Raw genomic sequence first — 144179 nt, 5'->3', positions numbered from 1 at the left:
AGATAACGATCTACAGATGAGCTGTAAGATCACTTTCTGTCGTTCAAGCCACTCTATTTGTAGCAATCTGTTACGGCAGCCACAGCGGACGAATACAGATGGGGAGCCCCTCGGGGACGTGGCCCAGTTCTCGCTCATCTTCGCCCCCCACAGGCCTCAGCCCCGGGCTGGGCACACAGAAAAGGATGGATAAAAGGGCATTATTGACTTCAAGCATTCTGTGGCCCTGTTTTCTTCCATAATCCAGGCCAATACAGATTTGATAACATCGAGCAACAGCTGGGTAGGAAACAACCCGGCAATCAGTCTGTCCCTGAACGCCCCACCCGGCACAGGATCCTCAGTGGCCTCATACCTAAACACTGTCCTGACGAGCGGTCCAGATCGAAACCGTTAGTGCATTGTTGCTGCAGGAAAGGAGAGAGGAGAAAGAGGTAAGGCCAATTTCTTGGCTGTTTTTTTTTTTAACTATAAAAGTATTACAAGGACATCACAGAAAGTTCAGGAAATGAAGTAAAGAAAAAAAAGCATCCATAATACCAACACCTGTATTATAATACCTATTTGTCCGCTCTTCTTTGGAGTATTTTCTTATAATCATTTTACACTTAGCATTCCCCTTTAACCGCCACCCCCCCACCCCAACACACACACGCCATTGCCTCAAAACTCCCAATTTTAGCAGATCTGGGACCATTTCCTGCCCTAGTTATGAAGATCAGTGATAATCACACCTAATCTGCCTGATGATGAGCCACATTCCGTGTTTGCATCTTTCTGGGAATGGATAGGACTGCTTTTAAGGGCAATCACTCTCTTCCTCTGGGTGCCATCTGACCTCCTCTCCTCCAGGCCTGCTGTGGGTGCCCTGCCCCCTGTGAGATGCCCTAACCTAATCCTCTAACCTAAAAGCTACACAGCGAGGCAGTCAGTTTTCTACGAAAACTAGAATTGGGGAAATCTCTCCACTTCAATCTCAGCAAGACAATTACACAAAGATGCTTCTAGAAATAGACAGATCTCAACAGTCCCCACAGGGTGCGGTTTTCACGGGCAACTTGAGTTACAACTTCATGAACTTCGGAAAGTGTCACGGGGGCCGACAGTAGGCCTCTGGGGAAGACCCTGGAGACAGACATTTTATAGGAGTACAGGGAAAAGGAATGTTTCCGACTACAGGAACCCCGTCCCTGGCCGTCCCTGAGCTTTCAGGGGTTTGGCTTCTCTGAGCTCTGGGCTGGTTTGTGGAGATGAGGGATTTGGCTGGCATTCATGGGAGTGGGCTCAGGAGTGTTAGGTCCCTGGGGCAAAAGAAAAGGAGCAAATGAGCCAGGAGACTGTGCCGTCCAGCTTGGGAAACCAGGGAACCCAAATCCAGCCCTGGATCATCAACTAAGCACCAGTGGGGGGTTCGATTCCGCCAGCCTGCCTGGCTTCAACTTCCTACTCCAGCTGCTACTCACCATACAACTTTCGATGCCTCCACATCCTCACCTTTAAATTGGGGGCAACAGCACTCACTTCGGGGTGGTTGTAACAACCGGAGGTGTTGATGTATGCCAGGTGCCCAAAGCCCAGTAAACACAGTACTGGGACCATCACCCTCCCCGGGCCTGAATGTCACCACCTGTCACCATGAGGCTGGGTCAGAGGACTCCAAGGTCCTCCCAAGATCTAAGTCTCTGTGACTCTTCCTTAGATCCTTTCCATCCCCAATAGCCTGAATCCATTTCGAAATTCTTAACAGGAAGGGAAAGAACATTCCCCCACCTGCCTGTGGGCCCTCAGCCCTGCTCAGTGAGGCCTTGAGCCAGAGACAAAGAGCCTGCTCTGGGTTTTCAGGAAGGATGTGCCCACATTCTCAAAGGCTGACACAAATGTGGCTTAATAAAGTCTGGGCGCTACAGGCCTCCGGGGCCTGACTCCGCCACCCTCCACGCTCCCGCCAGGGGGCTCCGCCCAGAGGTGGGTCCTCTGCCCACCTCCTCCAGCCAGAAATGGGTCTGTGGAGACACAGAGACTCACGTGGGCACCACCGCCCTCAAGGACTACAGCACCTTTGACTTTTCAACATTTACCATAAATCGAGACCCAAGGGACACAAGTAAGGCAGCAGATCCGATCAGAAGTCCTGGATTGGGAATCAGGACACTGAGGTCCCAGCCCTGCCATCTATAAAGTACGACCTGGGGCAAGCGTCAACTTCTCTGAGCCCGGCTTTGATCTCTGTACCACCCAGAGCTGGGCTTGGGTGAACTGCAAAGCCCCTCCCAGCCCCACAATCCTAGGATTCTGAAATGCGTGGCTGGACACCTTCACCCTGATTTTTAGCACGCTTCTAGATAATACACAAAATAAAAATCATACCTGTGCATTCCCGGGACTCGGAAGACAGAGAGCCAGAATGGTAACGGTGAGTATCCTGCAGAGCAAAAAGCCAGTATGTCAATGCCCAAGAAACTTCCAGAATCAAGGTCTGGGGATAAACATGGGTCTCATGTTGCCCGTGCATTTGCAATGGTGACTCCACCGGGTGCTTATATACGGTGCTCCAGAGGTCAAAGTGGACTCCAGATGCCCCCAAGCACCCCAGACAGAACCATCCTTCTTCTACTGGCTTCATATGTTGGGATAATGTGTTAGATAACTTTTTTTTTTTTTTTTTTTTTTAGTAAAAGGTTTCGCTGCTTCAAAGACAAAACTCTAAAACCCACTGCTGTGGCACAAAGTCCTGACCAGCGGCTTGGTCTTCACTTCTGACACAAGGAGATCTGCCTGAGTTTTGAACGTCTTTATTCTGAAATGGTTACAGAGAGAACAAGCCTCAAAGGATGCAAGGAAACTGCAAATGTGAAGCACCTGAGTTTCTATGGAAGAGAGGTGTCTCTGGAAAGTCGCCTAATCCCAGGGCATGTGTCCCACAGGCCCCGATGGCGAAGAGGGACGGGGGCACCTGGGCAGCTGGGAGAAGAATGAACACAGAGGCAACGCTTGGGAGGAGGAGTCTGGAAGCCCCGGGTCAGGCTGGCTCTCCATTCACAAACCAGCAAACCTCTCTGAGCTTGCGAGTTCTACCCTTCACCACCCACAAGCTTCTATCCAATAAAATCATGGTCACCAATATGCCTTCAAAACACAAAATAGTGGGGCGCCCGGGGGGCTCAGTCAGTGAAGCGTCCGACTTCGGCTCACGTCATGATCTCACGGTTTGTGAGTTCGAGCCCCGCATCGGGCTCTCTGCTGTCAGCGCAGAGCCTGCTTGGGATTCTCTGTCTCCCTCTCTCTCTGCCCCCCCTCAAAAACCAACAAACATTTAAAACATATACAAAATAGATACCACCTCACATCCATCAGGACAGCTGTAATCGAAAGAGCAGAAAACATGTGTTAGCAAGGACGTGAAGAAATTGGGGCCTTGGGCACTGTTGGTGGGGAGGTGATGCAATCTGTAGCCGAGGGAGCAGCGCCCCAGAATATTAGAAATGGATTCACCATATGATCCAGCAATTCCACTCCTGGGGAAACACCCAAAAGAAGTGAAAGTAGGGACCTGAAGAGATATATGTACACTCATGTTCATAGCAGGTAATTCACGACAGCCCAAAGGGGAAAACAACCCACGAGTCTGTCGACAGATGAATGAATAAACAACATGCGCATCGGGATATTATCTGGATAAATATCCAGAAGGAAGCACACTGAAATATTATCCAGCCTTTAAAAGGAAGGAAATTCTCACACCTGCTGCCACATGGATAAACCTCGAGGACGGTATACTAAGTGAAATAAGCCAGTCACAAAAGGATAAATTCGGTATGATTCCATCTTGACGTAGAACAGTCAAAATCCTAGAGACAGGGGCACCTGGGTGGCTCAGTCGGCTAAGCATCTGACTTCAGTTCAGGTCACGATCTCACAGTTTGTGAGTTCTAGCCCCCCATCGGGCTCGGTGCTGTCAGCTCGGAGCCTGGAGCCTGTGTCAGATTCTGTATGTCTCTCCTCTCTCCCTCTCTTAAAAATAATAAATAAACATTAAAAAAAACTTAAAAATCACATAAACAAGGAGCAGAATGGCAGGTGCCAGGGGCTGAGGAGAAGAAGGAACGGGGAGGTAGCGTTTCTTGAGGACAGAGTTTCAGTGTTGCAAGATGAAAAGGGTTCTAGAGATTGACTGCACAACATGAAATGTACTTAACGCTACTGAATGTATGCTTAAAAATGGTTACAATGGCTTTTAAAAAAATCTGTGTATGTGAAGAGCTTTATTTATTGCTATTAGTGCTATTAGCGTTTCGTTCAATAGTGATTTCTCTGGGCAACCACCACTTGCCAACACAGACCCTAGACGGAAGAGCTCCCAAAACTATGACTCAGTTGCTGCCGTGGGGAGCTGGTTTTAGAGCCACTCGATAACGTCTCTATGCTTTGTATAGAGGGACACTGGGAGAAACACCCGGCGAGCACCATGACAGCCAGGCTCGAAGCAGAGACAGGAAGGTCAGAGAAGGCTTCCTGGAGGAGGTGATCTTGAAGACCTGCTCCTATCCATAGACACCTCCTCTTTAAAATCGCTCCCTTCATGAAAAGAATGTTCGATACATTACAAAGCTCACTCAACCCATGACACAAGGCCCATCTCAATCGGCAACACTGGGTACTTGGAGGGCCCCAGGATTGAGGTGACATCCAGAGGGGACAGAACCCTGATGTGGTGCTAGAAGACGCAGGCCCGCTTCCTTCCTCTGGTCCCTGATCCAAAGAATAAAGACCCTGAGAGTCCACACGCTTTCATTTCGTGTAAGTGCCTGTGTGAGCCAGGTTCTAGAACGCCGGAGACAGCTCTGACCTTATAAAGTGCAGAGCCAAATCCGAGGGTTTTTTGATATTTGCGACGGCCAGATTTATATCTGGAAGGAATGAAAGAACAATAACAAATTTATTTTCCAAGCTGTATATTATGAATTTCAATGTTTTCCTGTTTCTTCACATGAAGTTTCCTTTCGCTTGGTTATAAAACCCTGTCTCGTTTATGTTGGAGACAGAACAGCCTGACTGAATGCAGTGGGCTCCAAGAGCGAGTGGAAAAGCCACGCTAACCCCATTTCTCCCCCTACTCCCGCCTGCCTGTTCCCTTTGGCCGGAGGGCAGCTCTGGGACAGGGCTCCTCTGAGAGGTCCAGCCTGCAGCCCAGCCTCCTGGGAGAGCCACAGCCAGGTCCTGAGGGCCAAGTCAGTTCCAGGCTGATCGAGAGGGTTTTCCGAAAATGAAAGAACCCACGCCCTTCTGCTCCCACGGTCTCTCAAATAGTTACACCTTGTCACGAAGAACTCCAGAACACCCGAAAAACTATAGGAGTTCTAGGGAGCCTCTGATGTTCCCAACTGGTCCCCGGAACTTTCAACATCAGGTGGGTCCACCCATTTTGTGCACCAGCCTAAACTGCAAGGAAAGCCAGAGAGACCAACGGTATCTCAGGGCTGTCTGTCACAGAAGTGCTGGTGGCCAGGACAGGCATCACACACACACACACACACACACACACACACACACACACAGAGTTCATGTGTCTAAAGCAAGCCACATTTTCAAGAGTTCCATAGATAAAAGACTGTGCAGATATAATCTAAAGTTCTTCAAGGTTGAAGGCTTACTTGACTGGAATTGCAATTTCCTTAAAGAACAGCAAAACATTTGCTTACATGTATTTCTGTCTGTAGTCCCCGCTTCTCATTGGCTTGAAACTTCTGGGTCGCATGCCCTTTGTGAATCCCACACAGACATAGAGCAAACCCAAGTTGGGGATGTCCAGCTAGCCCGGCCGCTTGTCCAACAGCCAATGCAACAAAGTAATTGCTAGTAATTGCTAGCGAACTAGCAATTGGCCCCCCAACTTCAGAAACAGATATATATCCTAAAAAGGCTGCCCGTTGGGAAAAGAAAGGAGAGTCGGGCTCCGAGGGTTCTGCAGCTCTCTCCGGGACGCAGACTTCTGAAACCGTGTCATAAAATACCCACTCCCAAAAGAAGGCTTCAAGATGGAAATTACAAAGGCGCAGCTTTTTATAATTAACAATATCATTGCATCACTAGCTAATGCCTTTTCCAACATCCTGACACAGCCTGAATCCCAGCCATAGCCATTTTCCACCCCTCGGGTTTTTCAGTAAGCTTTCCAGACCCTGGAGGAAAAAGTCCTGAGCGGGGAGGGGGGGACCTACCTTTTTAATCCTGGCATGTCCAAGATGCGGGAGCGGGAGCGGCAAAGGGGAAACGAGAAAGCTGGCAGCGCGGGACCTCGGAGCCGGCCCTGAACTTCAGCTCCCTCTGGGCCCGAGCGAGCGTGGGGCTGGCCGGTGTGTTTATTCCAGGGGGACGAGCCAGTCGTGGGGAGGACGAGGGGAGAGCCTGGGTGCTCCGAGCCACTGGAGAGCCCACAGAGAAAGCACCTGGTTTTGCTTAGCCCTTTTCAGTAATTCAGCATTAAACCAATTGGAGGAGGAATTTTAAAAATGAACACTTCATTTTCTAAGTATGTTAAACAATGCAAATGGGGCCTCAGTCTGGACACAGCTGGTTCAGATTACAGCGCTCACCAACTGGCTAGACTCCTCACAACAATCTTGGGGCGTCTGCCAGGACCCAGCGCTGGGAGGAGAGTCCTGTCCCGCGCCCCGCCGGAGCAGCCGCACTCGGGCTCCCCGCATCTCTACCGGAGGCGATTGGCGGGCAAGTGCAGGGGGGGGGGGGGCTGGGAGGGCCTGTTGACCCTTTACTTCCCACCCCGCGAGGACGTCCCTGCCCGGCTGGGCCGGTCAGGCCGAGGCGGTGGCGGGTGGCGGGTGGGGGTGGGGGGCTGGGGGCGGTGGCCTGGGGACGCCCCTCCTCCGGGAGACGGATGCCTTGAACTCACGACAAGCACAGCGACGGGGACCAGAATCTTATCAAGCATTGGGAAGCCAGACCCAGGGAAGCGGAGGCCTGGGGGCAGCGACAGGAGACTCACGGTTTTCCAGAAGAAGGGGTGGAGAGCACGACGGGGTGGGGAAGAAGAGGAGGATGGGATCTGGCCGATGCTAATGGGAGACAAGGAGCTTGTGCAATGCAAACCTTCGCGAGGACGCTCGCGCCGCCCCGCCCTCACCCCCTAATTCTGGAGGGGCATGTTCTGACTTCAGTGAAAGTATCCAGAGACCGTGCACCTTACACGTCCTCAGTGTGACATCTCAATCCAGCTGGGAATTTTTTTAATTAAAAAAAAAAAAATCCTCGACTCGAAAATGATTTGAACGAGTGAAACAGAGATTTGAGAAGACAAAAAAGGACAGTCAGGGAAAGCAGAATGATGGATAAGAACAAGAGGCATGATGTTAAGTGTTTTACATTAGTTGTATCAGTGGTTGCAAACTATTCCTTCCTTTCTTTCTGTTTTTAAGCATTGGAATCCTTCTGTGGAATGAAGTCTTATCAAAGACACTAGTCTATGAAAGAGGATGGTTGGATCGGCAGTAGTCCAGATTGCTCCTCTCCTCCCTGCATCTCCCCATGGGCCCCTCAACAAAGCCCTACTTACAGCTGGGAAGGCACTGATGAAGTCCTTTCCCCTCACCTTAACTCCATGCAGTAGGGATTAGTATCTCCGTTGCAGTAGAGTGAGATGAAGAGAGGCTCCTTAACTCCCCCATGGTCACACAGCTATTCACTGAGACAGCTGAGACTCCAAAGTCTACATAGTTAGCCTTCCCAGAGGCCAATCTTTTTAGTAAATAAATAGAATCCTACTCTAAACATGCATTCAGGGAAGCCTGGCTGGCTCAGTCAGAAGAGCATGCTACCCTTGACTTGGGGGTCATGAGTGTGGGCCCCAGGTTGGGTCCAGAGATTGCTTAAATAAAAATAAAAATGTTAAATTTTTAAAAATGTTTTTATTTGTTTTTTAAAGAGAGAAAGAGAAAGAGACAGAGCGTGAGTGGGGGAGGAGCGGAGAGAGGGGGAGACACAGAATCTGAAGCAGGCTCCAGGCTCTGAGCTGTCAGCACAGATCAGACGCAGGGCTCGAACCCAGGAACTGCAAGGTCACGACCTGAGCTGAAGTTGGACGTGTAACTGACTGAGCCACCCAGGTGCGCCAAAACTTCAAAAAGTAATAAAAGTAAAAGTACATTCAACAACAAATAGCAGAATACTAATAGTTCTTGAAGCCGTGTCCATTAGGCTCTCCTATTTACTTTGTGTATGTTGAAAATTTCCCATAACAAAACATTGTTTACTTCTTTTTTTATTTCTTTATTTTGAGAGAGAGAGAGAAGTGGGGAGGGGCACAGAGAGAGGCAAAGAGAGAGAATCCCAAGCAGGTTCCCCACTGTTAGCACAGAGCCCGATGCGGAGCTAGAACTCCTGAACCGTGAGATCACGACCTGAGCTGAAACCAAGGGTCACATGCTTAACCAACTGAGCCACCAGGAACCCCAATAAAACATTTTTTAAAAATACATTTTATTGGGCCACCTGGCTGGCTCGGAGGGAGGAGCACGAGACTCTGGATCTCGGGGTCGTGGGTTTGAGCCCCACGTTGGGTGTAGAGACTTCCAAGGTTGTTCACTGATCCCACTTGTGAAAGTTTATAAAGAGCCTTAATATCCTTCAGTTGGATACCAACAGGGTTCAATAAAGTAAGGGACTTCCCAAACTGGACAATTATGCAACCGACAATAAAAGCTAGGTAAATAAGCATACGTACTGGATGACTCCTTTTATATAGAATTCTGAGTGAGGTAGTGATTGCGAAGGGCATTCTGCTGATAACATTCGAATTATCAATCTGGGTAACTGGTTACACAGTATATGCTTAGGACTTGGAGGGTCTTATGTATGTTACCCATTTTTTTTAAAGGACAAAACCAGCTCCTTGCATGCTAACATTGAAGGGTTTCCAGTAAAGTCAAACTGGTAGAATGTTAGTGATTTCACATAGCTTCATCTAATGTAGTAATACACATAAAAGCAAGTTGTAGAACTGTATAGAGTGTGCCACCATTTGAGAAAAAAAAAATATATCCACAAGTTCTTGCTTGTATATATAGAGAAAAGACATTTCCTGAATGATAACGTGAGAAACTGTTAGCATTTTTTGGCTTCTAGGAAGGACGTTTTGTAGGCAGCTAGGGAAAAGAATTAAAAGGAAAATTCACTCTCCCCTGCTCACCTTTGGGTAAAATTTGAATTTTGGACCACAAGCATGTGTTACGTATCCAAAATATGAGGTTACTTTAATATACACATATATTCTATTTATGTAGAGCTATTTGGGGGGTAGGAGAGTTTTAAGTGACTTAGCTCGTATGCCTCACATATTCTATCAACCCTCTTTTTTTTTTAACTTTATTTATTTATTTTGACAGAGATGGAGAGAGAGAGAGGCAGAGAGAGAGAATCCCAAGCAGGCTCCACACTATCAGTGAGGAGCCTGATGTGGGACTCAGACTCACGAACTATGAGATCATGACCTGAGCCAAAACCGAGAGTCAGATGCTTAACCGACTGAGCCACCCGGGTGCCCATACTATCAACCTTCTGGAAGGAAAGGGAGGGAGAGAAAATCAATATGCCTGTTGTCTACATGAGCAAATTGAGGATCTTGAAAACAAAACTTTCCAGGCATCCATCTTGGACCAGAGATTGTTTCCATTTAAAACTCTAAGTTTGGAAGAGGGAAGAGAGTTAGGGTTGCAATGAAAGGCTTGGGTCTTTGTCTTGGTTTTGCCACCTACCTGTTGGGTGACCTTGGGTGAATCACTTCACCTCTCTGCATCTTGGTTTCCTTATCTGCAAAATGGAGATAACAGTTACCTCTCAGGGTTGATGTGAGAATAAAATAAAAGTGAGTAATCCTCATGAGTGTCGCTGTGCCCAATTCCTTACCCTATACAATCCCCCCCAAAATATCTTTAGTAACCAGCAAATTATCAGCTTCCACGGACAAAGAGAATCATAACCTCATAAAACAGCCCAGGTATCTGTTGAACAGCTCAGACTGTTAGAAAGTTCTGTCTTGAGTTGAACTCACATCTGCTTCCCTATATGCAACTGCTTCCATGGGTCCTAATTCTCCCCTCCACGTGGGCTACTCACCTTCCAGCATCTTCTTTTCATGAAAACAGCTCCACCTCTTGCCAGTGCTGGTGTCCCCTTCCTGGGGGCTGAGCACCCCCCAGTTCTTTCAGCAGCTCCTCACAGGTCACATGACCCTGCTGCTGCCTACTCCAGCTTCTCCTCCAGTGGCTGCATCAGCCGTCTGGCTCGTACTGAACTGACATCAACAGAAACAACCCGTGATACACAGGCTGCTTACCACCTTCGCTTTCATCCTGTCCTTGGACTGCCAGTCCTCCTTAACAGAGAACAAGGTTTGTCATGGGCCCCTCTTAAATTTTCATCCACTGTTCAAGATCTTTGTCTTTAAAAAAATTTTTTTAACGTTTATTCATTATTGAGAGGCAGAGAGACACAGAGCGTGAGCAGGGGAGGGGCAGAGAGAGAGGGAGACACCGAATCCAAAGCAGGCTCCAGGCTCTGAGCTGTCAGCACAGAGCCCGACGCGGGGCTCGAACTTCACAAACTGCGAGATCGTGACCTGAGCCGAAGTCGGTCGCTTAGCCGACTGAGCCACCCAGGCGCCCCTCAAGATCTTTTTCAACATGAATATTACTATGTAAATTATTAAGTATCACCCCAGCTTTGACAACTATGTTATCTGCTGACTGTGACTTACTTGACTTTATCAGAGTTATGAATAAATAATTGACCAAGACAGGTGCTGGAGTGGTGTGCTCTGTCCAGGTTGGCACCGACCCGCTTCTCTTTCTTCAACATTTTGGGGCCACTCCACTGGTGGAAGGCCACCAGCTTACCTGTCCCTGGGACCCTTGTTGGCTCCTAGAGATCACCACTTCCCTAAGTGGTTTTCCTTTTCTTCGTTGCTGCATAGAAATCCCAACATCTGCCCCTCCCGCCATCATCAGAATCAGGTACAATCACAACGATGAAACAACCTCACAAAATGTACATTGCAGTGAACATATGAGAGTTTATCATCTACTGAGTGGGACCTTCCTGGCTCCAATGAGGGTCAATATCTTCACTGTGCCGTAAATTGGAAGACAGATGGGCTATTTTTCTTAAAAAAAAAAAAAAAAAAAAAAAAAAAGACGATATTAAAATTAGGGGGGAAATTCACAAAATTATACATTTAACGATATATTTTGACTATTAATATTAAATTGTTTAACGTTTTACTGCCCCAAATAATCACATCACAATGCCTTTCTGGAAGCAAAAGCAAAACGGGGAAGAGGATGTTATTGAATGTCTAGACTCCACACAAACCCTCTCCTTTGACCCCCTTAATAACCCTGTAAAATAGGAAACCCTGCATCATGCACATGAAGAAAAGACCCAGGGAGATTAGGGCCCTGTAGACAATGAGCAGTCCAAATTCCAGCCCACACCAAGCCTATTTGGCTCCAGGGCCCTCATTCTTTCCAGTTACTGAGATCTGCTTTCTCTGACTTGCTCCTTACATGGCTGCTTCCCTCCTAGCTGCCCACAAATGCTTAGAACTCCATGGTCCCTCCCATCATTACCTTTTCTTCTTTTCTTAGCATTCGTAAAGTCTCTCACTTCTTACATTATCCAAACTGGGCCCCAATCAGAAAACTAGAATAACCACCAGTGCCCAAGGAAGGCACAGGTCTTCCCAAATGGCGGAGGGGGGAATTTCTATTGTCCTGATGCCCCTGAGTCCTGATCTCCTCCTCCTCTCTTTCTCAGCCTCCTCTGTGTGTCAGCCGCCCGCTCACCACCTAGTCCCACCTTAGCCCTCCGACTTCCCGCCGTGCCCCACCATTCACTCAAAATGGTACTTCCTGAGTTTTCCAGTGATCTCATGGCCAAATGCAATGACCTTTTCTCCATTCCTGACGGTTCCTTTGTCCCTCTGAAGGGTTTGAGCATAATGACCTATCTTCTCCTCTCCTGTCTTGAAGACTTTAAGTTATCCTGGCTTGCCCACTATGAGTCTGCATTTTCTCCAGCCCCCTCTCTTTCTCCTCCTCCCTAACCAAAGAGTCCCCCGAAGTTAGATCCTGCTGTTCAACTCTTTCCCACTTCTGTCACTGGTCTCAGACATAGGTCCCATAAACTGTCAGCATTATGCAGATGACTCTTGAATAAAGCCCTCTCACAACCTAGCATCTCTCTTGCTCGGCAGACCCAAATGTTCAACTCCTTATGGGCTCTTTCTCCAAATCCATTTCCTCTCCTGACTTATCAGGCACCACATCAAGGTAATTAGTTCACTCTCTGTGAACTAATAAATAAATGAGTCAAAAGGACTCCATCCTAGTGGTTGTTTTTGGTTTGGGGTTGTTGGTGGTGGGGGTTTGTGTTGATTTTTTTTTTTTAGATAGAAATACCTCGGGGGGCGCCTGGGTGGCTCAGTTGGTTGAGCGTCCAACTTTGGCTCGGGTCATGATCTCACGGATCGTGGGTTTGAGCCCCACATCAGGCTCTGAGCTGTCAGCACAGAGCCTGGAGCCTGCTTCAGATTCTGTGTCTCCCTCTCTCTCTGCCCTTCCCCCACTTATACTCTGTGTGTGTGTCTCTCTAAAATAATAATGAGAATAATAATAATAATAATAATAACTTTAAAAATATCCCTTTAGGGGCACCTGGGTGGCTCAGTCGGTTAAGCGGCCGACTTCGGCTCAGGTCATGATCTCGCGTGGTCCGTGAGTTCAAGCCCTGCATCAGGCTCTGTGCTGACCGCTCAGAGCCTGGAGCCTGCTTCAGATTCTGTGTCTCCCTCTCTCTGACCTTCCCCCGTTCATGCTCTGTCTCTCTCTGTCTCAAAAATAAATAAACGTTAAAAAAAAAATTAAAAAAAAATATCCCTTTAAAGCACCAGAGATTCAGGCTCCATCTACCTTGTGCTTGGCAATCTCTAGAGTGTTGACCTCCCTCTACTGGGTCCAAAATGGCGCACCACCATCACACTCACATTTCAGGAAGCAGGATAGAAGTTGAGAGAAGCACCTAGCCACAAGGGACACTGGCTGATGTAGCCTGCGTCCTGAGAGATCACCAACCGATTCCCCTAAAAAATCTGGAGTTCTCTCACTGTGAAAGCAGAGAACAGACATCAGAAGGCAAGCAGCAGCCTCTGCCAGAAACCCTAAGGGGCATCACTTGCTCTCTCTACTTTCTTTGCCTATTTCTATTTCTAAAGTAAAGGTAGTTCTCCATTGTCATCTATGTCACAAATACGTCCCTCAGTTTGTCTTTTGCCTTTTAATCTAATGAAGTTGTCTTAATGTTTATTTTGTGTGAGAGAGCAAGCAAGGGAGGGGCAGAGAGAGAGGGAGACAGAGAGAATGGAGCAGGTGCCCTGCCGTCAGTGCCGAACCCGATGCAGAGCTTGAACCTGCAAACCGTGAGATCATGACCTGAGCCAAAATCAAGAGTTGGACGCTTAACCAACAGAGCCACCCAGGTGCCCCTAATCTAATGACATTTTTTACATATTTATGTAAATAAATACGGATGTCTCAATGCCATCCTTCATGGTTTCTGCCCTGTGTCATGTTCATGTTAAGCATATAGTGAGCTTTTAAAATATTGGTTCTGCGGGCGCCTGGGTGGCTCAGTCAGGCGTCTGACTTCGGCTCAGGTCATGATCTCGTGGTTTGTGAGTTCGAGCCCCGCGTCGGGCTCTGTGCTGACAGCTCAGAGCCTGGAGCCTGCTTCGGATTCTGCGTCTTCCTCTCTCTGCCCCTGCCCCACTCACGCTCCATGTCTCTCTCGCTCAAAAATAAGTAAAACATTTAAAAAATAAGTAAATAAAAATAAAATATTGGTTCTGTTTCTCTGGAGAACCCTGACCAATACAGGACCCTAAGTAAAATTTTTAACTTTGCTGAGAGCTTCAGGTTTCAGCTATAAAAAATGGGGCAAAAATCACAACACGGTAGCTGTAATGAAGATACGTTCAAAAGTACCCAGCAGGTGCCAACACACAGCAGGCCCTCAATAGAGGTTTTGGAACTCCCCCCCCCCCCGCCGCCCCATTTCTCTATAGTGGAAGTAAGTTTGCATTGGCCAAGGGAGGGCACGAGGAAGAGTCCCCACCAGTCTTAAGAATGTTAAAAAGGACATTGCCTGGAGGGGGTGACCGAGTCCTGAAACTTATAAATCATTTACTGTAACCCCCTAATTTTACAAATGGAAAAACAAAAGCCAAGAGAGACTAATTTAATGAAGATCGTAGAATTAGAGGCAGAACAGAAATTGGAACCCAGATTTTCAGGGTTTCTTCTCCTATCACATGGGGTCTCTAACTGTACTTTAAGGTAATGAACTTGTTGAAGGATGTCAGAATTTTCTGTACATGCTTGGGATTCTCAGGAAATTCAGCAAATTGTGAAAACACCTGGGCTTTTCTCGTGGATTATTTTAACTGGCTATGGTTTAAACATGTAACCATGTGAAAAATATGGGATATCTACCATAAAAAAGACTTTAGGCAGGCACACCCTTTGCCACGGAGTCCCAGAGTCATGCTCACGAAAAATGGCTAATGGCAATCTTCTATTTGCCATCTCTATTTCGTTTTTGTCTATTTGTTTCCTGACAAAGTGACTTGAGGTTAGGGGCAGACATAATATACTTTTATGATGGCATGATGTTCAAATGACCTCATTTCCTATTCATAATCCACATAAGATTATCGGTTCCCAAATTCTTCAATTTACCAGACCAGCAAAATCAACACCCTCAAAGATTAGAGAGAACAATATTACCGGTCAACTTTTAATTTTGTCAGAAAAAAATAAAAAACACACACGACTGTCACATATGTCATCATACTGCATGAAAGAAAGGACTTGTAACACCAAATGTAGCCTTTGCAAGCCTATGTATCCAGATGGGATGTCAAATTTTAACAACACGCTGGGAGAATTCAGGAACAGAAGCAACATACATTATTCGATCATCTCCATCGTCCCACACAAAGTAACAAAATTGGCTCCTTATTTGTAACAGTTTTAAGACATGCTGTGTGAGAACGCTTTCAAAATAAAAACAAGGAACAAAGTGGCACAAGATGAAGCCAGACGTGACAGACCCAAGTTGATAATCATGGAAGCTGGTACTGGGTACATGGGCTCGTTTTGCTGCCTCCTCTGCTTTCGTGGGTATGTTCAAAATCTTCTCTAATAAAAAGTTTAATTCCTTAGAAAATATTATGACATAATGTTGGGGTGCCAGGGTGGCTCAGTTGGTTGAGCATCTGACTTTGGCTCAGGTCATGATCTCACACTCCATGAGTTGGAGCCCCGCATCGGGCTCTGTGCTGACAGCTCAGAGCCTGGAGCCTGCTTCCGATTCTGTGTCTCCCTCTCTCTCTGCCCCTTCCCCGCTCATGCTCTGTCATTCAAAACGAAATTAAAAAATATGTATATGACATAACGGTAAGATTTGATAAGGCTGGGTTATGAGTATGCAAATGTTTATTCTGTATCCTTTGAACATACTTTAGTTTTTTGTTTCCATACTTTAATGTTTGTACTTGCAATCACTGCTTGCAAGATTTTGTGGGCTAAATCCAACATTTGAACTTTTAACAGTTGGTCAGTTTCTTCTGACTGCTTTTTTCCTGAGCACGGGTCATGCTTTCTTCTTTGTATTACTCACATTTTCTTTTAATTGAACTCTGGACAATTTGGATTATATTGTAGCCACTACAGTATTCTTTTGTATTTTTTCTGATATTTAAAACTTGATTCGATTGAAACTGAGGAAATCTGTCTCCCCCATGGGAGAGTGCAGCTGTGATGTCTCTGCTGTTTTTATATTCTTATTTCTGTCCCGTGCTCTGCTTTCCCGAGGTTGCCCTACATGGCTTAATGGTCAGCAGAGACTTTGCTCATTAAACACCTTGAACCCATGTGGCTCCCATCCATGGCCGACGGACCTGTGTGGAGTGAAAAACGCTCTAAGACCAGGTCCTCCACGGCTTTCTCAGGTCCAGAGTCTCCCTGCTAAATGTCCAGTGGTCGGCTCCTCGCCCTATCTGGAGTTGCAATCTCAAGACTGGCAAAGCTGAGTTTTCTCCAGTTTCCAAGTCACAGTTTTTGCACAGCCTACACCTCCCAATGTGAGTCCCTCCCCTCAGGCAACAAGGCTGCTGGTTTGCATGATTGGCTTGGTGCTGGGAAAACTGGGGGGGGGGGGGGGGAAGGTGGTTGGAGAGCCAAACCTTCCTTCCCAGGCAGGAAGGCTAGAGACTCCAGGGGTTCTCATCTGAAGCTCTAGATGTTTTTCAAAAATCAACAATTTTCAGTTTCTTGTCTGCCTTTGGTCAATTACCAGGGCCCCAAAATGGTTATTTTTTGATCATTTTTGTTTCTTTTTTCTTTTTTTTTTTTTCAGAGAGGAATTATTGGCTGACCTCATCACACTGCCATAGCCAGATGTCTCTAAATATCCTTATTGTCTATTCTTAAGTGTTTGAAATATTTGGCACACACACACACACACACACACACACTAAAAAGATGACAGTAAAAAATTATTTTTCACCAAGTAAAACTAATGTCCAAAGGGAAAAAAAATAAAAGTGAAAAGACTTCCAAAAACAGAAGTCTTCATTTCTCAAGTAGCTCTGTGGAGCATTGATTTTTTACCATCATCAATATTTTTCAACACGGGAGCTACAGTTGGCAAGGGCAATTGCAGGGAGAGCGTGTGGTTGAACACACGTATCTAGACTACCTCTAGTTAGTTAAGTCTGCACGTGGTATGGTAAATACTTCAGGGAAATGACTTTGAAATGATTCCAAACATTTCCAAAGACTGCACATTCCATGTAAGTTTTCAAAAATAAAAAACTACCTCATTAGTCTAGAACTCCATCACCATCACCCTCTTTTTATTCAGGGCCAGTGCCTGAAAATCCCTTTTATAAAAGGGATTAATGTGTTAACTCACGATCACACCGCTGTTCTTTATTTAAATACACTTCAGTGGAAGGAGCTGCGCCGGACACCCGAGGCAAATTTAAATTACGTTGTTTCCAAGCCTTTTCTTTAAAGGAGATGCTGTTTCCCTTCACCATCTGGGATGGACCTTGTCCTCTGGGAAGTGTTTCCATTTGCCCTGGGTTGATTCCCCATTGCTAGAGCAAAGTGTCTCACAATATAATGGCCAGCATCTACATACCATATAAATTTTTTTAAGATTTTATATTTAAAAAAAAATTTAATGTTTATTTTTGAGAGACAGAGAGAAAGAGAGAGAGAGAGAGAGAGAGAGAGAGAGCGCAAGTGGGGGAGGGTCAGAGAGGGAGACACAGAATCCGAAGCAGGCTCCAGGCTCTGAGCCATCAGCACAGAGCCCGATACAGGGTTCAAGCCCATGAACTCTGAGATCATGACCTGAGCTGAAGTTGGATGCTTAACCGACTGAGCCACCCAGGCACCCCTAAGATTTTATTTTTTAAGTCATCTCTACACCCAACATGGGCCTCAAACTCAAGACTCTGAGATCAAGAGTTGCACACTCCACCAACCGAGCCAGCCAGGCGCCCCTAAATGCCGTGTATTTTAGAAAAAACAGTGTTGCTTACCTACATTTTTAACAGACCGAAGATATCCAGGACGCAACTTTACCAAACTCTTACATTATGTTCACAATATTTTCAACTGACGTTTAATTTTTGAGTGTTGGAAATAGTTAACGCTGAGAGTACTCTTGTAAAAACAGTCACAGACGAAAATTATCAAAGTTATAATATCATGATAGAGCAAATTATCCATTTCTTAACCCCAGGAGGGCTGAAAGACCAATGCACAGTAATAACCAAGTTATTGGTTCAAATATTTGAAAACCAACTAAGGTTCAAATATTTGCCTTAAGTTTTATTTATTTAACATTCTTCAATTTTCCTTTATCTCCAAAACAAATACTGTTGTAATTATAATGGATTATTAACTTACTGGATGTATTAAATTATGGCAAAGGCATGCTGTAAAACCCTCAGATATACCATGTGTTCACATGACCTAAGTCCCAAGGACAGGAAAACAAGGGTCAGGTTAGTAACATTTTATATCCCATGAGAACTGGTTAGGGGAAGAAATGTTTGACTTTTATCTGACATTTAATTTGCCAGCTTGCTTTCTTCTAGAGCTCAACTCTTGCTCTAACACGTGCTTAAACACCATTCCCCCTGCTCCTGCCTGCCTGCCCGTGAAGCCCCCAAGCACTTGGTACTCTCCCACTTCTCCAGTGATCTGGACACGCGTCTGTCTCTACCAGTTGACTGGATCTCGCATGCCTCAGACCCTCCCCACCCCATCATTTTCAGCAGATCAACTCCTTGGCAACCTCACCTAATTCCCACAACTTCCCTCCACCCTGATGCACCTGCCATCTGCCTCTGCTCTTTCATCACTCCTGTCCCGATAAAGGCATCTTTCCTCTCTCCCAACCCTCCAGAGTTCTGATTCTATCAGCTCCCCCTTCTCAGGAACTCTCCACACTGTCTTCAGCCTCTGAGCTTAACACCACTCTCCCTCCACCCCATTCCTCGCCTCCTCATGTCCTCTTTCCCCTTCAAAGTCTGACTTCTCCGAAGAGTTGCCTACAAACACATCTCCATTTGCTCATCACCTACTCAACTCACTTGACGATATGGCTTTTCCTTCTGCCACTCCACTAACACTGCTCAAACTCAAAGCCAACAACTTCCAGGTCCCTAAATCCAATGGATTCTTAAAACTTATCTTCCCAGTGCAGCAAGCACTTCATACTTTTGATCTCTCCCTACCTTCTTGAAACAACCCTAGGCTTCAGTAATACCCCACTCCTGACATTCTTAGCCACTTTGGGGCAGTAATAATCACAACTTCTAACATCTGTGTAGAACTATAGATTTTGTAAAGCATTTCCACAACTGGTACATGTATTCATTTAATATTGTGAATGAATGTGTCATTTGATCATTTACTATGTGGGTGTTATTTGAGAGATGAAAAAAAAAATCTCATAGCCAAGGCAATTTTGTTAAAGGTCGCAAAGAAAGGGTCAATCAAAATCAGTACTTCATCTCTCAGCTTTAAAAGCCATGCTCCTTAAAGACATGAATAGACACTTTTCCAAAGAAGACATCCAGGTGGCTAACAGACACATGAAAAGATGCTCAACATCACTCATCATCAGGGAAATGCAAATCAAAACCACACTGAGAGACCACCTCACCCCTGTCAGAATGGCTACCATTAACAACTCAGGCAACAACAGATGTTGGCGAGGATGCGGAACAAGGGGAACACTTTTGTGCCGCTGGTGGGAATGCAAACTGGTGCAGCCACTCTGGAAAAAAGTATGGAGGTTCCTCAAAAAATTAAAAATAGAAATACCCTACGACCCAGCAATAGCACTACTAGGAATTTATCCAAAGGATACAGAAGTGCTGATTTGAAGGGGCACATGCACCCCGATGATTACAGCAACACTATCGACAATAGCCAAAGTATGGAAAAAGCCCAAATGTCCATCAACTGATGAATGGATAAGGATGTGGTATATAGATACAACGGAATATTACTCAGCAATCAAAAAGAGTGAAATCTTGCCATTTGTAACAATGTGGTTGGAACTAGAGTGTATTATGCTAAGCAAAAGAAGTCGGAGAAAGACAAATATATGATTTCACTCGTATGTGGCATTTAAGAAACACAACAGATGAACATAGGGAAAGGGAAGGAAAAATAAGATAAAAACAGAGAGGGAGACAAACCAGAAGACACTCTTAAACACAGAGAACCGAGGGTTGCTGGCAGGGTGTTGGGTGGCGGGGGGGGGGGGGGGGGGGGTGGACTAAATGTGCAAGGGGCATTAAGGAAGGAGGGCACTTGTTGGGATGAGCACTGGGTGTTATATGTGTAAGTGGTGAATCACTAAATTCTATTCCTGAAATTGTTATTACACTATATGTTAACTTGGATTTAAATTTTTAAAATCTTAAAAAATAAATAAAAGCCATGCTTCTTCCAACACTACCATCACATGAACAGTTAACAATACTCAAGTGCCGCATCTCAGGAAAAATGAAGACATAACTGATTATCTTGCAGAAAAACCAAGCCCCGAATGAGCAGATTACCTCTGAAAGAAAATTAAAAGGCTGGCTAAAACCTCTCAGATCCTTTTCACACAAAATCCTCAGCATCTATTAAATTGTTCATACTTAACATTTCCAAGGCTCACATAGTATCCTAACAGCCACATCCGGTGAACACTTGAAGACATTAGCTTCCGTAGTTCATCAACGGCTGCTATAAACAACATGTGTAAGTCATTTCTCCCCCTTCTAAAGAAAAAGTCAGCAGCTGTTTGCTAAAAAAAAATTTTTTATTGTGGATAAAGACATTGCCAACTTACATATATCATTTTTATTTGGAGTATTTTTTTTTTTTTTTTTTGCCTTGCAGTGCTCCTGAGAAATTCAGAGATGCATTGACTTTAGCTCTATAAAACACAACCCAATATTAAGGTTGGGTTGTAAATTTCCCGCACTTAGATATTTCCCTAAAAACCAAAAGACAACTTATCAATTTTAATTAGAGAAATCTTAATAAGTTAAAAAGCAAAGACTGGAAAATAATCACAAATGTCAGAACATTAAAATACCATGACTTTTTCCATAGGAATATAGAAAATAAATATCAGTTATACTTACTTGATATTTACAAAATTAAAGATAATTTTTGTTGATGGAAGACGTTTTCAATACTTTGATATATGGAAAACTTTGTTAGCTTTAAAAATCAGATTCAAATGCTTTAAGTTTGACGCAATATGGCACTTCCCCACTAATTCTTATCACTCCCTATCCCTGAAGACATAGTTTGTTTTCCATCTACTGACTGGATAAGTATTTTGAGTCTTTTGTCCCCCTTTCAGTTAACCATTAGAAGGTTAAAATACACAGGAGGCTTTATTTGCAGGGGATAGCTGAAATTGGAATTCACTAGTTTTAAGAAAGTCACTCCTACTCCATGTTTTTGTTGCTCTGGTCTTATTTCCTTTGGTTTTTTATTTTTTTCTTTTAAAAATCAATAATGGCAGGGACTGAAACTCGACCAACCGTGATACAGGATTCTATTAAAATCAAATTCAATGGCTGGATGGCTTTTCTACCGTATTACAGTGGCTGAAAACCATTAGGAATGTTGTGAAAGCCTGGCAGCTAAAGCAAAATTCAACCACAAATTCTAGTAAGTTTACAGAGAAGTAAACAAGAAAACTACTGTAGTTAAAATATTGCAGTAAAAATACTGTTAGCAACGGCCTCTTGCTAACATTAGAATGATATGCTTCATCATCGTATGGTTACTAAGAAGATTCCTTGAGCAGATGGTTCATCTCTGACTCAACTTCGTTTCAGAAAAGTGGATGAATTAAGTCTGCTTTGGATCAACAAACACTTAGTATGCATACCAGTGAGCTATAGTTTCAACCGCGATACAACTGAAACATTAGGTACTACAGCTTGAGGACAAGGTCACATACTTATTTAAATAGCAGCCATGTAAGGTCATGCTGTGAAGTTTAGATATGCAACCCACCCATAACAGCTTTCAAACTTACGTTAAACAAGGGGTGGGAGGCCAGGCTGTTTTGAGCAGGGAAGGAAATACTCAAAATGTCATAAAAGGCATTTAAAATATGATATGTTATTTAAATATGCACCATGCATCTCCTTTTCAAATTAAAAGACAAAGCTTTTTTGCATGTTCTAGTTCTTCAAAATGAAGGATCGTGTGTCTTTTTTTTCTTTTAACTTAGAAACTTTTATTTCAGATGCTCCACACTGAAATGAAACTTCAATGGCAAGCAGCAAATAATTTAAGATGGCCAGTGAAAGTATCTTTGGAAAGATCATATAAAACCCAAGGGTAATAATTTCATAAGAAATCATAATGGGCAAAACGGACAAGAGGCAGTCGGCCAGTCCTAACATAGAACCTGGACGACAACTTCCTTTAAAGTGTACTAAATCAAGAACGGCAGTGTAAATACATTAGCTCAGGAGACAGGTGATGTTCTGAAGCAGCAATGTCTCAGCTACTGCACATTTCAGAGAAACAAGTTTTACCCATCCGTACGCGAAGACTTCCAATCTTCCAATCTAAATACAGTACACAGAGTATACAGTTAATCACAGCAAAATTTACAAACAATCAAACTGAGCTCTGGCCAGAGCCAGGCCTATTTACATATTTGGATTAGTATTATTTTCACCTTTCCTTGTTACACAGATGTTTCTATGTTAAAGACATACTGAAATGTACAAAATTTGCAAGAAATGTCTTCAAATGTACAACTTCAACAACTAACACAAACATGAACATCTTGATATAATTAAGTTCCAAGTCAGGGACTGAATCTTATGACGGGTTTATAAAAAATTAAAGACCTACTCCCTTACTCTTAAGTTCCAAACACCAGGTGCTGGTGTTGCTGCAGTGACGTCACTACCTTCAGTGACCGTGAGGGTGAGAGGACAATGGAGAACTACTGCATCTGGGTACCTCTCCCTTCACGCCTCGGACAGAGGCAGGAGGTATCGTGTTTAGTGATATTGCTAATTATAGCTACCTAAATGCAGCTGTGTGACTTAACACTTACGTGAAAGTTGTGTGTCTGTGTGTGAGGAAACGGTTTTAAGAGGATACCTTGGCTCATAAAACCAAATCCTACCTCCACAGTATGTACTCATGTCAAAAAGGAACAAATTACCCATACGGGCAACAACCTGGATGGGTCTCAAGGGAAGTGCGCGGAGTGAAAAAAGCCAATGTCAAAGGTAACAACATACCGCAGGAGTCCATCTACACAGCCCTCCCGACGTGACAAAGTTACAGAGCTGGAGAGCAGTCGGTGGTTGCCAGGGGCTGGGAGGGGATGTGCGTAGGGAAGGAGGTGGCCACGATTATAAAACACCGCGGGGCAGCACGAGAGGCCCCTGATGAAACCATCTGCTCTCTGTACTGTAGTGGTGATCACGTCAATCTACACCTGGGATAAAATTGCATAGAACCAAACACACACACATTCCACCTCAGGACACCTACAAGCTCCCAGGGACAACCGTGTTGCTGGCCTGTCGACACAGAGCCCTCTCAAGATGAATCTATGTTTCAGCACTTACAGAAAAGCCGCTACTTATTTTCTTCTGCCGCTTCTTCTTTTTCTAAGTCTCTTGATTATCTTTAAAAGATAGACTATACGTCTCTAACTTAAATGGGCTTGAAAATCATAGAAAGAAGTAAAGAGCTGATATAAGCTACTAGAAATTTTTATCTTTATCTTTTTTATTATTTGTAAATTAAAAAATAAAATGTTTCTAGCTTAAATGAAAGGTCAAATCAGAGAAGGAACACAGCATGTATTATAGCAAACACCTCCTCCTGGGACACCTGCAATTTCTAAAAGCAATAAGAATATTTTTATTAAGTTTAGAGAATATACAACTGCGAACAATTACATGACTTTCTCCAAAAGGCCACTTAGTGATCAAGTACACACACGTAGTGTTCATGGTTTCTTTAAAGTGCCACGTGTTTGTCTCTGGCTTGGGAATCATCTACTGCTTTAAAAGGTCTTTCAACACAACTCCAGCACTGTTGTCGGGTGACACTGGCAAGGGTGTAAACGTGGGCAACACATCGGAGATGGGTTTCAGGAGCAGATGCCCAGGCCCACCAGGTCCAAGTCCCGCCGGGTTCATAAGAGGCACAGCCGCAGAGCGGGGAGCCAGGAATGGATTCACATCTGTTCTTCTACCAGATCTGGATTCTGTGCCATCTACATGATAAAACACAAGCTGTTCAGTCGCCTATATGTGATTTGGTTAACGGCGTACATGTGTTCTCGGTTCCTAGATTGGGCCCCCAAATAAATTTAATTCTTACGCTGCTGGGTTCTGGATCTGCTAAGCAGAGTCTACGACACATAGAGGGTGAAAGAAGACAAGACAGCAAGAGAGATGAACGGACAAAGAACAGGGAAGGGATAGGAATACCTATATATACAGCTAATACTTTATGAAACGCATTAACATTGTTGTTTGACACTTAAATACCACTTATATAACTGATAAACTTCATTTCCTTTAGGAACTGCCTTTGAGAGGGCGTTTTCTATGTTACGATGCACGCAAATTTTGTAACTACTTACCATAAAGATGACAGACTTGAGAACTTGTTTTCCCCCAATAATTAAAGGCCATGAAAAAAACTGGCACCAACACCACGGTGGTAACAATCAGATCTGACATTAATTTATCCAAAGAAAAACAAGATATACATTATGTTACCTGATCCTCCTCTTTTTAACATTCAAAGGTTTGAAACAATTCTTCCTTAGATTATTTCTCTATAAAGTTAGGCTGAAACTAGTTTTTATGGGAAGAGGTATTTGTTTATGCCCTGATGTCTTGGTGGATAGAATTCCGCTTTGTTACCCGAGACCGCTAACCACGTCACTGTTAAGAGACAAGCACCACTCAGCAATGGGAAACTCAAATGAAGAGTAACCTCTAGAACAAAGAAAGCATTGAGACAAATTCATCAAATCAACTTATCATCAAGTACCCTGGGTCTCCAAGCTTTACTTCCGTGTGAATGACAGCTTTCCAAACTCTGGAAAAGCTTCCGGTGCCCCTTAGTAAGCTCTGACCCTTGCCACATACTTCTGAATCCAGGATTAAAGAGTAGGCTTGCTTTTCTTTAAATGGAAACCCTATACCAGCTCAGAACATCACTAGCTTTGGTCTCTGATCGATCCAAACCAAGCTGGGAACATAGCCTGGTAAGTGGAGAGGAGGAGAGAAAGAAAGAGGAGGAGAGAAAGAAAGAGGAGGAGAGGGAGGGGCAGAGCAGGGAGCAGGAGATCTTGCCGCAATGAATTCTGGAATCCACATGAAGACACTACAACCTAGTGTAGCAGGAAGAAAGCATTTTTAGTATGGTCTTGATGACTTTTCACTAAATTTAGTAGCCAAACCTTTTCTCAAAACAAATTTTACCATTTCTCTTTTTATCAAAATTCAGGAAAATAGAAACAGCTAAATGACTTAAGGCAATTTGTTTTGAATTTCAGAATATAAATTCTTTAATATTTTATTCAAATTTACGTATCTGATGTGCTATGAACTTGGGTATATGATAACACACACCTTTATAGTCCAACTAGCAAACAAGTTAGTCTGTATTAAAATATGTAGACTTCAGATAAAAGAGAGACTTTCTAATCAAGAATCTGTTTATAGTCTAATGGATTATACTTCATTTTCAAGAAAATTTCATGCATGCCAAAATAGGTGATATAAATATAAATAAGACCCTTATGACCTAGTGGGATAGAAAGCTATGCATACAGATCATACAACCACCAGACCATTTGCTTCTAGGCAGACCGTTTAACACATAAGAATACTTTCAATACATTCTTGGATGTCTAAGCCAGTTTACTGTACTGCTCTTATAAATATTATTAACATACCACGGTTTGGTTATTGAGTGTAACACTTAGGTGTTCACAGGGAAAAAAATCTTTAACTATAAACTACACTTTTAACTCTAATTTAGCAATAAGTATCCTTAGTAGGAAGGAAAACAGGTGACCAAACAAAGGTTTACCAGTTCACCAGCACTTCCAAGAAGAATTCAAAGTGGCTTATGCAGAGAGGAGAATTATTCCAATATACAAAAGAAAAATACTCCACATTGTTTAAGCTAATCCAAGCCAATTAAGCATCAGATTGCTATAAGAATATATGAAGCAAAATCTAATGCCTTACTGGAATGTTGGGAGAAGTCACTGTACATTTTCAGAAACACTAAAAATTTAGTTAATATCACTATAAACCATAATTATATATTAAACATTCAATTTTTTAAACTGTAGAAAAACTAAGCATCTGGTTTTACCTTTAAAACTTTCTGGCACATTTGTAACTGCCTTTCTCCTTCCTGGTGAATCCAGAGGTTTCAGATCATGAACAGAAAGCTTTGGTGGTGGAACAGATGGGTGAGATTCTGTTTCTAGAAATTTAACAAAAAGTTCTGAAAAAGACTAAGGAAACAGTATTTGGGTTAATTAGGCAGATATTATAAATTACATATATTATATATTATATTTCTACAATTAAGAAAATGTACCAGCTACTCCAAATATCAAAAACAAATCATGCCTTCTGAATCATTTTTTTATAAGTAATATGAACAATTAATGAAACAATTGTTTATATGAACAAATAAAACTACTAGTGCTTTAGTTACAGATCAATTAAAATCTTTAGCAATGTAATCAATAATGTTTGATCAAACACTTGTTACCAACCTCACAGTCATAATTAGCTACCCGATGGCACTTCAGACATCAAGCCTTAAATCATTTTAATAACTGTTTACATGGACATGAAACACTATATTGATGGAAAACAGTATTAAATAGTTCTATTTTTCTATAGTAACATCCAATCGATGAATACACAGCAGCAGCTCACCAGTAAGATTATCAGATTAACACAATGTAGTTGTAGATTTTTCCTTTAAAACAAACTTTATGCCATCCAATTTAAAATAGGGTATTGTTTATCTTCAACCAACTCTGGGTATATCACCTAGCATCAGTTTCCTCTTTATTAAAAAACAAAGTAAAATAAGAAAATTCCACATTCTGATTCACAGAGCTACTACTCAATTTATTGTTTTTATTTTTAAATTTTTTTAGTTTTTATTTAGTTAAGTAATCTCTATGCCCAACGTGGGGCTCAAACCCATGACCCTGAGACGAAGAGTTGCCTGCTCTAAGCCAGCCGGGCAGCCCGAGCTACTCAATTTATCAGTATTCATGAAGACTAGTAGGCACTATGTTTTCATGTTTATTAATGCCTCCTCCTGCCAAGATGTAGATCTGTTGAGGGGAGGTGCTTTGTCTTCTGGTTTGCTGGTGCATCCCCCAAGCTGAGAACAGTCTGGTACAGAGCAGGTGCTCGGTAGTAAGTGTTCAAGGACTAGGTGGACACAAGCATGCATAGCCTCTGTCTTTAAGAATCTCATCATTTAGTAGCAAGACAAATGGCTGTGTGCCTATAGCAGCATGATCAAATACAAAGAAAACAAATACTTAGTACTTTGAAAAATAAAAGTACCATGTAAATAAAAAGTTAAAACGAAACATATATGCAATAAAATTATTTAAACTGGCTTATGATCCTTAAGCTAATCTCTCTGGAGATCTCAGTTTCCACAATTCCAAAATCAAAGGTCTGTATAATAAAGTAACGTAAAAAAGAAATCTGGTTTTTGCGAATGAATGTGATGTACAATTATTGCGGCACTCCTATTCAGCAAGAATAAAACTGGCTCTTACACTGTTAAGCACAGATTGCTGATTTGGTCTCAGAGGTGTGTTGGGGACGCTTTTGGATCCTCCTCCAAGCCACCCAGTCATCCACCTGGTAACACCACCCTGATCTTCATGAAGCAACTGAAAGATTATTTTCAAACAGAAAAATGTTATCAATACAAGAAAAGAAAAAACTATTTTTACATGATTTCAGATGGTAGCGAACTATGCTTTTCAAGTCCAATTCCTAGTAAATGTTTCCTATTGAGAGAGGCTACCAATACAATAAAATGTCATCCCAAGCACTATCTCAAGTAAAAGTTGAGGACTGCCAGGTCTCAAAATTTCAGCCCTCTGATAGGAGACGTAGTTACGGAACTAATACCATACAAATTGAACAAATTCACCTCTTCACTATAGTATGAAACGGTTCCATTTCCACGTTACTGAGAAAAATGAAAAGTTACATAATATTGAGTAAAGAAGATAATTTTAAATGATGCCACCATGTGAATTATGACTATATTCAGAATGACTTCCAATTGTTTGGTTACCTGCTCCATTTCCTCCCTCTTGATACCCAGGACGCTTCCCATTAATCGTAACACCTCATGGCGCTGATGTTTTGGTGTATGGAAATGTCCAATGAAGAGGTTTCTCATTAGGACTCTGTGAAAATAAAGGCAGAAACAGCTCAAGCTAACTCAACAGTTATCCCAATACTTAGTGTACCCAAACAATAAACACTAAACATATGAATATTTAATTGTACTTAAGCAATTGTTACAAGAAACACTAAACGATAAAACGTTTTAAAGTACTTAAAAAAAAAATCTTGACAAGTTTAATGGAGAGTATTTCAAACAACCTAAAAAACGGATACCTTTTAAAACATCATTTATTACCCACTCATTTTCTCCAACAAATAAATCAATCAACTGAGACAGCGCCTAGGTAAGTAACTTTCGGTGCCTATCTGGGCTCTACTGTAAGATACTTAGGATTTCTCCCTCCCCACCTTAAGTGCTGACGACACTTCTTGTGCTTAACAGTTACGCTTATACCTCTCCACGCACGTTTATTAAAAATTTGCTAATAATATCTAAATCTTTAAAACATTAATGACATGTTACATATATACCTAGGTTTCAGACAAGGTATGTTTATTTAAGGACAGCTAAAGAGAACTAAAAAGAATGATAAGAATAAAACTTTCTATTTTCTAAGTGCTTCATATTATGGTGGTGTTTTAACTCTTCCATATGGTTTCGAGAAAAGTAATTTGAGCTGGGAGAAGTCTTTAAAAACCAAGACAAGAGAAGTTATTCTACTGACTCCTCATGAAAACGACCTACATCTCATCACCATACAAAAAAAGGCTTTTAAAAAACTTAATCACATATAAACATCTACATGTAGAAGCTGTTTTCACCATAAAGGTAATCTCCATAAAATACATAAAAGTTAATAGGCAGAGCATACTTGTCCACTTTTCCTTCTGTGCTGTTGACTAAGTTCATCAGTTTCTTTTGTACATCGTCCAGCATTTCTTGTCGGAGCTCATCTGTTTTAAAACATGTGAATAAAGAAAATAGCCTGGATGAATATATAATGAGGTTTATAACATCTTTCCTGCAAAATCTGAATACATACACTTATCCAATTAGTACATTCAATTACTTCCATCTCTTCTTGGTTCAAGAAGCTAGGCTTTCTGGTATAGAAATTACCTAGCAGCCAGAGTATGCACTAATTCACGTGGTTTATCTGCCCCCCCAAATCAATTGTTTAATAGAAAATTTAAAAACCAAAAAAAGGGTTTCATTCTCTTCAGAAACTTAATAGCAAAAAAGAGATTTTTCACCACTGCTTCCTTGTATAAAACATTTCCAGAGCCACTCTTTAATGGGAAGAAATGGAAAGGACAATTTTAGATTTTCCTTTTTCCATTTTCCTGGCTGGACTGGTTTCTGGTGAGCTAAGAAGAGTATTTAACACAACTAAGAGCATGGCTCGGATGCAGCTCCTAGGACAAAGTATTCTGAGGCATAGAACTTGCAAAATACAATTCAGATCACTGGTTCTAACACACTAATCAAGATGACTGTAGCTTATATGACTAATTCAGAAGGATGCTGGACTACTTTATAATTCTCATTTATTTAAAAAGGAAGCAAAATCTGTAAAATCTTGGTGAAACAGCTGGAATCCAAGCAGTATTATAGGCAAAGTCTAGAATTACAACAAGAGTACCCTGTTCATATATCCGGCCGTGCCATGGGGCCAACGATCCCCAGGCTAAGGAACGCTCGGCCACGCCCATGGGGTGTTGATACCTGCCACCTGAGAAATGGAGAGTTTGAGCTGAAGGAGATGCTTATCCAAGTTAGATGACAAGTTTGGATCTGAAAGAAATGAAGAGGCGACTGCTTTGCAGCAGAGCTCTACTTTTCGAATCGAGAAACACTCCAATCCAAACACTGGACTCCGATCTCTTTCCACAAACCTACTCTTTGAATTATGCTGCATTTTCCAGGTAGTAGCTGGATACAAGTCCCTTGTCAGATACAGAACTTGGAAATATTTTCACCCATTCCGTGGGATGTCATTTTGCTTTCTTGATGGCATCCTTTTATTTATCAGAGTTGTCAATTTTGATGAAGTCCAATTTATTTTTTCTTTTGTTATTTGTGCTTTTAGAGTCACATCTAAGAAATCAATGCCTAATTTAACATCACAAAGATTTACTCCTATGTTTTCTTCTGAGAGTTTTATAATCGTGACTTTATTTTTTTTTAAATGTTTTTACTTATTTTTGAGACAGAGAGAGGCAGAGCATGAGCAGGAGAGGAGCAGAGAGAGAGGGAGACACAGAATCCGAAGCAGGCTCCAGGCTCTGAGCTGTCAGCACAGAGCCCGACGCAGGGCTCGAACTCACGGACTGTGAGATCATGACCTGAGCCGAAGCCGGATGCTTAACCGACTGAGCCACCCAGGCACCGCCCCCCCCCCGCCCTTTTTTTTAATGTTATAATTGTGACTTTAAAATGCAGGTCTGTGATGCATGTTGAGTTAACTCTCACGCACGGTGTGAGGTAAGGGATTGATTTTGTTCTTGTGCACGTGGACATCCGGTTGTTCCAGCACCATATGTTGAAAAACTATTCTTTTGGCACCCTTGTTGAAAACCAATTGATCATAAAAGTACGGTTTATTTCCAGACTCTCAATTCCAACTATGCAACCTCTACCAATGTTTTTTCTTCTACTTGAAGAGCTCTTTTCCATCAGCACCTCCATATCTAAGGTCCTAGTTTCATCTCAAAGTTTCCTCAAAGTTTCAAAGTTTCCTCAAAGTTTCATCTGAACCCTACAGATTAGGCCAGGTCCATCTGCTTTATGTTTTCATTCTGCCTTGCACAATGCCTAATATTCTGATTTAGAGTACTAAACGCATATACAAAAATGTCCAGTTTAACTGTTTGCAATGGCTTGTGGTCCTTCTAAATTGCAAAAATCTAAATTGCAAAATGTAATTCATATAATAGGCTAACTTTACCAAAATAGAGATGGTTGCCATAACCATATTATAAAAGCAAAGTTTGTGTTCGGAAAATCTACTACAAACGTTTCCTTTCCTGTCTTACCAGTAAGGAATTTAAGCTTGGACATTAAAACGAGAGAGAGGGAGAGGGAGAGGGAGAGGGAGAGAGAGAACAAGATTATTATTAAAGTTTGAGTCAGTAAAAGACATTCTGGATTCTCAACAGGCACATATATACAATGAACACGTGGTACTCTTTGGGCCCTAACACCGCATTCTGAACGTAAATAGAATTCTCAACTACGAATAGTGAGTAAACTAATCTCGTGTCAAAGTTCTGAATCTACCATCCCACTCATGAGCTAAAGCAAGAGCCAGAGTAACAATGAGCACGGTCTTCTGTTTCACCCTCCCCCACTATGGAAAGGTAGCAGAAAACCAGAGGTCAAGCTTACCTCCACCTTTCTCGTCTCTCATATTGCCCTTCTCCTATCTAACTTTTTCTAAAATTAATGATTTTTTATATCGATTATATATCAAAATTATAATATTCTGGATATACTGGGATATATAAATTATGTTACTAAGATCAACTTCACCTGGCTACTAAACAGTATTAAATTATACATGTGGCTTGCATTATATTTTTATTGGATAGCACTGCTTTGGAGCATAACCAGGAAATAACCACTACAGTATATCGTCTCTTATTAAAAAAACAAAAGAAAGATAAAACTGAACGACAGACATCTTCAGAGTAACATGCACAAAGCAAAGAATTGATTCTGATTAAAATTTTAGTAAAATTAGAAAAATTTAACCTTGCTCTATAAAAAACAGATCAAGAAATCTGTCTTAATAAAGTTCAAGTCAAAAATATTTTCTTGATGACAATTCATCAAGAATGGTTACAATTCTGATTAAAATCTCTGTTCTGAATGGTAGGGTCATAACATCCTCATGGCCAAAATAATAGGGTAAAAATTTCTCAAACTCATCAGAATATTAAGTTAGTCCTAAACTAATGTGACAGAATTGATAACCCTGCATATGCTTGCAGGCACGCCTGGAACGGTTCAAACTCATGTAGTACTTTCAATGTATTCTGGTATTTAAGTCTAGGAAAAGACCCTCAGAATTTTGGGGGAGGGCTTGGAAGAACCGTATGAACTAGGAAAGGTTTAGAACAGAAAGGCAATACAGACTTCAAAGGCCCCTATGGACTTCTCTCTTTCTCGAGGCACCCTTATTTTCCTCCCATCAGAGATCCTGAAGATTTCTCCACAAAAACTGAACACTAATTCAAACCACAATTTGAAATCAGAACTGTATTTATATGGGCAGACAAAATAACGGTTATTCAGAAATGGGTTTTTAGCCAAATATAATATCCCTGTGAAATAATCTAACATGCCAAAATAATTCTTTGGAAGTTGAAAACAATAATAAAAAAAAAAAAAAGGCAGGGGGATACACTTGAGAGTTGAGCAATAAAGCAAGTGAGATTAGTCTAGTTTAGGGGAAGAATTACTCTAAGTATAGGAGATCCTCAAACCTGCCATATCACAGCCTCTTCTCTGTGAATGCCTAGAGAGGACACCATGGTCTTCATCACTTGATTTACAATCAAAATTGAACATAAAATGTAACTGACTACAACAAATCGGCTCATTGTAACTTTACATTTTATTTGTGATGAGTAACACTGCACTGTAATACTATCTTCACAGCACATCGTAAAATTAAGTCACACTCCTTACAAAGTCATTTGGCTATTGCATGACTTAGCTCTCTTGGACGAGACTCAAGTCAGACTTTTTAACAGTCACCTGACTGAGAAAAGTGACTGGAACAGGACTTGAAGGTCAGGAGAATATATGAATCACGGTCCTGTAATAAGACCTGGATAGGAACCACGGTCCTGTCACCAGGGCCAGACTTTGTTGCCTATTTTGTCAAATATGCATGCTTAATCTCAAAGGATTTTGAATCTACTGATTAAATGTGACTTTTCTAAACAGTGAAGTGCTATATAAAGCATTAGGACTCGTTCATCTGATTTCTTAAAATAACAAAACAATCCATCTTTTAACCTACCCCTAACCAATACCAATAATGTATCACTGTGGTTATATTAACATTGATAATTTTGCCTCCATTTTGTCTTATCCTCTTTTTGAACCAAGGCAAAGGAGCCAAGGAAGAAAAAAATGTTAGATTATTTCATTTACAGGTGTGTCGGTAAATAAACTGAGTCTAGTGTCTTACTTGCACTACACTACCTAAAAAATAAATTTAAATCTAATACATGAAATTCAATATAAGGAAACATAGCCTCTTCGTTTAATATTTAATTAAATATAATTAAGGCAAAGGCTAGAAGTTAGATGGTCTTTTTATTACAGAATGTCAACTTAACATAGAATCATTTTCTTTATAACACCAAAGAAATCTTTTTAAAGAAATCTTATATTTAACACGTGAAGTTGAGACATACTACATCTGCTTTGTCTTTTAACTCCATTCTTTTCAACCATACGATAGAATTTTAAGGTCTAGATAGAGTACATGGTAAGTGCTTTCTCATTCCCTAACTGTAATTACTCACTGATGAATGAAAAGTAATTTTTGAAATTCCACTTCCTCGCAATGAACTCACAGGAAAAGAGTTTTATTAATACAGTATAACCTCACTAATTTGAATTTCACTAGATCAGAATCTGGACTACACTGAAACAGCAACATTGAGGTCTCCTGGATTATTTGTACAATTAAATTAGAGTTGCCATGTGCATTTAAGAGATTTTTTTATAGAAACGTCTTTAATGGAACCAGATCAAATTTATTTTCCCCCTCTACCCCCCTTCCTCAATCCTTCAGCGTGAATTCAAGTAATTTGTACTGCATTCTTCCATATCGAAACAAAAGTTTTTCAAAAGACAATACCGTGAATCAAGTTACATATTTTCATTTTAAAAGGTTCACACAGACTAGCCAAATCCCAAAAGAAAGGGCCGCAATTTTGTCAGAGAAAAGTAAAGTCATTATAATAATGTTGCCACTTACTGAGTATCATCATCACTATAGAAAACGATGACAAAAGGCTAAGCTGCAGACCGAGCCTCAACTCATTTCTGAAAGTTCCCTGTTGCAAATGAGCACTGACTCAATCTGGCCCCCAAAAATGCTTTTTCAGCCCACACAGGTTGTTTTAAATTCAGTGTCACATAGAAAACTGGAACATTTCACACAAAAGTCTGCATTTCCAGTGTCTCTTGAAGGAGCCGGAGATTTGGCAGCGCTGGGCCTACATGCCTGCGTGGCGACAGTCGGGTGGAGCCTCCGTGAGGAACTCTCCGATTCAACACTGTCTCTCTTTGGTCCTCTTTGCGCTTTCACGTGATTATGACTTGGCCCCCAGTCTGTAAGTTGTGTTTGTGATCCACACTTACAGTTTCGTTTCTCCACATTAACTACCACTTCCACCTCCGCCTTCCCTTTGGTCATTACCGGTCACCAGATCTTCAGCCGGTTTCAGATATATGAATTCCTCCCTCTGTCTAGAACGCTCTTCCCCAGCTTCCTGCCTGCTTAGCTGTACCTATTCGTCACTCAGGTGAGGTCCGGTATACTGTACCTTCTCCACCCTTCCACGTTACCATCATCAAGTAGTATGAATTGTTCCTTCCTTTTGAAATCTGTTGCCTATTTGTGATTACATGCAACCTTCCCCTTCGTGGCTGACTATAAGCCTCCTGAAAGTACCAGTCCCCTGTCTTTCTCTCTCCAGTGCCTATCCTGGTGCCAGGTACACAGCAGGAAACAATGAATTTTTGAGAAGTAAATGCGAGACCGATTCATTTTTCTCTAGGAAGGGAGAGGATCTGGGAAGACCAGAACACAGGACAAAAAAGAATACATGATTTATGTTCTGAATTACCCCATCCATATGAGGGAAAATACACAAAACACATTAACTCAAAACATTCTCATCTCTACACAATATACTTTTCCCTTTGTACTTAGAAGAATAAAACACACATTTAAAAATATGACCATTAAGTTTAAAAGGGCTTATTTACCTAATTGATACTAACTTTTTTCTTAACTAAAATCTTGGCATTGTCTAGTATACCCCCAGATGTTTATATCATCACAAATAATTTTTTAACCATTTATGGCAATTCAGAAAACTGCATCTGGTATTTCTTATATGTTTCCTCTAAAATCACCACTTCTGCCAAAAACATCTATAAAGAAATCCCTCAAAAGGTTTGGGTAACAAAGCGTCTGGGAATGTATTTGGCCTATGTTCAACAGGACATTATATGTTTTCTTGTATAAATCATGTCCTGGAAAACGGAATGTCTTTATTTAAAATAAAAACTCTACCATCTAAGCACCATAAAGGTAGTTCCATGAAAAACATTTTAAATCTCTTTTATATTTGTAGCTTTAAAACCTATTTTTATGCTTCATATTACAGTAGGTTTATTGGGACTCATTTTATACATTCTTTTAGATTTCCTTCAAAAAAAAAACACAACTACACACTGTAATTTTCCATTCTCAACTTATACATTTTTTAAAAAGCAGTCACCAAAATTTCCTAAAAAATTTTTTAAGTGAACCAAAAACCTTGACAACCTCACCAAAGAAGATGTATAGATGGTAAATAAACGTATGAAAAGATGTTCCACATTATTCGTCTTCAGGGAAATGCAAATGAAAATAACACGGTATCACCACACACTATCAGAATGGCCAAATGCTGCAACCCTGACAACAGCAGGCGCCAGTGAGCAGGAGGCGGGGATGCAAAGTGGTGAGGCCACTCTGCAAGAGTCTGGCGCTTTCTTAACAAAACTAAACATGCTCTTACCATACGCTGCAGCAACCACACTCCTCAGTATTTACACAAAGGAGCTGAAAACTTACATCCACACAAAATCCTGCGCTCGTAACTTTATAGCATCTTTATTCATAATGGCTAAAACTTGGAAACAACCAAGATGTCCTTCATTCAGTGGGTGAGTGGATAAATAAACCGTGGTGTATCCAGACAATGGAATATCATTCAGCGCTAAAAAGAAATGAGCTCTCAAACTATGAAAAGACACGGTGGAACTTTAAATGCATATTACTAAGTGAAAGAAGCTAATCCGAAAGGGCTACATACTGTCTGCTTCCAACTATATAATGTTCTGGAAAAGGCAAAAACTATGGAGGCAGTAAGAAGATCAGCGGTTTCCAGAGGTGAGGGTAGAGGGAGGGGGAAAGAGATGAACAGGTGGAGAGCACAGAGGACTTTTAAGGCAGCGCAAATCCTCTGACACTATCATGATGTAATTCATTAGACATCTGCCCCAAACCCTGAGAATATATAACACATAGAATACATAACACCGGGAGTAAACCCTAAGGTAAACTGAGGACTTTGGGTGATCATGACGTGTCACTGTAGGTTCATCCTTGATATATAAACCCAAAAAGTACCATTCCGGTGAGTGATGTTGATAATGGAGGGAAAACGGTTACATGGGAAATGCCTATACCTCCCTCTCGATTTTGTTGTAAACCTAAAAGTGCTCTAAAAGATAGTTTTAAAAAAACACACACCAACAAAACAAACTTAGTTATGGGGTCCTTTAAGGCGCAGCCATAGACAGGCAGACATACCAGAAGATATTTCCAATGCTAGAATCTAAATTTGTATTGCTTATGAAAACTTCTTTTTCTTCATGTATCGTAACATTCACCATCCTTCTGAATAACTTATCAAAACAAGAACTATTTTGTGCTTTCTACTTCAATTTTATCCCATCTTTTCATTTAAGCAGGAACTGATCTCAAGGATGAAGGTGGAGAACAAGAAGTGAAAGAAGGAAAATGTCAAATCTGGCCATAAATACAGCAAGGTCACAGATCTTTTAATAGCTCAGCTGTAGTCTAGGTTTCCCCAGGGGTACACTTCCCCGTGTCTGACAATTCCACAGAAATTCTGAACGCTGATCAGTTCAGAACAGTTAATGAAAGACACCGTCGTCCTATTTGCTTCACAGAGGACCAGTGTCGTAAGTTTGAAAATCAGGAATACAGGATGGTGTGCAAAGTAAGTCTTTGGAACTGTACTGAACAAAAACACTTGCAGGTAAAATGCTGAAAGAACAATTTATAGAAAGAAGGAAAGCAATAGATCTTCTACCAGCCAACTATGAAAATATAGCACCTATAGGATCATAGGGTTTCCTTTCAATGTTATTTTATGGAGAAAGGGGTCACACTAAGGAGGGCAAGGGAGAGAGAAGTTCTTACATTTTGGGGGTGAAACCCTACTACTAGTTTAGGGCTCTGCTCAAGATCCTTTCCTCCACAGAATGCCCTTGACCCTCAATGAGATTCTCAGGGAAGAAAATACACACTCTTTTATGACCACTGCAGCACATCACTGTCTTACTCTGTGAACCTATTCTGTATCTACGCTACATGGTACTTAACTAAACTCCTTGGAAGAAAGGATCCTATCTAGCATCTTACACAGCATCTAACATGAAGCCAAGTCGTCGGTTCTCATTAATTACTTAATGCCTGATAAGGCACCTTCATACATTTCACACAAGGCCTGCAAATACCCGGAACCTCAACCTACTGTTGCAAGTACCTAGCACTATAAGAACGACTGAAATCATCAAAGACCTACTGCTTTCATACTGGTGTTATATGTAATAGCTCCCTTTTCATATGTTTGACCAGAATGAATCATCTCATCTCTGGTAGCAAGAACATAACCAAGCATTTTGAGTAAAATACCACTTTTAAGGTGAGTTTCCCAATATTGTTTAAATGTTGAAACTGCGTATCAACTAATCATCAGTCTACAGATGTTTAGAAATAAAACAATGCTTTGCTTCTACAATTCAAGTCTCTATGTACTTTCTTGCAACAAAAGTCAATCTGTCTTTTTCAAAATTGTTTCTCCTGGCAAATATTTTCGCTGTCTGGCCAAGTTTTGTGTTAAAAATAAAGTACAGTATTACAACATCAATCAACATTTAAAGTACTTAATGATCTATGAAAGAAAATATACAGTGATTCTTTTGAAACAACCAAGCCAATCAAGGTCTTATTTATATTATCAAATCAAGAGTGCAGCTTTGAGAAAATAAAATCACATTTGTGTTTACAGATAGAAAAGCAATATTAAGCACTGAGGTAATAAAAGAAAACAGACTGTTAAGAAGAGGCAAGAATGTAAATGGCAAGAATGACTTAAAGACACAACAGAACTGTCTCTTCACTCCCCTTCCCGTCTGTGCTACACTGGCCTCCTGCCTGACCTCTCAAATACCTGCCTGACCTCAAGCATAACCAGAGCTTTCCTGAAGCTAATATTTACTCCACACAAAATGAGTCCAAAGTTCCTACACATTCACACTGCATGACTGCATGGTAACTGTAACTTTTTACATCAGTAGGGACCGAGGCCACCCAAGCTTTGTCAGATATAATCTGAACCTGATATATTCTACTACTGGGAGTTTAAGTGAGTGTCTGAACAAGTCCTAAGTAGCACAGGGACTCATACTATTTAGCAACTACCGTAAGTCACAGAATCTTTAATCTTACCATCATCTGCTGGAAATGACTCAGGTAGATACCTAAAAGAGGATGTGGCCTTAAATATTACACAGAAGCATACCATACAGCACTGGCATGTCCCAGACCAATGAGTTGGCTTAGAATACTGCTTTTTCACTTCCATTAGTCCAGAGCTACCCTAAGCTGTCAGTTCTCTGGCCAATCCCTGGGGTACCCAGTGTGTCCTCTCTGGGTTGGCCGTATGTCTTCAGATAATGCTACAGTTGCTCTGGCATTTTCCCAATAAATATGGCCTTCCCATAGGAGCGATCTTTTCAACATGTAGGGCACAATATAGAGGATGCTGCCCTATCTTTAAAGGAGACAGAGATATACAGAACAAAATAGAAATCAAACTATAAATAACCATCTTCCTGACCGGACAAAATAAAGTAACATGGAAAGATATGAGCTTTGGTCAAGGGCAAAAAGATCAGAGTTTAAGGGTTCAAATCTCAGTTCCTTTGACTTATAAAATGGAACTCGTATCACCTACTTTACAATTGCTTGTGAAGAGTAAATAAGAGAAGACTAAACATGACAGAGTATATGTTACATAAAATGTTCATGATGCTCAATCTTTAATTGTTTCCTGGCTGCCCAGCCCTGCCCCCTATGAGATTTAGAGCTCCAAGGCTGGCCAAGTTCAACAGAGCAGACACCGGACTTTCAGTTGGGCAGTGATTTGCCTCAGAAATCATTATCTTGAGGACAACTACCTCACATCATGTAGCTTCCTGTCTTTTATATTCCTAAAAATCTCTCATCTGCTGTCTGTCGTTAGATTTAGGGCAACTTCCTTTGGCTTGGCTCGTCCTTTGGTACCCGTGCTTCGGTGGTTCCTGCCTGCCTGCCTCCTTAGCGGCCGAGTCGCTGTTCCTGTCAGCCAGCAGTGTCTCTTTCTGCTGTGCCATCTCCTCCTAGTTTTGCCTATTTCTAATTTCTATTTTACATTAATAAAACATTCTGAGGTACTTAATTCCTTTAATTACGTGCCTTGGTGCTACCACACCCAACCCAGATACCTAAAGGTGGTACATTTCTGGGCTCCACGGTCACCTTTCTGATAACCTTAGATCACCACCTACTGCAGGCAGCCCTAGAATAGCTTCAACTCCCCGGGAACCCTTAAATCAGAGACTGAACGATGAGATGCCAACTTGGTCAGCGGTTAGACTCAACAAAGCATTAGGAACCCCCTGATTACTTGAGGCCCAACTGACAATCCCAAGCACAGGACTCACCTTAGGGAACTGGCAGGGCTTATCTTATAAGCATCACACCATTATATAAATGAGTGTCTATTTGTAAAGCATCATCCATAATCATAAAAGGCTAGTTATGGCCGGAGGTTCAGTCCACAAGAAGTTACTCTTTGGCTCGAGAATACTGTCTTAACACGTCCGATGGCTTTAGGTAGGATGAACACAGAATGATCAGGGACGCCTAACCATAAAAAGTCAGGTCAGTAAAATCATTTCCCTTGATGACCGACAGGGTGACACCCAACACAACTGGACTGCCTCAACATCCAGGAAAACTAACTGGACAGGCAAGGCCAACTTTTGACTCTGGTTTCACGAGGACTGTATTAAAACTGAAGCAAGCTGGTCGAGGGAGATGGAAATAGAGGTCACACCCAGTGGAAGCTGCTCTCACTCAACGGCACCAGTGCCTCTGAGAAGACTACACCTGATTCAGCACTAGTGTTGCCAGGAAAAAAAGGAAAAGAAAAAACACCTACTTTGCTTTTTAAGTTCTTCAATTTGTTCTTCCTTTAAATCTAACTGTTCTGTAAGTCTCGATGCCGAATCCAACGCAGCATTTGCTTCATCGAACCGCTCCTGAGGAAGAGAGAAGTTGGTTAAAAAGCAGCCTGGAAGAACTACTTCACAAACTACGCGGCTGGAGGACAGAGTCTATCAACCCTCTTCTATTCAGCTGATGAAGTTGTACCACTGTGACCTCAGGCAAGTTCACACAGTAAGTATCAAAGACAGAACTGGTACTTCACAGCACAATACTAGCTCCCTTAGTAAGTAAGTAAGATGCTACTAAAAGACAGTATGGTGACAAAAGGGGGAAAAAAGTGACAAGAAGAGAATAAAAACTACAAAAAGCAGATATAAAAAAAGTCAAGAAACGTAACAAATGGTCTTTTTAATTTTTGCAAGCCTGATGAGTATAAAATGACATGTCATTACTTAATTTTTATTTCTCTACTAGTGAATTTGAGCATTTTTCCATTTATAGGAAATTCACAGGTTGTTTTTTTTTTTTAATTAAAAAATTTTTTTAATGTTTATTTGCTTTGAGAGACAGAGAGCGAGCAGTGGAGGGAAAGACAGAATCCCAAGCAGGCTCCACACCATCAGCATGGAACCTGATGCGGGGCTCGAACCCATGAACTGCGAGGTCATGACCTGAACCGAGGACCCAGGCTCCCCCAGGGGTGCTTTTCTGTGAAAACTTCTTTGCATATCTTGCCCATTTCTCTACTAAACTTTCTCTTGTTGTTTGTAAAAGCACCTTGTAGGGTAGATGTGAACCCTTTGTCACCAGTACTACAAGGATTATTTGCCAGATCTGTCATTTGTCTATTGACTGCATTAATACCTTTTGCCATGTACAAGTGTTTAAACTGTCTATAGTAAACATGTCCTATTTTGCTTTCACAGATTCTGGAGTTTTAGTCTTGCTTAGGCTCCTCCTTGCCCCTAGACTCTACATGTGGTCTTCCAGGTTTCCTTGCAAAGTTGTTTTAATATTTACACCTTCCAAACAGTGTTTCTCAATAGGTGTGCTTTTGACATTCCTGGCCCCCACCCACTAAATGCCAGAAGACCCATCCGGTCAGTTACAACCAAAAACAGCCCCAGGTTTCCAGCACCACTCCCAGCTGAGAATCCAAGCTTTAATACAATTGGAATTTACTTTCGTATATGGTATAAGATAGGGATCCAATTTCATTTTCTTCCAGACAGACAGCCAGCTGTGGCAACGTCATGTATCAGTTGGATAACCTATCCTGTTTCCATGAAGTTGAAATTAGTTTAGGGCTTGGTTTTAAATGCTCAAATGTATCCTAAGCTCTATTTCTGGATTCTCCTTCTGTTCTACTCATCTAGTCAATATTTGATATTTAGTAAGCAAGCCCCTCCTTACTGTTGTTGTTTCACACAATTTTCCTGGCTATCTAGAGTACTCGCCCGTGTAAATTTCAGGTCAACTTTTACCATCTTGAATCAGAGGGACAGTGTTTTTGATGTGTCATCTTAGATAGACGACAGCCCCCAGTTATGCAATCAAACATAATCTAGATGTTGCTGTGAAGGTATTTTGCAAATGTAATCAAAGCCCCTAATCAACTGAATTTGAGGAAGGCATTTATCCTGAATAATCAGGGTGGACCTGACTGAGCTAGCTGAAGCAAGGCTGAGCCTTCCCTCAAAAGGAGAAAAAATTCCTGCTGTAGACTGCAACATCAGCCCTCCCCGTGGAGTTCTGTCCTGCTTGTGATGTTCTTTCTTGACCATCTGTGGAGAATACCTTTGGCCTATGCCTGTGGGTTCCAGCCTGCATGTGATGGGATCTTCCCATTGTGACTACCAACTCCTATAATCACACTGCCAATTCTTTAGAATAAACCTCATAGGTGTGTACCTCTACATATCACATATATCACTGTGGGGGTGTGTTACACACCCCACACCCCCTACTGGTTCTGCTTTTCAGGTTGAACCCTAACTGATACACAGAGGGACTGAGCTAAAGATGTTAAATAAAAAATTTAATATTTGAAATCCACAAAACTAAATTTAGTATAAAAGAAGTTTAAATAAACCTTCAAATAATTTTTCAACCCCATAGCATTTCTATTTAAGAAATTATTAAAGCTCAAAACTATGCTAAGACTCTTTCTAAAATTAACACTTAGACTTCATGTGTATGTATTATCTACCATTTGTTTGGGTTTTATTTCACTAATTTCAGCTTTTATTTTTACTACTTCCTGCATAGTTTTTGTTCGTTTTCTAAGTATATGTTACATTTTAAACTTAAAAAAATAAACGAATAAAGCTGGTTTAAAAAAAAGATCTGGACTTCCGACAGTATCAGAGACGTGATTCTCTGGACCCACTGGAAACAACTCAAAGTGTTAGATAAAATATCTGTTTAAATGTATTAATGAGCTGACCAGGAAGTAAGCATAAATGGCCAATAAACATATTAAAAGATGCTTGATTTTGGGACGCCTGGGTGGCTCAGTCAGTTGAGGGCCCAACTTCGGCTCAGGTTATGATCTCACAGCTTGTGAGTTCAAGCCCCGTGTCAGGCTCTGTGGTGACAGTTCAGAGTCTGGAGCCTGCTTCAGATTCTGTGTCTCCCTCCCTCCCTCCCCCCGCTTCTCTCTCTCTCTGCCCCTTCCCCGCTCACTCTCTTAAAAATAAAAAAAAATTTTTTTAAGATGCTTGATTTCATTAGCAGTCAGACAAGTAAAAATTAAAACCACAGGAGGACAGCCCTTCCCACCTAGTCCATTGGCAAAAACTAAAAATACTGAGAATGCCAACTGTTGCTAACGACACAAAACAAGAACTCTCCGGCACCACTGGTAGGAATACATTAGCACAACTGCTTTAGAAAATAACTTGCCATGACTGAATAAAGTTGAAACTGCCCACACAAGTCTCAGGACTCAGCAATCGCAATCAAGATACAGATAAGATAGCAGATAATGGCAATGTCCTTTATCAGTAAAATGGGTAAATAAATTATACATTCATGCAATAAATGTGGCAGTGAAAACAATAAGCCATGCACCCACAGGAACACGCAGTAAAATGGCTAAAACTCATGAATATGATAGAATACTAAGTGAAAAAAAGCAACTTTCAGATATATTGAATTTACATACATTTCAAAATTGCATTTATACCGAGTTCAAAACTATGCAAAACCATACAGTGAACTATATGGAGATGCAAACATATGTGATAACCATACAGAAAAACAAGGGGTGTTAAGCATAACGTTTTGGACTAGTGGTTCTCTCTGAAGTAGTAATGATGGGAGGAGATATGGAGGATGCATCAGGAACTTGCAAGGACAACATTTCTTTCCTTCTACCGGGTGGCAAGGGGTTATCTGCAGTATTGCTATTCTTATATTGTATAAGTATTACCTAAATACTCTTCTGCAGCCACTCAGTAATTAATAAAAATTTCAAAACTTTACGTCTTCTTTTATTAGGAATTTAATAGACCTGAACAACATATTTACTACTAATAACAGGTAAACAAATCTTATTACTTTCCACCAGCTATCAACAAAGTCTACTTATAACTTAGAAAAGTTCACCTTAAATTCTTAAAGTAAATCACTTTCATGTCATCTCTCTTCATGGGGGTTCATTTTATCTATATTTTATATATGATTCTTGTACATATGAAATCTAATAAAGATACTTTATTGTTGTTATTTTTTTATTTTAGAGAATGCACACATGCATGTGAGCAGGTGAGAGGGACAGAGGGAGAAAAAGAAAAAGAGAAAGAGAGAGAGAGAGAGAGAGAGAGAGAGACAGAGAGACAGAATCTTAAGCAGGCTCTATCCACACTCAAAATAGAGCCCAATGTGGGCTCAATCCCACGACCCTGGGATCGTGACCTGAGCCAAAATCAAGAGTCGGATGCTAAACTGACTGAGACACCCAGGCACCCAAAAAAAGACATTTTAAAGGATTATGCTGCAAAAGAAAAAGATCTAAAGGATAATCTACATTATTTTAATCCATGTGAAATAAAGTGCTCAATGTATCTAGTTGAACACAGAAAATTATAGTTACAAGTGTAGACTAATTTTTTTAGCGTCCCCTAAAACATTCATCTATGCTAAAAAAATTTAAATTTCCACCATCTTGGGGTGCCTGCATGGCTCAGTTGGTTAAACATCTGACTCTTGACTTCGGCTCAGGTCATATCTCATGGTTCGTGAATTCAAGTCCTGCATCAGGCTCTGCAATGACAGTGCACGGAGCTTGCTTGGGATTCTCTCTCCGCCCCACCCCTGCATGTTCACTCTCTCTCTCCCTCTCAAAAATAAATAAACGTAAATAAATAAATAAAAGTAAAAATAAATACAAATAAAAATTCCCATCATCTTATATGTGTTTTGTCTCCTCTAAACTCTAAGTCACACGGAGAAAACCCTGAATAGCCCATCCATCATTAGGCCAAAACACAGGGTAACAAGTAGCCACTCAAACAACATTTATATTGTATGGAGCCTGCTTCATACTGTTTAGGAGATTAACTGTTAGGAGATTATTTCTAAAACAAAAACTCTACAATTGTTCATGAATAATAATACATACAATAGAAAATTATTTTGACCAACCTGTAATGACATCAGTTTTCCTTCTAAATTGTCTGCCTTTTTCTTCCATTCAGCTACAAGCTGTTTGTGCTTTTCTAGTTCGGCAGAATACATAGCTTTTTCCTCTAAGGAGAAAAAAAAGTTACATTAGTATTTGGCAATTATGTGATAAAATTAGCATTTTAAACCACTTGAAAAGTTTTTTTTAACATATATATTTTTATTTATCTTTGAGAGAGCGTGACAGAGAATTTGAAGTGGGCTCCGTGCTGACGGCGGAGAAGCCAACGCGAGGCTTGAACTCATGAACCGTGACATCATGACCAGAGCTGAAGGCAAACGATTAACCGACCGAGCCACCCAGGTGCCCCCAAACCACTTGCAATTTTAACAGTTCAACAAAAACAGTTCAAATGTCTCAACAAGAAAATTATATATGCCCTAGTTTTTACTCTGCCATAAATCCTTCTCCACTTTGTCCATCATGCAAACTCTTCCCTCTTTTCAGCACGCCACTCAAATATCCTCTCCTTGGCAAAGCCTTCTCTATGGCCATATAACTCTGTACACATGTCCATTCTACTTAGGTATAGCCGGCCTAGATACTTCTTACTTTAAAATTCGAGATTTCAACCATGAGTAAGCCTGAAGATCTACATATGTATGAATTTAAAGGTGTACTTAGGCACAAAATTGTAACGCCTGTTACTTCATAAGCCTCATATCCCCTAATCACCTGCCCCTCACTAGCAGTTAATTCACTGCCCATCACTGCTGAGTGTATGAATAAACAAACGGATGGGTACAATGAAGGACCTAAAGGAGGTACATTTGAGGATGGTGGGTAGATATGAAAAAGCATATTTGGTTATCAGCATAAAACTGCTCTCTGCTCATAGCTACCGTGTCTCCAGAAAAGTATCTTCCACCCGGACTAGAAACTGTAGTTACCTCAAAGTCGAGATGAATAACCGAGAACAAGCTAATCAATACTCGAAGGACAGTGATTCCCAATGATTAATTCTCTGAAGCATATTTAACCTCTGACCAGTATTTCAAAGCTTAAGCACTGTTTCTAGTGATCCTTTCTTCATCACATGATCATCCCTTCTATGTGACTTCATCCTTCCCCAACTCTCACCTTCACGGATCATATGGTACCAAAACATGTTTTTAATAATTACCACATGGAGTTCATGTTCTCCAGGCCTAACCGTAAAAAGTCTACGTTGACTTGTTGACGGCTACTTATTTTTTCCTCCTCCAAGTGGGTAACCTTTCAAAGACTTCCCCACGCCTATTTTAAAATAGCACCAAAATAAGCCCAAATTCCCAGTAACTACAATAATTTATCTTCACTGAAAGCCTGACCGCACCACTCACCTTGCTGGAAATGCTCTAGCACCATCTGCAGGTTGGAGAGCGACAGGGCGTACTGCTTCACTTGCTCCCGAGAGACAGACAGCTGCAGGGCGGTTTCGTCCCTTTGCTTGGAGACCACATTCAGCTGCTCCTGCAAGGACTCTACCTGCAAACTGGCTTGATGGCTTCAAACAAAAAGCATACAAGTCAAGTCGTTTCTGTTTACTTGAACCACATAAAACATCTTCCCTACTTCCAACCGAGCCACCCAAGTGCCTCCATTTTAACCATTTTTAAACGTGCAGTTCAGTGGCACTAAGTATATTCGCACTGTTAGGCAACCATCACCACCACCAGCTCTAGAGCTTCATTTCCCCAGGGGACGCTCCACATCCGTTAAACAATAACTCTCCACTCCCAGCAGCGATCATTCCACTTTGCCTCTATGAATCTGACCCTTCTTACATCTTATTGCATTAAACTCATGTTAGATTTCAAAGAAACTTGAAGAGTCCCTCTGATCTTTGTTCTCCCTGTTTTGTTAATTCACTCATTCTTCCCATGAAGATGACTCTGAACAAATGGCAGTCATTTTAAAGATTAGAAGCTGGACTCAACAAGAAGCGTCAGTATAATAAAAATGTACAAATAAGCTGGACTAAGCAAGAAACACCAGCATAATAAGAATTTACAAATAGCCTGCAACTTTCATGTTTCCAGGCTAAAACCCTAAGATGTAATTTACCATAAAATTGTAAGTTGCAGGGGGCCTTGGAAGTTATTTTGACCAGCTTCCAACCCAACAAGCGATGGATTCTGACACCTCCTTGGCTTTTGACACTTGCACTTATGGTGAACGCACAACTTCTCAAAGGCTATCCCATTGACAAAATTTCCTGATTACGAGTTAATTCCCTTTACTATCGTCTTTCTTTCTCCTTACGTTAAATAAAACAACTCCTACCCCCGCCACAAATAATCAATCGGAGATTCTGAAGAGATTTATGTAGCGCCTGCCCAGGCTTAGGTCGTTGATGTACTTCCTTGACGTATAATGATTACAAAAAAAAACAAAAACAAAAACAAAACACTGCAATAGCCTTTCCTGGGTTTTTAATATCCAGTTAATAAATTCTTATTCAAGAGCAGTCCCTTAGAGCCCGCTGAGGGGCAGCTCACTTTGAAGAAACTTTACACAACAGCACCCTCTTGTGGGAAGAGTAGTAAATTAATAATTAGGAGACTGAACTCTACCCTCAGATGTTCCTGGACTTTAGGCAACGTTGCTGGTTAGCATATCACTCAACAGTGATTTTAAGGATGAGATGAGCCATGATGTCACTCAAAAAGTTAACAAATACCAGGTATTACTACGGTTAGGTAAGGGCTCAAAATACTACTATCTGGTTTATAGATCTGAGTCACTCATTCAACAAGTACTACTGAACATCTATTAAACTACATGTAAGAACATATGCTGCGGGAAGGTACAAAATAAAGGGCATCACCCTTACTCCCAGTGACCTTACATTTCACTGGATGGGTGAAGACAGAAGATGGGTCAGCGATTACCTGTACCCTAAAGTAAAATAGAAGCGTGCTACCAAAGACTCAAACGAAGCACTATGCAGATTCAAAAGAAAAACATCACACCAGGGTTTGGTTTTGAATTGGAGGAGTGGGATGCTAAATGAAGCATTTTTCATGAAGGAAATGCTATTTGAAGAGGTGGGATTAACAGAAGGGTTGGGAATCAGGCCCGCTCTTCAGGTGGAGGAACATGAAACGAAAAAGCAGAAGAAACAGGAAAACGGTAGCCCTAACTAAAGGACTGAGACACTTTGGCTGCATGGAGATGACAGCGCGGAATTAGGCTAAGGTGGCAGATAGCCCAGAGACAGCGTGCGCGTGCACAAGCAGTAGAGGGAGAGAGAATCTTCTTTTTTTTTTTTTTTAAACATTAAGGAACTTTTTTTTAAATATTTATTTTTGAGAGAAAGAGAGAGAGAGAACGCATGTATGTGCGTGCGTGAGTAGGGGAGAGACAGAGAGAGACAGGGGGACAGAATCCGAAGCAGGTTCCAGGCTCTGAACCTGACATGGGTCCCGAACTTACAAACCATGAGATCGTGACCTGAGCTGAAGTCAGATGCTTAACCGACTGAGCCACCCAGGAGCCCTGAGGGAGAGACAATCCTAAGCAGGCTCCATGCCCAGTGCAGAGCCCAATGGGGGGGACTTAATTTTACAACCTGTGAGGTCATGACCTGAGCCGAAATCAAGAGCCAGACACTTAACTGACTGAGCCACCCACATGCCCTCAAAACTATTAGAGAAAAATAAGGGCCCGAAAATGCAAAGATTATCAATTTTATAGTCTGAGGATGTTTTCCCATTTCTGCCAATGTGAAACACATGCACAAATGTTCACTCATTGTTTTAGTTCTCATCTGAAGTAAGTCTTTCTGAAACTAAAGGTACAATAGTATTCCCTGCAAAGGTGGGGAGTTCGTCTCAAAGTGTTTCCTCTACTGGCCTACAATCTCTTTGCAGACAGAGGTAATCTATGATCTCCTTAGATCTCCCTCAGCATCATACACAGTAAAAAAGAAAGAAAGAAAGATGTATTTACCACTAATGGAAATATACATGGACATGATTTTCTGGAAGATTATTTGCCAGTACATCTCAAAAATTTTAAAAACGCCCTTTGAACCAGAACTGCCAGTTCTCAAAATTTATGCTAAGGAACTCATTTGTCATCGACACAAAAATACCTATCTTGGGATATCACGGCAGCACTCTTAGTAATTTTGAAAAGTTGAAACATTTCTAAGTGTCCAATAATAAATGACTGGATTAAAGAAATTATGGAAAATCCAAATAATGGTATACGATGTAGCCATAAAATGGTACTGCAGAAACATGTGCTTTGTGAAACAAGGTTTAACTCATATTATTAAGTGCAAAGGTTACAAAACAATATGAATAGTATGATCTCAACTTTGTTTTAAAAATACATATATAATATGTACACACATGTACAAGAAGCATGCGAAAGCATAAAAAAAGGATGATCTCTGGGTGGGTGGGACTATGACTTTATGATCTTTTTGGTTTATGAAATTTCCCTGAAGTGGAAAATATGTTTTGGTAATAAGCAGGAAAAAAAAAACAAACCACACCTCATTGAGAGAAAGAACATTTTAAAATATGTTAAGCAGGGAATCAATCATGCGGATGTAATGAGGCCTCCGTAAAAACTCACAAAGAGAGGGCTGATGAGCGGTGGGAGATGTGGAGAGAGGTGCTTGTTGGGAGAGAGCTAGAAGGTCTCTCCCAAGAGAAACCAGGCCTTACCCTACAGATCTCTTCCACCTGGCAGCTTCTGAGGTAAAACCTTTTATAATAAACGGCATTCTAGCAAAAATAAAATTTTGGATAAAAATAGAAGTACGGAGGGACCTAGTAACTGAAAATTTCTAACAAACCAAGAGTTAATTCATACTGACCTACTTCTTCACCTTGCTACTTCTTTCACTCTCTCCCTTCTAATATCCAAAATCTGCTCAACCTTAGATCATTTGATTAAGAATAAAATCACACAAATCAAATTAGTTCTTTGGGAGCCTGACAAAGCTAATTAAAATCAGTCAGAATTTAAGTCTAAACTCCTAAAATGATGAGAGGCAATTATCTCAACAGTTAGATTCAGAGAGAGCTAGTACACTTATCATGATAAAAAAAATAAAATGTTTTGGTTTTTTGTTTTTTTTTTTTAAAAAAAAAAAGGGGGAAAGAAAGATTCAGAGAGAGCTGTCTGAATGCCAGATACGGTCAAGAGTTCCACACCTTAGTGTAAAACCCACACACATACTCTGAGCCTGACCTTGGGCAGGTTACTAAACCTCTCTACCCTCTGTATCTTCATCTGTAAAATGGAGATAATGACTCTGTAAGAACAAAATTAAGTAAGCTAGGGAAAATGCTTACTAACCCTGACGCTCAAGAAGTGTTCAGTTAACGTGAGTGCTATGAAGGGGAAAAGTTACCTTGCATTTTCCATCGCATTAGAAGATGAAACTAGCTTTTCCTCCAATACTGTGACTTTTTTTCTCAGTTTGGCCTCTCTATCTTCTGCAGCCAAAGCTTCACGGGTGTAAGAATCCTCTGATTCTAAAAGATGGTTACGCAATCTCTCTAGCTCCTGGTTTAAGCGTAATTCTTTGTCGCGTAAATGTTGAACCTAGGCAGAGGACATGTCTTTATTTTTCTTCTATAAAATGTTCCCCTTTCCCCTCTACAAGCCACTTTGTTATCAGATCTTCTGCCCATTACTGAAGTCTATCAACTATATACTAATTTCTCATACTGTAAGATGTATTTGTATTAGAAAAAAGTCTAAATTCACCTTGAATACTCATCTGGAAGTTTTACTTTGTAAGATCTCATCCCCTGTGGCTATAATGGAAATGGAATTGTGCAAAGTACTGGGTTCTTTGTGACAGATCACCTTTTCAGTAAAAATCCCATTTTTACATACCTTTTGGGTGAGAAATTTTTAATTTTTTTACACTGAAGTGTATTTAACAATGTTCTACTAGTTTCAAGTGTATAATACAGCGATTCAACAACTCTACATTCTACTCTGCTCACCATAAGTGTACTTATCTGACACCATACGTTACAATATTATTGACAATACTCCCTATGATGTATTTTACATCCCTGTGACTTATTTACAACTAGAAAATTTTACCTCTTAATCCACTTCACCTAATTCGTCCCTCCCCTCTAAAAACCACCAGTTTGTTTCCCATATTTATGACTCTGTTTCACTGCTTTGTTTTTTTGATTCTACATAAGTGAAATCACATGGTACTTTCTTTTCTGCATCTGACCTATTTCTCTTATCATTATACTCTCTAGGTCCATCCACATTGTTGCAAATATCAAGATCACATTCCTTTTTATGGGTAATATTCAACTGTGTGTGTGTGTGTGTGTGTGTGTGTGTGTGTGTGTGTGTGTTGTATCACACCTTCTTTATCCACTCATCTATCGGTGGACACACTAGGGCTGCTTCCGTACCTTGGCTATTGTAAATAATGCTGCAATAAACATAAGGGTGCATGTATCTTTTCTGAATTTGTGTTTTCATTTTCTTTGGGTAAGTAACCAGTAGTGGACTACTCGATCGTATGGTATTTCTATTTTTAGCTTTTTGAGGAACCTCCGTACTGTTTTCCACAGTGGTTGCACCAATGGGAAAATTTTATTTTATATCCAAGATATGCCATGGTTTTCACTTTTGGAAACTGAAATAAAATGCACTCTGGGAGATCAAAATCAGACCATAGCACATCAGAGGAAGACTTAGAAAAGAAATCATCTAAGAGAGAAATTAATTTTAGTTGATAAATCATGCTGCTTTAGCTGCTTTTCTTACTTAAAAGTTATTAAGCTTATTGCTTAAATCACTGTTTCCTTAAAGAGAAAGCATACCTCGTTCTGTAAAGCAGTGTTTTCCATTTGTTTCTGCTTCAGGGCCAACATGACCTGGTCTCTCTCCTGTTGAAACTTAACTGTCTTCTCTTGCATCGACTTAACCGCATTTAAAAGCTGATTTAACTCCCCGGTCTTGCCCTTTTGGAAAGAAAGTAACTTTCACTTTAAGAAAAATACAGAGACATTTTCTTCATTAAATAATTCTGAAATATAGTTAACCATGTCAAGGTCATCAAAAAACAGAGTCTGAGAAACTGTCACCGTCTAGAGGGGCCTGAGGAGGAGTGACTCTAGACATAATGGGGTGCCTGGGTGGCATCATGAAGAGAAAAAAGACTTTGGGAAAAAAATTCCAATAAAGTATGAACTTTACTTGGTAATAATACATCAATATTGGTTACTTAGTTGTTACAAATGTATCATGGTAACTCAAGATGTTAACAAATACGGGAAACCGGGTTTGAGGCATACGGGACTCTACTATCTTTGCAACTTCTCAAATAATCAAGGTATTCTGAAAGAAAAAGTTTATCAGAAATGTTTTTAAAAGAATTCAAAAGATACAATCTCTTCAAATTTACCCCGTGAACAACAAAGTGTTCCCAGATCCCAAAATCCCTCAAGAGAGGATGAGTATGTGTGTGTATGCTCATTCACTGGGCACACACACCCGTCACTAGAGAAGGCACGAGTCACTGGCGGTGAAGAGATGGGGAAGTCCTTTCCACAGTTCTGTTTTCTGAAGAAAAGTATTAGTTGCTACTAAGCTCTTTTTTTTTCCTATTTAAATTAACCTGTTGCTAAAACGTATTTGGAGAGACACAGTAATTTGGGGGAGAAACCCTCCAGGTACCTCTGAGAAAAATGTATTTAGAACGAATCACAAGAGCTTGAAACGAGTATTTCTCAATCAACAACTTCACGTTCCCCTTCAAAGACAATTATCAATGAAGTCAATTGACCCGCTGGAACACCTCCTCCACCCCAATTCTCTCCTACAGAACTCCATCCCCAACATACCTGCTCTTTTTCTTTCAGCAGCTGCTCAAAAGCAAGAGCCTTTTCCTTCATTGAATGGCACTCAAACTCTTTTTCTCGAAGCATCATGGAAAACTTCATATTAGTCTCCTGTAATGCTTGATATTCCATTTCCTTTTCCCTGGTCGTTTCTACTAGTTTTTCATTTTCCTCTTTCAGTTTACAAATGTCCATTTCTAAAATCAGTATCCGCTCCTTCAGGTTTGTTACCGCCTGCCTCAAAAGTTCATTTTCATTCACTTTGTTAGTGAAATTTTCATTCAATGAAAGTAACTGATCGCTTTTGGCTTTGATTAAGAGGTCTTTCTCCTTAAGGGACTTTTGTAAAACATCTTGTTTCTCCTTTAGCTGCTTAATTTCCGAATCGGTCTGTTCGTGTTCTTTTCTTTCCAGCTCTGAGGAGGCAGCAATCGAATCGGACAATCTGTGATTATTTTCCTGGAGCGTTTTAATTGTTGCATCTTTTTCCTGCAGTGATTTTCTTAGTTCTTCCAGCTCTCGTTTAGAAGCCTCGCTCGATGGGTCGGGCTTGACTGTTCGAAGAGACTCTGCTGACTGGGAAGAGAGCGATGATCCCGAGGACAGCTGAGGCGAAATAATATCAAGTTTTCCTAAAAGAAGATCTTTGGTGTTGCAAAGCTGCCCTATGCTGTGCTGAACTTGTGCTAATTCCTGCCCAAAACTTTTGAGTTTGGTTTCGTTCTGTTCGTAACTCTGGATCAGGCCAGTGTAGTCCACTTGTAACTTGGAATTATTATCGCTGTCAACCAAAACTTGTGCCTGAAGCTGATGCAGTTCTTCCTGAAGTTGGGCGGACTCGTGCTGCATATTCTGGACCGTGGTCATCACCTGCTGTTTCCACTCTTCCATTTTCTTTACTTGCTGTTTTAATTTGTCGCGTTCCTGTAGGAGCTCCTCGAACTGGTTACTATTGACACCTCCGACCTCGTTACCAGGGCTGGATGTTTGTAGAACCGTCAACAGGGTCTGGCATTTCTGACTCAAGGCATCTATCTCGATGTCTTTTTCTCGAATGATACGTGATAAATTCTGCACGGTTTCTCTGAACATATCTTGACCACCACCTTCAGATCGAGCGGCCAATTTTTTATTTTCATCTTGCAGCTTCACGAGAGCCGCTTCTTTGGCAGCAACTATATCCATCATTTTGTGGTATTCTGTTTTCAGCTGGCTATTCTCCCTGGTCTTCTCGCTCAAAACAGCTAATACTTGCTCCCGCTCCATAGCATAGGCCTGCAGCTGCTGCTGAAGGTAAACGACATCCTGGGTGTAGGAAGCCGAAGAAATTCTAGCGTGAAGAGCTTGTATCTCCACGTCCTTCTGCTGGATGATCTGCGTTAGCTTCCCCACCTCATCTTTGGACAGCTGATCGATCTGTTTCGTTAAGGATATGTTCTTTTCATTTAGGAGCTTAATCTCCAATTCTCGTTCTTTTATTCCTTTCACTAATCTCTCCGTTTCAGCTTTAGATAAATCATGCTTTTCGCCGCCATTTTCTATATTGAGGCTCCGTACTTTGGTTTCTCGAAACAGATCAGAATTCTCTGTTTGAACATCCTGCCTTTCTTCGTGCAACTGGGCTTTGATTTGTTCAATTGTTTTGTGCAAATTCCTAATCTCCTCATCTTTCTCCAAAAAGAGCTGGGTGTGTGTGACAGTCATTTGCTCGTGCTGGCATTTAAACTCATCCATTTCCTTCTTCTGCTCCTCTAAAGACTGAAGCAGCTGCAGTTTACTCTGGTTTTGATCTTCAATTACCTTTTGATGATGTTTTATTTCCTCCTCGAGATTACCCTTTATCACATTCAGCTGCAACACTTCCGACTCGAGCTCTGTGACGCTATCGAGGGGCTTAGGCTCCGCCACAGGTGCAGCTCGACTCTGCTGGTCCCGGAGTCGTTCCAGTTCCTCTTTCAGATGATTGTTTTCTTCTTTCATGGACCCAAGGCTTCTGTCTTTTTCCTCTATGGTTTGCTTTAAAACTTCATTTTTTCTTAAGGCCTCAGTATGTTTACCTAATTCCTCCTGAAGCTCTGAACCTCTTTCTTTAAGTTTTTCGATAAAAATTTCCTTCTCGCTTAGAAGTTGTGTCAATTGCTTCTGCTCTTCTAGACTAGATGACAAAACTGCCTTCGTTTCCTTACAATCAGCATCCATCTGTTCAAGGTTCTTTTTGAGTTCTGCTATTTCAAAGTCTTTCTCTTGACTGAGTTTCCTTAACTGCTGCTGTTCCAGCTGTAAAGCAAAGGTACTCAAATCACGTGGCTTTGACAGTTCTTTAATCATCTGCTCATACTTATTGGCTTCTTCCAACCGCCTCTCTTCAGCCCGACTCAATTCTGCTTCTAACTGTCCTTTTTCCATTTTTAGGACCTCCACAATAGTGTTTCTTTCCAGAGAAATCTGATTGCTACCAGCAATGGATTCCTCCAACCGACGTCTTACATCCTCACACGCTAAAGCCAACTTTTCGTTTTCCATCTTGAGATCAAAGGCAACTTTGTTTAAATTGTCATTGAGCTGCTCTATTTCTGAAAGACTTTGCTTTAAGCTTTTGACTTCCGCTTCCCTTTCTTTAAGTAAGTCAACCTGAAAATCACTGCCAGAGTCTCGATTTAGAGATTGCGTTAACTCATCCCTGACTCTGGAAAGCTCTTCCTCGTTTTGTTTAATATGCTCCTTAAGTCCAAAGTTCTCCTTCTGCATATTTAAATTACTTTTTTGTGATTTACTTAGCTGATCTACTAAATCTTCTACTTTATCCTCAAGCTTCTGCTTGGCTAAATGCAGATCATTCAGGACCAGTTCACTTTGAACTAACTTTTCTTTCTGCACATCCAACTCTTTAGTCATGTTCCTTTTGTCATCTTCAAGTTGATGGACTCTCTTTTTTTCATCATTTAGATCTTTTTTCAGTTTACTAATGATGTTGTCTTCCTCATTTTGTTGTTTTGACAGCTGATCTTTTATCAGAATCACGTGCTGAAAAAAAATAATTTGCATGGTAACGTTACGGCGTTCTCTCATTTTAGTCACCTGAAGAAAACTTTGTAAAATGTCATAAATAAGAGAAGAATAATCTTCAGATATCTCTAATCCTTCTTAAAACAATACTTTTTAAAAGAATCTCAACAAAGATAAATGGTGTATGTTGTTCATCTTCAACTCTTAAAACGCTGAAGCAGGAGTCAATAAACTACAGCCCAGGGCCCAAATCAGGCCTGTCACCTGGTTTTGTAAATCAAGTCTTACTGAAACACAGCCACATTCATTGCTTACATACCACAAGGACAGAGTGGAGCACGACTGAGAGCACTAAATGGCCTGCAACACCAAAAATATTCACTATCTAACCCTTTCCAGAAAAAGTTTGCCAACCGCTATGGCTAGATTATCAATGAAGCAAAATACCGATTAAATCACAAATTTAAATTTACACCCATCGGTTTTGCCTGTTACCCCCGTGTTCAGGCTACTGAGAACAATGTGCTGCCACATTGTTTCTAACATCATGTACCTGTGTGGCTTCTTGGTTCTGTCTGTCTAATTCCTCTAGCTCAGCTAGCAGTGTTTCCTTCTCGGTAAGACTCTGACTCAGTTCCCGTTCTTTTGCCTCCAAAGTCAGCCTTAAATTGTGTAATGTGGAATCCAAATCCATGTCTCTTCCAGTTGTACTTTTAATTACTTCATATTCATTGTTCAATTTTAGAAGTGATGCCTGAAGTTCTTCCTGAAATGACAAGAAGGGAAAAAACAACATACACTGTCAGTTGGAAGAAAACACCAAAAGATTACTTCTATCTATGCATCTATATCTATGTCTATATCTATATCTACCTATCCGCGCGCACGCACGCACGCGCGCACACACACACACACACCCCTTGGGAATCTATTCCCAGATGCCTGTGTCAGAAACATTACTGAATAACACTTCAGCAATGATATAGAAAATTCAACAAACCAGACTTCCCTCACGTGCAATTTTATGTGCACCTTCAGGCCAATATTTCTAGAAGATCAGAAATAACATCGGACAAGACGGAATGGCTGTTTAAGTTTCCAGTTCCGGCTTCCTCTTTACGCAAAAACTTTCCCATTTGGGAGCCTTCCTGATTCCACCCCCTACTGCTGTCTTCTCTTCTGTCTGCTCCTTCCCTCCCACCACACACAGTTTTTAAAACATCCCACATCTTCTGGGCCTCTGCACTTCCTTCCCCTAGCGGCCAATCACCAATAGCCACAAACTACATAAACATCTATAAAATTCAATGCTCATTCGTTCTAAAGTTTGTCCTCTCTAATTAGAACACAAAAGGCTTCTTTTCCCTCACAAAAGGAATTTCCCTTATTAAGGGGTCCTGTCAGAACATGAAACTTTTATATCATCCAAGAAAGTAGACTCCTTCCTTCTTTTCCCATCTAACTTGAACACAGACTAGGTTCCCCTCTTGCAAGCCTAACATCCCTAAAGATCTATCTATAATTTTTAAACTATATCTTATGTTCTGTTCTACTGGTATTTAATGCTTTTCTTCCAAACTCCAGAAGTGGAACAGTTCTCTTTGCTTCAACACTTTCAACCTTAGATTATGATATTTGTGGCACAACAACTTTAGAATCTTCTTTCATTGATAGAGAAAACTCAAACTTCTTTTTTTTAAGGTTTACTTATTTATTTTGAGAGAGCGAGAACACGCAGGGGAGGAGAAGACAGAGAGGGAGAGAGAATCCCAAGACGACTCTGTACTGTCAGCATGGAGTCTGACGCAGGGCGCAAACTCATGAACCCCATGAGTTCGTGACCTGAGCCCAAACTCATGAACCCTGTGAGTTCGTGACCTGAGCCAAAATCAAGAGCTGGACGCTTAACCCAATCAGCCACCTAGGCACCCAAGAAAAACAAAACTTCTATGGAATCTACTTTAAAGTAAGAATCTCAAAATTCTACAAATAGACTATACATACCTTACCAGGAGTTCAGCGAAAACTAGACTAGAACAGCTGCCTCATGATTCCCATTTCTCTTCCAATTCAAAAGTTTATTCTGAACTATAGTTGATGAAACTAGCATTCTCTTGTCTTTCTAGATTTATATGTCAATCAGGAGAACCACAAAAAGTTTTTTCAGGTAGACGTTATGAACATACACAGCCTTGCAGTTACATTTGGCAGTCTTTTTTTCTTTCTTAGCAATTAAAAAAAAATTTTTTTTAACTTAAAGTTTGTTTCTTTGTTTATTTACTTATTTATTTATTTGGGGGGGGGGGGGAGAGAGAGAGAACGAGTGCAAGAGCCAGCGGGTAGGGGCAGAGACAGAGAGAGAGAGAACCCTAAGCAGGCTCTGCACTGTCAGCACAGAGCCTGATGCAGGGCTCAAATTCATGAACTGTAAGATCATGACCTGAGCCGAAATCAAGAGTTGGATGCTTAACCAGCTGAGCCACCCAGGCGCCCCAGTATGGCCTAGCATTCTTTTTTTTTTTTTTTTTTTTAACGTTTATTTATTTTTGAGGCAGAGCGAGACAGAGCATGAACAGGGGAGGGGCAGAGAGAGAGGGAGACACAGAATCTGAAACAGGCTCCAGGTTCCGAGCGGTCAGCACAGAGCCCAACGCGGGGCTCGAACTCATGGACCGTGAGATCATGACCTGAGCCGAAGTCGGATGCCCAACCGACCTAGCCACCCAGGCGCCCCTGGCCTAGCATTCTTAAGCAGTGAGTTGATCCCTATCAGAGATAATGAAAGGAAATATTATGAAGGATTACTTAACATCGAAAGAAAGGAGCAAGAGGGACCAGGAACGGCTGCAGAATCCGAAAATATCAAGAGAAGGTCACAGACCCTATCAGGTATGTGCAGAGATCTGCAAACTACAAAGTATACCTGGGCCAATTAGAGAAAGGAGTAACTGAAAGAACAGAATGCAAAGGGAGGAGAAAAGAGCAAAAAAATTATATATATAATACAGGAATAAAAAAAGACTGGGAGACACTACTGGCTCTTAGTGGGTAGAAAGAGTGGGGGGGCAAGGACCCCACAATGCATACGACAGTACACAGAGCTAAAAATTTTCCTGTCTACATGCCAAAACGTCCCTTTGAGAAACACTGCCTATACACTAATGTGGAAGGACGCTGAAAACATGTTAAGGTATACATGAATATATGTATAGTATGCTAACAGTTTTTTCAAATCTATTTAAATAATCATACATACTTAGGTGTAGTCTGAAAGGATGGACATATGAGAAACTGGTAAGAAAGACTTCCTTTGGAAAACAGGCCAACCAAGGGAGGTAGAAAGGATATTCCCTTTGCACCGTCTAAAGTTTTTCGGTATGAATTACCGTATTTGTACATCAGTGAGTATGTGTTACCTTTTAAAAATTAAGATTTTAAATTGAGTTAAGACACTAGCCTATAAATTAATACCAGCCGACAACTATCCTCTGTTTAAACACCTACCTTAGCCAAGGAACTACCCCCAAGTAGTACAAACATAAAAATACCTCTCCCGATACCCAACAGTGCATTATGGAACCTCGTTCCAACCTTGCTTCCAATATACACAAAGACCTTATTTCTGCCAGTGAGATTATATCCCCTTTATCTCTCACCACTAAGAAACTCCTGTCCACAACAGATACGTTCTGGGACGTATCTGCAGCTACGGTTTCTGTAAGATGCCAGTCCAAGCTCGCGACCCACCTGTGTATGTTGCTGCTATCAGGACTTCATCAGAAACCAAAACAGAGCCTTTATCTTTTCTGCTCATATCTGTATGCCTACTGGCTTATCTGTGTGTAAACGTAAACCCTGGCCAGCCCTCATACTCTGAACCTTGCCCAAGTACTTGAACCTGGTCTGACAAGCATCAATGAGATCAGCTTTATTCTAAGGCCTCTCAAGACCTAAATGCTCCATTTATATAAACTGGCCCTTGGCTTGATCTGTAATACACACAATATTTTAATTCTGGTCCCATTTTTATCGCACCCACCTTTTCTTGACTCAATAAGGACTTCTCTTTTTCTAAAATTTCAACATGCATTTTAAGTTTCAAATTGTCTTCAGTGAGATTATCCTACAAAATGTTAAAACAGAGTTTTCAGATAAATTTCAAGTTTATAAAAAAGTAGGCAAGCCATACAAGTGTGCATTTCTACTCAGCATTTCTCTAGTGATATATAAAAATTATAAGCATACAACACTAGACCATCTAAAGTCAGTCACTCATTTTACAAACATTCTTATAGATATTTTTTTAATTTATTTAAAAGCATACACAAATATACATAACACATAAATATATTTACAAACTAACCTGGAATCATTAGCACTAGAAACAACTCTAAATTCCTTAAGGGAAATCAAAATGCATTCCTCGGTTGGTGGGAAATCTGCTTCCACTCATATACGTAATATAATGTCTGTCAAATTAATCTTGAAAGTGATATACCTGCATTTTCCAATTATGTAACTTTAAAATTATGACAATTTATGATTCAAAAAATTACCGTTATCAGCAAACGTAAAATTACTAAGATGCAAGTTCCCAGGATAAGTTCACGTGAATTTGTAAAAAAAAAAAAAACAAAACAAGCAACTACAATAATCGAAATACTTTTTCTCGATAAAAGCCAGAAGGTTTTTCTCTTAGCATTAGTTTACCTGGTTTAAAATACTCAGTCTCATGATTTCATTTTCAGCATCTGCAAAAACAAAGAATCTGACATTAAAATACTTCAACTTCTTACCTCCTATGTAATAAACTCAGAAATAAAACTCATTTAAAATAAAGTGTATTTATAAGCACAATCAGCAAACCCTAATGGTACTTACTGAAATGTATTTTTGTTGTTATACATTTCTATTTGACTATACTATAGAATTCATAACATAAATGCCAGTTAGAAGCTCCATTAAAATGTAATTCTATGAGGGGCGCCTGGGTGGCGCAGTCGGTTAAGCGTCCGACTTCAGCCAGGTCACGATCTCGTGGTCCGTGAGTTCGAGCCCCGTGTCAGGCTCCGGGCTGATGGCTCGGAGCCTGGAGCCTGTTTCCGATTCTGTGTCTCCCTCTCTCTCTGCCCCTCCCCCGTTCATGCTCTGTCTGTCTCTGTCCCAAAAATAAAAAATAAAAAAAAAAAAAAAAAAAAAAAAAATGTAATTCTATGAAACAGTACAAGAAATAAGTATAATCATATCTGGATGAGTCATAAGTTATTGCCTTGATAAAAACACTAATAACAATGTTTCAAAATGAGTTGATTAGTTTTTGTACAGGAAAGAGTAAAAGGACTGAGATTGAGGGGAAATGGCTAAAAACAAGAATACATATTTATACCACAATAATACAATAATCTCTCAATTCTTTATTTTTTAAAATTTACTTACTTATTTTGAGAGAGAGCAAGAGAGCGCAAGAGTGAGCAGGGGAGTGGCAGAGAGAGAATTCCAAACAGGCTCTCCACTGTCAGCACAAAGCCCGACATGGGGCTTGAACCCCCAAACCGTGAGATTATGACCTAGCCGAAATCAAGAGTTTGACATTCAACCAACTAAACGACCCAGGTGCCCCAATTCTCAATGTTTACAGTGACTTAGAAATGACAGGGGAGCCTGGGTGGCTCAGTCATTTAAAAACCTGACTTTGGCTCAAGTCATGATCTCATGGTTCTTGAGTTCAAGCCCCATGTCAGGCTCTCTGCTGTCAGCACAGAGTCCACTTCAGATCCTCTGTCTCACTCTTTCTCTGCCCTTCCCCAGCTCATGTGACACACGCTCTCTCTCAAAAATAAACAAACAGTAAAAACATAAATAAAGTGACTTGGACATGACAACAGATAGAAAGGCCATTCAAGCTGGTATTATGGATAGATCCATATATAGAAATAGTTCTGGAAGAACACAAAGACAGAATACTTTAAGTCCAGCTGAAGTGATTTATTCAATGTTCACTCAGATAATACTGAATGTTTACTGTGAGGTCAGTTGCTAGACAACCAGATGAAAACCTTTAGTCCCTGCTTGCCCTCAGGGAGCTTTCTATTCAGAGGAAAGACAAACAAGTAAACACGTGACCACAGTACAGTATGATACAGGGAGCGCAAGGTGCTACAGGGAGCAGAAAGGACAAACACCTGCTCGATCTTGGGGTGGGAGAGGGGTGAGGAAGGCTAGGAAAGCAGCAGCATAGTATCTCCCAGTAGATACGATACCTGCAATGAGTTGTAATGTACTTAAGAATTAGCAGAGAGAAAAAGAGACACTCCACACAGAGCAGCAAATGCAAAGGCGACAGACCTAATAGACAATAACATCATCGGCTTAAGGAGATGTATAGAAAGTTCAGTACGGCTAACGCCTAGCACGTGAGGAGAATGGGAAGAACTGAAATTAAAGGGGGAGACAGGGACCAGATCATGAAAGACATTTTATGGCAAGTATGAGGTTTAGACTTTATCCTGAAGTTCACAAGGGAGCCACAAAGTATTGCAATCAGGGAAGTAAACTGTTTTGAGTTTCTGAAAAACCATCCTGGCTGCAGAAAGAAAAAAAACTGATTCAAGGAATCATGGAGACCGGAAAATAATAACAGCTAACATTTCTGTAATGCTTACTACGGGATAGCCATTGTTCTAGAGAGAACTCTGCAGGTAGTAACTCAGAGAATCCCCATTACTACTACTGTAACTATGGAAGATAGTATCATTATCCCAACTACACAGATAGAAAAACAAAAGCATAGAGATGGTAATTAAATTGCCCAACGTCACTGAATTAGTGACAGAGCTGGATTCTAGCACAGTCATGTACTTAACTACTGTGCTATTCTGCTCCATGAAGAAACTACTACAGTTAATCAGGCAAAAGAAAATTGATTGGCTGAAGTTATTCAGTGGCATGGAAACTGGAAAAAGAGGAAGGACTAGGACAGTAGGTTTGTTTTCAAAGCAAATGAATTCATCTGAATCACCCAATATGTGGAATAAACAGATGCATTTATTTTGAAAAGAGCAGAGATACTCTGAAGTCAAACAAGAAAGAAGTCTAGATCCCTAGTCAACAGCCTTCTCTTTGCCTTCCTGGCAGCTCCTAGAATGGAGGCACTTGTGAGAAACCCTAGAATGCCTCTGAAAGAGTACCAAGCCAGAGATGCTAAGGAAATAGAACCTTCAGGATATGCTAGGTGATGACTTCAAAATCTCTGTTTTGGCAAACTGGTAAATGCCACCAATCACTAAGGCTGGGAGAGGAGTAGGAGGAGGAGGGGGAGGAGGAGGGGGAGGAGGTCAACGACGACACAGTGACCCTGAACCTAACTTTAATATGAATTTATAGAGTTGGCCATCCAGGTCAGGCACTCAGGATAAACAACTAGGCAAGTGAGACAGATTGGAGGCGGGGATCGGGGAGCAGAGCACCCAAGGGCTAGAAACACCCTCCAGAGCAAGAATCAATCAGTTCATAATGTGAGAGTTTATATTGTGAGAAGACAAAAATGCAAATAAAACACATCTTTGCAGCTAAAGAGCTCCTATTATGTTATCCTGGCATGAACGAATACTGGTGTTTGGCCTATTTCATTCAATAACTTATTTTTTCTAACACAGAACACAGGTATGGTAACGAAGTACCAGCTTCAGCATGGAAAATGATAAAAGACCTATGGTTATCACTCTTGTGTCTGCTTCGATACAGGACATCATTTCAAAAGGTGATACAGAATTTTAAAAAAGGGAGGCTGCATTCCCTAACTGGAGGGTCTGGACCCTAATGAGTTCCAGAAAGTATTTGGTTCTACACAGATTAACAGAAATACACCCACACCTCCTCCCAATAAACAGCTACTAAACATTTCCCAAAAATCTACACTGCCTCCTAAAGCAATGAGTCCCCTGTAAATACTTAAGGATGAGGCAGGGAGTGAAGCCTTTTTAGTAGAAAATTCCTATTTGTTATCCGTTAATTATGGCACTGAAGCGAAACCAACAATTCGATTCAAATTCTACAGTCGTTTCCATGACTCCTCCATTCCCATACAGTACTCAGTGTGCCTCTAAAACAACTGGTACGCAATAAAACACCCATCATCAGTAAGTTCCAAACATTTTATACCAGACAGTGCCCGCTGCAGTTTGAGCACTTCCTCTTGCACCGAGGCCCCCTGCGACAGGATTCCTTCTCTTCCTGTCACAGCATCGCCTTGCCTCACGGCATCAGGCTGCAATTTACTACATTCCCGTTTCAAGTTTTCACACTCTTCCGTTATTTGTCTGTTTTCAACGTGCAGGCGTTCTTGTTCCTTCTTCAAAACATCTCTGTCATTTTCTGCAGAAGATAATTTTGAATTTATGTCCTTTATTTTATCCTCAAGTTCTTCAATTTTTTTTGTAGACGCTACTTTCTCAGTTTGTAGATCCTGAATAGTTTTTTGCATCTCATGGATTTTCAAGTGATCAGTGACTGCAATTCCTGAGCCACCTAGAACATGAACAGAAAATCAAGGACAGCAAATGTCAGCTACCAAGAGATAAGTAGCTTGCTATATACAGCTACGAGATTGAACAGACGTGAGAACCTGAAAATCTTTGAAAGTTAAGACAACGAGATACCATTACACTCCCATCAGAACGGCCAAAGTTCAGAACATGGACAACACCAGATGCTGATGAGGATGTGGAACAAGAGCTCTCGTTCACTCTTGGTGGGAATGCAAAACAGTAGGGCCACTTTGGAGGACAGTTTGGCAGTTTCTAACAGAATGAAACATAACCTTACCATATGGTTAGCAACTGCACTCCCTGGTATTTACTCAAAGGAACTGAAAACTCTTACCCACATGAACACCTGAACAATGATGTTTATAGCAGCTTTATGCATAACTACAAAAACCTGGAAGCAAAGAGGTCCTTCAGGAGGTGAATGGATAAATTGTGGTACATCCAGGCAATGTGATACTATTCAGCACTAAAAAGAAGTGAGGGATCAAGCCATGAAAAAACATGGAGGAACTTTTTTTTTTTTTTAATTTTAATTTTTTAACATTTATTTATTTTTGAGACAGAGAGAGACAGAGCATGAACGGGGGAGGGGCAGAGAGAGAGGGAGACACAGAATCTGAAACAGGCTCCAGGCTCTGAGCTGTCAGCACAGAGCCCGACGCAGGGCTCGAACTCACGGACCGTGAGATCGTGACCTGAGCCGAAGTCGGACGCCCAACCGACTGAGCCACCCAGGCGCCCCAACATGGAGGAACTTTAAATGCACATTACTAAGTGCAAGAAATCAATCTCAAAAGGTTACATACTGTATGATCCCAACTATGTGACATTCTAGAAAAGGCAAAACTATAGAGACGATAAAAAGATTGGTGGGGAGGGCAAGTGGGGGGTGAGTAGGCAGAGTAGAAAGGATTTTAGAGCACTGAAACTACTCTGTATATTATGATGAATATGTGCATAAGTTTGTCCAAACCCACAGAATGTACAACACCAAGAGTCAACCCTAAGGTAAACTGTGCACTTTGAGGGATCGTGATGTGTCAGTGTAGGTTCATCTTTGGTGGAAAATGGGCCACTCTGCTAAGTGATGGTGATAGGAGGGATGGCATGCGTTTGGGGGCGGGGGTATGTGGGAAATCTCTGCACTTCCTTCTCAATTTTGTTATAAAAACAAAGTCTTAAAAAATTACAATAGGGACGCCTGGGTGGCTCAGTCAGTTGAGCATCCAACTTGATTTTGGCTCAGTTCGTGATCTCACAGTTTGTGGGATCAAGCCCTGCGTTGGGCTCTGTGCTGACAGTGTGGAGGCTGCTTGGGATTCTCTGTCTCCGTCTCTGCCCCTCCCCCCTCTCAAAAATGAATAAACTTTTTAAAAAAATTACCATAATAAAGCATTTTTATTTTAGATCTTTTCCCCCTGTAATCTCTACTCCCAACATGGGACTCAAACTCATGACCCTGAGATCAAGAGTCACATGCTCCACTGACTGAGACAGCCAGCTGCCCTCATAATAAAGCTTTTTAAAAATAAACAGTCGAGGGGCGCCTGGGTGGTGCAGTAGGTTAAGCGTCTGACTTCAGCTCAGGTCACGATCTCACGGTCCGGTCCGTGAGTTCGAGCCCCGCGTCGGGCTCTGGGCTGACGGCTCAGAGCCTGGAGCCTGCTTCCGATTCTGTGTCTCCCTCTCTCTCTGCCCCTCCCCCATTCATGCTCTGTCTCTCTCTATCTCAAAAAATAAATAAACGTTAAAAAAAAATTAAAAAAAAAAAAAAAGAAAAAAAAAATAAACAGTCGAGGAAAAATATTAAAAAGCCTATGTATATGAATTTAAAAGTGAAAATAGTTCTATTGGTTTTTAAGGTTTTTTTTAACATTTATTAATTTTTTGAGAGACAGAGACAGTGTCAGCAGGGAAAGGACAGAGAGAGAGGAAGACACAGAATCCGAAACAGGCTCCAGGCTCTGAGCTGTCAGCTCAGGGCCTGAACCCACGAACTGCAAGATCATGACCTGAGCCGAAATCGGATGCTCAACCAACTGAGCCACCCAGGTGCCCCAGAAAGTGAAAATAGTTCTAATCATTTATTACCAAAGTACCACCACCAAACGATACAAAGAAATCTATGTATTGTAACTATCTGTCACAAAGGCAAATGGACCTTTCCATTTCTGCATAATCTTTCCTTTTTAAAAATTTTTTAAATGTTTATTTTTGAGAGACACAGAGTGCCAACAGGGGAGGGGCAGAGGAGACACACACACACGAAATCTGAAGCAGGCTCATGCTCTGAGCTGTCAGCGCAGAGCCCGACACAGGCCTTGAACTCGTGAATCTGAGATCAGATCATGACCTGAGCTGAAGTCGGACACTTAACCGACTGAGCCATGCAGGTGGCCCCATTTCCACATAATCCTGATAATAGTGATGCCACTGCAAATTTCTGGCAGGTGAACAGAACTAGCCATTCACTCATTCTTTAGAACTTAGTCCAAGTTTACATCAGTGTCTTGATCACACATTACTAGGCTGGTCTTTTAATTATATCATCTAATACATTAAGTTGATAAAAACTAACAACCTTGTTGTAACAGCTTTTCCAGTTCTTCAATTCGTTCTTCATAGTCACTTAATTCTTCTCGATGCCGACGACTTATTTCTGTCAATTTCTGTTGATGTGCATTCTGTAACACTGACATTTCATGTTGATGGTCATCAATTTCCTGACTTCGGTTCTGTTTAAGTTCCTTAAAAAATAAAAACAAGGTTAACCCCATTTATAATCAATGATACACCTAAGCTATTTCATTGTGCAGAAGTGTGTATTAAGAATAATTCTCTGAACACGCTATGGTTGAAGAGAATTTAAACACAGCCTCCAAATCTGGACAATTCTGACTCTACCCTTGCCTTTCTTGGGTCTTAAGAACAATTTGAATATCTTTTTTTCTTCATATCTGTGACCATGAGCTTCTCTTGCTAGTGACATATCCCATCGATGCCAGTCCCAACCTTCAGTCTGTAGCTGGTGTCCTATTACTCCCACCTCTTGCTCAGCCCTTCCTTCCACCAGTCTTGATGGGACTCCCAAACTGTTAACCAAGGCACGTTGCTACCCAAGTTGAGACCACCAGTCTCTCTCCTAGGAATCCAGATCTTGAGCAGAGTCCTTCAAAGAGGGAAATTATTTGGCCCAGAATAGCTACTGTGATAGCTACACCCAGAAAAGTTGGTCCACTGTGTCCCACTCTCTAGATCCCCAATGTTATTCCCAATCCTGTCCATCCCCAATGCTATTCCCAATCCTGTCCATCCTAAAACCAAAACGCTCAATACTTCTTTCAATCCTGTGGACAGACTAACCTGGGTCCTTCCGGTAAATCCTCTTTTGCTTTACTTTGCCAGTAATGACTTCTGTTGCTTGTAACCCAAGAATCCTAATCTATAAATTAGCTTCTACTTCCTGAGAAGACAAGTAAGGTTGTTCCTTAATCCTGTGCGCTTACTTCAGTGCCAGCGCTTGGCAAGGATCTTTACATTTAAACTTTAACACAATCCTACAAGGGAAGGTATTATGAGATCTACTGTACTAAGGATAAAATGGAAGCTTGGAAAGATTAAGTAACTTGTCCAAAGTAGAACAGCTGGTAAATAGTAGAGGCAGGATTCAAACACAGGTCTGACTTGGGAACCCACCCATGTTAGTATTACAATAATAATAAAACCAAAAACTAAAAAATTCTATATCTGACAATAATTTATACACTAAAAACAATTCAGTGCCATATGATAATTTTATGTAACTAAAATTTTTCTTGAATGAAATAATAATAGACACAAACTAGCAAAATTCCACCATTAAAGGAAAATAATTAGTTACAGTGAATAGTATTAGCATTTTATTTTGTCAATATCCTTTAAACCCTGAAAACTTCAGCAAAACCTTGGAATTGTTTTAATAAAGACCATTTTACAAGATATAGTAACTAGTACAGACTAATGAAATATACTTAAAAAAAATAAATGTTCAAAACCAAACAATTTTGAAGAGACATTTTTATACACCTTACTGTCATAAAGAACGAAGATACAAAACGGAAAAGAAACAATCATACTCTATATAATTAGCTTTATAACTGAGCCTTCCATTAATTTAGACATATATTTTTAATAAGCCAATTTTAGATGTATAATAGCCATTGTTCCAACAACCTGTCTTACCTTAATGATACTTTGCAGTTTGCAGATTTCACTTTGATCAGAGCTATTTGATCCTTGTGGTTTAGAAGTCTAGATCAGAAAAACAGAATTAGAAAATAATTGTATTGATTTTCTTGTAAAAGAGAAAGTCACAAATTAATTTTATTAAACGACATCTTTCAAAAAAGGGAGCATTTCCCAAATTCTGATTAAAGAATGCCAAGCACTTTTGAAGAACCCAGTCCAATTGTAATACACAACAAATAAAAGATAATTTTCAAGAGTCTGTTAACTAATTAGGGAGACACTTTTACAAAATAACTGTTAAGAAGGAAAACACCAGAGAATATTTTACTTAGCTTAACAAAATGTAAATTTGATAATCAAACAGCTTCCTAAAAGAAAATTTTTCAAAATGGAAAGTTATCCAACATTAATTCTAATCATAACCCAGCAAAAATCTTTCTAAAATGATTTTACCTGGATCTCTACCCCAATACAGAACAACCTTTAGTTTAACAATTAAAAGAACTTTTGGATTTTTCTCTTCTCATTCAAAGCTGAATGTTGTTCATTTATCTTTTTAACATTTACTATACAGTGTGTTAGGGAACAAAAAGCTGCTCTCTGGATAAAAAAAGGAACAAAGTATACCAGAAACTCCAGGATTCAGAGTCAAAAGATGTCTGGTTGAGTCACAACTTACTCACTGTGACAATATGTGTATTAAACTTTTACTTTGTTTACCTGTAAAACAGAGGTAATAAATACCTCACACAGTTACTAAGATTAATATATATTAGGATAGCATATATACAAACATCTTGTAAAATATAACACAAGTTTTACTATGCCTTGCTGAAAAATTAAGTCCTGTGAAAGATCCCAATTATGCCTTTTCCACCATGATATCCTACTGTAGGTAATATAGTAAACCTTCAAGATATGCTTATATATACATACTCAAAAAACACCTCTTCCCTATGAAATCTTACGTTTCTTAAAATACGTATCAGAATCACCTGGGGTATTTACAGTTTGAATGCAATTTCCAGGGCCCTAAAATAAGCTACAAAATCCTAATCTCTGAAGGTAGGACAGGGAATCTACAGTATTATAGTAGCTTAAGAGCTACTACATTTTTAAAGATAAAATGGACAAGCTGATCATCCTAAGATGTATTTTGGGTACGGGAAATGTCTAGCAACTTGAGAAGCAAAAAAATAATTGGTAGGGTTTCTCCTTTATATAACTAGATCACACTCACAAAAAGAAACAATTTCTTTACTTTTATACTTTTTCTCTACATTGAGGAAATTAAATCCAAATGTGCAATGTTCGAGTTTACTTCGGGTCTCACATCTATTGACAATATCAATAGTATATAAAATCTGATACATAAGATGGAAAGTGTTCCTTAAAAGAAAGTTTACTGTCCAAATAGCAAAGATTTAATTTCTACTGCACAAAAAATAATACAAAATAGTTTAGTGTATTTTATGACACCAATGATCAAATTTTCATCTTACACATAACTAATGATAAAGGAACTTCAGAGAACATCTATGCAAGTAGTTTCAATCTGGTATCTCGGAGCCCTGGAATTGCCATCAAAGAAGCCTCAAGGACTCCAGGGGAAAAGATGGCTAGTTCAACCATAGCAACTCCATTTTTATCTCTTTTAAGTCCTGGACTTGTAACTTTTTATTTAAAAGAAAAAAAAAATTTTTTTAATTATGGAGAGAGGTGCGTGCAAGCAGGGAGAGAAGCAGAGGGGGAGAGAGGGACAGAGAGAGTGGGGGAAGAAGAGAGGGAGAGAGGGAGGGACGGAGGGAGAGAAGGAGAGACAGAGATAAAGAGACAGAACAAGAGAGAATCCTAAGCAGGCTACACACCCAGCAAGGAGCCCGATGCAGAGCTTGATCTTACTACCCTTGGATCATGACCTGACCTGAAATCAAGAGCCAGACGCTCAACCAACTGAGCCACCCCGACGTGCCTTTATTTTATTCTAAAACATAGTTCTGTTGCTCTAAACTTTTTTGAGAATTTCTTCCAAATATTTTATAGAGGGAGGAAAAAACTAAGATGAGAAAGAAAGATGATCTGATCAAAATCACTCAGAAAATCACTGGCAGGATTAGAATACAGGTTTTGAATTTCCTAGTCTGGGGTTCTTTCTGATAGCAAAAGTTCTACATTCAGAACCACTCTTTTTACTAAGAATGTTCAAAAACTCATGGCAATTTTACCAACCTGAGCAATATGCCTCCAGTGGCCAACTTCAGACTCGAGTCTTGAAACTTCATTTGACAATCTGTTTATTTCTTGTTGGGATGAAATTATGTCACCAAAGTCCATGTCGTCATCATGGAAAGCAGCAGCATGACGACTGATGCCATAACCAAATGAAGACGATGCAGGTGCTGCTGGTACTCGGCCAGCTCCTGAATTTACTGACTGGGCAGCTGACTGAAGCTTCAGCACCTGATCCTGTAGTGCGATCTGTCTTGCTTTAAGATGGCTGATTTCTACCTATACATTTATAATCTGCGTTTTAGAGAACGTACTTTAAAATAACCACATTGATCTGTTTACAGATTCATAACATTAAAAGTTATAATGATTTAAAGCTATCCAATGATGGTAACTCTACCAACTGAATCCTAGTATTTTATAATAGCCTAACCACACATTTTTATTTAAAAACCAAACATGAAAAAAAACACACATGATTACCAGTTAAAGCACAGATAATATTTCAAATAGTGCAAAGATCAGAATCTCACTCATATGTTAATTGAAGCAATTAAATTCTCAATTAAACACGGGTTTACTATTGTCGATGTATCAGGTAGTACAGGCAATTTCTGAGGGTTCTATTTGTATTATCAAACTCTAAGTGAAGAGAAAATGAAAGCTGCATCAGCCTACGTATCAGAAGTTTCCTTAGAGCATCTTTGGAACAGTCTTATATAACTGATCATGGCTGAATTTAGACTTAAAATGCACCATGAATCAGAGGTAACTTTCTACTGGTCTGTACAACAGCTGGAAGAATGCTTTATTAATCTAATCTTAGACAGCACAGTGAGCCTGTGGTTATTAGCCCATGAGTCTTAGGAAAACATCATACATTGAAAGAGGCCTTTGCTTTAGCCTTGGCAAAAAGGAGCCGGTGAAAATTTGAGTTTACTCAGGGAAAGAATAGTACAAAAATACTGAAACCTACAGAGGAGTTTTGACTGAGGACTGGCAATACCACCTCACTGTCCAAAAGAAATTACGGGACATACCATAATGCCAGATCCATTTCGGGTGAGAGATTACTCAAAATATAAAAGTGAGTAAGATAGGGAGAATTCAGATAAGCTTTCTATAAAATACCTACTCTGGAAGACACCCCGCCACGACAGAGGAGAATCTGATACTGGGAGTCAGCCAACAATATTTCTATGCACGTAAAGCCAAGCAATTAGACAAACAAAAACCAAACACAATGACGTCAAATATATTAACAAACATGTTTCTCATCAGAGCCTCTTCTCTAATAGAAATCTATAGCAGTGCACATATTTCATTCATTTTTCCATAAATGTCATGAGATGAATTGCATCTTTAGGGATTATGAACATCACAATGACGGCAGAAAACAGCAGATCTTAAGTATAGTCACATATTATCTTTCATTCTGGTAAAAAGTATGGAAATTCATAATTTTTTCAAGCATAGCTTTAACACAAAGCAAGTTCTGCCTATAAAATGGACACATATCAAGTTGTAGAGTTAAAAAATGCAAGCTCTAATAACAAAGAGGCATTTCTAAACTTAAATGCCTAATTTGCCCTCTAATATTCAGTTAAGTAGAAAATTAAATGCTGAATTTTCCACAGCAGTGTTTTCAATTAGGATGTGAGTATCAGAATCACCTATAAAGTTTTTGAAAAATACCAATACCAGGGCCCCTTCCCAGGACACTAAAATCAGAATCTCCTGGAGGGCATAAACATGTATATTTTTTTAAGGTGTCATGGATGATTCAGCTGTAAACCCCTGGGTGGGAACCACGGCTCTACTGTAATACCTAGAGGTCACTGCTGCTCAAAGTGTGGTCTGTGGACTATAGGCATGAATGTTTACTACCAGTCCATGACAGGTACAGAAATAGAATGAGTAAGGCTTAAAGTCTTTTAAAGCAATTTGACAGAGTAATTTTATAATCTGTTAAATCTTTTTAATAAGTGGGCCTTTAGCTCTAACCCGAACCTGTAACTCTGCCTTTTTATATTCATTTTAGTTTTGAAGTAATTTTATTGTATTTTATGAAATCAATTCCCAACAGATTGGAAATTTAACCTCTTCTTTAAATGTTTATAATTATCTTTAATGTGGCTTACTTTCATTTTTCATCTTAGTATGTCACTAAAAGAACTAAAAACCAATGTATTTAAATTTTAAAAACTCATATAATGAAATTATGGTAGAAATGAACATTTACTCAACATACTGAAGAGAGCCCAGATGATCTGGATAAAACAAGAAATAGTTCAATTCAATAGGAGCATTTACTGAATTCCATTTACATACTAAACACTGAAGAAAATTCAACAGAATGAAATATGGAAACATCATCTATATTTTAAGGATTCATGATAACACTGGTTAAATTACAGAATATCTATTACCAGCACTGCGAAGAAAAGATAAGCCAATTCCAAAATAAACATTTCTAACAAACTAAAGGGAAAAAATATTTACAGAACAATGTAAGTCAACTTAATATACTTAATATTCTATTTTCCCATGGAAAATCAAGCAAATGTCAATTCAATATATATTAACACTAGTAGTCAAAATCATTTTTAAAAAATGTCATTAGCAATTATCACACTGATTGACAACTTAAAGTAAATAGATGAGAAATTAGGTTTCATAAAATCAGAAATTATAAGCAACAGATGCCTAAAGATATTTTATTGAAAGAGTTTTCCTCTTTGGGAAAGTAGAAATTAAAGGCTAGCTTATAAAATATAAATATAACAGAAAAGGTCAGAGTTCTTGTTAAATTACTGGTATCAAACTGAGTTGGGGATTATTAACTTCATCACCGTTTCAATATGTTTTTCGATCTGTATATAGCTTGATTTATAACTCTCAAAAACCCTCCTAAATACATTAGAGTGAAATAAATATGAAGTAATTGTAATAAATTTTACCTCCTTCTGCTGTAGCTGATTTCGGTAATTTGTAGATTGCTGCTTTATTTGAAGTTCTGATGCTTCATGTTTCTCTTCTAGATCAGTACAAAGTTTTTTGAGTCTCTCATTCTAGAAGCAAAGAAAAAAGTATTTTCAACAAAAAGACTAAAGTAAAACATGTAAGTAACAGTTATGTGTATGGCATCATGAAAAATATATTGCTTCACACAGAAAATGATATAAAATATAAAAGTTCTCAGAATTCTGGGCTTTTTTATTTTTTTAAAGTTTATTTATTTTGAAAGAGAGAGAGAGAGAGAGAGAGAGAGAGAGAGAGCACAAGTAAGCATGAGCAGGGGAGGGGCAGAGAGAGAAAGAGAGAGAATCCCAAACAGGCTCCGTGCTGACACAAGGCTCGAACACACAAACTGTGAGATCCTGACCTGAGCCGAAACTCAGAGCCAGCCACTTAACTGACTGAGCCACCCAGGTGCCCCCAGAATTCTGGCTTTTAAAGTACACTTTCAATCAAAGCTACAAGTGCAATAGCCATGTTAATAGAGATTATGCAAAATTCTGAACCAAAGTAAAAAAAAAAAAAAAAAAAAAAAAATGCTGCTTATTTGATTTTCTGCTAATAAAAAGCCAATGATCAATGCTTCCCCCATCTCTGCATATCCGGGGTCTAGCCTATAGTACACAATATATGTCAAGTTAACGAATAAACTGGATTACATGTCTCAACTTCTGGTTTCTCCCCAAATAGAACTTTTTAATAGAAATCATTTCAAAAAAGACTTGTTGCTGAAGTACAGGCAGGAGGCCAAAGCACCTTATTACTTGTCTGCCTGTCCCCCAGGTTCCTGAGGCACTTCTGAAAAAAACAATTTGAAAAGCATACTGAAACTCAGTTCAAAAACTAGTTAGAAGTTGGGACACCTGGGTGGCTCCATCAGTTAAGCGTCTGACTCTTGGTTTCGACTCAGGTCATGATCTCACAGGTTCCAGCCCCACATTAGGCCCTGTGCTGACAGTGCAGAGCCTGCTTGAGATTCTCTCTCTCGTTCTCTGTGCCCCTCCACTGCTTGTGCTATTTCTGTCTCCCTCAAAATAAATAAATAAACTTAAAAAAAAAAAGTTAGTTAAAAGTACATGAAATATTCTAATTCAATGAATCCAGACATTATAGTCTTTTAAGATTTTGGAAAACATGTTTAAAAAATTAATTAAATTTTGGGTACTCAAATATTAAATTACCATTATGTATTATCATTCCTTGAATTTGAATGAATAAGCACATAATGGAGCAAGATAAATGGACACTAAAACTTTTTGCAAAAGAATTTACAAATTATCACAGATAACTTTCTAAGAATTCTACTAATACCTACAAACACAGGTTAACAAGGATAACGGAGAAAAAGGTGAATGATGTGGTAGGGAAAAAAAAAGCTCGTGATAGAAGGTGAAGACTTTTTCACTTTGAGAAGGTCACCTGTTTTCTTAGAGTCTAGGAATTTCTTACATCAACAGATGTGAAAATTATGATCCAGGGAGATTGGATGAATTCGCAGAGAAAATCAAAGGAGTAAATCAACGGAAAAATTACAACACACACAAACCCTAGTTTGAGAGTCTGTCTCTAGAAATCTAATATAAATCTTGGTTATCTTGAAGAAATTTAAGACACAGGCCCCAAAGTCACACAACTAATTACCTTCTATTCTATTGGCTGCTTTCGTGTGACTTTCTGTAATCTTTTAACATGAAAACACCATGCGTAAAGCAACACAATATACTGAAGTCAAAATCTATTCATAACAGTCCACTCCAGGGTTTTTCAGATAAAAATAATTCAGGCTATTTGTTGAACTCTGGTTGAGAATGAGAACTTGAAAGCTTCCAATTTGGCCAACAGTTGTGTTTCTGCCCTCATCTCCCTGTCCATATGAGAGTCACAAAGATGGACAGAGTACATGAAGGACAGATTCTCTTCATGCAGCTGATCTGTAACATATCACTTGTCAGTGGCCATATTTTCTAGAATGTGGAATATGGAACCAAGAGGGCTGGTCTGAAAGGATGAAGAATAAACACATGCAAAGAAGAACAAAGAGGAGTAAAAACGAGAGACAAACCCCTGGTGGTCTGCAGTTCTGTTTGCAGCCCCTTTCTAAAGTCTGGCTATGATTTCTGCCCTTGAAATCTACAACATTCTCATATCCTTAAATTATTCCATCCTGATCAACCCTTGTTACACCATCAAGGTCGGAACCAACTTTACTCAGTGAGTTTCTTTGTTGAGCAGTCCTAACTATGTGTAAGGACAGATATTGATGACTTTTACTCTTTCTTAGATGTCCTCCAACAAAGAGAGAAAATGTACTCATTTTTTTCTTAAGTTTATCTATTTATTTTGAGAGGGAGACAGAGAGCGAGCTGGGGAGGAGCAGAGGGAGAGATGGAATCCCAAGCAGGCTCGCAATGTCAGCACAGAGCCCAATATGGGGCTTGATCTTGTGAACCATGACATCATTGAGTCACCCAGGCGCCCCACTTATTTTTTAAATAAAACAAAACTTGGGGCACCTGGCTAGCTCAGTTGGTGGAGTGTGCAACTATCGACCATGAGGTTGTGGGTTCGAGCCCCACACTGGGTACAGAGTTTACTTAAAAATAAAATCTATAACTAACTAAATCTTATTCTATCTTGTCATTATCATAAGGGGATATCGGGCCCTTTAAAAATCTAACAACATTCATGAGATTGTAATGACCTTGTTTTTTCTGTACTTGAAACATTTTGATTTTTTTATCATCCTAAAAATTTTTTTTATCATTATTCATCAATTATTCTCAACTAGGTTAAAAAAGTCTTAGGTAATAGGAAAAGAGAAGACTGACAGAATCACCCAGTGATTAGTGAAATAACCAGCTTTCTGACTGCAGTGTCCAAAGCATTACATCATCTTTTAAAAAGAAAAAGCTAGAGACACCAACTTTGTGGCGTCTCTTTTATTCTGTTGTGTTTTGCTTTCATTGAACATAGCTGCAAATTCAGAATTTTCATTTCAACAAAGAGAAGAAAACTGACAGAGGAAAACGTTTCACAATTATTAAGACAACACAGAAGATAAATGTGAAGAGACAGAAAACAGCTCTCCAGAGTCTAATGGTTGTGAACAGGTTGTAGAGGTAAAATCCCAACCAAGTCTTCAAATAACGATATCCTAGAACAATTTTCTCAAACTCCAGAACTGATGAGTGAACAATATATTTCTAAGAACAAAAAAGAAACATGGTGTTCTCATCAAGTTAGTCATTCAATAGGAAAAGATTTTATCTCCCAATATTTTGTGACAAGGACCTGAGCCATCCCACTTCGCTAAATGGATATGTGACCAAATTCTTTCATTATACATGATATTTGTACACTGAAGTTTACTTGATATAGTTCATACACTGATAAATGCTGCAGGAAAGTGTGTATACAAAGGTGACTGGGAAGAAAAAGACATAAAAATGGAAAAAATTCAGTAGCCTGATCATTCTAATTGGTATTTATAAATCTAATTAGTATTTATAAATTGGCTTTGTAATTATGGAGCAAAGATGATAGCTATCGTCTCTTCAACAAAATCATGAGCCATCAAAGTTGTCAAAAATATTGGTTTTGGGGGCACCTGGGTGGCGCTGTTGAGCATCCGGCTCTTGATTTTGGCTCAAGTCACAATCCCAGGATCGTGGGATCGAGAGCCCCATGCTGGGCTTTGTACCGAGCATGGAACCTGCTTGAGATTCTCGATCTCTCTCCTCTCTCTCTCTCTCCCTCCCCCCCCATCCCTCTCCCCAACTCGGGTTCTTGCTCTCTTTAAAATAAAATTAAAAACAAAAAACAAAAAACTGGTTTTAATGACACAAGTCAAGAAGAACCAGAAGTCATGATCAACTAAACTCTACTAGAGATACAACTGAAATCTGGAACCAGTATTTACAAATAAGATGCATTTCAGTTCATGCACAAGAGTTAATAAGCAGTCGACTACATTCAAAAAACACTGCCTATTTTGAGTATATATTTTCAAAACCAGAAACGTATGGAAAATATCGATTTGCTATATTCTTACTAAAATTTCTAATCGGGGGGACTCCTGAGCAGCTCAGTCGGTTAAGCGTCCGACTTCGGCTTAGGTCGTGATCTCATGGTTCCTGAGTTCAAGCCCCGCGTCGGGCTCTGTGCTGACAGCTCAGAGCCTGGAGCCTGCTTCAGATTCTGTGTCTCCCTCTGTCTGCCCCTCCACTGCTTGCACTCTGTCTCTCGCATTGTCTCAAAAATAAATAAACATTAAAAAAATAAAAATAAAAATAAAAAATTTCTAATTGGGGCGCCTGGGTGGCTCAGTCAGTTAAGTTCAGGTCATGATCTCACAGTTCGTGGGTTCAAGCCCCATGTCGGGCTCTGTGCTGACAGCGTGGACCCTGGCGCCTGCTTCAGATTCTGTGCCCCCTCCTTTTCTGCCACTCCCTGTTCACACTGTCTCTCTCTGTCTCTCTTTCAAAAATAAACATAAAAAAAATTTTTTTTTAATTTTTATAGTAAAGTTTTTCATTATCACCTTATTCCTACTTCTATAAATCACTCACAAAATGATTTAATATAAAAAGTAAAGAGTTCACTGGATCCAGATGGGAATTGTGATGCCTATTTTTCTTGGCTCAGAGAATTAAATTGAAGAAATCTAACTAATTCAGTCCACTTCAAGTATTAATGCCTGTAAGCAAATCTAATTTCCTCTGGAAAACACAACACCCTCTGTCTATACCAAAACTTTCTAAACAGAATTTTGTATTTTTAGTTTCCTGCTGGCTTCAATCGTAGTTCCACCTTAATCTCTTATTGCACAATCAAGTAAGGGGTTAGAGTATGAAGCTCTTTTGTGCTGACACATGGCAAGGATCAAAATCACCTCAGAAACAAAGCCCTTGGGAATTCCAACAGTCTCTTTTCCTCTAGTATTTGAGCAGCTCATGCTACTGTGAATAAGCAGCAAATGAGGAAGGTGGCTTTCATCTGGGGATGCGTTATATAAAAAATGTATTTTTTCATTTTTTTAATTTACATCCAAATTAGTCAGCATATAGTGCAACAATGATTTCAGGAGTAGATTCCTTAATGCCCCTTACCCGTTTAGCCCATTCCCCTCTCCAACACCCCCTTCAACAATCCTCTGTTTGATCTCCATATTTAAGAGTCTCTTATGTTTTGTTCCCCTCCCTGTTCAAAAATATTTCTAAATATTAGAATCATGCTCACCATAGTCCAGTGATAACCCTATGAGAGATTAGAACTGAGATCGACAGAGGGACACAAGATCTTTCTCTCTCTGATCTCAAGCTGAATAAAGAGCAGACATTCACTAAGCAGGTTAACTCTATTTACTTTTTCCCCCAAATGTACATGGGTGAATTTACCTAAATTAATGCCACTAAACACAACTCTACCATTTAATTTTTCTGGGTGGGCCAGTACTAATGAGTGCCTTCGTAAGGATTTCTTTAGGGATTACAGTAACACCTTCCTATCTTGGCCGTACAAAGAAAGAAGCTATTAAGTTCGTCTGTCACCGAAGCATCTACTTATTAGGCAATTATAGCTAAGGACTCAGGTGTCACCAAACTGCCATATCCTATTAAGACAGAATACCACGATAGTCCCTCTTGAGACATCTCTCTACCTCCAAATTCCACAGTCTCACCTCGGTATCCTGGGCCAGAATTTACTAGTGCTTGTTAGTAAATATTTTCTGATATTTTAAATTCAATTTTCTCTGTTTATGGACTCAGCAAAGAGGAAAACGTGCTTAACACCCTCACCCCTCGCCATTCTTATCCAAAGGCTAACTGAGTGTCATTAGTACTTTACAATAGATCCCATTTTAAATCATTTCACTTTCTTTATGGCTTTCCTTTGAACCCTTCCCAAGTTGTCCTCATCCGCATTAAGTATAATGTCCAGAGGTAGTCACCTCGAGGCACTAACAACAGGAAAAGAAATGGTGAGATTAATTTGGTATACCTATACCCTTAACTTCTTTGTATACAAATATCGCACTTCTTTTAATGTTAGCAAATTAGAGACATCTAGAATGAACAGAATTGCACTCTCGCATGATACTTGAACAAATGCACTACTGTAACTGAGCACACTGTGAGAACATGGTAACTCCTTGATCAATTGTTGCCACCATGATGTCTACACGTGGCTGTTTTCCTACATCCAGCATAGAGAAGCAGAGACAGGAATATAAAATAGCAAAGTGCAGCAACATATATTCTTCATCTAAAGGAAGATAACACTGAAAAAAACCTGAGATAAAGGGGAAGAGATAAAAGTGGTAAGCAGTGCAGTAAAAAGAACTGAAATACAGTATGAGTCACTGTCATGCCTTCAAAAAAGAAAAATCTAAGTTCAATAATAGTCTTTAATTTTCCTTACCTCTGATCTTAAGATTGCATGAATGGCTTCAATTTCCTTTCTCCTAGCATTAGGTAATTCTGCTACGAAAGAAACAGCATACACTGAATATATGATCAACACCATGTGAGTAAACAGGCATTTTATAGTACATAGATTTCACTGAGCTTTCATCAGAATGGTATGATCTGGGATCAAATTCAGAAGACAAATATCACTTGATTTTTACCACAACTTCCTATTGTCACAAATGTTCTTTATCGTCATGTAAGTTACTCTTTTCGCCTATTGTCTGCACCTAGGTAGAACACCTACATTTCCCCCTTGGAGGTGTTCCTTAAAATTTTATATGGGTAATTGAGTTTGAAAAATTCAATCTCTCTCTGTTGGCTTAGTATAATTTTAGATGAAACTTACACAACTAGGGTTTAGGCCTTATTTCCAACTTCTGCTCCCAACACTGTAAAAACAATAATGACCTATAAATGAAGAATAAAAATGCACTAAAACAACACTCATCTCAACTAAAACGGGCACAATTTATTTAAAATGCAAAGGAGCTCAGTCTGCTTTTGTACATTTTCGTTTAAGAGGAGAGTCAGAGATGGAGCCTGGCTGGCTCAGTCGGTAGAGCATGCAACTCTTGATCTTGGGGTCGCTGAGTTCAAGCCCCACATTGGGCATAGAGTTTATGCATAAAACTTTAAAAAAAAGTTTTAATGAAGAAAAAAAAATTTTTCTTTAAAGGGAGTCAGAGGCCAGCAGTATCAAAATGGCACTGTTGATGCTCCCAAAAATTCACCATCCACACAGTTAAGATTTTTTCCTAGGCAGTAAGGTTTTTCATCAGCCACAGCACTTCAATACTATAGAAATAACTTCTCTGATTTACAGTTTAAATAAAAAGAAAATACAAGTGACATCCAATAAATAATGACAAACCCACTTTTCTTGTTTTGAAAATCACCAGGTGCGGTTGCTTCTGTGGTTGTTTATACATCTTGCTTGAAACTCTGACAGGACTGTCTAATTGCTACTCAGAAGAGAACAAATTATAATCTAGTCTGTTTAGGAGGGTCATTGTTAGAAGCAGCAATTGTTTCAAAGAGGGATCCCCTTCCACCCACAAAAAAAAAAAAATCATGGCCTTTTTAAGAATAAAGGGGAGACGTTGTGCAGATCAAAAAATTCTTCCTTGCTGAGGGAAAACAAAAATAACACTTACTGTTTATTAATGCTTACCATCTGCTAGACATTTTACACTCATTTCACTTAATCCTCCTAACCTCATAGTAGGTATGATTATATCTATTTAGCAGATAAGGAAACTCTGCCTACAGAGGTTAAGTAAGTAAAACCTTGGTTTGCAAGCATAATTCATTCCAGAAACATGCCTGTAATCCAAAGCACTCGTATGTCAGTGAATTTCAAGAACCAATGGCTCGGTTGTGATCATGTGACATCCAGCGTCACGTACTACTCGTGGTGCAGGACATTGCTTTTTTATCAAGTTAAAATTTGTTACAAATGTTTGCTCGTCTTGCGAACACTCAGAACAAGTTACTCGCAATCCAAGGTTTTACAGTATTTAATAATTTGCTAAAGATCCCACAATTTGAAATGCATGAAAATGGAATTTATCCATGTCTAATTTAAAAGCCCAACTCCTAAGCCTCAATAAATCAGTACAGTTTTTGGTACAATAGCAACTTTCTGATACTGTAAACATGGAGGATTTTCAAGCTGTACCAACAATGCTATTGTCGAACTGTTATCTTGTTCACTGCTGGCACAAGGTAGATAATTACTTGTTAAATGAATACGTGAACTGGCCCTGTTTTTAAATGATTTACAAAATCAGTAAATTAGGTTCAATCAAGTCCTATTTTAATAGAAAGGGAAAATAAGAGAAGCATTAAGCAACTTAGCAGATTTATAATCACGAAGCAATTTTTTTTTTTTTTTTTTACTAAGCATCTACTATGTACCAAGGAAGGAGCCAGATACTAGTAATATAAGGATAAATAAAATATAATCCGTACCCTGGGCATCAAGGAAAGAGGTAAATCATAACCCAACGTGGTAAGCGCTCTCCAAGAGAGATCCACAAAGTTATGTTGAAACACAGATGGCATGCAATCAACTCAGCCTACCTGCCACGGACTGAAAATGGTTTCACCAAGTACCGGGCACATGAGCAGAGTCATACTGGAAAAAAGTGTTTTCCAGGCAAAGGAGGGTAGAGGAGGAAGTAGAAAAGGAAGGGCTTTCCAGGCAGAGGCTTGGAGTTGTGCAGGTACTTCACAAAGTTCCATGTGGCACACGCTCTGGGTGCAAGCAAGCAAACCGCGCATGTGTATGTAAGTGTGCACATGTACAGCAATGTGAAGAGAAGAGGACGTAACAGCTAGGACTAGAAAAGGGACGTTGATCATAGCGAGGCTAGGTTTCCAGTGTCCCAAAACTAAGAGGTTTGGATTTTATCCTGTAAGGAACAGAGCTAAAAGATTTTAAAGCACTTAATGTTTTAGAAAACTGGCAACACGCAGAAAATGGGAGTGGAGGAGGGAGAAACGGGTGACGGGATGGGAAGGACAAAGTACACGGGAGAGAAAAGCGCTACTGAAATAGAGAAAAAGGGAGAATTAAGGAAAGGACAAATATAAGAAACAATTCTGGCACAGGATGAACAAGATTTGATGACCAACTAGAAACAGGAGATGGAAAAGAAAGGCAAAATAAAAGTGACAAAGACTTCGTGTTTAGGAGATTGGGCAGATGATGAAACCATTAAAATTGAGAATACAGAACCACATCTGGTAGGAAGAACAAAATGAATTCCACCTTAAGCCTACAGGACAGTCATGTCAGAGGGGATGCTATTTTCTAGGAATAGCCAACTGTTTTCCCCTAACTAGGATACAATGAGAGACTAGTCGTTTCCCTTGTTATCCAGCCCTTTTCTGTTCTAAATTTCAAAGTCACATGACCCTTTCCTTTCCCTTTCATCCCCAACCTGTCCCACCTAATGTACCTCCCACCCAAAGTGTACTCCAAGCAGTAAAATGATTTCTGCAGCTCTCCAAAGTTTCTGCCTTGTAGAAAGGCAGAAATTCTAAATATACTTTCTATCAATTTATCAAAACTGGGTTTATTTCAACCCAATAAACACAAAGGCTTGATTAAATCAGGATAAAAAGTTAAACCAGAATGCTAGTTTATTAATTTATAAGAAATAAAATTATCCAAGGAAGTGCTCTCATCCAAAAAACCAGCCCATCCTCTCTCTGGAGGCAGACCTACACTGAAATTAAAGTACTCTTTAGATCTAAATACTACTTTCGGAAAGAATATCAAGAAATCAAAATATTAGTTAACATAACTATCGATTACCATGTAACTCTGGGTCACTCTTCATTAGTAAAGCAAAATAAGGACTTAAAAAATGAGCGAAAGTTGCTAAGGATACCCAAATGGGCTATCTTCCTTATTTTACTGTCGAAATATGGGTGGAATGGTAAGTAGGCACAAAAATACATTTCAGCTGGAACGTTTTAACAATACGTTCAAGTCAGAAAGGGCTTAAGACTCTGTGAATATTTTAATGAGTTGCTTCAACTGTTAAAAATCGAAGGAATACAGTGACTATGTGAGGCACAGATACTTTTTAACCGAGTCAATACAAAGGAAAAGGATCAAGATCAGATCCGCCCCCAAGTTAAAGGCAAAGTAAGCGGTGGGCGTGGAAGAACCAAACAAAAATAAACTACTCGATGCAGGAACAGTTTCATTCTGAGGTATACAGAGTATTCAGCCAGAACTCTTCTCCAGACCCCAGTGGTCTAGAGAAAATCGGTTAAGAAGAGGCAAAAGTGTAAAGAAAAAAGGGAGTGACACTCCTGATGGATGGAAGTGGGAACCAAACGGGAGCTCCCACGGTCCCAGGAAAACCCTCCCTCCCATCGCTCCAGCTGTTACCTTCCACTTCCTCCGTGCCCTCCATCAGCATATCCTTCGTAAAGTTTGAAATCTGGCCAGTGAGGGAAGCCAGGCTGCCTCCGACTTGACCCAGAGACTGGCCCAAGCCGGAGCCGAGGCCCCCAAGCCAGGACGACATCGCTGCAGGTTAGAGAACGACCCGGTCCGCTCCGAGCAAAGCGTCCAGCGTCGTCGGACGACCCCGCCAAATGTCCTCGAACCACCGCCTTCGCGGGGCTAGTCCATATCAAAACACTCAAGATTCCACAACACAATGAGGGGTTCCTAAGCAACGCCGGCTTCGGGGGGCTCCCACCAACGGCCCGACTCTGCCTAGAAACGCAGAGGCCTGGCCCGGGACGTTACCAGGGGCCCGCCTCCAGTGCCACAGTCAACCCCGCGAGGCCTCTGCTCATTCCTACGACTTCCCACCGTCCGGGTTGGGCCACTTCTTCCTCTGCTTTAGTGACTTTCCCCAGTTCCGAAGGCAACTCCTGCCAACTCGACGCCGACCGCCATGACACCCACTCTAAACGCGGCAATGGATCATAGAGAGGAGCCGCGGTGGCATAGAAGGGCTCTGCGGAGCCGCCGGACGCGTCCTTGGCGCAAGGGAGCGTGGGATCGCGGAGGACCGAGAGCGGCCGGCCAGGGCAAGGTCAGCCTCCACGTAGCTCACAGGCTTTGGCCGCTGGGGGTGTGGTCTCATGAGCAAGGGGTGACGCAGTGGCGCCTGCTCCCTGCACCTGAGCTTCAGGCAGAGCCCTCTGCGAGTGGTGCCTTTCGAAGCGAGAGCGGCCCGGAAAGCTCCTGGACCCCCCCACTGTGTCGGTGAAACCTGAGTGTTTAATTTTAACTGTACCACGAATTCAGCATCGCAAGGGCACTTGCGGGGTCGCTCCACTGTGCAGCAAGAGGCTTTACTTATCGGTTACTGTGTCGCTTCTTCTACAGCTTGTCGGGCTGCTCTGTACCGGACACTAGGGTAGGAGTTAAGGATACACAAGTAAAAAGGATGGGTTGCGAACTCTTGTTCGTGCAGGAAAAACATGTTGGTTACTTTCTATAGTAGTGATTTTCCCTGGTAGCTTTACAGCTCGTAGTTGAAACCCTGCGTTCTTGAATATACCAAGAGCTTTGTTCAAGAAGCCAATTTAACCCATGAAGTTTAAAACGCAGACCACTTTAAAAGCTTTTAAATGAAGAATTTGCATCCCATTCCGGAGGTGTTTATCAAATGTTTTCCGTGTATTTTTTTTTTTTTTTTTTTTTTTTTTTTGAAGACATCAGTGCCGAAGAGCTAGGTATGCAGACTCTGGGACCTGCCTGGATCTGTCACTGGCTGTATGACCGTGGGTAGGTTACTTAACCTCTCAGTGCGTCAGTTTCTCGTTTGTAAAATGGAGAATGATGGGGTTGTTAGGATGATTAAATAAGGTAATAGTTTTTAAGTGCTCGGAACAGTGCCTGGTGAGTTCTCTTTAAGTGTATGTAAAGTTTCAAAAATGTAGCACACAGATGACCTGAGAGTTGGTATGTCTACCATTATTCTGGGCACTGGGGATACAGCAGGAGAAGACATACGTAGTCCCTGGTCTCTGGAGCTTGCATTCCATTGGGAAGGGAGAGCTGATAAACAAAATGTACTAAATATAAGACAGGTGACTGCTTGAAGAAAAACACACACACACACACAGGGTAAGGATAATATGGAAAAGATATGAGGAGAGGGGACACTTGTAATGTTATAGAAGGCAGTCAGGAAAGGCTTCACTGATAGGGTGATACTTAAACAGATACTTGAAGTAATTAAAAGAATGACATATATCTGGGTGCCTAGCTGACTCAGTCAGTAGAGCATGCGACTGTTGATCTCAGGGTTGTGAGTTCAAGCCCCTAGAGCTTACTTAAGGAAAAACAAAGTGAAATATGTGGGTATCTGGGAAAGAACAGTACAGGCAGAAAGAAACAACTGATGCAAAGGTCCTGAGGCAGGAGAATCCTTGGCAGGTTAGAGGATTACCAAAAAGGCAAGGATGGCTGGAGCAGAGTGGGGTGGGGAAGGATGATAAGGGATGAGGACCAAGAAGTAAGAGTGGGAGGACGGAGATCACATAGGGCCTGGTAGGCCATTGTAAGGACTCTAGCTTTTATTGAGTGGGATGGGGCGCGATTATTGAAGTGGGAAACTGCTTTGAGATGAGTCACATGAACATAGGACCTAAGTGGGTTTCTGGACAACTGAAAAGTTTAGCTAGTGTCAATCAAGCCTGTGTTTCCTACAGCTGTAAATTCTCTGGAGCGCTGTCCTATAAATTCATGTCATGCCATAAAGACACTGCCATTAATGAAAGAGTGCAATTAATGAACATGTTTTTACATCATTTATTAAGTAATTAACACAAAAAGCTATGTTCTAAAAGTTTCTTATGGGGGATTTTTTTTCCCTGTGGGATGAACTATGGCCCAAGAGACTTTAAGAATGATTCTGATAAATAACATGATATGATGTTTGGGATCTTGGTTCAGTATAATGGGAGCAGGGCAGATGAAATAAGAATTGTCAGGAATTGATCATCGCTGAAGCTGGGTGATGAGTACATATGGGTTTACTATACTAGTCTTTTACTTTGCATACGTTTGAAATGTTTTATAATAAAAAGTCACAAGACATCCAAGTTTGATGAAGTTTGGGCTGACGATGTCGCTTCCTTTTCCTGCCAAATATCCCTGGAGCTAACACACAACTGAGTAGCAAAACCAACCCCACACAGGAGCCCATAAATGTGAGTGGCTCCAGGCAATGAGGTCTAGGCTGCTCAGCTGAAATTCTGAACCTGGGATTTTCTTTTTTCATTTTTAAAAATGTTTATTTCTTTTGCAGAGAGACAGAGAGAAAACATGATCGGGGAGGAGCAGAGAGAAAGGGAAAGAGAAAATCCCAAGCAGAGTCTGCAATATCAGCACAGAACCAGATGTGGGGCTCGAACTCACCAACTGTGAGACCATGACCTGTGCCGAAATCAAAAGTCGGATGCTTAATTGACTGAGCCACGCAGGCGCCCCTGAACCTTGGATTTTTGAAACCTCAATGGCTAGCAACAAAAAAAGCAAATGAAAACACTATCAGCTGAAACCTGGTTTCTGTTTCTCAAGAGGTGGGATCGTCGATACTTCTCTAGAAAAAAACAGTTCCTTTGTTGTGAGAAACCATCTAAATGAGTTTATTTATGCAAGTGTAAAGCAAAAACCCATTTTATTTTTTAATGTTTTTAAAATATTATTTATCTTGCCCCTGAGGTTTTTTTTTTTAAGTTTTTTTATTGTGAGAGAGAGAGAGGGAGAACATTAGTGCGTGTGTGATTGGGGGAGGGGCAGAGAGCGAGGGAGAGAGAGAGAACCCCAAGCAGGCTCCGTGCTGTCAGTGCAGAGCCCAACTCAGGGCGTGAAGTGGGGCTTGATTTACCCAAACTATGAAATTTGAAGTGGGGTTCATGGGCAAATGGCTAAGAAAGAATTCTTGAGACGTTTTTGGTGCAAAAACGTGATTTTATTCAAGCACAGGGACAGGACCCGTGGGCAGAAAGAGCTGTACGTGCAAGTGGGAGGGGTGGCTGATGATATAGTCTAATTTGTGGAGGGACAGGGGTAGAGGTAACGTAGGTTACTAAGGAATTTTTGTATGCCGAAGTCAGGGTCTTACAGGACCTTGAATATTTGGCTTTTGTCAAGATACCATTATTTTCAGTTTTTAGTGAAGTATAAACATTAAGGCATTAAGCCAGCCATGAACTTCTCAAAGAATATCACACGCTGCGTCTCAGGTATCAGTGGCTGCAAGCTGTTAGGAGATTTACCTAAAATACATTTTTCTTGCCTTTGTTCTCCTCATCATTTCCCCCCCTGAACAATTTTGACCCTTAAATCTTTAAGGTTGCTGGGGGTGGAAGGCCTTATCTTCTGTAACTTCTTCCTGCTGAATAGGGCCGTAGAGATGTTCCTACCTATGGGTCAACATTGGTCAGTTAAGGATGTGGGAGTTAAGAAAGGGAGAGGCAGCCAAATCCAAGGTGGATTGGATACATGAATCTCCTTGAGTAGAAAGGATCATCTGTTGACTTGCAGTTTTTGTAGTGATGGAGTCTTGGGACCAAGCAAAAAACAAAACAAAAAAACATTGAAGAAAACAGCATATTAGAATTAAAGCATTTGAGGCCCCTGGGTCTCAGTTGGTTAAGCGTCTGACTTTGGCCCAGGTCATGATCGTGGTTTGTGAGTTCAAGCCCTGCATCGAGCTCTGTGCTGACAGCTCAGAGCCTGGAACCTGCTTCAGATTCTGTGTTTCCCTCTCTCTCTGCCCCTCCCTGGCTCGCACTCTGTCTCTCTCTCTCTCTCTCTCTCTCTCTCAAAAATAAACAAATATTAGAAAAAATAATAAAGTGGCTATAAGAATGAGAAGTCCAACAAAGAGACCCTTAATAGTTTACCTTAGTCCTCCCTCCAAACCAGAAACTTAACCAGTCATTAAGAGAAAGGGAAGGATTTTGTAGAGCCTCAATTTGAGTATTCATATCTTTTAGTAGTCCTGTGACATTTTTATGATAATCTGGGATGTATACACAACATTATGTTTTAATAATGGCACATGTACCTCCCTGTGCCATTTGTTTTGCAGAACTGCTTTGCACATTTGTGCAACTTCAGTAATTGAGTAAGGAGATGCTGGTTTGTGAATCATTGGGTGCCTTTATGGTATATTTGTTAAGGGCTTCCACATGCCAAATTATACTTTCTAACCCTGCAGATGGTGCAAATGTGGATGCTAGTGATCATGCCAATGAAAAACAGACCATATCCATCTTTGTTTTAAATTGGGAAGATTAGCCAGGGTAGTGATGGTTTTATTAACATGCCCATGAATCCAGGCAAAAACCAAGGTACGATGACCTATACACCCTGGAGAAAGCCAAGGCCGTTGATTAGTTCCACATAACCAGTGGGTTCTGTTTGGAGCTAGCCATCTGACTCCAGGTGGCTGTATTCAAACAGAAGCAAACCAGTCAGCCTGGAGTATAATGGTCCAAGAGCATGTTTCTAGAGATAGCCACGCTAGATGTCATGTGCCGTTTGCCCAGGTGTCATGGGTATGATTTCTTTGTCCCCAGCATAAAAGTGCCTTTTTTTTTTTAATGTTTATTTATTTTTGAGACAGAGACAGAGCATGAACGGGGGAGGGTCAGAGAGAGGGAGACACAGAATCCGAAACAGGCTCCAGGCTCCGAGCTGTCAGCACAGAGCCCGATGCGGGGCTCGAACTCACGGACCGCGAGATCGTGACCTGAGCTGAAGTCGGCCGCTTAACCGACTGAGCCACCCAGGCGCCCCATAAAAGTGCCTTTTGACTGAGCTGTCCAGTAGTGGGTGTGAGCCATAAATATGTGTCCCAAATTTGATATATACCCTCCTCAGTTATAGCAATAAGTAGGATTTCATAACTTAAGACACTCACTGGCAGGCATCAATTTGTGGGCTTGCAAAGTCAGTTAATATTTTAATAGTTTGAGGGTCTGAGAAAATCTGGGAACGTCCTGGTAAATTCCATGTCTTACTGATCATGAGCCAAGGAGAAACATTCCCATTAGTGATAGATTTATCGCAAAAGAGGGTATCATTTTATATTATTTCTGAAGTATAAGTATGTAGAGAGTGCCAATCAGTGCCCTGTAATGGGGAAACCCACCAGGGTAACCTGGATGTACTTGACACGGGCAAGGCTCCACATAGCCAATAAGTGGTTTGATTTTGTAGCTCAGCGTAATGCTGTGTCCATTGTAGAAAGGAATTGTCAGTTCAAATAGGTGAACAGAGAACAAAGAAAAAATATACAGCCTTCCTTGTCATTTGAAGAGGAGTTTGAGGTCTCCTACAGGTTCACGGGAGTAAGAAGGCATGTTAGTTTGCTCATTGGTTTCCTGCGAAGGAGGTACAGCTTTTCTTCTAGGTATAGGACTCTGGGAAGGGTGCCCTTCTAATTTTACTGCAGCGCAAATACATATGACCCGATATGGACCTTTCCATTTTGAATTTAAGTCCCCTGCTGTCCTCGATTTCCAGTTTTTTAAATAAACCATGTATGTCTCTGGAGCTTACACGGGTGGACTTTCAGTTACAGTTGAGTCAGGTTTTGGAGGCATGTGTTAGGTATATTCATTAAGTAACTTATGAATTAGACCAGCCTCGAGTGAAGAGTTTAATAAAGCATGGTAATCCTCATCTAACAAGTCCACTGTGAGAAGTGGCTTTCTGTATAACTCAGAAGGGCTAAGTCCTTGGAGCAGCTCTCATTCTGAGAAGTCCTATTGTGGCAAGAGAATAACCCAATTTTCCTCATTCTGTAAACTAAGTTTAGTTATGGTGTTATTTACATTTTTTTTCAATGTTTATTTATTTTTGAGAGAGAGAGCTTGAGAGGGGGAGGGGCAGAGAGAGAGAGAGAGAGGGAGACGCAGAATCTGAAGCAGGCTCCAGGCTCTGAGCTGTCACCACAGAGCCCAATGCAGGGCCTGAACCCACAAACTAGGAGATCATGACCTGAGCCAAAGTTGGACGCTTAACTGACTGAGCCACCCAGGCGCCCCGTTTTAAAGCATGATCAGCTTATTCTGCCTTCTTATTCTGCCAGCTTATTCTGCCTTAGTTATAACAAAGTTATAACTAACTTTGTTGAGTTATTTGTGCAGTAAAAGTAGGACCATTGCCACTTTGCAAGGATTGTGGAAAGCCAAATCTAGGAATAACTTCTTGCAACAAAACTTTGATTACTTCCATGGCCTTTTCTTTTACAAGGAAAGGCCTTGATCCATCCAGTGAAAGTATCAACAAACACTAGTGGAAACTTAGAGCCTTTGCAAGGAGGAATTTGTATAAAATCAGGCTGCCGGTCCTCTCCTGGATATGTTCCACGCCTTTGGACCAGTTTCAAAAGTGGAGGAGGGTGAGCTGCACTTTCTGGATTTACTTGTGCACAAACAATACAGGATCGGCAGACCTGTTTAATTGTGGTTGTTAAATTTACCCCATCAAATATATTTTTAATTAGGGGTGCCTGGGTAGCTCAGTTGGTTAAGCATCCGACTCCAGCTCAGGTGATGATCTCACAGTCTGTGAGTTCAAGCCCCACATCGGGCTCTGGGCTGACAGTTCAGAGCCTGGAGCCTGCTTGGGATTCTGTGTCTCCCTCTCTCTCTGCCCCACCCCTGCTCATGCTCTGTCTCATTCTCTCTCTGTCTCTCTCTCTCTCTCAAAATTAAATAAACATTAAAAAAAATTTTAAATATATTTAAAATTATATATTCTAAGGCATTTTTGCCCAAATGAGTAGCCTGGTGTAAACCCTCTATTACCTTCCACTGGTTATTTTTGAATATAAAGATTTTTCCTGGGGCGCCTGGGTGGCTCGGTCGGTTAAGCGTCCGACTTCGGCTCAGGTCATGATCTCACGGTCCGTGAGTTCGAGCCCCACATCGGGCTCTGTGCTGACAGCTCGGAGCCTGGAGCCTGTTTCAGATTCTGTGTCTCCCTCTCTCTCTGCCCCTCCCCTGTTCATGCTCTGTCTCTGTCTGTCTCAAAAATAAATAAACGTTAAAAAAAAAATTAAAAAAAAAAAAAAGATTTTTCCTTTTAACAAGCCGGTCCTGTGCATTTTTGGATATCCCCATTCCTGTACTATGTAAGCCTCTTGGTCTGAGTAGGCTGGAGTTATGGACTTTACTGGAGTCAAAACTGGTATAAGACTTAATATTTATTTTGTGCTGCCTGCTTGGCTGCATGGTCTGCCAGATTATTTCCTTTAGATTCTAAAGTAGGTTTACTGCCTCACAGAGAGTAATGATTTCAGGCCCGTATTTGATTGGGTAGTCATGGCTTGATAATAATCCCCTTTCTTTCCAGATTGCCCCATGGGCATGTAGTATTGGGAAAGCATATTCAGAGGCCTTTTGCTCATTGAAGAGCACAGGTAAGTGCTATTAATTCAGCCTTTTGAGCAGAAGTATTTATTGGAAGGGCTTCTGCCTTAATGGTCTTGATTAAACTAACTATAGCATATCCAGCTTTTCCTTCTCCATTATCCAGGATGCCACTGCCATCAGTCAACTAATTGTCATCTGCATTTTCAATAGGGGAATCTTTTAATTCAGGTCTACCAGAGTAAATAAGATCAGTAATTTCTGAGCAATTATGTTCTAACAGAGAAGTATGATGGTCAGGTCCAGGCTGAAGGGTAGCTGGACTTAAAGTCTGAGAGGTTTTAAGTACTATTTCCAGTGTGTCTAAACGTGTAGCCTCCTGTTTAGTAAGTTGGCCTCCCGTCATCCATTGGTGGCCTTTGGTCTCTGAACACTTTGAACCTGGTGTGGAGTCATCACTGTCAAGGACTGTCTCATAGTAAGTTTTGAAGCTCCTTCTACCAGGACTGTGGCAGATATTGCTCGAAATCAGCCACTCTTGAGCTACATTACCAAGTGACTTTGCAAAATATCCCACTGGCCTTGTTTCATTTCCTAACTTTTTAAATGTTTATTTATTTATTTTTGAGAGAGAGAGAGAGAGAGAGAGAGAACACAAGCAGGGGAGGGGCAGAAAGACAGGGAAACACAGAATCTGAAGCAGGCTCCAGGCTCTGAGCTGTCAGCACAGAGCCCGATATGAGGCTTGAACCCACAAACTGTGAGATCATGACCTGAGCCGAAGTTGGACTCTTAACTGACTGAGCCACCCAGGCACCCTCTCATTTCCTAATTTTTGAGTAGGAATTCGCAAAGCTTGTCTCTGTTTTTCTGCTACTTATAAAGTAAAAGGTTCTTCTAAATTTGGTAGAGCCAAAGCCAGGGCTGTTGAAAGTTTAGTTTTTAATGTTTGAAAGGCCGTCTGCTGGGCTTTTGTCCAGAGTAAAGGTTCTTCCTCGGGGCCTTTAATTGAATCATATGATCGTTTGGCTAAGACCCCAAATCCAGGAATCCACAGGTGATAAAAGCCTGCCATACCCAGGGAAGTGCAGAACTGTTTCTTTGTAGCTGGGGGGTCCAAGATCTAATATAGCCTTTTTTCTGTCAATAGACAAGGTACGATGTCCTGGTGTTAGTTCATATCCCAAATATTGTAATTTTTGTCTAGATATTTGTGTCTTTTTAGGGGAGACCCAATACCCTCTGTCTGCTAAGAAGTTAGGTAAAGTTGTAGAATTACTATCAGACGTTTCTTTACTGGGACTACAGATTAAAATGCCATCCACATATTGAATTATAGTCCCTTGTGGTGAGGAGGTTCCACGGAGGTCTTTGCCAAGTGTGGCCCTGAACAAAGGAGAATTTTTTCTAAATCCCTGGGGCAAAACTGTCCAAGTCAATGGAGCAGGCTGTGGGTTTGAAGGTGAAGCCCATTCCAAAGCAAATGGTGGCTGTGTTTGCTCACTTAGAGGGATGCAGAAGAAGGCGTCTTTTAAACCAAGTACTGTAAACCAGTTGGGATCACCAGGGACCTGGGTGAGAATAGTATATGGATTTGGCACTTTGGGATGAATGGCTCTTAAATCTTGTACCATTTGGCTTCTTTTACTGGTAAAACTGGAGTGTTACAAGGAAATTGACAAGGTGTTTGAGAATACCATGTTTGAGAAATTTGTCAATAGGTTGTTGTAGCCCAGCTTTTGCCTCAGGTTTTAATGGGTATTGCTTTTTTAAGAGGTATAATGCCTGGGTCCTTTAAGGTCACTTTAACTGGCTGGGCTTTAAGAGCCCATCCTGGGGGCGCCTGGGTGGCTCAGTCGGTTGAGCGGCCGACTTCGGCTCAGGTCATGATTTCACGGTCCGTGAGTTCGAACCCCGCATCGGGCTCTGTGCTGACAGCTCGGAGCCCGGAGCCTGTTTCGGATTCTGTGTCTCCCTCTCTCTGACCCTCCCCCGTTCATGCTCTGTCTCTATCTGTCTCAAAAATAAATAAACGTTAAAAAAAAATTAAAAAAAAAAAAAAAAAAAAAAAGAGCCCATCCTGGGACATCGCAATCCCAGACCTGTGAATTTACTTCCTTCCAGATATTAGAAGGGATACCAGGATAAGGTTTTAATTCCCCAGATGTAAAAGAGAACAAGCTGTCCTCTTCTTTAGTAAGAGCAAACCTGCTTCCTAGTTTATACAGTAAGTCTCCTCCAAGTAATGGAGTGGGACAAGATGGAAGGACTGAAAAACACGAGCTACCAAGTGACAGTCTTGTACTTACGAGTTAAAGGCATTGTTTGGCGGCATGTTTTAGTTTCCCCCTCTCCGCCAACAATTTTATGGCTAGAAAAACAGGTAGAGCCAGAGTGCTGAATAAGAACACAGTAAAGTGGCTCCTATATCAATAAGAAAATTGACAAACTTACCTTCCTCATCCAGGGTAACCCGGGGCACAGTCATCTTGATGTCAAAGGGAGCCAGACCAGCACCAGGGCCCCATCATGCCTCATCCTCTGGTTCCTGCTCTCAGGCAGGGAAGCGAGTTCCTGCCTTCCTCTCTTCCAATGTCACTGTTTTTTTTTTTAATTCTATTTTTGTTTTGTTTTTGTTTTTGTTTTTGTCTTTTTTTCAGACAAGACATGGCCCCGGGGGAGAGCCTTTGTTTGGACATTCTTTTTGTTTGTTTGTTCTTTGTTTTTCTTTAAGTTTATTTACTTATTTTGAGAGAGACGGCTACAGTGCAGGAGCAGGGGAGGGGCAAAGAGAGAGAATCCCATACAGGCTCCGTGCTGTCAGCGCAGAGCCTGATGCCGGGCTTGAACTCACAAACTATGACAGGGCTCAGACTCACAAACTGAGATCATGCATGACCTGAGCCAAAATCAAGAGTTAGATGCTTCCCTGACTGAGCTAGCCAGGTGCCCCTGTTGGAACATTCTTTACTCCAATGTCCAGTCTGGCCACACCCATAGCGTGGGAACTTACCTGATTCTTTGTCTGATACCGGTTTTTTCTTTGACCCCTGGTTAGTCTTATGTTGTAGGGAATACGCGATAGTGGCAACCAATATTTGAGCCTGTACTTACCCTGCAATTTAGCTCTCTGGTCCTTTCTTGCTTTAACACCACATCTCTATTACTAAAGACTCCAGTGGCCACCCCTAGTAGGCACTGGGTGGGGGTTTGAGGGCTGAGAGCCATTTTAGTCCGTGTTCAGCAGATGTCAGGTGCCAACTGACATAAAATGAGTGTTTAGTATAGCTGTTCCTTCAGGTGAGGTTGGATCCAGATTTGTATATTTATGGATGGCTTCTATTAAATGGCCCTGAAATAGAGCTGGATCCTCATCAGTTCCTTGAGTAACTTCTTGAATTTTATCATGGTTTACAGGTTTAAAGAATCCTTCTTTCATTCCTTCTGTTAAACAAGTGATCATATGATCTCATCTCTCCCTTCCCAGTCTACTCTCTTGGTATTTCCAGTGTGGCTCAGTGTTTTGGACCGCAGCGCCACCTATTGGATAACGTTCCCTGTCTCTCATTGCCAGTTCGTCAGTGAACTTTTTTCTTCTTTTAACTTGTTTTATTTATTTATTTATTTTTTTAATTTACGTCCCAATCAGTTAGCATCTAGTGCAACAATGATTTCAGGAGTAGATTCCTTAGTGCCCCTTACCCCTTTAGCCCATCCCCCCTCCCACAACCCCTCCATCAACCTTCAGTTTGTTCTCCATATTTATGAGTCTCTTCTGTTTTGTCCCCCTCCCTGTTTTTATATTACTTTTGTTTCCCTTCCCTTGTATTCATCTGTTTGGTCTCTTAAAGTCCTCATATGAGTGAATTCATATGATTTTTGTCTTTCTCTGACTAATTTCACTTAGCATGATACCCTCCAGTTCCATCCACATAGTTGCAAATGGCAAGATTTCATTCTTTTTGATTGCTGAGTAATACTCCATTGTATATATATACCACATTTTCTTTATCCACTCATCCATTGAGGGACATCGGGCTCTTTCCATACTTTGGCTATTGTTGATAGTGTTGCTATAAACTTGGGGGTGCATGTGTCCCTTCGAAACGGCACACCTGTATCCCGTGAATAAATGCCTAGTAGTGCAATTGCTGGGTCATAGGTAGGTATTTTTAGTTTTTTGAGGACCCTCCATACTGGTTTCCAGAGTGGCTGCACCAGCTTGCATTTGAGCCCCTGCCCAGATATGGGTTTTTTTTTTGTTTGTTTGTTTTTTTACTCTCAGGTCCAACAACAAGTTAATATGATATATATATATATATCTTGTCAAGTCAGATCAAATATCATAAATGCTTAGCCCTCAATAAATTGAGAAGGGCTTTCGGAATATTGTCCTAATTGTTGTTTTATCTGAGCCAGATTGGCCATCGAGAATGAGACCTAGACTCTAATTGTGCCCATTTCTCTGTTAGCAACCTCCCTAAGAGGATACAATCCAAATTTAGTGAAGCTCCTGGGAGACAGGGAGTTCCCACTCCTAGTGTGTCCAGCTGGGCTGGGAGCAGAGGGGTCTTGGGGCTTATAAAAGAGGGGGCTAGTGACAGGGCCAGGTTCCTGTTTGTCTGGACTGGCCAGTAATTCCTCCAGATTTGTTAGGTGGCATGGGTCTATTTAGATATTCATCATCCAGTATGTCCAGACGGGGGTTTGTTAACCTGGCTAGTGGATAGACACATTCTGCAGGAGGCCCTCAGGTCTGGATCCTGATGTAGGGCCGTGAAAGCCTGGACGTAGGGTACCTCAGTCCATTTGCCCTGTTTCTTGCAGAAGAGATGTAACTGATAGATTGTATTAAGGTTTAATGTTCCATTAATGGGCCATTTCCCTCATCTTCTAAGGAGTACTGAGGCCAGGCAATATTACTAAAGAAGATCAGGGTTGGTTTGTTTGTTTTTTTTCCCTTGGATCATGCAATCCGAATTGATTCCAGTGGGTTAAAAGGCATCCCAAGGGAGAGTCCTTGGGGACTGAAGAAGATCCCACATTCCTAGAAAAGCAGAAAAGGTCCATGACCAAAAAATCCCCCCTGATTCCCAGGTGGCATCCCACACAGGATATTTAGAGGTTCCAGGCGTCAAAGGCAATCAGAGGCGTCCTTCGAATATAATCACTACTGATCGCCATTCCAACATAAAGACCCCATGGGAGGGATGCCCGTGTCCCCCCTACCCTGCCCCATTGCATCCTGGGCTACAAATGGGTGCCTGGTGAATGGAGTGAAATACCGTGCCTTGCCTTGCCTTGAAGGCTATGCCATGCCTTGCCGTGAAGGCCATGCTGTTTTTAACCCATAAAAAACACTCAAAAAGTTTTACAAGAGGAAATTATCCAATTTGATAACCTCAGTAGTGAGTAGGGGACACTGATGAAAAATAGTAAAGATAGAAGTCCATCATGTGGACTTCTAAGTGACATTCCAACACATGTAGTCTGTACAGCCAACTTCCCTATGAAATGGTCCCCGATTGGGTTTTAATTCAGTCCGGTACTCGTTTCAGCAGGCTCCCGGTGGAGGCCCCTCGGCCAGAAGCCGCTAGACCAGAGGTGGAGGGGATCACGTTAGGCCAATGAGGAGGAAACCTCAAAAGGGAGTCTTTAAGATTAGCAGCCGTCCTAGTGACTTAGGTGGCTGTCCCGTGCCCAAAAGACAGACGAGTTTGTATAAGGACAGGGAAAAAGAGGGGGCATCAAGTTTCTGGGTCTTACTACTATTCTGGCCAGGGTACTAACTTCCAGCCAAAAAGCAGGTTTTCTCCTCCCCATACAGTAAGTAGCCACAGGCTGGAGGATTGCAGCCTGAGCACTCGACTTGAAAGTGTTCCAATGAGACCACACTCCTTGAAAAGCCCCTGAAGTGAGAGTAAAGGAAGAGGAGAGAAAATACTCACCAAGTTCACACTGAGACTCAGAGTCCAGATTAAAAAACTCTAAGCCGCATGTAAAGGCACCAAAATGATGAAATTATAAACTGAGGTTCATGGGCAAATGGCTAAGAAAGAATTCTTGAGACGTTTTTGGTGCAAAGACGTGATTTTATTCAAGCACAGGGACAGGACCCGTGGGCAGAAAGAGCTGTACGTGCAAGTGGGAGGGGTGGCTGATGATATAGTCTAATTTGTGGAGGGACAGGGGTAGAGGTAACGTAGGTTACTAAGGAATTTTTGTATGCCGAAGTCAGGGTCTTACGGGACCTTTTAGTTTTTAGTGAAGTGTAAACATTAAGACATTAAGGCAGCAGTGAACTTCTTGAGGAATGTCACGCACTGTGTGTCTCAGGTATCAGTGGGCCGCAAGCTGTAAGATTTACTTTAAAATACACTTCTTGTCTTTGTTCTCCTCATCAAGACCATGACCTGAGCTGAAATGAAGGTCGAACGCATCACCGACTGCACCATGCAGGCATGCCACAAAAGGACATTTTAAAGCAGACTTTTAAGTATCAGTCTGATCTTTCCCTCTGAATTTCTAAATAAATGATGCTTAAAATTGCCACTTTCTCATTAATTTTAGACATTGTCTACTAACTTTCTATTATGGAAAGTAAGAGATTTAGTACTTTTGTACTAGCCTCTACCTTTGATTTCCTTTGAGCTCCCAGGACAGTGATATGGTAATTATCGGTAAATTGGTAATTGATGTTTACCTTATGTAACCACATCAGCATTGTTCATCACTGAGCCAAGTGGTTGTATTAAGATTACATTTCTTGGGGCGCCTGGGTGGCTCAGTCGGTTAAGTGTCCGACTTCGGCTCAGGTCACGATCTCGCGGTATGCGAGTTCGAGCCCCGTGTCGGGCTCTGTGCTGACCGCTCAGAGCCTGGAGCCTGTTTCCGATTCTGTGTCTCCCTCTCTCTCTGACCCTCCCCCATTCATGCTCTGTCTCTCTCTGTCTCAAAAATAAATAAATGTTAAAAAAAAAAAAAGATTACATTTCTTTAAAAAAAAAAAAAACAAAAGAAAGATGGGGCACCTACTTGGGTGGCTCTGTCGGTTAAGCGTCCAACTTCGGCTCAGGTCACGATCTCACAATTCGTGAGTTCAAGCCCCGCATCAGGCTCTGTGCTGATAGCTCAGAGCCTAGAGTGGGCTTCGGATTCTGTGTGTGTGTCTCTCTCTCTGCCCTTCCCCGCTCACAGTCGGTCTCTGTCTCTCTCAAAAATAAATAAACGTTAAAATAAATAAATAAAAATAAGTAAAATTTTTAAAAGATTACATTTAAAAATTTTTTTCAACTCTATTTTTCTGAGGTTAACAGGTTACATATTTTTAAAAATGTTTATTTATTTATTTTGAGAGGGAGAAAGAACAAGCATGAGCAGGGGAGTGTCAGAGAGAGAGAGGGAGAGAGAGAATCCCAAGCAGGTTCCATGCTGTCAGCACAGAGCCTGAGGTGGGGCTCCATCTCATGAACCCTGAGATCATGACCTGAGACGAAATCAAGACCCAGCCACTCAACTGACCGAGCCACCCAGGTGCCCCTCTATATTTTTTAAAGTTTATTTATTTATTTTAGTCATCTCTACCCTCAGCATGGGGCTTGAACTCATGACCCCAAGATCAAGAGTTGCATAATCTTGACTGAGCCAGCCAGGTGCCCTTCCCCATCAGGTTCCTTATTTTTAATTTGCACATTTTTCTGTCACTACAGAATCGCAAGTCCTTCTAGAACGCATCAAGAGAATTGTAAAACATGCTAATTCTGTGTGCAAGAAAGCATCAAGAATTCTATTTGCTTAGACTCAATCTCTCTACCTAGAGCTCTGTTTTCCTGCTCTATTTTTCTCTGATTATTCTCTGGCCTTGTTTTTTTTTTACCTCTGATGCTCTGAAATTAATGATGAGTTTGTTTGTAGTGTCGTTCATTATGTCGGGCATTCGGCAGACCCCTTCAAAAGCCATGTCTTTTGTTTTGTTTTGTTTTGTTTTAATTGATGAATGCCTTCTTTTTGGGGAATCTATTTTCAGAGACCTTTAATTAATCCTCCTGATTTCAGTCCACATCCTACCCCCACCTTTCAAGATAGTTGTTTCTTTAGTGTTTACTGTTGGGTGTACTTCTCTTTAACAATTCGTATTTAACTTCCTTATTTCCTTTCCTTATCTCTGCTCATTCCTGTATCAACTTTCCATCTTCTCCCAAAATGCTACATCTTGCTTTTGCTGTTGCCTCACCTGGCAGTGACTGCTAATTGTTCCTCAAAGTCTGTTCTCCCCCTCGTGCGTGGTTATCAGACCCTAACTTTTTGCCTGGATAGATGCTATCGCAGAAGATGCCGGTGGCCCCTCCTGGTCCTTTCACCCCTTTACCACTTCTGTGCATACTTCTTCCTGGGGTGCTTTTGCTCTCAACAACCAGCACCCATTTCTGTCTGTCAGAGAGGATTGCCTTCAAGCTGCCAGAGCCCGCACCGCATGTGCGCCCAGAGAGCTGAAACAACCTTGTTTAGTAGTATGTAAAATGACGCAGATCCCCTGCCCGTGTTGTGACAGCTCTGAGATGGTCAAGATTTCCTCTGCCTAACAGCCAATCAGAATGCAAGAACCATGAGGGCACAGTGTCTTATTCATGACTGTTTCCAGAACTCAGAACCATGCCTGGCACATGGGAAGTGCACAAATGTTTTGTTGAATGAGTGAATGAATGCCACAGCAATTATTTCTCTCTAGCAGCCAGGAACAAAGGGTAGCGGTGGTTCCTGACACAGAAAGAACTGGAACAATCTTGGGGGAGAGCATGGCACAGCAAAGGTGGGTAGTCCCAGTTGAAAGAGTCCTCATAGCAGGGGATGGCCAACACACTTCAGGGGCGGGAATATGAAAACAGCAAAGGGAAGGGGGCAAGGAGAATGTTATAGAGCCCCGGGGGCGGGGGAGGGTGGGGAGAGCACAGATTATTTGAAGACCCATAAGGAGGCCTGCTAGAACCACAGTGTGTAAAGGGGAAATGTCAAGAGGTCAGCCTGACCCAAATTACTTAAAAAATGAACTTGTGAGCATTTGGTGACACAGATACAAAATGGTTAAAGGGTCCTCAAACATGCAAATCTTCAGGATAAAGACAACCCTCACATTCCCTTTATAAAAGATAGTTAAAAAAAATTTTTTTTAATGTTTATTTATTTTGGGGGGAGAGAGACATAGAGTGTGAGCAGGGGAGGGGCAGAGAGAGAGGGAGACACAGAATCCGAAGCAGGCTGCAGAGGCTCTAAGTTGTCAGCAAGCACAGAGCCTGATGCGGGGCTCGAACCCATGTGCTGTGAGATCATGACCTGAGCGAAAGTCGGCTACTTAACTGACTGAACCACCCAGGCGCCCCTAAAAGATAAAGTTTTTAGCTGATATATAAAGTTTTAGCTTTGAATCAACGTATTTCTTAGAGCCCACAAGTAGGTGTTGGTGAGATCAGAGCCATTTGGTGGCATCCAAATTCAATGAAATGGTCCTTCTAAGCATTAAGCTATGAAGTTTTGCTAAGATGTACGTGATCAATTTGAAACTTATATTTCAACATTTGCACCCAACCATAATTAAGGATAAAATGGATATACCGCCCTCATTATGATTTGAGGATTCTAGAATTCTTCATAGGTCCAAGTGGATTCCCATCACTACAGCTGGATTCTGGTGTCTAGAATTGGATAAAATGAAGAAAAAACAGTACTTTTTTTTTTTTTTCAACGTTTTTTATTTTATTTTTGGGACAGAGAGAGACAGAGCATGAACTGGGGAGGGGCAGAGAGAGAGGGAGACACAGAATCGGAAACAGGCTCCAGGCTCTGAGCCATCAGCCCAGAGCCTGACGCGGGGCTCGAACTCACGGACCGCGAGATCGTGACCTGGCTGAAGTCGGACGCTTAACCGACTGCGCCACCCAGGCGCCCCGAAAAAACAGTACTCTTAAAAACTGTTACTAATGTGCTTTGTTTGGCCCTCAAGGTTAAAAAACAATTGAGAAACCACTTAAAAATCAGATTTCAAGTAAACATTTGGAATTCTTAGCGTCCCTTGGAAAAGACCAGAGGATCCGGTAATAACGGGCCCTTCGGCAGCAGTTAGCTGGAACTCAGTATCAGTGCCAAGCAGCCCACAAAACAGCGCCTCTCGAAGTTGAATCTCTGTGAATTCCCTGGGGGATCTTGTTAAAAATGCAGGTTCTGACCCAGTAGCTGCGGCCTGAAGCTCTGCATTTCCGAAAAGCCCTCAGGCGTACAGAAGCTGCTGGTCCCTCCGCCACACTTTGCATAGCGAGACTAGGAATTAACAATCAGCACAAAAGGAAGCAGAAATAAAAAAGCAAACATTATCTTTATTTAATAATCTTTGATATTTAAAATACAACTCATTGAACATCCACATTAATAAGAGAACCGTCAGTGTTCAACAGTGCTTTGGAAGCCCGGCTTTTCCGAGGACCAGAGAGGAAGGCCTGTGTGTGTCTAGTAACCGCAAGAGAGCTCAAGAGGGAGGAGGAACACACCCCGAGGGCCGCACAGTTGGGTCCTGAGCAAACGGCAGTGCCTCAGTGCACTTGTGTCACGGCCAAAAGACAATGCTTTTTCGGGTGTGTTTTGTACTTGAATTTCAAATAATTTATACACAACAGTAATTTTTAAAAAGTTATTTCTAGTAGTCCAGTGTTGTAGAAATTCTATTTTTCACATTCAAATGTACGTTTTTCTCTTTTAAAAAAAAAACTTAAAAAAATTCCTGGAAACATTCACCTTTGAACTATGCAAGAAACAAGTGAAGCGCTTCCTAAATGAATCAAATTTCCACATATATTTCACTATTGCTTCCCACTCCTTGTCTATGAATCCGGTCTTAAGATATTTACTGATACACTATTATTAATTAAACATGCGAGCCAAATAACTGTAAATTTAGAAGTGATGTTACTAGCATTAATTCTTAAAATGCCAGAACATTGGGGGGAAACAAAAATAGCACAGATTTTCTTCAAAACAAATAAATAAATAAAAATTCAAGAATTAACCAACCATATCAATGTTTTCATTCATGAAAACAAAATGAACAAAATACTTTTGTTAACGTAAGACTTTAAAATATAAGCCAGTTCCTTTCTTTAGCAAAAAACACTGGTTTATGAAGAGACCAGGAATAAAGTTTTCTTTTTGAAAATATGAAAAAATGATCGACACTGGTGAAATGGTTAGTTGATCCAATCTGGTTTTTCTTAATTAAGATCACATATACAATATCTCCATTCTTGTTAGGGCTCAGATACAACAATTTAGAGTAGTGGCCGCTGGGCTTCCCAGTTGCAAATAAAGTTAATAGGAAATCATCATAATATTGATTATTGAGTCCTCTCGAGAATTTAAAAACAGATTTATTTCAACTGGAGACATTTTAATTTCTATCACTATACTTTGCTTATGCACTGACTCAATCTTTTTTGAATCTGCATGGATCCAATGGGCCAATTTTAAGACATTTAATAAATCTTGGCACTTGCATGATACTATTTAAGGAGTATCAAACATGCAGACATTAAAAATGTAATTTAGGCTCTGACAGGAATAAAAATTACTTTATTCAACTTAAGTGAAATAACACAGACTATTGGTAGTTTTACCTATAATGATCTTCAACCAGTTTTGAGCTTTTTTCCGTATTAACTTTGGCATGAATAAAGTCTTAATTAAGAAAAATCAAGTTTTAAAGAAAAAAAAAAGCACCTCCTTACATATTCTGTGAATTGTAAATTATTTGACCAAGATCTTAAAACTTAAAAGAGTTTACCTGCAGAAATCTTTTCAAACAATGTACATTATTGAAATATTTGTTATGTTAATTACTGTAAAAAGTGTTTATTGATGGTTTTAGATCAGAGGTTAACCTGTGAATTTTTTTTAACTACTGTGATTTTAAAAACATAAATAACTACTTATTAAATCCATAACATCTCAAAATATGAAAGTGGTGTTTCCAAAACTTGTTTGAACTTTAAACACTAGCATAGCCACTGTAGGTATTTTATCCTGGTAATGCAACTTATACATTAGAAAAATGATACCAATAGTTTAAATGTTAAACATTAAGGTGTTCCCAATTGGCAAAACAGAATGGAAAGCTTTATATAGAGTTCTTAGCAGGACAGTTTTTGTGAATTTCATTGTTTCTGACTTTCTTGCAGGATGATTCCGGTAAATAGCAGTTACTGATGTGTGAACTATACTTTTGTATAACTAAGTTTTCTGATACTGTAGTTACAGGCATTGGCATCTTTTTCATACTGGCCAATCGATTAAGAAACGGAATCTAAATTAAGTTTAAGCCAATTCAAACAAATTGGCAGTTCCCTAGTCATTCTGGATCTGCCTGCCGAGTATAACATTCATAAGAAACTAACTAAATAAACACATTCACAAATGTATCCAGTGTGTGCTCAGCTCTGCTTAAAAAAAAAAAAAAAAAAAAAAGAAAAAAAATCCCTAAATGAAGATCAACATGCTATATCTCCTTAAGTGCTTTAATAAAGGTGTGTAATATAAGAACTTTATAAACTCTAAGGTTAAAACTTTCTGCATATTTCTTTACTCATTTTTATATTAGGTAGCTCATCCATTTAAGTGTATGAAAAGTCGAATGTAATTTTTCAATGGGAAAAACGTAAAAGCCAAATATCCATGGAAAACAGGACAAGCATACTGGGGATAATGGCAGAAATGTTCACTCTTAAAATATTTTGGTTTGTAAATCTTGAGAGAGCAGTACTAAACTCCAGTGTCTCTTACAGTTCTAAAGTTTCATAACTCTTCTGAAAACGTTTCGATTCTCAAAAGAAAACTTTAGATTTTAAAGTAAAAGTGTCTAATTTTGCAAGGGAAACTTCAGAAAACTTTATTTGGCACAAAATAATGACTAAAAAGAAAACCTGTCTCTATCCAAAAAAAAAAAAAAAAAGCTACTTCATAATCATACAAAGTCATTTTCTCATCTCTTTTCAACTCAGCCATAAATCCTAGATCAAAAAAATTTCCCTGATAAAATGTGTACAGCCATACACTAGTCATGGCAACATATCATACTTTAATTTTCTAAGCCGTCGGCTGAAATTTCCTAACTTTTAGCTTATGAACAACTCAACATTCAAAAGAGCTTCAAAAGGGGGATGGAGAATGAGAGATGGGGAATAAGTGACGGAATCCGAAATGTCCACTTCAGACAGACAATTAATTTCCACCAAAATCATACCACTATATTGACCCAGATACAAACTCTGTGCATCCCAATCAAAATGTTTATCAAAACTAAAGACTTTCGTATTTACAGACCCAGTAAGTACTGTGTGACTTCTGTAATTCTTTAGCTACTTAAACATGATGCAAGTGTCAAATCACAGTATAAATTTAAATGTATTTTTGTTAGTAGATTATTTTCATGTTCCAGACCATCATCTCTGGCAAGCTATCTATCCTGCTACAAGATGTATATCAGAAGCAGACATCTATGCTCCGTGACTCCACTGTAAACAGAACGGAGAGCTCCAGGCACAAGAGAGAAGAAAATGAAACTGCAAGTAAATCAAAAGCCAAACTTTGTCCCTCATACATTCATGGTGGGTATTATTTGTTAAATCATACACGGAATGAAACTTGCTTGCATACCGTGCTTCTCCTATTTTTCTCAATTGGAGAAGACAAGGAAATATCAAGGTGCCAGAGAAAGGGTTACAGCAAAGCTGTAAAGGTCTGACGTAATTGAGAAGACATTCATAAAGCATCTGGAAAAGGATGTGCTCACATATTTAAAAAATTCTCATTTCTTCTCAAATATTTGTGCAGAGTTGATTTCAGAGTTGAGGAATGCATCAGAATCACGAAACAATGATCCCATCTTAGAGGGCTTAGGAAGCAAAACCTCAAGAAAGATTACCATCTTTCAAAAGAGTTGTAGAAAAGTAAGGAAAACCACGTCCCAAAGAAACTGATCAGAGAAAACATCCAAGGGCACGCCACGTGACTGGAGGGAAAGCAGCTAATCCTTCTGGAACCGTTACTCCTATCAACATAGAAAAGACTGTCCTAAAAGGTTAACTTGGTTAATGAGAAATAAAAGCAACTAAGAGATGATGAAAAGCGAGCCAACCGACCAGACCAGAAAGGATGAAAAGAAAATGAACGGAAAAAGTTCTGTGGCAAGAGCTAATTAGCTGGTCTGCAAAAAAGATCCAAGAAAAACGCCCTAACTTTAGACATGTTGGATATTGCACACTCAAAAAGAAAAGGAACCTCTAGAAAACCATTTTCAATGTCTTTAATTGCTAAATGCCTCTTTGGCTAGTGTTTGGAGGATCGTTATTTAGTCCTACAACTGACACATTTTTCCATTTGCTCATCTTTTTGTTGCAAACCGCCTAAAGCCTTATTTCCTCTGTTGAACGTTGTTCCTTGGACACATTACTAAAATGGACCGTCTATGCTGTAATCACCCAGGATAATGCTGGAAAGTACGAAGGTCTAAATGATTTGTAAAAGCTATTATTTTTTCCCTTCCGTTTTGAAGTTATTTCTAACAACTTCTAAAGACATGGTCACAGCTGCCTGAAGCATGTCTTCTTCGCTCATAGCATCTCCTGCTGGGAAAGAAAACAAGCGTTATCTCTTAGACATTTCGGGAAAATTCTCAAAGTCATCAAAAGGTAAGCTCCTAGGGGTGCCTGGGTGGCTCAGTCGGTTAAGTGTCCGACTTCGGCTTGGGTCATGATCTCGCGGCCCGTGAGTTCGAGCCCCGCGTCAGGCTCTGTGCTGACAGCTCAGAGCCTGGAGCCTGTTTCAGATTCTGTGTCTCCCTCTCTCTCTGACCCTCCCCTGTCCATGCTCTGTCTCTGTCTCAAAAATAAATAAACGTTAAAAAAAAAAAGGTAAGCTCCTAGAAAATGTATTTCGGTCTGACCACTACAACTGCCTATTTTGATTTGTAATAGTTGCATAAAGTCACATGCATTCATTTACTGTTTTACGAGTTCTGACAAGTACACAAAGCTGTATAACCGCCATCACCACCCAGGTGCAGAACTGTTCCACTGCCCTCCAAAATTTGCTTATGCTGCCCCTGTGTGGTCAATCCCCAAAGTACATTTATTCTATATTTCAAAACAAAGGCATTATGCTGTGAAAGAAAATTGAACTTAGTTGTATATATACGTAATCTGTTCCTTAAACTTTGTTTTGAAATAATTGTTTATTTACGGGAAGTTGCAAAGATAGTTCAGAGCGGTCCCGTGTACACTTCAGCTCAATTTTTAACTCAACAATTAAACTCAGTAATTAAATCCTATGTAACTACAGCTCAAACCCAAACTTGGATACGCCATCAGTACAAAGTTGTGTGTCGTGCCGTGCTATTTCATCATACGTGTAAGATTTTGTGTCACCACCAGCACCACTATCAGGATGGAGAACTGTTCAAGTGCCACAAAGATCTCTTTCCTGCTCTCCACTTCTCTGCCCCGACCTTCCCTAACTGCAGGCAGCCAACTAATTTGTTCTCCACCTCTACACATTTGTCGTTTTTAGAATGTTACACAAATTGAATCACACTGTAATGAGATCTTTTGAGATTTTCTTCTGTACTCAGCATAATGCCCTTGAGACTCATCCAAGTTGGTGCATGTATCAACAGCAGGTTTGTTTTTAGTCCTGAGTGGTATTCCACGGTGTACTACGGTTTGTTTGACCATTCATCTTCCTGTAGCACAGTATGATTGTTTCCGGTTTTTGATTGTAAGAAATAAAGCTGCTTCTATGAACATTTGTGTACAGGTTTTTACATGGACGGTTAAGTTGTCATATCTCTGGGATAAACGCCCGGGAGTCTAACTGCCAGGTTGTATGGTTAGTACTTGTTCAGTTTTTAAAGAAATTGACAAATTATTTTCCAGACTGGCTGTAATAGTTGAAATGTAGAAACTTCACCTCCTTTTACATCCTTTACTCTCCCAATATTTTCTACATATACACCAAACACCAAATCAATGTTCTAATTCTTGCTTCAATCATTAAACATAATTTAGAAAACTCAAAAGGAGAGGAACATCTATTGTTTACCCATATTTTTACTCTTTCTACTGTTCTTTTTTTCCTTTCTGAGGTTCCCAGATGAATTCTCTTATCATTTCTGTTTAGAAAGCTTCCTTCAGCCATAATTTCAGGGTGGGTCTGCTGGTGAGAAATTCTCTTAATTTTTCTCTTCATTCCTGAAGGAAATTTTCACTGGGAATTCTTGGTTGAGAGTGTCTTTTCAGCACTTGAAAAATGTTATGCCACTTCCTACTGATCTCCATGATTTCAGATGAGAAATCTGCTGTCACGCAAACTGCTGCAGGCAAGATGTCTCTAGCTGGTTTCAAGATTTTCTTCTTTTGTTTCAGTTTGCAAAAGCTAGATTATCATGTCTTGGCATAAATTTCTTTGGGCTTAACTGTTAGAGGTTTTCTCAGTTAAATCTGGAGTTTTAGATCTTTTGCCCAAGCTGGGGTTTTTAGCCATCATTTCTTCAAATGCTTTTTCAGCCCACCCTCCTTATTTCCCGAGATTCCCATGGTGCACACCTTAGATCTTTCCACTATGGTCCCACGGGTGTCCAAGGCTTTGTTTGTTTTGTCCAGTCTAATTCTCTCTGTTGCTGAGAATGGGTACTTTCTATTGTTCCATCTTCAATTCATGGATTCTCTCCTCTGTCCTTCCATTTACCTTTGGACTCACCCATTACATTTTTATTTTTATTTATTTATTTATTTTTATAATAAAGCCTTTTATTTTATTTTTTTTCCTAAATTTTTTTTTTAACGTTTATTTATTTTTGAGACAGAGAGAGACAGAGCATGAACGGGGGAGGGGCAGAGAGAGAGGGAGACACAGAATCGGAAGCAGGCTCCAGGCTCTGAGCCGTCAGCCCAGAGCCCGACGCGGGGCTCGAACTCACGGACCGCGAGATCATGACCTGAGCCGAAGTCGGACGCTTAACCGACTGAGCCACCTAGGCGCCCCACCCATTACATTTTTAAATTTTAGGTACTGTTATTTTTCAGTTCTAAACTTTCCATTTAGTTCATCTTTATATCTTCCTTCTTGAAGCTTTCTATTTTTTCATTTGTTTTAAGCATGTTCACAATTGCTCAGTATAACATTTTTATGATAGCCGCTTTAAAAATCCTTGTGAGGGGCGCCTGGGTGGCTCAGTCGGTTAGGTGTCCAGCTCTTGGTTTCAGCTCAGGTCATCATCTCCTGGTTTGTGAGATCTAGCCCCATGTCAGGCTCTGCACTGACAGTACATAGCCTGCTTGGGATTCTCTCCCTCCCAGTCTGTCTGCCCCTCTCTCGTTCATGCTCTCTCCTTTCTCAGAATAAGTAAAATTAAAAAATAAAATAAAATAAAACTTCTTGTGAGATTAATGAATTCTAACATCAGTGTCATCTGGGTGGTGGTGTCGATGAATGGTCTTTTCTCAAGTTGAATCTTTCCTGGCTCTTGGTATGATAAATACTTCCGATCAAATCCTAGACATCTGCCATGTTGCGTGTTACAAGCCTGGGTCTTCTCTTCCAGCAGGCCTCTTCTGACACAGTACCAGTGGGGGAGAGGGTGCTGCCTTGCTATGGCCAGAGAGGGGGAGCGTGTGTGCGATCGTGACTGCTGTGCACACGTGGGACTTCTGGCTCCCCACTGTCCTCCATTAAGATCTCCCTGACTGGAAGGGTAGGAATGCCTCCGGACTGCCTCTCACCGACGCTGGGGGTGTGGCCTCGTTACTGCCTCAAATCACTGCCTCCGGATTCTCCACTAGGCCTCTTCTGAAACTACCCTGCGGGAAACCAGAGGGACGCCTCGTATGGCTGGGTGGAAGTCTAGGCTCCCTGTGACCACAGACCCCATGGGAAAGGGCCCCTCATTCTCTCCGGGAGGAAATGAAAATCCCAGTTCCTCATTTGGCCACACCACCCTGGCCAGGCAAGTGGGACGTTCAGCTCGTGCCTGCCAGCTGGGGATGCCAGTCTATGCTCCCACCTGGCCCGTGCTGACGGGCGGTGGGGTGACGATAAGGCCAGTTTATGGCCCTCTTTGGCTGGACTAGAGTATTTATTATATAAAAGATTATATAAAAGACTCTACTTGCTCCGCAGTCCCTTTTGACTACACAGAGCAGGCTTACTGGGTCTGTGCCATAGCTTCTTCACCAAATCCAGGGTGTGTGAAGCAGAGAGCACCCAGGCCACATGCCACTATGTGATCCCTCTGGTCCTGAGCCCCCTAAGCAGTCTGTCTCTTCTCTAGCTTTCAGAATTTTCTTATGTTCTTTTGATATAAACGTCCGTGGTTGTTAGCTGTAAATAGCAGGAGGAATCGGGAAAAGCACCAGTTCGTCCCTTTTTATTGTTAAATAGTAGTCCGTGGTTTCCAAGTACCACACACATGCATCCATTCACCAGCCGAAGGGCAACTTTTGGGTAGCTCCCAGTTTTTGACAAGTAGGAAGCTGCTCTAAGCATTCACGTACAAGTTTTCCTGTGAACCTAAGTTTACTTTTTTTTTGCTTACATACGTCGAGCGGGACCTTTGAATCACATGGTTAAGTGCACATTTAAGTTTATAAGAAAATACTAAACTATTTTTCAAACTTTTACATTCCTACTAACAGCACAGGAGTGTCATGGCAACCCTGATCCTCGTCAGCACCTGGTATTGTCAATTTTATGGTTTTATGAAGCCATTCTTATAATGAGGTGTGTAGCTTTAATTTGCATTTCCCTAGGGAAACCTGGGGGGCTCAGTCGGTCAGGTGTCCGACTTCAGCTCAGGTCATGATCTCATGGTTTGTGAGTTCAAGCCCTGCTTTGGGTTGTGTTGCTGACAGCTCAGACCCTGGAGCCTGCTTCGGATTCTGTGTCTCCCTCTGTCTCTGCCCCTCCCCTGCTCATGCCCGCTTGCTCGCTCGCAGAGATCTCTCTCTCTCAAAAGTAAATAAACATTAAAAATTTTTTAATTTGCATCTCCCTAACGATTATTAATATTGATCGTATTTTCACATGCTTATTTGTCAACCATGGTGAAGTATCTGTTCAAATCCTTTGCCCCTTGAGTTTTCTTATTTCAGTTTTGAGAGTTCTTCACATGTTCTGCTTACAAGGCCTTTGTCACATAGTTGCTTTTTCACTCAACTGGTACTACCAGGAACTGACCAAAGTTTAAGACCTATTAAACCAAGGCCTGATCACTAACTCTCGATTTCCCATTATTTAGACTACACTTGGGCGTTTTCAGTTTTCCAGGTGGTAAAGCGTATCTTCCCGCTACCAATATTCTTTATCTCCGAGGAACTTTTGGAGGGTGTATTAATTACTGTGAAGTCGCAAGTATTGTTTAGAATTTTAAAGCAACGTATCCACTGAATGCTCTAGTCTGCTTCTTAATCTTAAGTCTGCTTCTTAATGCTTCTTAATCTGAGGAAATTTAGTAGATTCCAAATTCATACATGAATTTCAGTGTAATTCAAGAGGGGAGAAAAAAGCCTGTCAAGCCAAAAACCACATGGAGCCCGTGTCAAACACAGCACAGTCAGGGAGGCATACCTGGATCGCTGCCCAGTGCACCTGAACTTGTGGTTGGCCTCTCGCGTGGGTGGGAAAGCTGTGCTGGTGGATGCTGCTGCTGCTGCTGCCTGAAACACGTGAAGGTGAGTGTATGTTAAAACCCAAACCCGAAGAATAAAATATGCCACGAGAAAAACTGCGCATGGAAACTAAATGGCTCCACAAAACAAGAGTCACTGTCATGACCTCCACAAAAGAAGGCCAGAGCAATCACTCTGATATATATTACTTAAAAGTAGCACAGTGCTGATCCTAGGAGACCCAGATATAAAATCTGAATTATCAAATTAACAGGTAAAGATTTTCACCGCGAAATAACACATAAGCAAAAGCATTCGCTGGCAGGTAGGTGTTTTGACTTACAGATCCTTAGTATTGTTGGAAGTCGCTGGAAATAAGCACCTTTGAGAACATTAAGCATCTCAAATTACCATGCCAGTTAACATGACCTTCCCACGGCTGCCACCTTCTTGCCGTCCAGCTCCGAGCTTCAGCATGTCCTCAGAGACACCTTTGCTGACCAGCCCACATACAGCAGCCAGCAGCCATTCTCACTATCTCCTCACTTCCTTTCAATTTCGGCGTCACCTTAGCACCATCTGATACTCTTCTGTTTGTCTCCCTCTTCAAGCTAACAAGAGCACAAACCTTATCTCACTTCCCAAGTGCCTAAAACACTGCCCGTCACATAGCACGCATCCACCAAATACTTGATAAAGGGAAAGAAGTTAAAATAACTTTTTGAGATGCGTTATCAAGTTACAGTACCATCTATTATATTAAAATAAATTTTCCCTGGATTTTTTGCAGAAGGGAGAACGACGTCAGAAAAATCCACGTTTGAAAACACTTAAACACGATGGTTATGATGTAAATACTTAAAGAATATACACTAAAGTACTGAAATGTAATGGCAAGTCATGTCTGCAAGTTATTCTCAAATTCCTCAGAAATGTCCACAATTAGGGAATTTGGGTGAGTATAAGGAGTTCTGGGAACTAGTTCTGCTTTTAAGTAAATTCAAAATTATTTCACATAATACATACATAATATGTTTAAAATTAAAAAAAAAAAACATAAACAGCTGACACTCTGCAGTGAGAAGCCACAGCTTTCCAAAAATGCATAGAAGGATTTTTAAAGGAACCAGAATTTTAAATTTGCCAGCAACTCTACAAATAGAATAGCACACCATGTCTTCCAGAGTCTCAGTCTCCTGTTTTAAATATGAGCAACAAAGAAAACCCAAGCATATTGCCGTCTGCCTCAGTTTACTCTCAGGCGTGCGTGGCTAACAGTGCACAAGAGGGCAGGTTCCCAGCAGCCCATCCCGACAACAGGGTGTGCACGAGAAAGCAGTCCATCCAGGTAACGGGGTCCGCCTCTGCAAGGCAGGAGGAATCAATCCTGGCACATCAGATCTCTCCACCCGCCCTTTTCCCCCTCCAGCCAAGCCAACGTGTCAGAACACAAGAGAGTGGTGGGTGAGACAGCAGCTTTAGAGGGACAGTCTTCATCTACTTTAAATTTATGAAAAGTGAGAAGTAAAGGAATTGCCAGCCTTGAAACAGTCCTGACCCCTCTCATATTTGCTGACACAGTAAGATGCAACATGTTCAAACAGCAAATCAGTACCCACTCCCACTGTGTCTTCGAATGTGCCCTCAGAATCAGAAGGTAGAAAGCTAAAAACACCACTGGAGGTCACTGTACAGCGAAGATGCTGGTAATCAACCGAGCGCTCGCAGAAATGAGGCACGACCATCTTCCTGCTGCTTTGGTTGTTCTCTGTGGGCAAGTCAAGTCATGGAGCCGGTCCCAGGATGCGGCTTCCCGGCAGCCGCAGTGGGGGCTGACTTCCTGTTTCCACGTCTAGGCAACCGTGGTGGCAAGCTTCCAGACCCTAGGATCAGAGCTATGGCAACGTGTTCTTGAACTCCGTGTCCTGATTTCCCATCCTCCCAACCGGGGCGGTTGGTTGCACTCTTCCAACAGGCTGGTCTGTGGAATTCTGGAAGCCTGGCTACAGCCCGCACCGCCCGCTTGCTCTTCCTAAGACTGCGTAAGCCCTGAGTCTCTGTGTTAAAACCTTTTCTGCTCAAAATACCTCTAGCAGCTTGTTTCTTAAAGTGAATCGCATTATGCCATGCCACCGAAGCAGTGGCTCAGGTGTCAGACAATTAAAAAATCATAGCAGTCCGCGACCATGGAAACAATGCCCAGTAACTGCCTCTTTGTTGGGTAACACTTTTTTAGTAACAGAAGGAGAGAATCTGCATCATTTCAGAGCTACGCTTAGAGAAGACGATGATGCTAACACATTTGTGGAATACTTTACGGTTTACACAACAGTTGTACACGCACTAATTCAATTTGTGAATGCGGTAGGTTTTATACTGACACTGCTGGTGTAGTAAGAGTTTCACTTGGGCTTTTATAATAGGTAAAATGGATTGAGAGATTACTACTGGAAAAAAAATACGGCTGTGAAAACATTGCCTGACACTCATTCATAAACTATGACTTACTTTGTAACAGGTAGATTTTTAAACAGTATTTTTATGTTTGATCAAGCATGAATACGGTGGTTACTACATTAGGCATGAAGCTTCAAATAGTCTATAAGAAAAAAAAACTATTAGAATGTGTAACAAAATAAACTATTTGAATAAAAAAAAACCCTGAATTTGAATTCAGAATTTGTTTGAATAACAGTTAGCACCAGGGTCAGTCTGGAGAGGGTCAGAGGGAAGAGCGCGATAACCTTAGAGCCAAGTTCCCAGGGACAGAAGCTAGAGAGAACCTGTAGGCCTAATAATCAGGAATTCTGGTGAAAGGCCTAATATTTGAAACTACAGCTGTTCCTCAGCTCCTTTACTACTGAGTCTAACAAGACTCTGGATGCTACGCAATGGTGGACAGAAACACCAAGAAGTTCGTTCTGAACTCTTCTCAGCAACTTGTGACTCTATAAGATATTCTCTAGTTCTCAAATTCCCACCGATATTTCGAAGGTCAGGCCAGGCTCAGAGGATGCCGCTGGGGCTGGAAACCATCACTGCCCACGTTCCTTCCCAATCCACTGTCCTCCAACCAGGAAGGAGCCTCACTGATGCTCAAACATTTAAAGAAATAAACTTTTTTTTTTTTTAATTTTGAGACATAGAGAGAGAGCATGCGCACATGATGGGGGAGAGGGGCAGACAGAGAGAAAATCTTAAGTAAGCTCCATGCTCAGCACAAGAGCCCCACACGCACGGCTCGATCCCATGACCCTGGAATCACGACCTGAGCCTAAATTAAGAATTGGATGCTTAACCGACTGAGTGACCCAGGCTTCTCCAACCTAAAGTAATTTTTTAAGTAAAGAAGGGATTTGTTTTTCTACTTTAAAGATGTTTTCCTTTTCTTAGATCTACTTGTGAATCTTGCAGTTTGTCAATAAGGTACGTCTGTTTGGACCAATTTGTTCTGGCAAAAAATAGAATGTGAAATAAGCATGATAGAAGTATCATTTGAGAACCGTTCTGGAAAGCAGTTTAGAAATCCATACCAAGACTTTAAAAAATATTTCTGTCCTTTAACCCAAAAACCTCAGAATAACTGGAAGAAATGGTGAGAAATTTGAGGCATGGCATCAGTACAGGATTGCTCACTGCACTATTAATTATATAATTTTTTTTAACATTTATTTATTTTTGAGAGAGAGACAGAACACGAGCAGGGGAGGGAGGGGCAGAGAGAGAGGAAGACACAGAAGCTGAAACAGGCTCCAGGCTCTAAGCTGTCAGCACAGAGCCCGATGTGGGGCCTGAACTCACAAACCGTGAGATCATGACCTGAGCCGAAGTCGGGCTCTTAACTGACTGAGCCACCCAGCTGCCCCTGCACTATTAATTATAATAGCAAAAATCAGTATATTACAAAGACTATTTACTATTATGGGAAATGGGTGTAACTAATAACACCATATACGTGTGTGTGAGTAGAAGAGAATGTGTCAAAATACTAACATTAGTTATTAAAATAAAGGATTTTTTAAGTTTATTTATTTTGAGAAGAGAGGGGAGGAAAGAGAGAGAGAGAGAAAGAGAGAGAGAGAGAAAGAGAATGTAAGCGGGGGAGGGGCAGAGAGAGAAGGAGAGAGAGAATTTAAAGCAAGCTCCCTTCTGTTTCAGCACAGAGCCCAACAAGGGGCTTGAACCCACAAACTGTGAGATCATGACCTGAGCTGAAACCAAGAGCCAGATGCTCAACCGACTGAGCCACCCAGGCACACCAAAAGTCAGGATTGTTTGATTTTGATATATCTTAAAATAAATTTTCTCAAATGTAAGTTTTTATCTAATTAGTTTCACTTTTTTTTTTTTTAAGATTTTATTTTTAAGTAATCTGTACACCCAACATGGGACTTGAACATGGGAGTCGCATACTCCACTGACTGAGCCAGCCAGGCACCCCTTAAGTTATTTTTTAACACTAACTAGACATTTGATGACATGACAGAATGATTAATAATTATCATATGATAATTATTAACAGTGTGACGACAACATTTGGCAATATTAAAAAAAAATGGATGAAATGATACAATAATTTAGATCTGTTACCAAATAATCCCAGCTTGGGGGTGGGAGAGTGGAATGCATGAGAGATGGGGTCACAGAAAACCAAGCCTGGCCACGTGCTGGCATTTGTTAAACACGAGCAATGGGTAAACGGGTTCATTATGCTGGTTTCTCTACGTTTATAGATATTTGAAGTTTATCATAATCAAAGAATTTAAAAGTTCACTTTAAAATTTGAAAGGAAGTGAAAAGCACTAATAAGCACAATTTTGAAATTTTATATATAATTAAATCCATTAACCTATCGCTGAATAAAGACTAGAAATATCTCACATTAAGAGGATGTCAGTTGATCAGAACTTTCCTTCATATACTTCTGATTGTAACTTAAAAAAACAAAACAAAACAGAAAACAAGGTAAATATTATCTTCATTGCACCATCATAATGCTCCACTATTTCAGCTCCCACTAATACTGCCAATTAGGATTGTGAGACGCTTCTCGATTATAGAGATGTTGAATTGTGAAAATACATACATCTCAGAATTGATGAAATACAGTGAACAGGCTAGATTCAGCTGCTGGACTTTTGGTTTCTGACCTGGGATCCGAGGATCTGCACAGTCTCTCTAAATACTACCTTGTAACCTCTTTTTTTTTCCCCCCATTAAAAAAAGAAAAAGGGAAGACAAGTTGTGAATGGTAGTTACTGGAAAGGATGATAATTTTTATTTTCTGGTTTGAGAGCACTGACAGATTTAGGTTTTAGGATTTATGGTTTGCCCCATGTCCCTGATGCGGACAGGCCCGCAGTAACCCCTGAAGTGGCAGTAAGAACAACAATTAACCACCGTCTGTATCTGGGCGTGTGCTCCCCGACCACAGTGCTGTTTTCCCTGTTAACTGACAGCAGAACTTTGCAAGGTTGCTCAGGTCACCAAGAAGCACATCCAAAGGCATTGTTCTTGCTTTGGTCCAATTCCATTTTCGTTTGATGACTTACATTTGACTGGGTTTCCTTCACCCTATTTCATATAAACCCTATAATTAGTATTGAGGCAAAGACTTTCCCTAAAACTACGTATCATTTCAGTTTATTAGCTATAAATTAAAAACAAAACAAAACTCAGATGTTCACAGGGTTCAGGTAGTAACCAATCTTTTAAAAGGAGAGAATCTTAAGTAAAATAGTTTAAGCCAAAGCTCTGTATGTAGAGATTGCAGACAAAACAGACAAAGTACACGTTAAATATGCAATTTTAATATTGTACCAACTACTTTACTTTTCAAAGTAGGCTTCTCTTCTCTTCCGTAGCTCTTCTGAAGTAAGATGTGTACCTGATGTCTGTGGAATATCTTGGGACACATTTCTGGAACTACCTGAAAAGAAAACAGAACAAAAAAAGCAATCATTTTATTTACCAATTCAAGCGATGCTATGTTTATGCTTTTTGAGCAAGCTTTCAAAAAAGTTTTTTTCTTAAAAATATTGTGCTATGTTGTAACTAGAAGAAAGTCTCATGGACAAATCTGAATAAGGCAGTTCAAATATAACCTGTGTCCACACCCATCTGTGACATAGTGGACGTAAGCATGTGAGTCCAACAGCCAACCCATTAGGGAGAGCCATCAACACCACACTTGTGTTGCCCTCTTTAACTTACTAGAAATGCCCCAGCACTTTCAACGAGAAGCAACGAGAAGTGGGTGACTGTAAACCCATTCTCTATATTTCGATCTCCTACGATATTTGCATGCTGTAACAGCTCAAGTGTGTGTCCCAGAGATCCTGCCAAGATTGTGAAATAAGGTGGGAAGAAAAGCAAATGACACAAAAATATCTAAAATTATAAAGAGCTGTTGTCTGTCCATTACTGGGCTAATCCAGCAGGACTCTACTAATCAAAAATGGGACCGCACAGATGAAGCACTCCGAGCTGTGCCAGGAGGTGTGAGAAGTTCAGGACAACACACAGGATAAAAAGGATAATCTTCACAGTAATGGAACCTCAATTTTATTCAGGTATTTAAGAAATCCCATTGAATCATCTCATTAAGAAAATAGAAGGCTTGGGGCGCCTGGGTGGCTCAGTCGGTTAAGTGTCTGACTTTGGCTCAGGTCATGATCTCACAGTTCGTGGGTTCAAGCCCCGCACTGGGCTCTGTGCTGACAGCTCAGAGCCCAGAACCTATTTCAGATTCTGTGTCTCCCTCTCTCTGTTCCTCCCCTGCGCTCACTCTGTCTCTCTCTCACTCTCTCAAAAATAAATAAAGGTTAAAAAAAAAAGAAAGAAAAGAGAAGGCAAATTTCCACATTAATTAGATGAAAACAAAACTGCCAAAAAACCACACATACTTTTCAGTAAGCTCTTTGAGCTACCTGCCAGACAACTCCCGCTGCCTGGATTCCCGAGGGGAGACATCTTCACTCTCCTCTGCTAGTGAGTTTATGTCACTATCACGGTGGGTCCATGAAGTGGGCTTATGCTGTAAGGTACATGGCCACTAAGTGTTACACTTTTGAAATATTTTCTGCCCAGGCCTTTTGTATCCAACAGCATACATTTACAAAATAGCAAGTCTAGGTAAGAGCCCCCCCAACCCCCCCCACCCCCCCCAACCCCCCCCCCACTTTTGCCCACAAAGATTAACCTCAGGTTATTATTGTTCTGTTACTACAGTTTTTTGACCAAACGGAAAAACCAGACTAAAAATATATCCAATCCTAATATAACTTAGGTTGTTAAAAGGTATTTACATTACAAGAAAACTAAACAAACAGCTGATTGTCGTATGTCCATAGTCACTGCTTCTAGAGTAATTGTCAAAGAACTTTTACCAATAGTACACTGACTTCCGGGGGAACTAAAGATGATCTGACTCAATCCTTCAACAACAAATGAAGGTGCGGCCGAATGTCTGTACCTTGCATACTGAGCTGAATAGCCCTGCGGAGATCTGCTTCTTCATCTTCCATGTCGATTTCCTGGCGACTCAGTGCCAGAGCCCTCTGCAAATCTTCCTCATCTTCGTCTAACATGCCTGACCCATCATTTGCTTCTAAGACTCGTTCCAGATCTGTTTTCTGAACTCTAAAGAACAATAACACTGATGGTAACTGCAGACCAGTCTTCTATTTTAGATAAAACAGAAATATTTATAAACCAAAAAATTTCTTAAATAATTTTTTTAAAAAGATTTTATTTTTAAGTAACCTCTATATCCAACGTGGGGCTTGAACTTACAACCCCAAAATCAAGAATCGCATGCTGCACCAACTGAGCCAAAGGGGTCCCCAAAGATTTTATAGAAGTCAAAAATTACACATTTTCTGGCAGATAATCTAACAACCTAATGACTGTGCTGTGCTGTGCATCTAAGTAAATAAAGTAATTCAAATAGTCAATTCAAGTTTGGACCAAAAGACTTCACTAAAAATATAAAAGGTCTAAAAAAATCACCAACAATAAAAGGACCACACATTCAGTGTAAGCAAGAAAACGTTATTCTTGGGGCACTTGGCTGGCTCAGTCAGTAGAGTATGATCTTGATCTTGGGGTTGTGAGTTCAAGCCCCATGCTGGTTATGGAGACTGCTTAAAAAAATAAAGTCTTGAAGAAAAGGAAGGAAGGAAGGAAGGAAGGAAAGAAGGACATGTAATTCTTATAATGAAATATGAATTACTATCATATACTCCCTACTGCAGGGTTCATCTCACCTCTGTTCTTTCAGCTGTGCTAACTCTTCTCCAATGAGTTTTGGTCTGTGCATCTGTTGGACCCTGATCATCTGTAGAAGTTGGTCAGCTTCACAATCTGGCAGATCACCCTTCACAACAAATATAGAATAACCTAAAAAGAAAAAAAAAGGCAAAAATAAACGAAAACAGCCAGTAAGAGATTAAAAATAGATTTAAAATGATAGCAGATAGAAAGGCAGCACAGTCTAGTGGGAAGAACACAAGTTCAAGAGTGAGGAAGACCTGGGTTCAAATCCCGACTCTCGCTGATCTCAGACAAACTACTGAAAGCCTCTGGGCCACTTCCTTCGTCTGTAAGATGGGAACAGCCATCTCACAGAGTGACTGTGAGAAATAAATGGCATAATGTCCACAAAGGGCCCCTACCAAAACGGTGTGTGACCACATAGTCTGCTCACTAAATGGTATTGGAGAGGCGGGTGAAGGAGTGGGGAAGAGCAAGGAATTCGGAATCAGATTGTCAGGGTTTTGGTCCTAGCTCTTCCAATTCCAAGACCAAGCATGGTCTCTGGTAAATTACTTTACCCAGCTATGTCTTGGTGTATACAACCATTAAACTGATGATAACGGTACCTTCCTCAGAGGGCTGTGGTAAGGACACACTCAGATGTGTGTAATAATGTGAAATACGGGTAAAACGAACAATCTATAGAAATAGCTGCCCCCCCCCCCGACACATTCTCTCTCTCTCTCTCTCTCTCTCTCTCTCTCTCTCTCTCACACACACACACACACACACACACACACACACACCTCCTTGCTGAATATAGGAGCTGGGAAACCAATGCTCAAAATCTAGCCAAAGTATTGATGATGTGGTTCATATTTTCAAAGAATTATACTGATTCAGTGAATTTTTTATAAATGTCATCCTAGAAAGCCAGAGTTTTCCCAGCTAAATCTTCTACACAAAAAATGAACATGGGTAGACTATACCTAAGTCATTGTGATCAATTTAAGCTTTTCTACCATAAATTTTTCTTAAGCTTTGGTACTTATTACTGGATATCTTTTGTGAGTATTAAAAGATAATGAAACAAAGAACAAAAGAACTATTAATGGAAAAAATACAAAACAGCACATTAATATTTATTTTTTCAACAAGACATAATACGATTAATATACTTTATTTAAACAAGAACAAATGTGTTCAGAGTTCAGATGGTCTAGAACGTTGTACGCCAGTAAAATTGTTTCTAGACCCTAAAGTAAATGTGTCAGCATCATGGCAGTCCGTGAGGAGCATCATGAAGAACAGACACTCAGCCTTGGTTAGGTGGCACAGTAAATACCTCTGGTTTTATTTAAGACATATGCCGGTGAAGACACCAAAGGGTGGTAAGAGGGTGTGCTGTAATATGCGTTACACTTTTTAAAAAGCACTCTGGGCTGCTTTATCAATATAACGTATAGGAACCAGAGTGCAAGAAGACAGAACCTTACCAAAACAGAAAACCTGAGGGACAACATATATAGGGAAAAGAGACATAAATTTTTTCCAGACATGTTCAGTTTGAAATGCTTCCCAAGTGGAGACATCAAAGCTAGGAGTCTGGCTGTTCAGGGTAGATGTGTAGGCAGAGGATAAAAGTTTAGGAATTATGGGCATATAGATTTTATTTAGAGATGATATTTAAATTTTTTTTTTAATGTTTATTTATTTTTGAGACAGAGAGAGACAGAGCATGAACGGGGGAGGATCAGAGAGAGAGGGAGACACAGAATCTGAAGCAGGCTCCGGGCTCCGAGCTGTCAGCATAGAGCCTGACACGGGGCTCGAACCCACGGACCGTGAGATCACGACCTGAGCCGAAGTCGGATGCTTAACCGACTGAGCCACCCAGGCGCCCCTAGAGATGATATTTAAAATAACAGGATAGCAAAATAAAAATAATAATAGGACAGCCCATAATCAAGAAATTGTCCAAGGATTGTCTCTAGGTCACTTCCAACCATAAGAAATTGGCAAGAGTAAGATCCACAAAAGGAAATCTGAAAGAAGAAGCCAATGAGATAGGAGGAAAACCAGAGCATAGTGGTCTGGAAGCCAAGTGTGGATAGTGTTTCGAAAAGGAAGGATATACTTAGGAACAGAAGTTTAGGCATGAAAGATAAAACATACTAGAATATGATATCAAAGAAGTAAAACTACTATAACCCTGAATGTGAATTGGAAAGAACAACATGACAGACAACCAACCCAGCAGCAATAAGCACGTTAGTACCCAGACTGAGCTTTACACATCATTAAAAGTTAAGGCAAGCAACATACAAGGTAAGCCTGAAACATCTTATCTTATGAGAGAAAAAGCCTTCAAAAAGCTACAGTGGTCATTTCAGAAACTGAGGAGTCAATTTCAAAAGGTACCCTCTCATGCAAGTGGCACAATTTGAGTATTGATATGAATAATCACAATGGACTGAAACACACGAACTACGTTTTGATGGATTAGTTTACCATCACAAATCAAAACCTCCAAACTAACAGGTTATCTCTGAATGTTTTTTAACTTTTTTTTGAGAGAGCGCGAGCGCACGTGCATGGGCGAGGGGTAAAGAGATGGGGACAGAGGATCCAAAGCGGTCTCCGTGCAGACAGCAGTGAGCCTGATGTGGGGCTCGGACCCACTGACTGCAACCTACCAACTGCGAGACCATGACCTGAACGGAAGTTGGACACTCAACTGACTGGGCCACGCACGCGCCTCCCCCTTTTTTATTTTGCTAACTGGTTATCTTTGGAGGAAGTGCACTATGAAACCAACTCATCTTAAAAACCTATAAAACGGAAGAATATTTATTCTGCTTTTCCTATATGAACTATACTTCAGGAGAACCAAATAACTGATGAAAGTTTATTTGTATAAAAGTATGCAGCGAATATGTGAAGACATCATGGGAATCTAACACCACCATTTTGCAACCCTGAATGAAATCATCGATCCAGGCACCGATCATCAGTAGTTGCTCAAAACACAAAAAGAGAGCCAACCAGATGTCAAGTGTCACCCCATCTGTGAAGTTTTCCAAGGTCTCCCCACCCTGCCCCCAAATCAACCTGAATCTGATTAAGCCTCAGTTCTAAAGACCAGATTGTTGGGTATTCAGGGCTCAGAGCAAAATAAAGATGTAATCAGCAAAATTCAGAGTGTGGGGAAGAACAAATGACCCAGTTTCTTTTTTTTTTTTTTCTTTTATAAGTGTATTTATTTTGAGAGAGAGAGAGAGAGGGAGAGAGAAGATCCCAGATAGGCTTCATACCATCAATGCAGAGCCCAACGCAGGGCTCAAACCCACTAACCATGATATCATGACCTGAGCCAAAATTAAGGGTTGGACGCTCAACTGACCAAGCCACTCAGGCACCCCAACCCATTTTCTTCAAAATAAATAAATAAATGAATAAATAAATAAATAAATAAAATCAAGGGGGGAAAAGATGTAAGGAAACCTACAGTTAGACTTGGAAAACATATCAAGCAATGAATGCAATTAGTGAAACTCATTTCAACCTAGTTAAACTGTAAAAATCCTAAGACACAACCCAGGAGACTGGAGATTTGAACAGACTGGGTATTTGATGTTATTAAAGCACTGTGGCTCAATTTTTTGCGTGCTTATAGTACTGTGGATATACATATATTTATATACATACACACACACACACACACACATATATATACACACACATATATATTTAAGAGTGTTTGCTTTTAAAAATTTTAATTTTAAAAAATTTGCAGAGAAAATAAGATGCTCAAAATTAGCAGGGGAAGGAAATGTGTATAATAAGATTGACCATGAGATAACTGTTCAAGCTGGGTAAAGGGGACATGAGAATTCATCACGTTATTTTCTCTACTTTTTATTTGTTTGAAATTTTCAATGAAAAAGTTTTGTTCTATTCTACATGAGGGTATACTCCACTCCACCCTCAAGATGAGGTCAAATAAAAAGAAGACTGAGAACCGAATACAAATGTGGAGGTCACTGATGAATTGAGAAGGCAACTTTTTGGTGAAATGTTGGCTATGACAATGTAACTGGAATGAGTTCAAGAACAGGAGACAACACACTAGAGGGGACTCTAAGGAGAAAATAAAAATGGGAGGCAGCTGGCCTTTCCTGGAGTAAAGAGAAGCTTTTTCTTATTTCTCTGCTGATAGGAGTAATACAGAAAGAGGGGGACAGTGACCATGCAGGCAAGTAGAAAAGACAAAAGCAAGAGCAAAGATCCTGAATAGGTGAGAGGAACTGGGATATAGCCCCAAAGTGGACAGGCTGGTCTTGGTCAGGAGCAGGGGACAATTCACCTATTTTAATAGGCTCAATGCACAGGCTGGGATACAGGCACGTTGATAGATTGGCATAAAGATGGAGTTCTCTTTTTGTTGCTTATTTAAAAAAAAACTTTTTTTAATGTTTATTTAGTTTTGAGAGAGACAGAGACAGAATGCGAGTGGGTTGGGGCAGAGAGAGGGGAAGGCACAGAATCCGAAGCAGGCTCCAGGCTCCGAGCTGTCAGCACAGAGCCCGACGCAGGGCTTGAACTCACAGACCTTGAGATCATGACCTGAGCTGAAGTCGGATGCTCAACCAACTGAGCCACACAGGTGCCCCTCTTTTCATTGTTTCTGTTTTGTCAGAATACAAAGGAAGGTCATAGCTAGGGGTCAGGAAGAGGTGAGTGGTTAGAGATTTGAAGAGAGGAACTGGAAAATAACCATCTTGGAGAGTGGCAAGTGACCTTACTATGAAAACACAGTAGCAAGGTCAAGTAGCCCTAACGGATCATTTGAAATTTGTCATCATAAATTTAAAGCAAAATCAGTCACCCCATTTTATGTAGCTATGTTCAGCTGCTCTGATGCAGGAATGGACAAGCCCAAGATCTAGTTTTAACCAGGGCTGGCATTTCGTCATGAAAGTATAATAGAGGGAAGGAAAGAGGAGTGGAGAAACGCATCAGATTGATTATAATGATGGGTTACAGAAATAAGCAGGGTCAGACAGGAAGTAAGGATATAAGGGGAATGTTTGGGTAGGGTTTAAAGACTTGTTGGATGCAGAAAACAGAGAAAATATGGTATAAAGATAGGCAATTGTCAAAGACTAAAATGCTTGTAATTGGTATTTGAAGGTGATACCGTTGTTGGTAATGGCAAAGGCAAGATGAAAAAACTGGTCTTTGAAAATAAAACGGTATGGAACCGGATGGATTTCTGATGTAGAAATCACTAACAATGATGAAGAGTTCAAGTTGAGAGAAAACAGTGAATCAGACCCTAAAATATTCCATGGAAAAAGAGGATCACAGGTAAATGGAAAAGAGCAGGAGGTAGAGTTTACTCTCGTGCCAGGTGTTTTAGAGAAGCTGGAGTCTTTAGGTAAGAACAGTGGCCTGAAGAAGCAAGAAGCAAGAAGAATACCCCCACCCACCACGCCTGGCCATGGAGTCCGTGGGGTCTGGAAGGAACAAGAGCCATTACTTCGTGGGGTTGCTAAGGCAGGAGCAACCTCAGGGGAGGGCCAAGTGTCCGTGAAAACTCTAACTGGATGGATAGTATCATCCAAATCACAGATTAAAGTTCACCAACAAAAACATAAAGATGATTGCACTGCCCCTGCCATGAAAACAGTATTGTTATACTTACATCTAATAGAGCTGGTTTTATTAAGCTACTTTGAAAGACAATATTATAAAAATTTCAGTCTTTATTTACCTTCCTGTTGTAATTGAGCCAAGAAAAGTGCAAGGTATGTGTCTGATATCAATTCTGGACCCGTCAAGAGAGAATTCAAGTTGAACCACTGGAAAAAAATTTTAAGTATTTAAGTTAATATACATTATAAGTAATAGGGAAGTTCCATGTGTTAAGAATAAATACAACCCATCTAAACTTACTAAGGCTATCTAAACACTGAAAACATGTCAAACCAAGATTTTTAAAAAGTAATTTAATAATATGATTTTTAAAAACTGAAATAAATGTTGCAGATTTACCAGTATTAAATGTTTTAAAAATAAAATTTTGCAGGGTGCCTGGGTGGCTCAGTCAGTTAAGCATCCGACTTCGGCTCAGGTCCTGATCTCATGGTTCGTGGGTTTGAGCCCTGTGTTGGGCCCTGCGCTGACAGCTTAGAGCCTGGAGCCTGCTTCGGATACTGTGTGTCTCTCTCTCAAAAAATAAATAAACATAAAAAAAAATTTTTTTTAATTAAAAATAAAATTTTGCTTGGGGTGCCTGAGTGGCTCCATTGGTTGGGTGGCTGACTTCGGCTCAGGTCCTGATCTCACGGTTTGTGAGTTCGAGTCCTGCGTCGGGCTCTGTGCTGATAGCTCAGAGCCTAGAGCCTGCTTCAGATTCCGTGTCTCCCTCTCCCTCTGCCCCTCCCCTGCTCATGCTCTGTTTCTCTGTCTCAAAAATAAATAAAACATTAAAAAATTAAAAAAACAAAATAAAATAAAATAAAATTTTGCTTTAAGTCATAAACTTTGTATCTCCCACCCCAAAAAAGAGTACAGAAATTGATACTACTTTAAAGTATCTTTATTGATAGGTATAATCAAATCTTTTTTCAAAGTATCAGCCCAACAAAACCCTAATCACATTATACTGAAGAAAAATGAAACCAACACAAAGTCTTCCCACTGCTGGTAATTTTGGCCAAAAGATTCCAATTGTGAGAAAAGTAGACATTCCAGGAAGGGAATTCAAAACCGCCAAATGATTTTACAAGGATCACTGAGCCACTGTCACATGTAATTAAAATCACTTAGTCACTATCTTATAGGATTCCTAATGTAACCCACAAGATACAAAAGTTTCCAAAGTTACTGTCAGCGTCGTGACCAACTACTTTTCCTGGATTTTGACAGAGATTATAATACTTTTCCAGTCACCCATTTCTCCAAAGAAGACATCCCAGATGGCCAATAGACACATGAAAAGATGCTCACCATCACTCACCATCAGGGAAATGCAAATCAAAACCACCATGAGGTATCACCTCGCACCTGTCAGAATGGCTGACATCAAAAACACAAGACTCAGGTGTTGACAAGGATGTGGAGAAAGAGAAACCTTCCTGCACCGTGGGTGGGAATGCAAACAGTATGGAGTATGGAAACAGTATGGGGTTTCCTCAAAAAAATTAAAAATAAAACTACATTTCGATCCAGTAACTCCACTACTTGGGTATTTTCCCAAAGAATGAAAGCACTAATTCGAAAAGACATATGCACCTCTACGTTTACTGCAGCATTATTTACAACAGCCAAATTATGGAAGCAGCCCAAGCGTCCACCAATAGATGAACTGATAAAGAAGATAGGAGATACACACACACGCTCTCACTCTCTCTCTCTTTCTCAACGGAGTATTATTCAACCATAAAAAAGAATTAAAATTTTGCCATTTGCAACAACACGGATGGATCTAGAGAGTATAAGGCTAAGTGAAGTAACTCAGAGAAAGACAGATACCATAGGATTTCACTCATATGTGGAATTTAAGGAACAAAGGGAAAAGAGACAACCCAAAAAACAGACTCTTTTTAAAAAAAATTTTTTTTAATGTTTATTTATTTTTGAGGGAGAGAGAGACAGAGTGTGAGCAGGCAAGGGATAGAGAGAGAGACAGACACAGAATCCAAAGCAGGCACCAGGCTCTGAGCTGTCAGCGTAGAGCCTGACACGGAGCTCGAACTCACGAACTGTGAGCTCAGGACCTGAGCCGAAGTTGGATGCTTAACCGACTGAGCCACCCAGGCGCCCCAAAAAACAGACTCTTAACGACGGAAAACAAACTGGTGGTTATCAGAGGAAGGTGGGTAGAGGACAGGTTATATGGGTGAAGGGGACCAAGAGTGCACTCACTGTAATGAGCACTGAGTCATGTACAGAGCTGCTGAATCACTTACATGTACATCTGAAACTAATATAGCATTGTATGTTAACTATACTGGAATTTAAAAAAATATATATAGGAAAAAAAACGTTTCCAGGCATCTTTTTCATAATACAAGGACCTCTAACAAAAGAGTATACAGTGAAAAACATAACTGTAAACAAAAATATAAATTAGAGCCAAATATAATAAGTTAAAATTGGACATTTCTTGTATTTATAAAAGATTAAGTAATTTAAAACATGAAAATTCAATTTCAAACTAAAATTTGTAAAATCTCTCAGAATAACGATGCAAGTTTACATGCAAATCACCAAAGGAACTTCTGGAACCTAAGTCTTCAGATCTTAAAAAAAAAAATCCAATGATTATACAGGAAAGGTAAAGAATACTTGATCATAATTTTTTAAAGATATAAATAAAAGCCGAAGGTTAAATAATCTCGGCAGTGTCCTCTCTGCTTTCTCCTTGGAGCTGACCCCCACTCAGGTCAGCCTCTACTGCAACGCACCTCCTTACTTGCTCTTTGTACAACTCAGGAGGGACCTTTAGAAATAATCGGGTCACAGGACTTAAAAGGACTTAAAACATAATAGCAGGGTTTCTATGTTTGAATTATCTTTTATTGATTTAATCAGTGCACTCATTCTTGATTTCATTTTCCTTTTTGCTTCGTATTATTTTATTTTCCAAAAGTTTCGTGGAGCTATAACTGACATGCGAGAAACTGCACGTATTTAAAAATGTTCAATTTGAAGCTTTAACATATGTGTACACCCAAGAAACCATCACCACCACCGAGAGTTTCCAGGGCCCTTGTGATCCTCCTCTCTCACTGCTCCTCACCTTCCTCATCCCCAGGCAACAGCTGGTTAATCTGCTGTCATTACAGATTAGTCTGCAATTTCTAGACTTGTATACAAATGGAAACTTACAGTACATAGTATTTTGTATCTGGCTTCTTTCACTCAGCATAATTATTTTTAGGTTCACCCACGTTGCTGAACGTATCAATAAGTTCATTTCTTTTTATATTGGACCATTTCTAATATTCCTCTTTCCAAGATTCAAAACATTTTTTTTTAAGTTTATTTATTTTGAGAGAGACACAGACGGTGTGAATGGGGGAGGGGCAGAGAGAGAGGGAGAGGGAGAGAGCGAGAATCCCAAGCAGGCTCCGCACTGTCAGTACAGAGCCTGACGAGGGGCTCCAACTCACGAAACCGAGAGATCATGACCTGAGCTGAAACCAAGAGTAGGCCCTTTAACCAACTGAGCCTCCCAGGTGCCCCAAGATTCAAAATTCTAATAAAAAGGGCTTTTTTCTTAAGTTTATTTATTTTTGAGAGACAGAAAGAGTGTATGGGGGGGAGGCGCAGAGAGAGAGAATCCCAAACAGGTTCCACACTATCAGTGGAGAGCCCGATATGGGGTTCAGACCCACACAAGCGAGACCATGACCTGAGCCAAAATAGAGAGTCAGACGTTTAACCAACTGAGCCACCCAGCCGCCCCTAAAAAGGACTTTACATAATTGTTTCAAAATAGTGTCATGTATCCAAAGATCTTTGGTAATTATCTTAAAAAATAACACCTTAGGTACGTTTCTTGATCTTAAGAAAGGCTTGTTCAAGACACATTCTGTGTTCTTTTAAAAAAATAGAGTTTTATGTAGACGTACATATTATATTCGCATAGATTTTATGAAGCCTTATGTATTACATGACATTTTGGAATATGGATAATCTTGATATGCTAAAGCAAACATGACTGAAAACTTTTTATTCATGCTGGATGCTATTTCAGGCTTCATGACACTACTGTATGCCGAGAACAAATCTATAAAGTCATAGTTAACTGGAAGAACATTTTTATCCCATAAAAACTCACTAAAAGTGACCCCTTCTGTACTGTATTAAATAGAAAGCTTTTCTTATGTAGTTAAATTGTACAGTTGACCCTTGAACAACGTGGGGGGTTAAGGGTGCTGACCCCTGGCACAGCTGAAAATCCACGTATAGCTTGACTCTTCAAAAAACTCAGTACTAATAGCCTACCGTTGACTGGAAGCTTTACTGCTAATGTAAAACAGTTAACACACATTTCGCATATGTACTGTATACTTTTTTTTAAGTAGGCTCCATGCCCAAAGTGGGGCTTGAACTCACAACCCTGAAATTAAGAGTTGCATGTTCTATCGACCAATCAGGCACCTATGATATACTTACTTTCACAATAAAGCTAGAGGAAAGAAAATGTTACTAAGAAAACCATAAAAACAAAAGGAAGATCAGAAGGAAAATATATTTATAGTACTGTACTGTAAAAAACAATCCACGTGTAAGTGGACCCATGTAGTTCAAACCCATGTCGTTCAAGCATCAACTGTGCATGGTTGTTACAAATAAACCTATAAGGGAAACTGATACTGTCTTTGAAAATAGAAAATTTCCATTAAGATTAAAACCGTACCATACACACACGTTACTGGTAAATTTCTTCATCCGTGAGGTATCGATCCTTTACATTTTAGTTGCAAATGGAGGGCAAAATGAGAAAAAAGACAAAAGGGGAAACATTACCTGTTTTCCTAATTTTCGAACTGTAAACCAGTGTTCTTTGTAATTGCATATGAATGATCTTTCATTTCTAGAAAAAGAAAAAAATGCATACACAATATTAAGTTGAAATAACAGAGTTCACATTCATTTAGTTTATCTACTAGCAAGTATTATATAAAACATGATAGTTTAGGATTGTGCTTACAGTGAAGCATCACAGATTTTGAGAAATTACAAAATAGCATGAAAAACAAAACCAAAACCAAAACCCAAACAGTAGAAATCTCTCTGCAGGTTAGTGATGCCACATGCAAGAATGATGGCACCACACACCCTTTAAGGATCAGTTCTGTGCTGTCAGACACCGAAGGGAGGAGGGGAGTTAATGGGCAGATGTTCACGGACATCCCCAAAAGGTGTCACAGCGAACTCTGAGGGAATGAAACAGGGAACATCAAGCAAGACAAAAGCATTCAAAATACACTTTGCTTCTTTAAGAAATTATAACTTTAAAAATCAAGTTTAGAAAAAGCAATGTGGAAGAGCAAAATAAAATCTTACATGGGATCGATCCTGAGCCTCTGATACTCTGGACTGTTGAAGAGAATTAGTTCTAAACCCCAAACCTTCAAGGCATTGCTTATAACCTGTTTAAAAAAAAAAAAAAAAAAAAAAGCAACTTTTCATGAGCTAAACCATTCAATTCCAAATTAAGTAGCGCAGCCGTGTTAGTTGCATAAACAACTGTACTTCATAATTTTCCCTAGAAGGCTATGCTTTTTAAAAAGTATGTGTATATTGAAAAAAAAAAAAAAGTATGTGTATAAATACATCACTGAATCCATAAAAGAAAAAAGTACCTATGAAAGAGTCCTTTTTACACTAGGTTTCTGGAACATTCCAGAGAACCACATAATTCCGAGATAAAACTGTCTCAAAAATCCAGATGTATATTCTACTCAGTATTCTTTTTTTTTTCAATGTTTATTTATTTTTGACAGAGAGAGAGAGACAAAGCATGAGCGGGGGAGGAGCAGAGAGAGAGAGAGAGAGAGAGAGAGAGAGAGAGAGAGAGGGAGGGAGACATAGAATCCGAAGCAGGCTCCAGGCTCTGAGCTGTCAGCACAGAGCCCGACGTGGGGCTCGAACCCACGAGCCGTGAGATCATGACCTGAGCCGAAGTCGGACGCCTAAGTGACTGAGCCACCCAGGCGCCCCTAAGTATTATTCTTAAAAGTAGTCCACTATATACACACAGTAATCTGGCTGCTCCGGGTCCTGCTTTAGAAAAGTTATATTCAACTCACTACCTGGTATGTCAGTAGTGATAAAAATTTTGTCTATTAAAAATGGATTCTTCCTGGGAATTTAAAGTGAAGCTTTCAGACTTTGAACTACCATCATGGGTTTGTAATTCGTAGGAAAAAATAAAGAAATAAGCCTGATTACTTCCAACTGTCTGGGGGAAAAAAAAGGACATTTCTGAAAATTCACTCTCCGCCCTCCGAGGCAGCCAACAGAGCAGCAAGTGAACCAGGTGCCAGCTAGCACAGATAAACAGTGAACACAACGCAGGGGGCAGACGTGAATAGGCACCAAGACCAGTGTCCCAGTGTCGCACAAACAGGCAACAGCAAGCGCAGGGCCCACTCGAGCCTCCTCTAGCGCTGCGGCAGCTCTCACCAGGTACCGCCCATGTGGAGCAGCGCTGGACGGAGAGGCTACTGAATGAGGGGTCCAGGAGGACAATACAGGGGAACGGAACAGGCTCCTCGAGAGAGCTTCTGGAAGAACTCTGGATATACCTCCCGGCTGTTAGAATGAAAGATCCATGGATAAGGCAAAAGAATCTATCAAGTACATACACATTCACCCACAGAATTCAAGGGGAGCCGAAAGTTTAAAAAAAGAAAGAAAGCAAAAGCCACAGACCATAATAAAGGAATCCAGTCCTGGTACGCGGATTTAAATGGAAGGTAGTGAGGTGCTGCATTTTCTCAAATTTATCCAAGATGTAGCAAGTCTGAAATACTCTTATCGGAACTACGGTTAACAGCATCCAAATGTAAATTACATAGTCTTCTTTCAAAACGCCCTACTCTAAAATGAAGGTTCTACAATCTTAATTTTCATGTTTATCTCTATAAAAATCTAGTGCTCTAGAGTATGATCTTACACTTTTTCCCCCCAGTTTTTTCCTTGTGTTCTATGGCTTTATTTTTATTTTTTAATAATCTTACACTCTTAGACACAATCTACTAGAAGGACCGCTGAAGGTCACATCATTACAGTGACCGTGAAAGGCTGTGAGAAGAGATGCGTATCGACCACATCCTCAGCGCGATCAGTGCCCGGACATCAACAGCCCTTAGTACATGCTTCTAACCACTTACTTGAATAGAGAAAAAACCACTGTCGTCCATATTTCCCGAGGGCTGCTGTTTATTTCGGATGGGTCGTTGAGGCGGGGGTGGAGGGTGGGGAGAGAAGGATAGAAACCGTCATTGGTGTGCATATTTAAAATAACATCTTGCGCGGTCCCGTTTATGAAGTCAAGAGCATAGTTATAATCGACAAGTCAGATCCCCATAGGAAGAATGCTTCATCCTTTTCTAAAGGGTACCCACATTTTTTCAGAACCTGATTCGGTGAGTTGAAAGTCAGTACCTGTAAAAAAGTGCGATAGTCCTCACTGGTGACTCCTCCTTCTGCCATTCTCATTCTCTCCTCTTCGTCCAGCTGATGGGCAATGGAAGACAGCTCCACAGGGCTAAAATATTCTCCTTGCAATAGGTTATTCAAGCAATGTTGAGCACAAAGTGAGCCTTCTTGCTAATATTTTCAAAAGAAAAAATTCAAATGTGATTTGCTGAACAGATTTGTACGGTATCTTCTTCTCAAGCGGAATTTAATCACTAACGCAGCCAAACCGAGCCTTTTTGGCTTTCAACAGCAATGATTTACGGAAGTACCTGAATTTTCATGTAACACTCGTTTTATAATTTTACCATTAAGGAAACTACCATTATTTAGCTCTATGATCAAAAACTTGAGAATGACTTATATAAACAAACAGCATTCTCTACAAATATGCCAAATTTCACATTTCACTAGAAACTACTCTATAAAAACATTAGCACCTCTCATTTTCAGTACCTAAAATATATCTCTTTGGAGGTTCCATGGAAAATTACTAACACTGAAAGCGAAATTTTAATCCCTAGAACATGTGTGTTCTTTTAACAAGATAATCTACTCGATCAAGAGGCCTGAGTGGCTCAGTCGATTAAGCCTCTGACTTCGGCTCAGGTCATGATCTCACAGCTTGAGTCCGAGCCCCATGTCAGGCTCTGCGCTGACAGCTCAGGGCCTGGAGCCTGCTTCGGATTCTGTGTCTCCCCCTCTCTCTGCCGGCGCCCCGCTCACGCTCTGTCTCTCTCTCCTTCAAAAATAAATAACCATTAAAAAAAATTTTTTTTGAAGATAATCTATCGATCTAAATGCTTATTCAAGGAGTTTCAAATCAATGAACAAAAGTATCTCAAGAATTGACACAGGTAGGAAAGATCCTGCTCGACGTTAAATGAAGACCTGTAGCCAACCGAACTAAGGTTCTCTTCGGGGAGCTCTGCACAAAATGTCTACGCAGTATGTACAACAAGCAAAACTTTCCCAAACCACACCTGGAGCTCGTTTCTGAACAAGCCAGCAAGGAGGGCTGCATCCAAGGAGGCATCACTGGCTTCGCATCGTTGGGGGGGGGGGGTGGAGGGAGTACAACTTCCCATGGGCCCCAGGGTCTTCAGCTGCTGGGCAGCTGGCCCTCACACAGTTGGCACCCCAAATGTAAATCCGAGCTGCCTCGGGCGCCTGGGCGGCTCAGTCGGTTAAGCATCCGACTTTGGCTCAGGTCATGATCTCACAGTTTGTGAGTTCGAGCCCCGTGTCGGGCTCTGTGCAGACAGCTCAGCACCTGGAGCCTGCTTTGGATTCCGTGTCTCCCTCTGTCTCTGCCCCTCTCCGCTCATGCTCTGTCTCTCTGTCTCTCAATAATAAATAAACATTAAAAAAAAATTAAAAAAATAAATAAATCCCGGCTGCCTGGCCCTGAGCAGTCTGCTTATCACCCTGCTCCCCACAACAATGTCACTTTCCCATGCTTGCCCTGGAAGAAGGGAAACTCACTGGTGAAGGAGATCCCTTCCTATGAACACAGACCCCTCTGTGGAATGATGGCAGAAGATGAGAATACTTTCTTCTCCCACTAACCCTGACCCTCTAAATTCTCCTTTCCTCCACTAAAGTCTATGCCTTAACCCAGCCTGTCTTACCTTGTACAATTTGCTCTGTCACTCAAGAGTGACACAGAACTCTTTGGTGACTCCAAAGAGCAACACCTGGTGAGACACATATTTCTCCTGGTTCTAGGAACAAAATTCAGCTTCAGAAAATGATACAGGGTATATGTATTCAATGGAATAGGAAGGCAGCATTGAGAGAGTCTGAGCGCAAGATAGGGAGGGGGCCAAGATAAGCTTATCTTCATATTTTGGTATAGAAGTATCTTGAAGCTGAAGACAGTATCCCTGAAGTCACAGCCACATAGTGCAAGAGAAAGTGTCTCCACCTCTTTTTCCTTCTACTGTATTCCCACCTCTAGAAAGAAACTTCCTCTGAACAATACAACGTGAACTGAAGGAATACACAGCCATCCTACTTATATTCTACTGAGAAACGGGCAAGACAAACAACTATTCACAAACAGACAAAAAGATGCTCAACGTCATCAACCATCAGGGAATGATATATTAAAACTGCAGTATGTTACTACTATACGCTCTCCAAAATGGCTAAAATGTTGGAGATTAGAGACGTCAAAATACCACTTGTGGACATGTAAGTTAGCACAACCACTCTGGAAAACTATTTGGAGTATCTACTAAAGCTTAACATATACGAACCCTGTGGTCTAGCAATTCCACTCTTAGGTACATAATGCCAACAACAGAAATGTAAACGTACATTCATCCAAACACATATAAAAATGTTCCTAACACTACTACTGGTAATGCCCCACCCTGAACCATCCAGATGCCCATCACAGAATGGGTAAACTGTGCTCTTTTCACAAGGGAAAACTATATGACCATGAGAATGAATTCACTACAACGACCTGCAACAACACAGACGAATCAGCGTTAAAGAAGACAGATTCAAAGAGCAGCCGCTGGATGATGCCATTTATAAAAGCTCAAAACCAGGCCAAACTCATCTATGACGTTAGAATTCAGGACAGTGATCACCCTCACAAGGGTGAAGGTGGGGTGGAGGGACAGTATCTGGAGGAAGGCCTAAGCAGAGCAAATAAATATTCTGTTACCTGATCTAAGAATTATTTACACATGTGTTCACTTTGTGAGACCTCACTGAGCTGTATTTTATGGTGTGTGTAGCCTTAACGTGTGTTTGTTACAGTTAAAAAAGTTCAAATAACAACCACAACAACTCTGCTAAGATACAGGTATTTCACATATCGAGAGCTTCCTTTTTTTACGTTTATTTATGTACTTAACTTTTTAAAAGTTTATTTATTTTGAGAGAGAGAGAGAGAAAGGCCACACACGCATGAGTCGGGGAGGAGCAGAGAGAGAGAGAGAGAGAGAGAGAGAGAGAGAGAGAGAGAGAGAATGAATCCCAAGTAGGCTCTGCACTGTCAGTACAGAGCCTGATGCGGGGCTCAAACTCATGAACTGTGAGATCATGACCTGAGCTGAAACTAAGAGTTGGTCCCTTAAATGACTGAGCCACCTGAGCACCCCATGTTTATTTATTTTTGAGAGAGAGAGAGAGAGAGAGCTCATGCAAGCAGGAGAGGGGCAGAGAGGAGACAGAGGTTCCAAAGGGGGCTCCATGCTACCAGCACAGAGAGAGTCTGATGTGGGGCTAGAACTTACCAACCGTCAGATCATGACCTGAGCTGAAGTCAGACGCTTAACCGACTGAGCCACCCAGGAGCCCCAAGAACTTCCTACTATGGTCACCAGACACCGGATTTTCTGGGAACAGTCCTAATGCAAATTTTCTGTCTGGCTGTCAGGTTACATGCCTCAGTTTGGTGCTCTCAAACTGTGGTCGTCACATTTAATACATATATTGAAATAGTGAAGCCAACTATTTAATAAAAAATTCTCTCTCTAAAAAACTCGCTTTGGGGTGACTGGGTAGCTCAGTCAATTGGGCAGCTGACTCTTGGTTTTGGCTTGGGTTGTGGGATTGAGTCCCACGCTTGGAAAACTCTCTCTCCCTCTGCCTCGATTCTCTGCTCGATCTCTGTAAAATAATTTAAAAACCTAGCTTTGAAGTACAAAAAAATAAGCACTTGATATCAAACTTTGTCTAAGTAAAACTGTACTGTCACAGGAAATAGCAAGTTCTGTACTTCTAATATGATTTAATAGAAGAAAAGAACAAATTGTTCAGTCCAAATTTAAAATCACTTTTTAAACAAGGTGAATCAAATTCTACATGAACCAAAAAAAAAAAAAAAAAAATTGTACAAGGGCCCCACCTAATATTATGCATTCCCAGCCCACCAATTTATCCCCACCCACCTCTTCCTCATGGAGCTTTAACCAAAGTTGGATAGAAGTTTATATGTGCTGTGGTCAAAGTTCAGTAGCATTGAAATGCCATGATTTTAGGCCCAGACTTCTTGTATTGGGATCAGAGGATGAACAATCTGTATGTTCAGCTTTACCGAGGTATTTTACAAAACCACAGAGGGTTTTATAAAATACACTTACACAGAGGGTAAGTGTAACCAAATCATTCTCTCACCGTCCTTAAAGTCTTCGGGACCAACCTGCAACGAGTTCAAATTCCCACAGACACTCCTGATTACAACGGAAACCAGGCATAAACCTTCAGGTGCACTCAGGATCGGCCTAAAGTGCCACACAATCAACCTATGAGTACTTCTTCATCTCATGTCAGTGACGCTAAGCTCTCACCCCCTATGGCGAGGTCCAGCAAACACAAGTATCTGAGTAACAACAATGGCTGGCACTTCCATAGTACATGTGCCAGGAAGCATTCCGAGTGTTTATAACTGAGGTAGACACTTCATTGTCCTCACACCACAGAGGAGGAAACTGGAGCACAGAGAGATAATGAGTAACTTGCTCAGGATCGTATGGATTGTAAATAGCAGAGCTGGGATTCAAACTCAGGCAGAAGTGAAGTCTGTGCTATTATTACTTCCTCGAGCCACTCATTTGGAATTGGGTTGTCCCTAGACCTCCACTATCCTGAAGACAGCTAGAAACCAACAATCACAAAAAGGCCAAATGAATAGCATCAAGTCAAAGCTCAGCATCTTCTGGCATTTTCATTAATTTTAAACAATCCCAACAAGTGTGGCTACACTCTCAATTTACATTAAAAGTACCAATTTGGATGGCACTGTGCCCACACCAAGAGCAGTTAGCAATAGAAATGGTAACAGAAATGACAGAAAGCAGACATCAGAACTAAAACAAACACCAAAACACCGGGCAGTTAGTGGCCATTTAGTACAAGGGTTTGTTAGGGCTTGGCAAACTCTAGCCAATAGGCCAAATACAACCTGCTCCGGTGGCTAAGAGTGGTTTTTATGACTTGAGATGGTTGGGTAACACACCCACACACAAACAAGAACATGTGAGAGGCAGTATGTGACCTGCAAAGCCTAAAATATTTACAGAAAAATGGTTTCTTTTAGATAACTACCACCATACACATCTCAGATCAAGAAACTCTCTTAATTCACTTAAATATTTATTGAGCAACTATGTGCTAGGCACCATCTTAGGCACTGGGGATATACCACAGAACAACTGTTAAGTTTACATCCTAACTTGACAAAGGGCACTCAAGGCGGCGCCACTGTGAAAATGGGGAAACCAACATTCCCAGAGGAAGTAGTTGCAAGGCAGGCATCTCTATATACACAGCTTCCTTACGGCCAATGCTGGTGCTCTGACAAAGGTCATATGTATGCGGCAGACGGGGAAAGGAGGGTGCTGAAAAACGGCATATTAAGCTCAAACATTCCCAGAATGGACTGTGTATGAGATTCACGACGGGCCCTGTGGTTATAGGTATTTTCCATACTCTTGAAATATGCCTAAAACACTTCAAAAGCCCTCATCTGTTAAGTACATATAAGTTGATAAGGATAAATGTATTCTGTAAGTACCTTTAAGCCTACACAGATGTTGATAATCGAGAGTGACTTCTTTCAGGAAAAGCAGACTTTTATGAGGCTAGCACCCAGCTACTAAACCACCCAGGTTTAGTAGTTACCTTCACTGAAATCTATCCCAACAGTGCCAATGGCTGTCAATCAATATCTGTAAAAATACGTAACTCTCAAGAGGTGGTGTGGAAAAAGTTTAAAGTCTTCCATTTGAAACATCTGGTCCTATACCAAAGCTTTTGAAAATTAGGAATAAAAATATGTATATGGAGGGTTCTCTTCCTTCAATCTCCTTAGCCAGGCAACTAAATTTCTCTTGTCCAAGATTCATCAATCATGTCAATCAAGTCAAAAGATTAGTGGTAACTATAGGAGTCCTTCCTCCACCCCCCCAACATAAAAACTGGTCTACTCCAGTGCCAAAACGTTCTAAAATGTTTTCTATAAAGAAAAGCATTCCATTGAACAACTTGTTTAGATCCATCCTGTGTCTCTTTTGTCTTTGATGGCTTTGTGTGAATGGATAAATGATCGTTTACAAGTATTTAACAAAACCAAACCCTGCTGCTCCTACTAAACAAAAGCCTCCCCGACAATCCTTTCCAAACACGAAACTATTATGAAACAATGTATCTATCATGTGCCAAAGTTGTCCTGAGCAAGGTTTCACTCACACCCAAATAGCTTGTTTCTCCACATGCCACCAATCGTATCTTCAAGTGCGTGGTCGTTAAAGAATAAAAGCAAAACAGGCTAGGTGAACGACAACAAAATTATTCCAGTCTAGTCCTGATAACTACTAAGGAAGCTGGCCTCCTGATCCGGAAAGATGCAACTACCAAAAGAAACGAAACCTACACATCCCGTAACAAAAACTCCTGTGACGACTTCCCTGTTCAGGGGCGCTCAGGATTTCCTACCTCACTTCCCCAAGTGTCAGGCCCTACGTGGGACGAGCCAAGGTCCCCGCCCTAGGGAGGCTCAGGGACCCGGTGCAGGAGGACAAGAACACAACCCCGGAGATCTAAGTGTATGGGAGGTTCCAATATAGAACAGAGGAGCCCAGAGGAGGAAAAGTTAATTCTGCCAGAAGTGGGACTGAGGGAGTGGGGTGGAGTTGGGGAGGGTCGAGGGAAGGGTCCAAGAGGTGACTAACTAGAACCTAGAGAGACTGGGGGAGAAGGGAATGGAGAGTGAAGACCACGGAAAGTGGAAGGGAAGCGCGGAAGCTAACCCATTCGGTGCCACCGCACTCCCGTGCCCCCGTGGTGTCCCCGGCCCTGCCCTCACTCCCTCCCAGCTGCCCGGGCGTCCCGAGCCCCGGACACCTCGGGCACCGGCCTCTTTGGCAGAGGGTGCGGTGGGGGCGTCGGTGAAGCTGCCCTCCCTACGAAGTTCCCCCGCCCGGCGAGGCTGGGATGGGGGCGATCGGGCCCCCGCCAGCTCTGCGGGAGGAGGCTGTACCGCGCCCTACCGCAGCCACGGCACAACAGACAGCTCCCCACCGAACGCGGACACTCACTTTCTCGTGGAAGATGGACTCCATGTTTATTTGTCTGGAGCCAACGGCCCCCGCGCCGAACCACCCCCCTCCAGCCCCGCCCCTCGGCCCCACCCCTCCGCCCACCCTGCCCCGCCCCGCCTCGAGCCGCCCCTGCCCACGTGCCTCGCACAGACCAATCATCTCCGAGGAAGTGAGTCACGTGGAGCGAAGAGCTAGTGAACGCCGGGGCGGTAAATGCGAGGGCACGTGACCTGTGTAGCGCGTCCTGCGATTTCCCTTTATCTGGCCAGCTTGGGGCGGGTGGGGGTGTTGCAGCGCCACCTAGGGTCTGGAGGATCTCCGCTTCCCACCCATTGCTATGGATTTTTAGGCTATTAGGGGGTCTGGACAAGGAACACCTGGGTTCTATGTTCTTTTATGTTTTCCACTTTGTATTTTATGCTTATCATATTTGCATTTAATTATTTAATATCTTTCTCCTCCTCCCCCACTGAAAGCCGGATTAAGAAAAAGACATCATTGCATCCCCCAACACCTAGCACTTGTGTAAAAATGTAGTTAATACTTATACAGAGCTTACTGTAAGGTAGGCATTATTCTTCTTAAACTACTTTGCATATATTAACGAATTTAATACAACCTTTGATGTAGGTGTTGTTATGATCCCTATTTTACCTATGAGGACACTGATGCACAGGGAGATTAAGAAAAGAAGGGTGAACAAAGTCAACTGGTAAGTTGCTGCGCTGGGGTCCAAATCCATACACCTTGTTATTAGTGTCTGTGTTCTGGCCCTGAAGAGGAAGCATGAGTTGGAGGAACTGAAAAATCCAGTAAAATGGGGGGAAGGTATTTGAGGAAACTGAAGGAGTAGGGAAGAAGCAGATTTTGCACCTTGAAATTAAGAAAGGTATGCTTTAAAAAAATTTTTTTTAATGTTTATTTATTTTTGAGAGAGAGAGAGTGGGTGAGGGGCAGAGAGAGGGGGACAGAGGATCTGAAGCCGACTCCGTACTAACAATAGAGAACCCAATGTGGGCCACCCAGGTGCTCCCAGGAGGGTATGCCTTTTAAAGGCAGTTAGGGAGTTATATACAGTTTTTAAAGGAGAAGAGACATGCTCAGATTTGCATTTTATAAAGATCACTAGCTACAGAAAAGAGCTGACGCTGTCGAGGGAGTCTTAGGAGAGCTGATGGTGTTTGGACTAGAGTATTGACCTGCAGTCGAGAGGAGACCATTTTGAGAGATAATGAGGAATCGTGGAGACTCAACAGAACTTGGTGACCGTGGGAAGTGAGGGACATAGAAACATTAGGTATGATGTCTGGGTTTCTGCCCTAGGCAGCCACTGTGGCAGGAGCAGGAGGAAGGGCAAGGTTTGGGAAAGAGAAGATAGAGGTTACCTCTTAGAGATGTTGAATTTGACAAACCTATGATCCATGAGAAAAGTAATGGGTGGGCACATAGATAGATGATGGATAGATAGATAGATAGAGGCACCTGGGTGGCTCCGTTGGTTGAGCTCAGGTCATGATCTTGTTGGAGCCCCACTTTGGGCTTGCTGATGTCAGCCTGTAAGTGCAGAACCTGCTTTGCATCCTCTGTCCCCTCTCTCTGCTCCTCCCCCGCTTGCACTCTTCCAATAAATAAATATTTTTTAAAAGATAGATAGTCTGGAGTTCAGGGGTTTGGTTTTGCTATAGAGCAGGGAGTTATTCACAGGAGTGAATAAAATCATCTAGAAGAAAAGGAAGAGCTTGAGAAGAGGATCTAAAGCAGAATCTTGAGGGTAGAGAAGGAGTAGTGGAAGAGAAGGGAGGAAAAAGCAGGGGAGTGTAAAGTTATCAAAGCCCTGAGAAGGGAACGTTTCAAGGAGCAGTCGGTATCAGTTGCTGCCAAGAGGTCCAGCAACATCAGGACTTAGCAAGATTCCACTAAATTGTGTTGCTATGGAGACTATTGTTGACTTTGGTGAGTGCAGGTTCAGAGGAACACAAGGGGCAGCAGGAGGTAAGGAAATGGAGAGTCCAGTGAGGACCGGGTGCTCTGGGATAGGATTTAGTTACCATTTATCAGATGATGCTGTGTGCACAGTCCACAATCCCATATTGGGGAAACAGTCCATGCATGTTCTTAAGGAACTGTGGACTGACTGGGAAACAAATCATGATCTCACGAAGTGAAAAAATATGCAAACCACTTTTTTTCCTGATTTTTTTAAAAGAAAGTTTGTGTCTATGTACAGAAACATGTGTTTACTTTTTTGCTTATATACATTACAAATCTCTGGAAGACTATATAGGAGACCCAGAGGTTACCTACATGTTTGAGATGGGAAGGGAACTAGGCAAATAGGCAGGGGTGGGAGGGAGACTTTTCACAGTATACAATTTTATTCTTGATTTTTGAACTATATTGTATTACTTATTCAGAAAAAAAATGTGATTATATTCATTTTATATGGCTACCGCAGCAAATCATCACAAACTTGGTGGCTAAAAACAGAAATGTATTCTCTCGTTGTTCTTGAGGCCAGATGTCTGAAACAAAGGTGTCAGCAGGCCCTTGCTCCAAAGCCACAGGGAGAAATCCTTCCTTCTTCCAGCTTCTAAAGGCTCCTAGCATTATTAATTAGTTGGCTTGCGGTTGCAGAATTCCAACCTTGGCTTTGGTCTTTACATGGCCATCTTCCTTCTGTGTGTCTCTGTCCTCTCATAAGATACCAATGATTGGATTTAGGTCTTACCTTAATTCACGCTGCGGTCTTTAACGAATTTCATTGGCAAAGAACCTACTTCCAAACAAGGTCTTTGGTTCTGGGTGGACTTGAGTTTTGGAAGGACATGCTTTAACTCTCTCTAGTGAGTAACTGCTTACTAGGATGAACAATATGCTGAAGGACTCATTGTTTCGTTCCCTCTTAAATCCTCCCGGCAATATTCAGTGATGTTGAATTAATACTAATCATTTCATTAGGGCTTCCCCACCTGTTGAGCATGTGATTAATAGGGAACATTGTAAAGTGAAAAGACTGATGCCTGGGAGTGAGAATGAAAGTTCTGGTTTTGGCTTTGCCATTGAAACAGTGTATGATCTGCATATTAAATGTGTTGCATTTCCTATTCTTATAATTCCACTTGTTATTCAGCACATCCTAAACTTTTAACTTTGTAAGATAACTCATATCATCCTTCAAAACTCAATGACTATACCCTATAGAAAATGTTCCCTGCTTTCCACTGAATTTAGAAGTCCCTCTCCCCCTTCTGAGCTCCTGTATGTGCCTCTATCATACATAGTCACTTTTACACAGTATCATAATAGTTGGTTTAACCATACATCTTCCCCAACATCCTATAAATGTCATGATGGCAGGGCCCATGTCTTATGACCATTTGGTAGTTGATGTCTTTCAAATGAATTAATGAAGCCAAGTGTCTGGGAATGATTCGTGATTCCCTAACTCTTCCCCCTCACTCCTTGCATTGGTCAGTCCTCAAATGTTGTGTATTCACTGTCTCCCCTCTTTCTTCATTGCTGCTGGTAGTTCAAGCCCTCTTGGTCTGTTGTGTAGCCAGCCTGGTTTGAGGATTTCTGAATTGGTCTTCTAATTCCAGTCTCAATATGTAAGATTCATAGTACTGTCAATGATCTCTCAAACATGCA

At 40.9% G+C, this 144179-nt stretch overlaps 3 protein-coding genes and 1 long non-coding RNA gene across 17 annotated transcripts in view; 1 reads left to right on the top strand and 3 right to left on the bottom strand.

Annotated features, from left to right (window-relative positions):
* FBLN5 (fibulin 5) overlaps positions 1–7236 on the bottom strand; it is an 80295-nt gene extending 73059 nt beyond the window's left edge. Inside the window, exons 1-4 of one of the 3 annotated variants that reach the window (XM_049612283.1) lie at positions 7004–7236; positions 6219–6422; positions 2368–2422; positions 356–407 (exon numbers count right to left, since the gene is read on the bottom strand). In XM_049612283.1, coding sequence (XP_049468240.1) covers positions 356–407; positions 2368–2422; positions 6219–6235 — 124 coding nt within the window. In that variant the 5' untranslated portion in view covers positions 6236–6422; positions 7004–7236. Of the gene's footprint in view, positions 1–355; positions 408–2367; positions 2423–5699; positions 6169–6218; positions 6705–7003 lie in introns of those variants that run through there. The other 2 variants (XM_049612282.1, XM_049612281.1) reach the window with 2 other exon arrangements.
* Positions 7237–23417: 16181 nt separating this feature from the next.
* On the bottom strand, positions 23418–84944 carry TRIP11 (thyroid hormone receptor interactor 11). Of its 2 annotated transcripts, none has more exons than XM_049612298.1 (21): positions 84327–84944; positions 80370–80431; positions 73892–74002; positions 70932–71210; positions 68697–68765; positions 67057–67222; positions 64090–64455; positions 60640–60680; positions 59969–60052; positions 56483–56695; positions 52927–55947; positions 51904–52044; positions 50451–50644; positions 46420–46583; positions 45058–45161; positions 40403–40502; positions 28960–29041; positions 28032–28146; positions 27502–27618; positions 26055–26199; positions 23418–23928 (listed from the first exon to the last, which is right to left on the bottom strand). In XM_049612298.1, exons 1-21 carry the CDS (start codon positions 84463–84465, stop codon positions 23708–23710), a joined length of 5934 nt encoding a protein of 1977 aa, XP_049468255.1. In that variant the 5' UTR covers positions 84466–84944; the 3' UTR covers positions 23418–23707. The 2 variants fall into 2 exon arrangements, with proteins under 2 accessions (XP_049468255.1, XP_049468257.1); XM_049612300.1 differs by having other exon boundaries at positions 80370–80428.
* A 47-nt stretch (positions 84945–84991) lies between these two features.
* On the top strand, positions 84992–87616 carry LOC125909243 (uncharacterized). Its single transcript, XR_007453618.1, has 3 exons — positions 84992–85311; positions 85610–85682; positions 87211–87616. It is a non-coding gene; the product is annotated as an uncharacterized LOC125909243 (long non-coding RNA).
* Positions 87617–106618: 19002 nt separating this feature from the next.
* On the bottom strand, positions 106619–140609 carry ATXN3 (ataxin 3). Of its 11 annotated transcripts, none has more exons than XM_049612291.1 (12): positions 140529–140578; positions 135102–135194; positions 133438–133602; positions 133164–133208; positions 131332–131417; positions 130792–130858; positions 126023–126110; positions 120258–120390; positions 119465–119631; positions 117823–117919; positions 111950–112038; positions 106619–106956 (listed from the first exon to the last, which is right to left on the bottom strand). In XM_049612291.1, exons 3-12 carry the CDS (start codon positions 133489–133491, stop codon positions 106859–106861), a joined length of 924 nt encoding a protein of 307 aa, XP_049468248.1. In that variant the 5' UTR covers positions 133492–133602; positions 135102–135194; positions 140529–140578; the 3' UTR covers positions 106619–106858. The 11 variants fall into 11 exon arrangements, 9 of the variants coding, with proteins under 9 accessions (XP_049468248.1, XP_049468245.1, XP_049468241.1 ...); XM_049612288.1 differs by lacking the exon at positions 140529–140578 and adding an exon at positions 139681–140485; XM_049612284.1 differs by lacking the exon at positions 135102–135194 and having other exon boundaries at positions 140529–140609.
* Positions 140610–144179: the final 3570 nt, after the last annotated feature.

This window comes from Panthera uncia (genome assembly GCF_023721935.1).
Source record: "Panthera uncia isolate 11264 chromosome B3 unlocalized genomic scaffold, Puncia_PCG_1.0 HiC_scaffold_1, whole genome shotgun sequence".
Classification (NCBI taxonomy): Eukaryota; Metazoa; Chordata; class Mammalia; order Carnivora; family Felidae; genus Panthera; species Panthera uncia.
Note: the sequence above shows the minus strand (reverse complement) of the source record. Positions and strands in the feature narration are given on the sequence as shown.

Bases quoted from the DNA above. Each gene is read 5' to 3' on its own strand.
- TRIP11 (XM_049612298.1), bottom strand. From the start codon at position 84,465: ATGTCGTCCTGGCTTGGGGGCCTCGGCTCCGGCTTGGGCCAGTCTCTG. The intron at 74,003-80,369 runs GTAAGGAAAATT...CTTTGCTTCTAG, and splicing joins ATGCAATCTTAAGATCAGAG to AATGAGAGACTCAAAAAACT. The intron at 52,045-52,926 runs GTATGTTGGGGA...TCTTTCCAAAAG, and splicing joins TGCTGAAAGAAAAAGAGCAG to GGCAAGACCGGGGAGTTAAA.
- ATXN3 (XM_049612284.1), bottom strand. From the start codon at position 140,552: ATGGAGTCCATCTTCCACGAGAAA. The intron at 120,391-126,022 runs GTAAATAAAGAC...TTTTCTTTTTAG, and splicing joins GGCTCAATTACAACAGGAAG to GTTATTCTATATTTGTTGTG. The intron at 112,039-117,822 runs GTAAAGTAGTTG...CACGTGTTTCAG, and splicing joins AGAGAAGCCTACTTTGAAAA to GCAGCAGCAGCAGCAGCATC.